Source organism: Heptranchias perlo, unplaced genomic scaffold (assembly GCF_035084215.1).
Source record: "Heptranchias perlo isolate sHepPer1 unplaced genomic scaffold, sHepPer1.hap1 HAP1_SCAFFOLD_49, whole genome shotgun sequence".
Taxonomy (NCBI): Eukaryota; Metazoa; Chordata; class Chondrichthyes; order Hexanchiformes; family Hexanchidae; genus Heptranchias; species Heptranchias perlo.
The window spans coordinates 6,847,496-6,991,674 of NW_027139505.1; the positions used below are offsets into that span (position 1 = coordinate 6,847,496).

At 42.0% G+C, this 144,179-nt stretch overlaps 1 long non-coding RNA gene across 2 annotated transcripts; it reads left to right on the forward strand.

Moving 5' to 3' along the window:
• Positions 1-23,383: 23,383 nt before the first annotated feature.
• On the forward strand, positions 23,384-90,411 carry LOC137313895 (uncharacterized). Of its 2 annotated transcripts, XR_010961106.1 has the most exons (7): positions 23,384-23,549; positions 26,608-26,703; positions 33,708-33,992; positions 35,208-35,321; positions 37,522-37,617; positions 41,140-41,305; positions 89,876-90,411. It is a non-coding gene; the product is annotated as an uncharacterized lncRNA (long non-coding RNA). The 2 variants fall into 2 exon arrangements; XR_010961107.1 differs by lacking the exon at positions 35,208-35,321.
• Positions 90,412-144,179: the final 53,768 nt, after the last annotated feature.

Genomic DNA, 144,179 nt, shown 5'->3' on the forward strand with positions numbered 1-144,179 from the left:
TTGCAGATGTTTCAGGCCTATTTTGCCTATTTTGGCAAAAATTACAGATGTTTCAGACTTAATTGGAAATTGTTCCAGTGATTAGAGGTTTCTGACCTGTATTATACATTGTAATAGAAATTAGAGATGTTTCAAGCCTGTATTATGCATTGTTATAAAGACTAGATATGGTTCATGCCTGTATTATACATTTTTATAGAGATTAGAGATGTTTCAGGCCTGTATTATACATTGTTATAGAGATTAGAGATGTTTCAGTCCTGTATTATACATTGTTCCAGAGATTAGAGATGTTTCCGACCTGTATTAGACATTGTTATAGAGATTAGAGATGTTTCAGGCCTGTATTATACATTGTTCCAGAGATTAGAAATGTTTCAGGCCTGTATTATACATTGGTATGGAGATTACAGATGTTTCAGACCTGTATTATACATTGTTCCAGAGATTAGTGATGTTTCAGACCTGTATTACACATTGATATAGAGATTAGAGATGTTTCAGGACTATATTATACATTGTTATAGATATTAGAGATTTTTCAGGCCTGTATTGTACATTGTTATAAAGACTAGAGATGTTTCAGTCCTGTATTATACATTGTTCCAGAGATTAGAGATGTTTCAGGCCTGTATTATACATTGGTATAGAGATTAGAGATGTTTCAGGCCTGTATTATACATTGTTATAAAGACTAGAGATGTTTCAGTCCTGTATTATACATTGTTCCAGAGATTAGAGATGTTTCAGGCCTATATTATACATTGTTATGGAGATTAGAGATTTTTCAGGCCTGTATTGTACATTGCTATAAAGATTAGAGATGTTTCAGGCCTATTTTTATGTTGTTGCAAATATTTGAGACGATTCCGGTTTATGTTATACTTCATTGCTAAGATTAAAGTTGTTTCAAGGCTATTTTTACATTGTTACAGAGAATATATATTTTTTCTGGGCTATGAAACACCATGTTTTAAAGATTAGAGATGTTTCTATATATCGATGTAGAAATTAGAGATGTCTCAATTCTATATTATCCATTGTTGTGGAATTCAGTTACGTTTCAGTCGTATGTTATACATTGCTGCAGAGATTGAGCTGTTTCCGGCTCATGTTCGGCATTGTTGCACACATTAGAGATGTTTCAGGCCGATGTTAAACATTGTTGTACATATTAGAGATGTTTCAGGCCTATGTTACACATTGTTGTATATATTATAGATGTTTCAGGCCTGTGATACAGATTGTTGTATACATTAGAGATGCTTCAGGCCTATATTACACATTGTTGTATACATTGGAGATGTTCCAGGCCTATATTACACATTGTTGTATACATCAGAGATGTTTCAGGCCGATGTTACACATTGTTGGACACACTAGAGATGGTTCGGGCCGATGTTACACATTGTTGTATAATTTAGCGATGATTCAGGCCAAAGTTACACATTTTTTCAAAGATTAGAGCTGTTTCGTGCCTTTGACAGCTCTTTGAAAGGCCTATCCAATTAGTCCCATTCCCCTGCTCTTTCCTCATAGCCCTGTATTTTTTTTCGCTTCAAGTGTTTATTCAATTCCCTTTTGAAAGTTACGATTGAATCTACTTCCATCACCCTTTCAGGCAGCACATTCCAGATCATTACAACACGCTGCGAATAAAATATTTCCTCATGTCTTCACTGCCTCTTTCGCCGATCATCTTTAATCTGTGACCTTTCGTTACCGCCCCGTTTGCAAGTGGAAACAGTTACCACTTCTTTACTCGATCAAAACCGTTAATGATTTTGTATACTATCAAATCACCCCTTAACCTTTTCTGTTCAAAGGAGAACAAAGCCGCTTCTCCATTCTCTTCAAATAATTGATGCCCCTCATCCCTAGTACCATTGTAATAAAACTGTTCTGCACCTTCTCCAAGGCCTTGACATCCTCCCTGAAGTGCGGTGCCCAGAATTAAACACAATACTCCAGCTGATATCTTTCCTCCATTTGCACTCTCTGCCTCGATTAATAAAGACTGGGATCTCACATGTTTTACGCCTTCTCAACTTGTCCTGCCACCTGTGCACATGTACCCACTGATCACTCTGTTCCTGCACTCCCTTTAAAATTTATAATGCCTCTCCTTATTCATCCAGCAACTGTATCACTTCATACTTTTCTGCGTTAAATTACATCTGCCATGGGTGGACCCATTTCACCAGTCTGTCTGTTTCCTCCTGAAGACTGTTACTATTCTCTACATTGTTTACCACGTTTCTGAGTTTCTTCTCTTCTGCAAAATTTCAAATTATACCCTGTATACTCAAGTCCAGGTTAGTAATATAAATCAATCCGGGATCATTCTGGGCCTGTTTAAAAGGGGTGTGCTGTCTGTCCCAAACCATTCTGTGCCTGTTTAAAAGGTGTGCGCTGTGAGTCCCGGATCATTCTGTGTCGGTTTGAAACGGGTGTGCTGCAGATCCCATACCATTCTGTGCCTGTTTAAAAGGGGTTAGCTGTCCGTCTCAATCCATTCTGTGCCTGTTTAAAAGGGGTATGCTGTCAGTCCCAATCCATTCTGTGCCTGTTTAAAAGGGGTGTGCTGTCAGTCCCAAACCATTCTGTGCCTGTATAAAAGGGGTATGCTGTCCGTCCCAATCCATTCTGTGCCTGTTTCAAAGGGGTGTGCTGTCAGTCCCAATCCATTCTGTGCCTGTTTAAAAGGGGTATGCTGTCAGTTCCAGATCATTCTGTGTCTAGAATCATAGAAACATAGAATCATTGAAAATTGCGGCACAGAAGGAGGCCATTCGGTCCATCGTGTCTGCGCCGTTTGAGAAACGTGCCACCCAGCCGAATCCCATGTTCCGCATTTTGTCTGTCGCTCTGAAGGTCAAGGCTCTTCAGGTGCACAGCTGGGTCTTTTTTAAATGAGCTGAGGGTTTCTGCCTCCATCACCCTCTCGGGCAGTGAATTCCAGATTCCCCCAAACTCTGAGTGAAAAAATAATCCTCATTTCCGCTCAAATTCTTCTACCAATCACTTGAAATTGATGCCTCCCGGTAATTCACCGCTCCACCAAGGGAAATAGGTCCTTCCTATCCACTTTATCTCGGACACTCAGAACTTTGTACACCTCAACGAAATCACCCCTCAGCCTCCTCTGTTCCAATGAAAACAACCCCAGCCTATCCATCACAGCTAAAATTCTCCAGTCCTGGCAACATCCTCGTAAATCTCCTCTGGAACCTCTCCAGTGCAATTACATTCTTCCTGTAATGTGATAACCAGAATTGTGCGCAGCACTCAAGCTGCGGCCTAACTTGTGTTTTGTACACTTCCAGCATAACATCACGGCTTTTACATTCTATGCTTCAGCTAATAAAGGAAAGTATCCCGTATGCCTTCTTAACCACCTTATCTGCATGGCCTGCTACCTTCCGGGATCTGTGGACATGTACTCCAAGGTCCCTCACTTCCTCTATACCTCGCAGTATCCTTTCATTAATTGTCTATTTCCTTGCCTTGTTTGCTCTCCCCAAATGCATTACCTCACACTTCTCCAGATTAAATTCCATTTGCCAATTTTCTGCCCACCTGTCCAGTACACTGGTATCTTTCTGCAGTCGACAGCTTTCCTCCTCACCATCAACCACACGGCCTATCTTTGTGTCATCTGCAAATTCCTTAGTCATGACCCCTACGTTTAAGTACAAAACGTTAATGTATACCACCAAACGCAAAGGGCCTCGTACCGAGCCCTACGGCACCACACTGGAAACAGCCTTCAAGTCGCAAAAACACCCGTCGAACATGACACTTTGCTTCCTGCCACTGAGCCAACTTTGGATCCAATTTGCCACATTCCCTTTGATCCCATGGGCCTTTACTTTTTTGACCAACCTGTCATGTGGGACCTTGTCAAAAGCCTTGATCAAATCCATATAGACTACATCAATTGCGCTACTCTCATCGATCCTCCTTGTCACCTCATCGAAACATTCCATTAAGTTAGTCAGACACGACGTCACCTGAACAAATCCATGCTGACTGTCCTTGATTAGTCCATGCCTTTCGAAGTGACAGTTTATCCCGTCCCTCAGAATTGATACCAATAATTTGCCAACCACTGAGATTAGGCTGATTAGCCTGTAATAATCGGCCTATTCATCGCTCCCTTTTTAAACAACGGGACAATGTTAGCAGTCCTCCAATTCTCCGGCACTCGGCCTGTATCCAGTAAAGTTTGGAAAATGATTGTTAAAGTCTCCGATATTTCCTCACGGGTTTCTTTTAACCGTCTTGTATACATTTCATCCGGCCCTGGTGATTTATCCAGTTTCAAAGATGATAATCACCTGAATACTTCCTCTCTCACTATATTTATCGCATTCAATATTTCACACTCCTCCTTAACTTCAATCCCGGAACATTCAGTCTCTATTTAAAGGGGGTGTGCTGTCACTCCCGAATCATTCAATGTCTATTTGAACGGGATGTGCTGTCAGTCCCGGAGCATTCAGTGTCTATTTAAAAGTGATGTGTTGTCAGTCCCGGATCATTCTGTGTCTGTTTAAAAGGAGTGTGCTGTCAGTCCCGGATCATTCTCTCCCTGTATCAAAGGGGTTTGCTGTCAGTCCCGAATCATTCTGTCCCTGTTTTAAATGTGTGTGCTGTCAGTCCAGGATCATTATGTGTCTCTTTAAAAGGGATGTGCTGTCAGTCCAGGATCATTCTGTGTCTGTTTAAAAGGGATGTGCTGTCAGTCCCGGATCATCTGTCCAAGTTTCAAAGGGGTGTGCTGTCAGTCCCGCATCATTCTGCCCCTGTTCAAAAGGGGTGTGCTGTAAATCGCGGATCATTCTGTCCCTGTTTAAAACGATGTGCTGTCAGTCACGGATCATTCTGTTCCTGTTTAAAAGGGATGTGCTGCTAGTCCCGGATCATTCTGTGTCTGTTTAAAAGGAGTGTGCTGTCAGTTCCAGATCATTCTGTGTCTGTGTAAAAGGGTTTTGCTGTCAGTCCCGGATCATTCTCTCCCTGTTTCAAAGGGGTGTGCTGTCAGTCCAGGATCATTCTGTGTCTGTTTAGAAGGGATGTGCTGTCAGTCCCGGATCATTCTGCCCCTGTTTAAAAGGGGTGTGCTGTCAATCCCGGATCATTCTGTCCCTGTTTCAAACGGATGTGCTGTCAGTCCCGGATCATTCTGTCCCTGTTAAAAATGTATGTGCTGTCAGTCCATAATAATTCTGTGTCTGTTTAAAAGTGGTGTACTGTCAGTCACGGATCATTCTGTCCCTGTTTAAAAGGGGTGTGCTATCAGTCCCGCATCATTCTGTCCCTGTTTAAAAGGGGTGTGCTATCAGTCCCGCATCATTCTGTCCCTGTTTAAAAGGACTGTGCTATCAGTCCCGCATCATTCTGTCCCTGTTTAAAAGGGCTGTGCTATCAGTCCCGCATCATTCTGTCCCTGTTTGAACGGGTTTGCTGTCAGTCCCGGATCATTCAGTTTCGGCTTAAAAGGGATGTGCAGTCAGTCCCGGATCATTCTGTGTCTGTTTAAAAGTGGTGTTTTGTCAGTCCCGGGTCATTCTGTGTCCGTTTAAAAGCGATGTGCAGTCAGTCCCGGAACATTCTGTGCCTGTTTACCGGTGGAACAGAGATCAGACTCCGAAATACTATCGAGCTAGTGGAGGGAGCAGGAGCGACGGGTTTTATATATATATATATATATACTTCACATGGAGAGAAAACTGTAGTTGGAGTTGATGGGTTAAATGTCCTGTTCGTGTACCTGTCACATTCTGTCACCTGAACTCACATGTTAAGCCTATTAGTTGGGCCACAGCTCACAACCTTGTGATCTGGTATATAGAGAACTGCCAACTTAGTCCAGCTGCCAACTGATCAACAGTCACACAGAAAGCAAACAACTTTTCCCAGGATATTCTCAGAGACTTCGGGTGGAGTTAAGGGTTAAATGTCCTGCTTGTGTGCGTGGCACATCCTGTCAGATGAGCTCATGTTTTAAAACCTGAAGTGGAGCCAAAAACACAAACTTGTGATCTGAAAGATAGAGAACTGCCAACTGAGGCAAGCTGCCAACTGATTCACGGTCACACAGAAGGGAAATTCGTTTTCTCCGTATATTTTCAGAGAATCCCTCACTGTGTATGTGATTATAAATACAACAAACTTTCTGAGTATAGATACAGAACTTGTGTACTCCAGCTGTCTGATCCTGACTCTGAGGAACTCAGCGGAAGATGATGAAAGTCCTGCTCTTGGTATTTGGAGTCCTGGTGCTGACTCAGTCCATCACTGCTCCATGGTGGATCAGTGGAGGTTACAAAATTCCAGGATCTAACGGAAGTAGGTTTCTCTGATCTCTCAGCACCAACTTTTGATTGAACTAATTTGTTCTCTGACTGCAGCTCACGGTTTGATTGGTTAAATGAATATTATTGTCAGAATGATTGAAGAATGTAACCTGATCCAGTTCCACAGGTATTCCACCGATTGTTTGGTCGGTACCACAGCGAGTAGTGGGAATGGTGGGTTTTGTGTGATGATCCAAACAGAACACGAATTAAAGCACAAGTTACTGGCCGGTGCCAAGTTAGTGGATCTCAGCCGAAGCATTAATTGTTTGGGAGGGTCTGTAATTGGCCTCAGTACCCAGGTACTACGGAGGGGGAAACTCACTGTTCCTGCTCCCGATCAATGCTACCTGCTACAAAGTGCAAGAGTGCGAACGGGATCAGAAACTCCTTCAGCCCCTTTCCCCCACACTCACTGCTCAGACCCACAGGTGAAGAATGGTGCATTGGGAGCGATACTGGAGGCGTGTGTGGAACTGGTCTGAAGACAAGAGTCAGATTTTCATAACATGAGAGGAGGGGATTGGATCAAAAGTGTTTCAAAACAGGTTTCTGAATCCTAATAATTCTGCAGCGTTCATAGTGATCAGAATATGAGGACAAGAACTAAGTGGAGGAGTCAAGCGGTGAAACTATCATTTTTCAGTAGCCGGGTGTCAGTTTGCCTCAGTTGGGAGTTGAGTGAACAAGTTATGGTTTGATGTCCCACTGCAGCACATACAGCACAGCACTGGGGGAGTGCTGCACTCTTGGAGGTGTCAACTTTTGGATGAATCGTGAAACGGAGACCCTGTCTACCTGTTCATGGGGCAAGAAACATTTGGTGGCATTATTTAAAGAGCTGTAAGTTCTCCTGGTTTCTTGGACCAACATCACTCACTCAACGAACAGAACAAGAAACTCCCCACAGTATCAAGTCTCATTTGCTGTTTGTGGGACTTTGATGTGAGCCATTTGGCTACAAAACAGTGTTGGCACTTGAGAAATAATCCTTTGTCTGTGAAACTCTTTGGGCCCTTCTGTTGACGGCAAAGGCTCTATATAAATGTCAAATCTTTCATTTCTTTGTCCTGAGTCTCCGATAGCGGGAATAGTGGGCTCCATTCTGTGGAAAAACTATTGGGCTGCCCTTGAGAACAAAGGTTGGGACTCTGCAGGACGTGGAATGGTCAGTGTGAGGTTTAATGAAGTACAAATGAGCTGAGGTTTATGTGTGGTCCAGAGTCGGTCCCAGTAACACGGACAGACTCAGCTTTATGTTTTCTCATTGTTCTCCCTCCCTCTGTGTCCATTACGATCAATCAATCAAGTCTACATTTTGGATTTTTAGTGCCATTGGACATCTGCAGCTGGTATGGAGCAAAGTGTCATGACGGCCCCTGTGACACAAACGAGGAGACTCTGAGGATATACTGCCCCAGTGGATGGTATTGTTGCAGTCTGAAATAGTTAAAGATCCAGTGATGGAATCTAACCATCCCGAGATCTGCAAGTTCTCACTGAATGAAACCTTCGTCCACGGGATGCAGGCTCTGTTTGATTGTCCAGGTCCCATAACCCCCTGACCCTGTATTATTGCTGTCTGAATAATGGGCTGTACTCAGAAATAAAACTCACTGCATTGATCACTGTTCCGTATCCGTTTCTTCTTTCTCTTTGGGATCATTGTGTCACAGGATGTTCAGACTATAATGAGGCTGGGAGAAGACGTGGCAATCGCAGGTAATGGGAAGAGGAGACCACATTTGGGAATCTCTGAAAGTGCCTCATAACACATTCAGAAAGGTACTGAGATAAGACAGGTCTCCCAGAGATTCAGCACTCTGACCATTCGAGGTTCAATATATCTCACTTCAACGGTTTTTTTTCAGGCAGATTGCAAGGAGACTTACTTTGCATCATGCCCAGCAGACTGTTTGATGGAATATTTAAGAAGGAGCTTTTCTCTGCATCTAACTTATGTTGTACCTGCCCTGGGAATGTTTGATGGGACAGGGGAGAGGGAGCTTTACTCGGTATTTAACTCGTATTGTGCCTGACCTGGTGGTGTTTGACCGGACAGTGCAGTTGGAGATTTACTCTGGATCTAATCCGTGCTGTACCTGCGCTGGGACTGTGTGAAGGGACTGTGTGGAGGGAGATTGACCAGAGACCCATGTGAAGCTGTCAGTATAACTCGGTACTGCTGGATCAACCTGCTCTGACATCACTAACTCTCTCAAAACCACTACGTGATGAATAAAATGTTATTGCTTTAAGGTCAGTGATCATAATCCAACAGCGCGCTTATTATGGAAGAATAAATAATACAAGAAATATTGAACTTAAAAGTGACGCAGGAATAAAAAAATGTCTTTGCTTCCCAAGCCATCTCTGCCTCTGTCTGAATCCCTCAGTCTCGTTTCTCTCACTCATTCGCTCTTTGACTCATTTCTTCTGTCACAGCCTCGAAGGAACCCACAATTACTTTTGCTGCTCTCTTCTTTTTTACATACTTGTAAAGCTCTTATAATCTGTGTTTATATTTCTTGCTAGTTTACTTTCATAATCTATTTGCTCCCATCATGTTAATTTCCCAATCTAACTTTGACAACTCGTCCCTCATACCTATGTAATTGGCTTTATTTTAGTTTAAGTCTCCAGTTTCTGACTTCAGAACGTTACTTTCAAACTCAATATGGAATTCTAACATATAATGATCACTCATCCCCAGAGGTTCTTTTACTGCGAGATTACAAATTAACCCTGTCGCATTACATGATACACGTCTAAAATAGCCTGGTCGCTGATTGGTTCCATGACGTATTGCTCGAGGAAACTGTCTCGAATACAATCCGTGAACCCTTCTTCCAAACTACCTTTGCCTATTTGATTTGTCCAGTCTATATGCAGATTGAAGTCGCCCATTATTATTGCATTTCCTTTGTTGCACGCTCCCATTATTTCATGATTAATACTCTGTCCAACGGTAATGAGACTACGAGAGGGCCGAAAAACTATTCCCACCAGGGTTTTCTGCCTCTTGTTATTTTCCACGCATATTGATTCTACTTCCTGATCTTCTGAGGCAAGATCCTTCATCACCACTGTCCAAATGTCATCCTTTATTATTCTTCCTAAATGTCATGTACCCTGGAATGTTTCGTTTCCAACCTTGGTCATTTTGCAAACATGTCTCTGCAATGGCTATTAGGTCAAACCCATTTATCTCTATTTGTGCAAGTAATTCATCTATCTTGTTACGAGTTCTCCATGCATTCAGATAAAGAACCTTTAATTTTGCCTTTTTACCATTTTTCCTGCTTTGACCTTACTTGTTGTTGCACTATTATTCGTAAACTCTGTCCCTTCCTGCAACACTCTGCTTATCTTTCCCAAAGTCACTACACTGTTCCATGGTCTTAACTTTTCGAATTAGATTTCTAAATTTCCCTTGACCTGATCCCTCCCCCTTTTTAGTTTAAAGCCCTATCTACAGCCCCAGTTGTTCGAATCGTCAGGACGCTGGTCCCAGTCCAGTTCAAGTGTAGCTCGTCCCGTCGGAACAGCTCCCTCTTTCCCCAGTACTGATGCCTGTGCCTCAAGAAAGGAAACCCCTTCCTCTCACACCGCTCTTTGAGCCACGCATTTAACTCTCTTATCTGTCTGTCCCGATAACAACTTGGATGTGGCTTAGGTAGCATTCCAGAGATTATTCCCTTTGAGGTTCTGCTTATTAATTTAGACCCTAGCTCCTCAAACTGTCTCAGCAAACCTCATCCTTAGTCCTACCTATGTCGTTGGTTGCTACGTGGATCACGACAACTGGATCCTCCCCCTCATGCTCCAAGTTATTTTCCAGCCTTGAGAAAATATCCTTAACCCTGGCACCGGGCTGGCAACACAGCCTTCGGGACTCGCGGTCGCGGCTGCACGAAATAATATATATCACCCTGACTATATTGTCACCTATCACTACCATAATCCTTTTTACTCCTCCCACTTGAATGGCCTCCTGTACCACAGTGCCGTGGTCAGTTGGCCCATCTTCCCTGAGGCCTTGCTCTCATCCATACATGTACCAAGTACTTCATGCCTGTTAGACAAGGGAAAGGGCTGAGTCTCCTCCATCACTAGAACTTGGATCTACATGCCTGCCTCACTCGCAGTCACAACATCTTTCCCTGAACACTGAATGAATCTAAACTACTACCTAATCTATGGGGTGCGACTGCTTCCTGGATCAAAGTGTTCGGGTAACTATCCCCCCACATGAAGCATCGTAAAGTCTGCAGCTCGGACTCCAGCTCAACAACCCTGAGCTGAAGCTCATCGAGCTGCAGACACTTACTGCAGATGTGGTTTCTGGGTATCATGCAGCTCTCCACCAACTCCCACATGCTGTAATTACCACACACCACTTGCCCCGTCATTGCTTGTCGAACCAAAAATTATTCATATACCTTATCATGCCTTTAATCTCTAGCTATTCTTAGTTTTATTTGCTCATTAATTTATATCGATGAATCGATTGATTTAAGTTCTTAGTTAAGCCCCTGCCCTAAGAGAATGAAAGAAAAAAAAGTAATAGTCACCAACCAATCACCGACCTGCTGACCTATCACACTTTCAATTTCTGCCTGTGGTGAGTTGACTCCAACTGTGTCTCGCCTTCGCTCTACTCTCTGACTTTCTGCTTCAGCCGCTTTATCGTCTCTAACACACATTGCCTATATTAGACATTGTAGCAGAGGTTCGAGGATTTTCAGGCCTATATCAGGCCTATTATCGGTTTCAGGCTTATTTTATACATTGTTGTGCAGATTTGAGATGTTTCAGGCCTATTTTAGATATTGCAACAGTGGTTCTAGGTATTTCAGGACAAAGTTATACATTGCTGTAGAGATTAGAGATGTTTCAGGCCGATATCAGTTATTGTAGCAGAGGTTCGAGATGTTTCAGGCCTAATTTATAGATTGTTTTAGAGGCTAGGGATGTTTCAGGACTTTTTTAGACATTATCGCAGAGGTTGGAGTAGTGTCAAATCTATTTTATACAATGTTTTGGAGATTAGAGGTGTCGCAGGCCTAATTTTTGCAGTGTTTTAAATATGACACATGTTTCAGATGTATGTTAGAATGAAATAGGAGCAGGAGAAGGACAAACAGCACGTCAAGCCTGGTCCACCATTCAATAAGACCATGGCTGATCGTTTACCGCAACTCCCCTCTCACGCTCTTTCCCCAAATCTCTTGATTCCTTTAGAGTCCAAAACTCTATTAATCTCAGCCTTGCATATATTCAGCGACAGCGAATCCACCGCCCGCTGGGTGGAGAATCCCAAACATTAATGAGCCCCTGAGTAATGAAATTCCTCCTCATCTCAGTCCTAAATGTCTGACCCCTGATCCTCAGCCGATGTCCAGTAGTTCGAGATACTCCAGACAGGGGAAACATCCTCTCAGCATCGACCCTGTTAAACCCTCTTCGAATCTTATATGTTTCAATGAGGTCACCTCTCATTCTTCTAAATACATTATTGTAAACGATAGAGATGCTTCATGCCTATTTAATGCCTGGTGGTAGAGATTAGACATGTTTCGGTTCTACATTGTTGTTGAGATTAGACACGTTTCAGGCCCATGTTATTCATTGTTTTCGAGATTAGAGAGGTTTCCGGCCTATGTTACAGAATGTTGCAGAAATTACAGATGTTTCAGGCATACGTTATACATTGTTGCAAAGATTACAGATGTTTTAGGCCTATGTTCTACTTTTTTGTAGAATTCTTTGGTATCCCTCCCTTGTGTCACTGCATCTTTCCTTTTGTTTTAATTTGTGTCACTTTACTCTCTCAGAGTTAATGTTGTTTCCATTTGACATTCACTTGCAGAGGTCTCTGAACAGTCATTGCATTGAAGGTGAGTGGTTTTTCTTTTAGCAGGTTACAGTTGTTCATGAGATTCATTGTCTGAAACGTAAGAATCTGGGCTGGGAATCGAGTTTGTTGTTTCAAACCCCCATTCAAAGCAAAACAAAGTGCGCTAAGGACTTTCTCTACCTGTTTCTTTTGCAACGGACTCGGACCGAGGAGCAGATCTCAGCTCCGCCGAAAGTCTCCTTTTTGCTGTAACAGACGGGGAAGCTGAATTTAAAGCTGCGCCGACAGCTCCAGGTGGTCGGGGAGGGGCGGAGAGTGGACGGGGAGCTCGATTGGACGCATTACCCAAAGTGCCGAACAACTGATTCCTGCACCGGATATTGAACTCGCCCTTGTGTTTATTTTGCATTAACTGACTGTTGCAAGATGAAGAAATGCTCAGATAAAACGCAGCTGCAATAAAAGCATTATTCTCAAACAACCTGTGAAATCAACGGCAGCTTTGAAAAGCAACGTCCGATGACAAAATTTGAGCAAATGGAGATTGCACTCTCATAAATCAGTTGGACAAGCAGCAGCCTTCTGGATTGTGCATTGAATTCCCCGGTATTTCCCTCCGGTACGGGCGAAATTATGATTGACAGCTGATGGCTGTATACTGCAAGAAAAGTGCGGGGATTTATTGTTTACATTGTTGATACTACTGACAGTATCTGTGCTGATTATAGATTTGATATTACCCGCATTATCTGTACTGATTACAGAGCTGATGTTACTGACAACGTCTCCGATGATTATACAGCTGACATGACTGACAGTGTCATTGTTGCTTGTAGAGCTGTTCTTACTGACAGTATCTGTTCTGAATATAGAGCTGTTACGAATGACATTATCTGTAATGATTATAGAGCTTCTATTTCTATAGTTTATGGGCGGATTATAGAGCTGCCATTAATAGCAGTCTCTTTGCTGAATTTCCAGTATCTTTTACTGACCGTATCTGTGTTGCTTGCAGAGCTGCTCTACTGGCAGTATCTGTGCTGATAAAAGAGCTGATATTATTGACAGTATCTGTACTTATTAGAGAGCTGATATTACTGACAGTATTTGAATTGATTATGGAGCTGATATTATTGGCATTATCTGCACTTATTATAGAGCTGTAATTACTGACAGTATCTGTACTGATTATAGAGCTGATATTATTGACAGTATCTGTACTGATTACAGAGCTGATATTATTGACAGTATCTGTACTGATTATAGCGCTGATATTACTGACTGCATCCGGGCTCAATATAGCGCTGTTATTACTGACAGTATCCCTGCTCAATATATGTTTAATATTAATGACACTATCTGCATTGATGAACGAGCTGGTGTAATAAAAATCTTCATTCAATAACATAGAATTGTACAGCTCAGGAACAGCCCACTTTGCCCAACAGGTCTGTGCTTGGATTTATGCTCCACACGAGCGTTCTCCCACACGACTTCATCGCACCCTATCAAATTATATTTCAATGCTAGCCCCCTCATGTATATATCTACCTTCCCCTTAAATGCACCTGCACTTTTCGACTCAACAATTCCATGTGGTAACGAGTTGCACATTCTCACCACTCTCTGAGTAAATGTCTCTCCTTAATCCAACCTTGGTTTCATCAGTAACCATTTTAAATTCATGGCCTCTAGTTTTGGACTGCCCCCAAGGTGAAACATGCGCTCTAGGTCTACCCTAAGGAACCCCTTCCGAATATAAAAAAACATCTATCAGATCATCTATCAGTCTTCTCCCCAATAGAGAAAAAATCCACAGCCTGTTCGGTCTCTCCTGATATTGTTGCAGAAATAATGCATTACCAAGTGACGCCAGGAATGAAAGGAAATTGTTGCCGTACAGGAACAATCCAGGCCATAATCTTCTCCCTTAGGACCGGATGAATGCAGGCAATCTCGGCACATTCCGGTAGAAGGGGTATTTAAAACTGCACTAATAAAATGTCCGGAGCCGGCCGGCTGTATTTGTATATTGCTGCGTTTAAATCAGATCAGTTAGAAGGACTGCACTGTCAAACTCACATATTAATAAAAACAACCTTCTGTACAAGTGTTGCCTTGTCCTGCCAGGTGGGTGCGGTAGAACTGCTGTGACTCGCCCGGCAGAGGCGGAGACTCCGAAATGGCGCCAGAGAGTGCGATGTCCTGACCTGTCTCACTGTTCGTCGACTGAACAAGTTTATTATGATAACGTGATTTTTCGGGGGAAGGGGGTGGTGGGGGTGGGGGGGGGGGGCGGTTTGGTGGTGAATTGCTGTCCAGAATCCTGAACACATCAGGATAGCATCTCGGCAGATACAAAAAGCATCAAATTCAGGAACTCAGCATTTAAATCTGGAGATACAGAATCTCTTGAACTGAACTTTTAACCGTCCCCGAAATAAAATTGGAGGTTGGTTGCAGGGTTTCACTGTTTAATTCTGACTGGACACAGGGTGGAACAGTGGGTGTGTTTACCAAACTATATTTAACAAACTTTACCTTCCAATCTCTCGCACCGATTATCTGATCTTTACTCCCCTGGAATTCTGCGAAGTTCACCACACGGTCTGCAGCAGTTCAAGATGGCGGCTCACCACCACCTTCTCAATCGCAATTAGGGATGGGCAATAAATGCTGGCCCTGCCAGCGACGCCAACATCCCATGAACGAATAAGAAAAATGAAGAACAGATGGAGCTCAGCCTTAAATAAAACCAAGCAGTCACTGCCCATTTGGTTCGGGTACAGTGTGGACACATCCGTCCAAGGAGAAAGGAAAGCCACCCAAAGCTAGAATTCCCTGGATGACTAAAGGGATAGAGGTTAAAAGGAAACAGGAAACGGAGGCTTAAGACGAATGTAAGGTTCACAATACAGTTGAGAACCAGGCTGAATACAGAAAGAACAGAGGCGATCTCAAGAAAAGGGAATAAGAGGGGCAAAAAGCTAGATTCAATAGTAACTTTCAAAGGGGAATTGGATATAAACTTGAAGGGAAAATTTAGAGGGCTATGGGGAAAGAGCAGGGGAAAGAGACTAATTGGATAGCTCTTTCAAGGAGCCAGCACAGGCATCATGGGCCGAATGGACTCCTCCAGTGCTGCACCTACTATGAAACTACGATACACCCATTTAAATGCAACGTACACACCATCCAGTGCTGATGCCATTGGACAGAATCTATGGTTAACCGTCACTTTCACCAAATGCTGGAATTCATAATCCAGCACATCTGGGAACATAGGAACAGAAGTAGACCATTCAGCCACTCGAATCTGTTCTCCCATTTTATTAGATCATGGCTGTTGTGCACCTGAATTCTGTTTACCTGCACTTTATACATTTCGCTTGATATCCTTACCGAAAAAAATCTGCCTCTTTCAGTCTTCAAAATTTCAGTTGACCCAGAATCCATAACGTATAGGAGGAAGGAATTCCACATTTCCAGTAAACTTTGTGTGAAAAAGTGCGTCACAGTTTCACTCCTGAACGGCCGAGCGCTAATTTTAATATTGTGCCTCTTTGTTCTGGACTCCTCCATCAGAGGAAATGCCTTCTCTGTATCTAATGAGTGTGAGGTATTATATTTTGGTTGGTAAAAAAGGGTCACATACTGCTTGGATAATAAGTGTCTAAATAGGATAGAGGAGCAGAGGGTTCTGGCGGTACAGATATAGAAATCACTAGCTGTTGCGATGCAGGTTAATAAGGCCATAAAAAAGCAAGTTATGCACTGAGTTTTTTTTCTCGAAGGATAGACTTTTAAAGCAGAGACGTTAAATTTGTACAGAACCCCGGTTAGGCCACACTTGGATTATTGTGAACAGTTCTGGTCTCCATATTATTAAAATGACATAGGGGCACTGGAGAAAGTGCAAAAAATAACTACTCGGACGACACCAGAACTAAGAAGTTATAGCTATCAGGAAAGATTGAGCAACATGGGGCTTTTTTCCCTTGCAAAAGGAAGATGGAGTGGTGGCCTGTGAGAGGTCTTTAAGATTATCTAAGGGTTTGCGAGGGTGGTCGGAGAGAAGATGAAACCAGAACTCGGGACCATAAATATAATATAGTCAACAATTAATATAATATGGAATTCAGCAGGAATGTCTTTAACCAGAGAGTGGTTGGAATGTGGAACTCACTGCCACAAGGAGTAGTTGGGGCGACTGGCATTGAAAGGAAGCTAAATAAAGTCATTGAGGCGAAAGGAATAGCGGGATATGCTGATCGGGGTAGATGAAGGGAGGAGGTTCGTGTGGAGCATGGAGCTTTTCTGCCAAATGACCTGTTTCTGTGCTGCACGTTCTATATAATTCTATGAAATTGCATATGGAATCGTTTTATCATTATGGAAATTTCATTTAATGCACTCTGACTCCATGAAAACCCAGCATTGATCCAAATTGTCCATTTAACAATGTATTTAATGATATGTACTGTTCGTTTGAAGGTTTTTGTCAGAATGAATAAAACTCCGCTTCAATCAGCGATAGATTGAAACAAGCTGTGGAGGGAGAGTTCACATGAAGATAAATGTTGGGGATTGTTTGTTTCCGCCGCTTCAGGCTGTGTCTCCGGCCCGAATGAATCCTCAATCCTGGTCAAAAAACAAGGGTGGAATTCGTGAGAAAGGGGGAGATATCGCAATCTATACCTGGGATTGATCACAACAATCCGTCTCTCTGAATTATCACCACAATCTATCCCTGGGAATGATCACAACAATCCGCCACTCGGAATTATCACCACAATCTGTCCCTGGGATTGATCACAACAATCCGCCACTCGGAATTATCACCACAATCTGTCCCTGGGATTGATCACAACAATCCGACCCTCTGAATTATCACCACAATCTGTCCCTGGGATTGATCACAACAATCCTCCCCTCTGAATTATCACCACAATCTGTCCCTGGGATTGATCACAACAATCCGCCCCTCGGAATTATCACCACAATCTGTCCCTGGGATTGATCACAACAATCCTCCCCTCTGAATTATCACCACAATCTGTCCCTGGGATTGATCACAACAATCCGTCCCTCGGAATCATCACCACAATTTATCATCAAACACTTTCTCTCTTCGGAAACTTCCAACCCGGGGAGGGGCTATTTATTACTGTCTGTGAACCCCCTCAAAATGAGGGCAATCCAATCTTTACACCAGGAAAGGTCCATTCCGGATTTACCAACGTAACTGGTGTATCTGCTGAATATTTACTGTGATCAATTTAACTGTTGAAAGTCAGTACTCATTCCCCCAGTGAATGAGGTGATTGATGCTCAACGATAGTTTAATTCGGCGGTTAAATGGTTAATGTCCTCACTTGCAGAAACAGCCTCTCCTCAGCTCACTGACGAAACACTGGCTCTTGGCCCCAGGGTTGAAGCGCAAATATTAGAAAATCGATGGATGCTCAGTAAACAATGTCCCTGATGCAAATATAACAATTTATTTCCAACAAAGTATCTGTTTTACTGAACTTCCCTGGAACAAGATGAGAAAAAGTAAAATTTAAAAATGACTTTGTTCACAATTGACTTTGCAGCGAATTGTCAACTTGGTTCGATTTGATTCAACCAGAAAGGCCGCTCCCTGTTCTGAAACAAATGAGGAATGTTTGTGTTGAAATCCATCCTGATGTCTGGCAGCAGCTTTCACGGAGGGCGGAGCTCTGAATCTCACATAATAAGGATCAGTTCAAATTCCCAAGTTGTGAACTGCTAAAACGTGTGCTCGATTGATTACAATGAAATAACAAGGATATAATTGGAAAATCTACACGGACATTGCGGGACGGAAAATCCTTGCGGGGTCAAGGTAAGGTTAATATAGTGTCAATTTGTTTTTTAATAAACTTTTTCTGCCCCTTCCTCTTTTCTAAAGCCGATTTCCCGCGGTCAGATATGTTCCCTGGCGTCGGGAGCTCTCTATTCCTCGCGGATGGAACAATTCACTAATTGTTCGCTCAGACACTGACTGAAGGCCCGGTATTTCACACAGCGAATTTCAGGGCTTATCCCTTGATGCACCCCACCAATCTCCCCACAGACACATTTTAAAGCGGTTACAGGAGAGAAAGCCGGAACACGAACTCTGGAGATTTGCACCATCCCAGTCCAGCGGTGCCTCCACCCCATGTTAGAATTTCAAATTCAGTAAACAGGGGTGCGAAACTGTCCGTTCTCACTCTATATGCATTTATTTTTAACTGTAACACTGGCTCTTTTTACTCACTGAGCTGTTTTGTGCCCGGTACAATTTATTGAACTGATCAAAGAGTGATCGAACACACAGTTCAGCTCAGGAAAGGGTTAACACATTCGCAATGGCCGATTCTTGCTCTCCGCCTGGCACCTGGAAAATCAGCCAATGGTTACCCGAGGCCAGGACTGAACGTGATCCAATCAGAGGATAGGAGCAACGTCGGAGCGAACACTTGTGCCTGATTAATTATAATTAATTCGTTTAATGCGAATTAGATGGGAGAATGGAGCAGGGACTTCTGCTTTCTCGAAAATATTTTATTGAGTATGTTATTTGTTAAACTGGCTCAATTGAAGAAAGAGAGGCCGCTGCCTTCAGACAGAAACAAAGTTCAGGAATGTTTTAAAGGGAAACCTGTTCAGGGCTGAAACCATCTTTCACACAGATCGGTGCTTCCTGATCGTTAATCTTGGCAATTTGAGATGTTAATTTTAATATCAACAGTTCGGAGGGTCCGATCAGAAAACTTTAAATTAAAAAAAAACTAAATTTCCCAGCAGTCGGTAGCCCCATTACTAATCTTTATATCAAAAGTAACCACTGAAATTACCAACAGGGAGGAGAGTCCATCACAAATCTTTCCATAAAAAGTAACAACTCAGTTTACCAACAGGTAGGAGGGACCATCACTAATCTTTAGATAAAACTAATTACTGAAATTACCGACAGGTAAGAGGGCACCATCACTAATCTTTATATAAAAAGCAACGATTGAAATTACTAACGGGGAGGAGGGTCCATCACTAATCTATATATAAACAGTAACCACTTACATTACCAACAGCGAGGATGGTCCATCACTAATCTTTATATAAAAAGTAATTACTGAAATTACCAACGGGGAGGAGGGTCCATCACTAATCTATATATAAACAGTAACCACTTACATTACCAACAGGGAGGATGGTCCATCACTAATCATTATATAAAAAGTAATTACTGAAATTACCAACACTAATTTTTATACAAAAAAGTAACTACTGCATTTACCAACAGGTAGAGGGTCCATCATTGATTTTTTTTTATCGAAAGTAAACACAGAAATTACCAACCGTTCGGAAGGTCCATCACTCATCTGTAAATAAAATGTAACCACTGAAATTACCAATATGGAAGCGGGTCCAACAATAAACGTTATATAAAAAGTAACCACCAAGATTACCAACAGGGAGGATTGTCCATCACTATTTTTATACAAAAGTTTCAACTGGAATTACCAATAGGAAGGAGGGTCCATTACTAAACGTTACATAAAAAGTAACGACTGAAATTACCAATGTGGAGGAGGGTCCGACAATAAACTTTATAAAAAAAGTAACCACTAATGTTACCAACAGGTAGGAGTGTCCATCACTAATTTTTATATAAAAGTAACAACTGGAATTACCAATAGGAAGGAGGGTCCATCACTAATCTTTATAAAAAAAAGCAACAACTGAAATTACCAACAGGGAGGAGGGTCCATTACAATTTTTTTTCTAAAAAGTAACTGCTCAAATTTCCAACAGGTGGAAGAGTCCATATTAATCTTTATATAAAAAGTAACAACTCAATTTACCAACTGGTATGAGGGTCCATTACTAAAATTTAAATAAAAAAGTAACTGCTGAAATTAACAACATGGAGGAGGGCCCATCATTAATTTTCATACGGAAAGTAACCACGGAAATTATCAAAAGGAAGGAGGGTCCTATACTTTTATTTCAAAGGTTGCAAGTGAGATTACCAACAAGTAGGAGGGTCCGTCACTAATCTTTATACATGAAGTACAAAGTCAAATTACCAACAGGTCGTCGGGTCCATCACTAATCTTTATATATAAAGTATATGGGGATAGAGCAGGATAAAGGGTCTAATTGGATCGCTCTTTCAAAGAGCCAGCACAGGCATCAAGGGCAGAATGGACTCTGCTGTGCTGTACGAACGGTCATACTACAATACACCCATTTCAAGGCACTGTACAAACCATCCAGTGATGATGCCATTGTGCAGAACCTATGGTTAACCTTCACATTCACCAAATGCTGGAATTCATAATCCAGCACATATGCGAACATAGGAACAGGAGTAGGCCATTCAGCCCCTCGAATCTGTTCTCCCATTGAATTAGATTATGGCTGCTCTGCACCTGAATTCTATTTACCTGCCCTTTATCCATTTCGCTTGATAACCTTACCTGAATAAAATCTGCCGCTTTCAGTCTTCAAAATTTCAGTTGACCCAAAATCCATAACCTATCGGAGGAAGGAATTCCACATTTCCAGTAAACTTTGTGCGAAAAAGTGCGTCACTATTTCACTCCTGAACGGCCGAGCGCGAATTTTAATGTTGTGTCTCTTTGTTCTGGACTCCTCCATCAGAGGAAATGCCTTCTCTGTATCTAATGATTGTGAGGTATTATATTTTGGTTGGTAAAAGAGGGCCACATACTGCTTGGATAATAAGTGTCCAAATAGGATCGAGGAGCAGAGGGGTCTGGTGGTACAGATAAAGAAATCACTAGCTGCAGCTATGCAGGTTAATAAGGCCATAAAACAGCAAATCAAGCACTGAGTTTGTTCTCGAAGGATGGACTTGTAAAGCAGAGAAGTTAACTTAAATTTGTACAGAACCCCGGTTAGGCCACACTTGGATTATTGTGAACAGTTCTGGTCTCCATATTATAAAAATGACATAGAGGCACTGGAGAAAGTGCAAAAAATAACGACTCGGACGACACCAGAAATGAGAAGTTATACCTATCAGGAAGGATTGAGCAACATCGGGCTCCTTTCCCTTGCAAAAGGAAGATGGAGTGGTGGCCTGTGAGAGGTCTTTAAGATTATCTAAGGGTTTGCGAGGGTGGACGGAGAGAAGATGAAACCAGAACTCGGGACCATAAATATAAGATAGTCACTAATAAATCCAATATGGAATTCAGAAGGAATGTCTTCAACCAGAGAGTGGTTGGAATGTGGAACTCACTGCCACAAGGAGTAGTTGAGGCGACTAGCATTTAAAGGAAGCGAAATTAAGTCATTGAGTCGAAAGGAATAGAGGGTCATGCTGATAGGGGTAGATGAAGGGAGGAGGTTCGTGTGGAGCATGGACCTTTTCTGCCGAATGACCTGTTTCTGTGCTGCACCTTCTATATAATTCTATTAAATTGCATATGGAATCCTTTTATCATTATGGAAATTTCATTTAATGCACTCTGACTCCATGAAAACCCAGAATTGATCCAAATGGTCCATTTAACAATGTATTTAATGATATGTACTGTTCGTTTGAAGCTTTTTGTTGGAATGAATAAAACTCCGCTTCAATCAGCGATAGATTGAAACAAGCTGTGGAGGGAGAGTTCACATGAAGATAAATGTTGGGGATTGTTTGTTTCCGCCGCTTCAGGCTGTGTCTCCGGCCCCAATGAATCCTCAATCCTGGTCAAAAAACAAGGGGGGAATTAGAGAGAAAAGGGTAAATATCACAATCTATCTCTGGGATTGATCACAACAATCCGTATCTCTGAATTATCAACACAATCTGTCCCTGGGATTGATCACAACAATCCGCCCCTCGGAATTATCACCACAATCTGTCCCTGGGATTGATCACAACAATCCGCCCATCGGAATTATCACCACAATCTGTCCCTTGGATTGAAAACAACAATCCGTCCCTCGGAATTATCACCACAATCTGTCCTTGGGATTGATCACAACAATCCGTCCCTCGGAATTATCACCACAATCTATCCCTGGGATTGATCACAACAATCCGTCCCTCCGAATTATCACCACAATCTATTCCTGGGATTGCTCAGAACAATCCGTCCCTCGGAATTATCACCACAATCTGTCCCTTGGATTGAAAACAACAATCCGCCCCTCGGAATTATCACCACAATCTATCCCTGGGATTGATCACAACAATCCGCCCCTCGGAATTATCACCACAATCTGTCCCTTGGATTGAAAACAACAGTCCGTCCCTCGGAATTATCACCACAATCTGTCCATGGAATTGATCAAAACAATCCGCCCCTCGGAATTATCACCACAATCTGTCCCTGGGATTGATCACAACAATCTGTCCCTCGGAATTATCACCACAATCTGTCCCTGGGATTGATCACAACAATCTGTCCCTCGGAATTATCACCACAATCTGTCCCTGGGATTGATCACAACAATCCTTCCCTCGGAATTATCACCACAATCTGTCCCTGGGATTGATCACAACAATCCGTCCCTCGGAATTATCACCACAATCTGTCCTCAAACACTTTCTCTCTTCGGAAACTTCCAACCCGGGGAGGGGCTAATCATTACCGTCTGTGAACCCCATCAAAATTAGGGCAATCCAATCGTTATACGAGGAATGTTCCTTTTCCGGATTTAACAATGTAACTGGTGTAACTGCTGAATATTTACTTTGAAAAATGTAACTGTTGAAACGCAGTACTCATTCCCCCAGTGATTGAGGTGATAGTTTAATTCGACGGTTAAATGGTTAATGTCCTCACTTGCAGAAACAGCCTCTCCTCAGCTCACTGACGAAACACTCGCTCTTGGCCCCAGGGTGGAAGCGCAAACATTAGAAAATCGATGGGTCTTCAGTAAACAATGACACTGATACAAATGTAACAATTTATTTCTGACAAAGTATCCGTTTTACTGAACTTCCCCGGAACAAGAAGAGAAGAAGTAAAATTTATAGCTGACTTTGTTCACAATTGACTTTGCAGCGAATTGTCAACCCGGTTCGAATTGATTCAACCAGAAAGGCCGCTCCCTGTTCTGAAACAAATGTGGAATGTTTGTGTTGAAATCCATCCTGATGTCTGACAGCAGCTTTCACGGAGGGTGGAGCTCTGACTCTCACATAACAAGGATCAGATCAAATTCCCAAGTTGTGAACTGCTAAAATGAAGCAAAGAACGTGTACTCGATTGATTGCAATGAAATGACAAGGATAAAATTTGTAAAATCGACACGGACATTGAGGGATGAAAAATCCTTGCGGTATCAAGGTAAGGTTGATCTTGTGACAATTTGTTTTTTAATTAATTTTTTATGCCCCTTCCTCTTTTCTAAAGCCGATTTCCCGCGATCAGATATGTTCCCCTGGCGTACGGAACTCTCGATTCCTCGCGGATGGAACAATTCACTAATTGTTCGCGCAGACACTGACTGAAGGCCGGCTATTTTACACCGGTAATTGCAGGGTTCATCCATTCATACCCCACCAATCTCCCCACAGACACATTTTAAAGCGGTTACAGGACAGAAAGCAGGAACACGAACTCTGGAGATTTACACCATCCGACTCCAGCGCTGCCTGCTCCACATGTTAAAATTTGATATTTAGTTAACAGGGGTGGGAAACTGTCCGTTCTCACTCCATATGCATTTATTTTTAACTGTAACAGTGGCTCTTTTTACTCACTGAACTGTTTTGTGCCCGGTACAATTTATTGAACTGATCAAAGACTGATCGAACACACAGTTCAGCTCAGGAAAGGGTTAACACATTCGCAATGGCCGATTATTGCTCTCTGCCGGGCACCTGGAAAATCAGCCCATGGTGACCCGAGGCCGGACTGAACGTGATCCAATCACAGGATAGGAGCAAAGGAGGAGATAAAACTTGTTCCTTATTAATTTCTCATTCATTCATTTAATGCGAATTAGATGGGAGAATGGAGCAGGGACTTCTGTTTTTTTCTAAAATATGTTATTGAGGAAGTTATTTGTTAAACTGGCTCAACTGAAGAAAGAGACGCTGCTCCCTTCAGACAGAAACACACTTCAGGAATGTTTTAAAGGTAAACCTGTTCAGGGCTGAAACCATCTTTCACACAGATCGGTGTTTCCTGATCGTTAATCTTGGTAATTTGAGATGATGCTTTTAATATCAACAGTTAGGAGGGTCCGATCACAAAACTTTATATAAAAAGTAACAACTCAATTTAGCAGCAGTCGGTCGCCCCATCACTAATCTTTATATAAAAAGTAACTACTGAAATTACCAACAGGTATGAGGGTCCATCACTAGTCTATACATAAAAAGTAACAACTCAATTTACCAACAGGTAGGAGGGTCGATCACTAATCTTTATATAAAAAGTAACGACTGAAATTAACAACATGGAGGAGGGTCCATCACTCGTCTTTATAGAAAAAGCAAATGCTGAAATTACCAACAGGGAGAAGGGTCCATCACTAATCTTTGACTAAACAGTAACCACTTTCATTTCCAACAGGGAGGATGGCCCATCATTATTCTTTATATAAAAAGTAATTACTGAAATTGGCAACACTAATTTTGATATAAAAATAACTACTGCATTTGCCAACAGGTAGAGGGTCCATCATTGATCTTTAAAAGAAAGTAAACACCGAAATTACCAACAATTATGAAGGTCCATCACTAATCATTATATGAAAAGTAAGGACTGAAATTACCAACATTGACGAGGGTCCAAAGATAAACTTTATATAAAAAGTAACCACTAAGAATACCAACAGGTAGGACTGTCCATCACTAATTTTTGAATGAAAGAAACAACTGGAATTACCAATAGGAAGGAGACTCCATCACTAATCTTTATATAAAAAGTTACTGCTGAAATTATCAACAGTCAGAGCATCCATCACTAATCTTTATCCAAAAAAGTAACTACTGAAATTACCAACAGGCAGAAGAGTCCACACTAAACTTTTTATAAAAAGTAACAATTCAATTTACCAACAGGTTGGAGCGTCCATCACTAATCTTTAAATAAAAATTAAGTATTGAAATTACCAACAGGCAGAATTATCCATCACTAATCTTTATATAAAAAGTAACCACTGAAATTACCACCAGATTTTGGGTGCATCACTTATATTAATATAAAAAGTAACTCCTCAAAATACCAACAAGGAGGAGGGTCCATCACTATTCTTTGTTTAAAAAGTAACTGCTCATATAACAAACAGCTAGGAGTGACCATCACTAATCTCGAAATAAAAAGCATCGACTGAAATTACCAACAGGTCGGATGGTCCATCATTAAACCTTATATAAAAAGTAACTATTGAAATTACCAAAAGTTAGGAAAGTCCATCACTAATTTGGCAAAAAGAGTAACTGCACAATTTAATCTTGTTATCACACTCGTGTCAGCGAATAACTTCAACTCGTTTGAAGAAATTACTGACTGAGATTAATCGTTTTTACATTTCCACAGTGTGGAAAGGATAATACAGTGACTGATAGTTTGATGAGTTGCTCTTGCCTGTGCGCACACAGAAGGAGGCACACGCACAAGGGGACAATTATGATTGTAAAATTGCCGTCGAATCTACAACTTATATATTTGTGTTTTTTTCTGAGATTGTAAGACCCCTACAAACAGTCCAACAATCAATGTGCAGCACCTGTTTAAAGTTACACAATTCATAACATTATACATTGGTGTTAATATTCGTAGAACGGTGTAAAATTCCTCACCTCCTACATTAATCAGGTCCTGATACCATGAGAGATATGGTAAATATATCCAAATGGAAGCACCAACCAAAACACATCTCCATGAACATACGGACAATGTCAGTACCCATCGAGAGAAGAGAAATCATACCAAGCACCATTTGGGTGTGTAGATAGACATCAGGTTCATAAAATAACAGAAATTAATATCAAAACTCCACAAATCAAAAATATTTTAAAAAAAATCTGTGAATAAAATAATACAATAGCGCCAGACTTGGTAAAACTGAGTGAAGGATCATTTAATTCATCACCTCGCTCCATATTGCCCTCCAGAATATTCACTACCTCAGGAATAAGTCTGGTGCTGGCCTGCACCGTAAGTAAATCTTACTAATTGGTGCTCCCAGTGCAGAATCTCGGCCGTCGAGAACTGGGTTGTGGAGATCAGCGGGACTCATTGGGTTTCACTGGGCAGCTGTCTGCGCCGCACCTGATGTGGAGAGTTGATCGGAACAGTCGGAAAATGCTCGATCCGAGAGCTAACAAGGCGACGTTGCTCCTTCTCATTTTAATATTTCAGTCTAACCCTCCTATTAATATATTTATTACAGAGCATCACAATCTTGGAACGCCTGTCACCACCATGGGTGAAGGTCCAAACAGGGGAGAAGATCGAACATCTTCAACAAGAATGAGAGTAGACACCGGTAGGTTCAGAACAATCTTTAAAATATCAATTGTGTCCTGATAAACGGTCCAGATCATGAACAAGATCCTATTGCTCAAACAGGAAGAATAAACCGAGCATATCGTGTGCAGATAAACGAAAGTGAGTGACCATCCACCGGGCCAGTGCAGTCACAGTTGGAGGAATCTCATTACTGGAACTGTCCAATAGACACCTGATGTTATGGACTGTAAGGCGGATAGAAACAGTCACGCAGATTGGTCTTAATGAGTAACAGCTTGAAACCAGGGAGCAGTGGGAGGCAGCCCGAGTGGGAGAGAGGTGAGAGGCAGGTGGGGCACAGGAATAGGAGAGCGAGAGTGGTGCGAGATTCTATAGTCAGAGGAATAAACAGACTCTTCTGCAGCCGTGAGCAGGTCCAAATGATACGTTGCCGCCCTGGTGCCAGAGGGAAGAACTTCCTGGAACAGGTGTGACCATCTCTGGAAAGGAAAGGAGAGCGGAAAATAGTCATGGTCGGAATCAATAACACGGTTATAATTACGTTTTTAAAAGGAATATTAAATTTTGAGTTCTGTACTGATAAACAAGGCTACACGGTGGTGATCTCCGAATTGTATTGCACTGGGCCCTTACTGAGGACAACATGAGTCTGGTGAATTTGTGGCAGCGGGGCTGGAGCAGGGGTGAAGGGTTCATGTTCTTGGGACACTAGGGTGAGTTCAGGAAGAAGGGAAGGGACGGTTACGATCTGAACCAACCAGCAAAAACGGTTTGACAGACTGGGTATATGGAACAGTGGGATGTTTTCACCTGATAAGACTGGAGCGTGTGAAATATCCGGATCTGAGACGAGAGAGTGGAAATAATAAAACTGTTGGAGCAGGATCAGATGATTTATGAAATAGTGAAAAGAGATCACCAAGAAAAAAGGAAGGAGGTATTTGAAGAAGTGACAGAAGATGTAACTTGATATCTAAAAATTTAACAAAACGAGAACGTGTCAACATTCCAGTGAATTGGAGTTCAGATTGTGCGTTATGCCTGTGAATCTCAAAATCATTCCAAACACGTTTGGAAAGTCAGACTCTTGAGGGATGTGAACTGGTATCTATCAGACAGGGCTGGATTGGATGAACTTTTGGGACGATATAAATTATTTTCTTCAGTTTCTAAAAATGATGGCAGATGTGAAAATGTTGGTTTCAATGAATCAAGGTATCACAGTATCAAACCAGCTGCAGTAAAAGTATTCCATACAAAGGTGTCGATACAGCATCTTCAGCGACACTGAGGAGGATGTGGAGCCATATTTCGAGACAACTGTAGAGAAGGATTTGGCTCTGAATTTAATAGCCGAGGTGGATTAGTCACTGAGCTCAGAGATAACGCACCCGAGGTTGTTAAAGGAATGGAGAGAGCAGATCGGAGGGACTCTGACCACAATTTTTCAAAACTCACAATTTTTGAGAACACAATTGGTAATGAAAATACCCAGGTGGACTGAAAGAGACCAAGTAATGTCTGTGTTAAAACAGGGAGAATGTGGCAATCAGATAACGAGAGACCAATTAAACAACGTCATTTGTGGGCAAAGTTCTCGAATCTGCAATTTCACGCCGAATCATTTAAGATTCAGTCATGGCTGGAACGGATTAACTGTAGACATTTGAAACAATGAAAAGCAGTGGTGAAAATACCCAGCGGATCGGTCAGTATCTGCACAAAGGACAGGGTAATGGTTCGGATACCACTCTTGAGTGGAACGAAAAGAAAGTGCAACAGTTTTAGTGGAACTGAGAAAAGGGCTGATCGGAGGCGACAACCAGGAGTTAGAGGGAATTTCATGAGTTGACTGAACTGGAATGTAGTTCAGGAAATTAAGGATCTGAGAGGTGAAAAAATTCCCTGCGGAGTAAATGAGAGACATTTCAAGAACAAAAATGTTGAAATGGTGAAAATGTCTAAGACCCGAACAGGGAAACTAATCAAACAAACTGTGGAAAGCGCGAAACAAAGGCCGTGGAGGGTTTTGTTCCTCCCCATTCATCACCGTGGTTTAATTCTGCCTTCAGCGGACACACAATCCGGGCAGTCGAACTTGCGGTGGAGCGTCACTCCCCGGGAGAGCACTTTAGCAAATTGCATTCCATCAGTCCATAATATTCTGTCAATTACTTTGAATGGAATCGAGGTAAATGGAAGTGAAAATGTGGCAGGGTTGTAATGGACGGTTGATCTGACACCACCTGCCGAAGGTGGAAATCTCGGCAACCGAGTCACAGAGTCGTGGTAAAGAGGAGCAGGAGGAGGCCATTCGGCCCTTCGAGCCATCTCTGCATTCAATAGGATCATGGCTTGTCCTCCATCTCAATACCATATTCCCGCTTGTCTAAATTTTTACAGTCCGCTTTTATGTTCCATGCAAGTTCACTCTCATAATCTATTTTTCCCTCTCAATCAATGTGTCTATGCGCAATATAGCGCTGATATTACTGACTGTATCTGTGCGCAATATAGCGCTGATATTACTGACGGTATCTGTGTTGCTTGTGGAGCTGATATTACTGACAGTGTCTGTGCTCAATATAGCGCTAATATTACTGACAGTGCTTGTCCTGATTATGGAGCTGATGTTACTGACAGTATCTGTACTGATTATGGAGCTGATATTATCGACAGTATCTATGCTGATTCTATACAGCTTAATGACGACAGTATTTGTGAGAATTATAGGGTTCTTACACTGACGGCGACTGTTTTGATTATATAGCTGGTATTACTGACAGAATCTGTGCTTAATATAGGGCTGATATTACTGACACTACCTCTGCTCAATATTGCCCTGTTATTACTGACAGTATCCCTGCTCAATATTGGGCTCATAATTCTGGCACTATCTGTGTTGATGAAAGAGCTGGTTTAATGAAAATATTCATTCAATTACATAGAATTTTACAGTTCAGGAACAGCTAATTTGCCCAACAGGTCTTTGCCTGGATTTATGCTCCACACGAGCGTTCTCCCACACTACTTCATCACACCCTATCAATTTATATTTCTATTGCTCGCCCCCTCATGTATTTATCTACCTTCCCCATAAATGCATCTGCACTTTTCGCCTCAACCATTCCATGTGGTAACGAGTTGCAGATTCTCACCACTCTCTGAGTAAGATGTCTCTCCTGAATACCATCTTGGTTTCATCAGTAAGTATTTGAAATTCATGGCCTCTAGTTTTGCACTGCCGTCAAGGTGATTCATGCTCTCTAGGTTTACCCAAAGGAACCCCTTCCGAATATGAAAAATAACATCTATCAGGTCATCTATCAGTCTTCTCCTTAATAAAGAAAAGAGCCACAGCCTGTTCAGTCTCTCCTGATATTGTTACATAAATAATGCATTAAACAAGTGACGACAGGAATGAAAGGAAAGCAATGCCGGACAGGAACAATCCAGGCCATAATCATCTGCCTTAGGACCGGATTAATGCATGCAATCTCGGTACAATATAGAGCACGGTCGAGGGGGAACTTAAAAATGCAGTAATAAAATGCCAGGAGCCGGCAGGCTGTGTTTGTGCACTGCTGCGGTTAAAGCAGATCAGTTGGAAGGACTGCACTGTCAAACTCACATATTAATCAATACAACCTTCTGTACAAGTGTTGCCTTGATCTGCCAGGTGGGTGCGGGAGAACTGCTGTGACTCGCCCGGCAGAGGCGGAGACTCCGAAACGGCGCCACAGAGTGCGATGTCCTGACCTGTCTCACTGGTTATCCACTGAACAAGATTATTCTGATAAAGTGGGTTTTCAGGGGCGAGGGGGGAGGTGTTGGTGGTGAATTGATATCCAGAATGCTGAACACATCACGTTAGCATCCCGGCAGGTACAAAAATCATCAAATTCAGGAACTTAGTATTTAAAATCTCGAGATACAGAATCTCTTGTACTGAACTTTTAACCATCCCTGAAATAAAATCGGAGATTGGATTCACGGTTTCAATGTTTAATTCTGACTGGACACAGGTTGGAACAGCAGGTGTGTTTCCTAAAATATATTTAACAAAGTTTACCTTCCATTCTCTCGCACCGATTATCTGATCTTTACTCCCCTGGAATTCTGCGAAGTTCACCACACGGACTGCAGCGCTTCAAGAAGGCGGCTCACCACCACCATCTCAAGGGCAATTTGAGATGGGCAATAAATGCCGGCCCTGCCAGCGTTGCCCACATCCCATGAACGAATAAGAAAAATTAAGAACAGATGGAGCTCAGCCTTAAATAAAACCAGCCAGTCACAGCACATTTGGTTCGGGTACAGTGTAGACACATCCGTCCGAGGAGAAAGGAAAGCCAACCAAAGCTAGACTTCCCTGGATGACTAAAGGGATAGAGGTTAAAATGAAATAGGAAACGGAGGCTTGTAACGAATGTCAGGTTCATAATACAGTTGAGAACCAGGCTGAATACAGAAAGAACAGAGGAGATCGAAAGAAAAGGGAATAAGAGGGGCAAAAGGAGCGATTCAACAATAACTTTCAAAGGGGAATTGGATAAAAACTTGAAGGGAAAAATTTACAGGGCTATGGGGAAAGAGCAGGGGAAAGGGACTAATTGGATAGCTCTTTCAAAGAGCCAGCACAGGCATCAAGGGCAGAATGGACTCCTCCTTTGCTGTACTTACTGTCATACTACGATACACCCATTTAAAGGCAAAGTACAAACCATCCAGTGATGAAGCCATTGTGCAGAATCCATTGGTTAACCTTAACATTCACGAAATGCCGGAATTCATAATCCAGCACATATACGAACATAGGAACAGGAGTAGGCCATTCAGCCCCTCGAATCTGTTCTCCCATTTAATTAGATCATGGCTGCTCTATACCTGAATTCTATTTATCTGCCCTTTATCCATTTCGCTTGATAACCTTACCTAAAAAAAAAATCTGCCGCTTTCAGTCTTCAAAATTTCAGTTGACCCAAAATCCATGACGGATCGGAGGAAGGAATTCCACATTTCCAGTAAACTTTGTGCGACAAAGTGCGTCATTATTTCACTCCTGAACGGCCGAGCGCTAATTTTAATATTGTGCCTCTTTGTCCTGGACTCCTCCATCAGAGGAAATGCCTTCTCTGTATCTAATGATTGTGAGGTATTATATTTTGTTTGATAAAAAGAGGGCCACATGCTGCTTGGATAATAAGTGTCTAAATAGGGTTGAGAAGCAGAGGGTTCTGGTGGTACAGATATAGAAATCACTAGCTGCAGCGATGCAGGTTAATAAGGCCATAAAACAGCAAATCAAGCACTGAGTTTGTTCTCGAAGGATAAACTTGTAAAGCAGAGAAGTTAAGTTAAATTTGTACAGAACCCCGGTTAGGCCACACTTGGATTATTGTGAAAAGTTCTGGTCTCCATATTATAAAAATGACATGGAGGCACTGGAGAAAGTGCAAAAAATAACTACTTGGACGACACCAGAACTGAGAAGTTATACCTATCAGGAAAGATTGAGCAATATGGGGCTCTTTTCCCTTGCAAAAGTAAGATGGAGTGGTGGCCTGTGAGAGGTCTTTAGGATTATCTAACGGTTTGCGACGGTGGACGGAGAGAAGATGAAACCAGAACTCGGGACCATAAATATCAGATAGTCAGGAATAACTCCAATATGGAATTCAGCAGGAATGTCTTTAAACAGAGAGTGGTTGGAATGTGGAACTCACTGCCACAAGGAGTAGTTGAGGCGACTGGCATTGAATGGAAGTTAAATAAAGTCATTGAGGCGAAAGGAATAGATGCATATGCTGATAGGGGTAGATGAAGGGAGGAGGTTCGTGTGGAGCATGGACCTTTTCTACCGAATGAATTGTTTCTTTGCTGCACGTTCTATATAATTCTATGAAATTGCATATGGAATCCTTTTATCATTATGGAAATTTCATTTAATGCACTCTGACTCCATGAAAACCCAGAATTGACCCAAATTGTCCATTTAACAATGTATTTAATTATATGAATCGTTCATTTGAAGGTTTTTGTCAGAATGAATAAAACTCCGCTTCAATCAGCGATAGATTGAAACAAGCTGTGGAGGGAGAGTTCACATGAAGATAAATGTTGGGGATTGATTGTTTCCTCCGTTTCAGGCTGTGTCTCCGGCCCGAATGAATCCTCAATCCTGGTCAAAAAACAAGGGGTCAATTTGAGAGAAAAGGGGAAATATCGCAATATATCCCTGGGATTGATCACAACAATCAGTCCCTCTGAATTATCACCACAATCTATCACAGGGATTGATAACAACAATCCGCCGCATGGAATTATCACCACAATCTATCCCTGGGATTGATCACAACAATCCGTCACTCGGAATTATCATCACAATCTGACCCTGTGAATGATCACAACAATCCGCCACTCGGAATTATCATCACAATCTGACCCTGGGAATGATCACAACAATCCGTCCCTCGCAATTATCACCACAATCTGTCCCTGGGATTGCTCGCAACAATCCGTCCCTCGGAATTATCACCACAATCTGTCATCAAACACTCTCTCGCTTCGGAAACTAACAACCCGGGGAGGGGCTATTTATTACTGTCTGTGAAAACCCTCAAAATGAGGGTAATCCAATCTTTCTTCCAAGAATGGTCCTTTTTCGGATTTAAAAATGTAACTGGTGTATCTGCTGAACATTTACTGTGATAAATGTCACTGTTGAAACTCAGTACTCATTCCCCCAGTGATTGAGGTGATAGTTTAATTCGGCGGTTAAATGGTTAATGTCCTCACTTGCAGAAACAGCCTCTCCTCAGCTCACTGACGAAACACTGGCTCTTGGCCCCAGGGTGGAAGCGCAAACATTAGAAAATCGATGGGTCTTCAGCAAACAATGTCACTGATACAAATATAACAATTTATTTCTGAGAAAGTATCTGTTTTACTGAATTTCCCTGGAACAAGAAGAGAAAAAGTAAAATTTATAGCTGACTTTGTTCACAATTGACTTTGCAGCGAATTGTCAACCCGGTTCGAATTGATTCAACCAGAAAGGCCGCTCCCTGTTCTGAAAGAAATGTGGAATGTTTGTGTTGAAACACATCCTGATGTCTGGCAGCTGCTTTCACGGAGGGCGGAGCCCTGAATCTCACATAACAAGGATCAGATGAAATTCCCAAGTTGTGAACTGAAAAAATGAAGCAAAGAACGTGTGCTCGATTGATTACAATGAAATGACAAGGATATGATTTGCAAAATCGACACGGACATTGATGGAAGGAAAATCCTTGCGGTATCAAGGTAAGGTTAATATAGTGTCAATTTGTTTTTAATTAACTTTTTCTGCCCCTTCTTCTTTTCTAAAGTCGATTTCCCGCGGTCAGATATGTTCCCCTGTCGTCCTGAGCTCTCGATTCCTCGCGGATGGAACAATTCACTGCTTGTTCGCTCAGACACTGACTGAAGGCCGGTTATTTTACACCGGTAATTGCAGGGTTTATCCCTTCATACCCCACCAATCTGCCCACAGGCACATTTTAAAGCGGTTATAGGAAAAGAAAGCAGGAACACGAACTCTGGAGATTTGCACCATCCGAGTCCAGCGCTGCCGACTCCACATGTTAAAATTTGATATTCAGTAAACAGGGGTGGTAAACTGTCCGTTCTCACTCCATATGCATTTATTTTTAACTGTAACAGTGGCTCTTTTTACTCACTGAACTGTTTTGTGCCCGGTGCAATTTATTGAACTGATCAAAGACTGATCGAACACACAGTTCAGCTCAGGAAAGGGTTAACACATTCGCAATGGCCGATTATTGCTCTCTGCCGGGCACCTGGAAAATCAGCCTATGGTTACCCGAGGCCGGACTGAACGTGATCCAATCACAGGATAGGAGCAAAGTTGGAGCGAACACTTGTTCCTGATTCATTATAATTAATTCGTTTAATGCGAATTCGATGGGAGAATGGAGCAGGGACTTCTGTTTTTTTCTAATTTTTTTTATTGAGGATGTTATTTGTTAAACTGGCTCAACTGAAGAAAGAGACGCCGCTCCTTCAGACAGAAACACACTTCGGGAATGTTTTGAAGGTAAACCTGTTCAGGGCTGAAACCATCTCTCACACAGATCGGTGTTTCCTGATCGTTAATCGTGGTAATTTGAGATGTTGCTTTTAATATCAACAGTTAGGAAGGTCCGATCACAAAACTTTATATAAAAAGTAACAACTCAATTTACCAACAGGTTGGAGACTCCATCACTAATCTTTATATAAAAAGTAACTGCTGAAATTAACAACATGGAGGAGGGTCCATCACTCGTCGTTAAAGAAAAAGCAAATGCTGAAATTACCAACAGGGAGAAGGGTCCATCACTAATCTTTGTCTAAACAGTAACCACTTACATTACGAACAGGGAGCATGGTCCATCACTAATCTTTATATGAAAAGTAATTACTGAAATTGCCAAAACTAATTATGATATAAAAAATAACTACTGCATTTGCCAACAGGTGGAGGGTCCATTACTCATCTTTATATAAAAAGGAAACGCCTGAAATTACCAACATGGAGGAGGGTCCAACAATAAACTTGATATAAAAAGTAACCACTAAGATTACCAACAGGTAGGAGTGTCCATCACTAATTTTTATATAAAAGTAACAACTGGAATTACCAATAGGAAGGAGGCTCCATCACTAATCTTTATATAAAAAGTTACTATTGCAATTGCCAACAGGTCGGAGCATCCATCACGTATCTTTATATAAAATGTAGCTACTGAAATTACCAACAGGGATGAGGGCCCATCATTAATTTTCATATGGAAAGTAACCAATGAAATTATCAAAAGGTAGGAGGGTCCAACATTAACTTTAATTTCAAAGGTTGCTAGTGAAATTACCAACAAGTAGGAGGGTCCATCACTAATCTTTATATATAAAGTACAAAGTCAAATTACTAACAGGTAGCAGGATCCATCACTAATCTTTATATAACAAGTAACTCCTGAAATTGCCAACATATAGTGGGGTCCATCACTAATCTTTACGTAATTGTAACGACTGAAATTAACAACAGGAAGGAGGGTCCAACACTAAACCTTACATAAAACGTTACTACTGAAATTACCAAAAGCTAGGAGCATCAATTACTAATCTTTATATAAAAAGTATGAAGTAAAATTACCAACAGGGAGGGTGGTCCATCACTAATCTTTATTTTTTTTCTAAAAAGTAACTACTGAAATTAACAACAGGTCGAAGGATCCATCACTAATTTTTAGATAAAAAAGTAACGACTGAAATTACCAATATGGAGGAGGGTCCATCACGAAGCATAATATAAAAAGTAACCACTAAAATTACCAACAGGGAGGAGGGTCCATCACTAAACTTCAGATAAAAAGTAAATCCTGAAATTACCAACAGGGAGGAGGGTCCATCACGAATCTTTATCCAAAAAAGTAACAACTGAAATTACCAACAGGCAGAAGAGTCAACACTAAACTTTTTATGAAAAGTAACAATTCAATTTACCAACAGGTAGGAGCGTCACTTGGGTGCATCACTTATATTAATATAAAAAGTAACTCCTCAAAATACCAACAAGGAGGAGGGTCCATCACTATTCTTTATATAGAAGTAACGACTGAAATTACAAACAGCTCGGAGTGACCATCATAATCTCTACATAAAAAGCATCGACTGAAATTACCAACAGGTCGGATGGTCCATCATTAATCTTTATATAAAAAGTAACTATTGAAATTACCAAAAGTTAGGAAAGTCCATCACTAATTTGACAAAAAGAGTAACTGCACAATTTAATCTTGTTATCACACAAGTGTCAGCGAATAACTTCAACCATAGTTTGAAGAAATTACTGACTGAGATTAATCGCTTTTACATTTCCACAGTGTGGAAAGGATAGTACAGTGACTGATAGTTTGATTAGTTGCTCTTGCCTGTGCGCACACAGAGGGAGGCACACGCACAAGTGGACAATTATGATAGTAAAATAACAGTCGAATCCACAACTTATATATTTGTGTTTTTTTCTGAGATTGTAAGACCCCGACAAACAGTCCAACAATAAATGTGCAGCACCTGTTTAAAGTTACACAATTCATAACATTATACATTAGTGTTAATATTCGTAGAACGGTGTAAAATTCCTCACCTCCTACAGTGCTCTTTAGTCAGGTCCTGATACCATGAGAGATATGGTAAATATATCCAAATGTAACCACCAACCAAATCACATCTCCATGAATATACGGACAATGGCAGTACCCATCGAGAGTTGAGAAATCACACCCAGCTCCATTTGGGTGTGTCGATAGATATCAGATGCATGAAATCACAGAATTTAACATCAAAACTCAACAAATCAAAAATATTAAAAACAAATCTGTGAATAAAATATTACAATAGCGCCAGACTGGGTAAAACTGAGTGAAGGATCATTTAATTCATCACCTCGCTCCATATTGCCCTCCAGAATATTCACTACCTCAGGAATAAGTCTGGTGCTGGCCTGCACCGTAAGTAAATCTTACCAATTGGTGCTCCCAGTGCAGAATCTCGGCCGTCGAGAACTGGGTTGTGGAGATCAGCGGGACTCATTGGGTTTCACTGGGCAGCTGTCTGCGCCGCACCTGATGTGGAGAGTTGATCGTAACAGTCGGAAAATGCTCGATCCTTGAGCTAACAGCTGTTGTACTAATGGGGAAGGAGGGACTTGATATCACTTTTAACAACGCAACGTTCCTCCCTCTCATTTTAATATTTCAGTCTAACCCTCCTATTAATATATTTATTACAGAGCATCACATTTTTGGAACGCCTGTCAACACCATGCTTGAAGGTCCAAACAGGGGAGAAGATCCAAAATCTTCAACAAGAATGAGAATAGACACCGGTAGGTTCAGAACAATCTTTAAAATATCAATTGTGTCCTGATGAACGGTCCAGATCATGAACAAGATCCTGTTGCTCAAACAGGAAGTAGAAACCGAGCATATGGTGCGTTGATAAACGAAAGTGAGTGAACATCTGCCGGGCCAGTGCAGTCACAGTTGGAGGGATCTCATTATTGGAACTGTCCAATAGACACCTGATTTTATGGACTGTCAGGTGGATAGAAACAGTCACTCAGATTGGTCTTCCTGAGTAACAGTGTGAAACCAGGGAGCAGTGGGAGGCAGCCCGAGTGGGAGAGAGGTGAGAGGCAGGTGGGGCACAGGAATAGTAGAGCGAGAGTGGTGCGAGATTCCATCGTCAGGGGAATACACAGACTCTTCTGCAGACCTGAGCAGGTCCAAATGATACGTTGCCGCCCTGGTGCCAGGGAAAGGAAAGGAGAGAGGAAAATTGTCATGGTCGAATGTATAACACGGTTAGAATTACGTTTATAAAGGGAATATTAAAATTTGAGCTCTGGGCTGAAAAACAAGGCCACAGGGTGGTGAACTCCGAATTGTTTTGAACTGGGCACTTACTGAAAACAACATGAGTCTGGTGAATTTGTGGCAGCGGGGCTGGAGCAGGAGTGAAGGGTTCATGTTCTTGGGACACTAGGGTGATTTCAGGAAGAAGGGAAGGGACGGTTACGATCTGAACCAACCAGCAAAAACGGTTTGACAGACTGGGTATATGGAGCAGTGGGAGGGTTTCACCTGATAAGACTGGAGCGTGTGAAATATCCGGATCTGAGACTAGAGAGTGGAAATAATAAAACTGTTGGAGCAGGAACAGAAGAGTTATGAAATAGTGAAAAGTTATTGGCAAGAAAAAAGGAAGGAGGTTTTTGAAGTAGTGACAGAAGATGTAACTTGATATCTAAAAATTAAAAAAAACGAGACCGTGTCAACATTCCAGTGAATTGGAGTTCAGATTGTGTGTTGTGACTGTGAATCTAAAAATCATTCCAAACACGTTTGGAAAGTCAGACTCTTGAGAGATGTGATCTGGTATCAATCAGACAGGGCTGGATTGGATGAACTTTTGGGGCGAAATAAAATATTTCCTTCAGTTACTAAAATTGATGGCAGATGTGAAAATGTTGGTTTCAAAGAATCAAGGTATCACAGTATCAAACTATCTGCAGTAAATGTATTCCATACAAAGGTGTCGATACAGCATCTTCAGCGAGACTGAGGAGGATGTGGAGCCATATTTCGAGACAATTGTGGAGAAGGATTTGGCTCTGAATTTAATAGCCGAGGTGGATTAATCACTGAGCTCAGAGATAACGCACCCGAGGCTGTTAAAGGAAGTCAGAGAGCAGATCGGAGGGACTCTGACCACAATTTTTCAAAACTCACAATTTTTGAGAACACAATTGTTAATGAAAATACCCAGGTGGACTGAAAGTGACCAAGTCATGTCTGTGTTAAAACAGGGAGAATGTGGCAATCAGATAACTAGAGACCAATTCGACAACGTCATTTGTGGGCAAACTTCTCGAATCTGTAATTTCACGACGAATCATTTAAGATTCAGTCAAGGCTGGAACGGATTATCTGTAGACATTTGACATTGTAGTTGACAAATTTGATACCGCCTTATTGAGACGTGACTATATAGATCAATGGATTGTAACACATGCGGTACATCTTCAGCCAGAAGTGCCGAGTGGATAATCCATCTCAGCCTCCTCCCGATATCCCCACCATCACGGAAGCCAGTCTTCGGCCAATTCGATTCACTCCACGTGATATCAAGAAACGGCTGAGTGCACTGGATACAGCAAAGGCTATGGGCCCCGACAACATCCCAGCTGTAGTGCTGAAGACTTGTGCTCCAGAACTAGCTGCGCCTCTAGCCAAGCTGTTCCAGTACAGCTACAACACTGGCATCCACCCGACAATGTGGAAAATTGCCCAGGTATGTCCTGTCCACAAAAAGCAGGACAAATCCAATCCGGCCAATTACCGCCCCATCAGTCTACTCTCAATCATCAGCAAAGTGATGGAAGGTTTCGTCGACTGTGCTATCAAGCGGCACTGACTCACCAATAACCTGCTCACCGATGCTCAGTTTGGGTTCCGCCAGGACCACTCGGCTCCAGACCTCATTACAGCCTTGGTCCAAACATGGACAAAAGAGCTGAATTCCAGAGGTGAGGTGAGAGTGACTGCCCTTGACATCAAGGCAGCATTTGACCGAGTGTGGCACGAAGGAGCCCGAGTAAAATTGAAGTCAATGGGAATCAGGGGGAAAACTCTCCAGTGGCTGAAGTCATACCGAGCACAAAGGAATATGGTAGTGGTTGTTGGAGGCCAATCATCTCAGCCCCAGGGCATTGCTGCAGGAGTTCCTCAGGGCAGTGTCCTCGGCCCAACCATCTTCAGTTGCTTCATCAATGACCTTCCCTCCATCATAAGGTCAGAAATGGGGATGTTCGCTGATGACTGCACAGTGTTCAGTTCCATTCGCAACACATCAGATAATGAAGCTGTCCGAGCCTGCATGCAGCAAGACCTGGACAACATCCAGGCTTGGGCTGATAAGTGGCAAGTAACATTCGCGCCAGATAAGTGCCAGGCAATGACCATCTCCAACAAGAGAGAGTCTAACCACCTCCCCTTGACATTCAACGGCATTACCATCGCCGAATCCCCCACCATCAACATCCTGCGGGTCACCATTGACCAGAAACTTAACTGGACCAGCCATATAAATACTGTGGCTACGAGAGCAGGTCAGAGGCTGGGTATTCTGCGGCGAGTGACTCACCTCCTGACTCCCCAAAGCCTTTCCATCATCTACAAGGCACAAGTCAGGAGTGTGATGGAATACTCTCCACTTGCCTGGATGAGTGCAGCTCGAACAACACTCAAGAAGCTCGACACCATCCAAGATAAAGCAGCCCGCTTGATTGGCACCCCATCCAACACCAGAAACATTCACTCCCTTCACCACCGGCGCACTGTGGCTGCAGTGTGCACCATCCACAGGATGCACTGCAGCAACTCGCCAAGGCTTCTTCGACAGCACCTCCCAAACCCGCGACCTCTACCACCTAGAAGGACAAGGGCAGCAGGCGCATGGGAACAACACCACCTGCACGTTCCCCTCCAAGTCACCATCCCGACTTGGAAATACATCGCCGTTCCTTCATTGTCGCTGGGTCAAAATCCTGGAACTCCCTTCCGAACAGCACTGTGGGAGAACCTTCACCACACGGACTGCAGCGGTTCAAGAAGGCGGCTCACCACCACCTTCTCGAGGGCAATTCGGGATGGGCAATAAATGCCGGCCTTGCCAGCGCCACCCACATCCCGTGAACGAATAAAAAAAATAAAAAAAAATATGGATTTTCAGAAGGTATTTGATAACGTGGCTCACAGGAGGCGGCACCCGTTTGGTGTAAGAGGAAATGTAACCGATCGGATGTCAGGTCGATAATGTGTTTAGTTTTCTCCATTGTTGTTCACAGACCGAACACTGCGATCACTGAGGTCTTGACAAAGTGTGACCGTTACCAACTGTTCCAGTTGACGAAATTCTATCGGGACAGACCAGAACAGGCAGTTGAAGAAGGGGTGGACGGAGTCAGCACGTTGTCAACACACGAGAGGCATTTCAGTGGACAAGAACATCGGGTAAGTAGGAGGAGAACGGGATGAGTTTGGATTATTTAAACATCACAGAACTAACAGGATATCAAAACTTAGAATCATAGAAGGTAACAGAAGAGAAACAGGCCAAACGGTAAAGAAATGGATCAAACTGCATTTATGGTGAATCTGAAACAATGAAAGGCAGCGGTGAAAACACCCAGCGGATCGGTCAGCATCTGCACACAGGGCAGGGTAATGGTTCGGATACAACTCTTGAGTGAACCGAAAACAAAGTAAAACAGTTTTAGTGGAACTGGGAAAAGGGCAGATCGGAGGCGACACACAGGAGTTGAAGGGAATTTCATGAGTTGACTGAACTGGAATCCAGTTCATGAAATTAAGGAACTGAGAGGTGACATGAAAATGTCTGCGGAGTAAATGAGAGACATTTCAAGAACAAAAATGTTAAAATGCCTAAGACCCGAACAGGGAAACTAACCAAACAAACTGTGGAGAGCGCGCAACCGAGGCAGGGCAGGGTTTAGTTCTCCCCCATTCATCACCGGGGGTTAATTTTGCCTTCAGCGGACTCACAATCCGGACAGTCGAACTTGCGGTGGAGCGTCACTCCCCGGGAGAGCACTTTAGGAAATTGCATGCCATCAGCCCATAAAATTCTGTCAATTAATTTTAATGGAATCGAGGTGAATGGACGTGAAAATGTGGCAGGGTTGTAATGGACGGTCGAACTAACACCACCTGCAGATGGTGGAAATCTTGGCCATAGCCCTGTAGGTTGCGGCACTTCAAGTGCTCATCCAAGTGATTTTAAATACAGGCACATACACACGTACACACGCATATACACACATAGAAAGGCACAGACACACACATAAGTGCACAAACACAAACATACACATATACACATATGCACATAAAGTCACATAGGGATTAGGTAAAAACCGGGGAACTACAGGCCAGTGAGACTAACATCAGTGGTAGGAAAATTATTGGAAAAAATTCTGAAGGACACAATTAGTCTCCACTTGGAGAAGCAAGGATGAATCAGGCATAGTCAACATGGCTTTGTCAAGGGAAGATCATGTCTGACTAATTTGATTGAATTTTTTGAGGGGGTGACTGGGCGTGTGGATTAGGGTAACGCAGTGGATGTGGTATACATGGATTTCAGTAAGGCCTTCGATAAAGTCCCCCACAGGAGACTGGTCAAGAAGGTACGAGCCCATGGAATCCAGGGTGCCTTGGCACTTTGGATACAAAACTGGCTTAGTGGCAGAAGGCAGAGGGTGATGGTCGAAGGTTGTTTTTGTGACTGGAAGCCTGTGGCCAGTGGGGTACCACAGGGATTGGTGCTGGGTCCCTTGCTGTTTGTGGTCTACATTAATGACTTGGATATGAATGTAAAAGGTATGATCAGTAAGTTCGCTGATGATACAAAAATTGGTAGGGTGGTAAATAGCGAGGAGGATAGCCTCAGTCTGCAGGACGAAATAGATGGGTTGGTCAGATGGGCGGAACAGTGGCAAATGGAATTTAACCCGGAAAAGTGCGAGGTGATGCACTTTGGAGGGACTAACAAGGCAAGGGAATACACAATGAATGGGAGGACCCTAGGCAAAACAGAGGGTCAGAGGGATCTTGGTGTGCAAGTTCACAGATCCCTGAAGGCGGCGGAACAGATAGATAAGGTGGTAAAGAAGGCATATGGGATACTTGCCTTTATTAGCAGAGGCATAGAATACAAGAGCAAGGAGGTTATGATGGAGCTGTATAAAACACTCGTTAGGCCACAGCTGGAGTACTGTGTGCAGTTCTGGTCGCCACACTACAGGAAGGATGTGATCGCTTTGGAGAGGGTGCAGAGGAGATTCACCAGGATGTTTCCAGGGCTGGAGCGCTTCAGCTATGAAGAGAGACTGTGAAGATTGGGTTTGTTTTCCTTGGAGCAGAGGAGGCTGAGGGGAGACATGATTGAGGTGTACAAAATTATGAGGGGCACAGATAGGATGGATACTAAGGAGCTTTTTCCCTTCGTTGAGGGTTCTATAACAAGGGGACATAGATTCAAGGTAAAAGGCGGGAGGTTTAGAGGGGATTTGAGAAAGACCTTTTTCACCCAGAGGGTGGTTGGAGTCTGGAATTGACTGCCTGAATGGGTTGTGGAGGCAGGAACCCTCACAACATTCAAGAAGCATTTGGATGAGCACTTGAAATGCCATAGCATACAAGGCTACGGACCAAATGCTGGAATATGGGATTAGAGCAGACAGGGCTTGATGGCCGGCGCGGACACGAAGGGCCTCTATCCGTGCTGTATAACTCTATTACTCTATGACATACACTTGCACACAAACATGCACTCATACAGGCACATACACACACATAAAGGCACATACACACATACGGGCACATACACACATATACACAAACATAAAGCCACATATACGCATACACATACAAACACATAAAGGGACATACACACACATACACATACATACACATACAGGCAAACACACACATAAAGGCACATACACATACATCAAGGCACATTTGCAGACAAACACATACACAAACATAAAGGTATAGAATCATAGAAAGTTAAAGCACAGAAGGAGGTCGTTCGGCCCATTGAGCCTGTGCCGGGCGGCAAAGAGATATCCAGCATAATCCAACTTTCTAGCAGTTTGTCCATAGCCCTGTAGGTTGCGGCACTTCAAGTGTTCATCCAAGTGATTTTAAATGAGTTGAGAGTTTCTGCCTCTACCACCGTTTCAGGCAGTGAGGTCCAGATCCCCACCACCCTCTCGGTGAAGTCTTTTGTCCTCAACTCCACTCTAATCCTTCCACCAATAGCTTTAAATCTATGTCTCCTGGCACTGACATCTCTGCTGATGGAAATAAGTAATCTCCATCCAGTCTATCTAGTCCCATCATTATATTATATCCCCTCAGCCTCCTTTGTTCCAAAGAAAACAATCCCAGTCGATCCAATCTTTTCTCATGACTAAAATTTTCAAGCCATGTCAATATCCTCATAAATCTCCTTTGTACCCTCTCTAGTGCAATCACATCTTTCCTGTAATGTGTGACCTGAACTGTATGCAGCATTCAAGCTGTGGCCTAATCAATGATTGATACATTCTATCATAACGTCCCTGATCTAATATTCTATGCCTCTGCTAATAAAGAAATGTATTCCATATGCCTCTTAACCACCTTATCTACCTTCAGGGATCTTTGGATATGCACTCCAAGGTCCCTTTGTTCCCCTAAAACTCTCAGTATCCTCCCATTTATTGTTTATTCCCTTGGTATGTTTGCCTTCCCCAAATGCATTATTTCACACTTCGCTGCATTGAATTCAATTTGCCATTTTTCTGCCCACCTTACCAGTCCATTGATATCTTCCTGCACTCGAAAGCTTTTCTCCTCACTGACAACTACAATTTATGTATCACCTGCAAACTTCTTGATCAAGCCCACCACATTCAAGTCCAAACCATTACTATACACTACAAAAAGCAACGGACCTATTACTGAGCCTTGCGGAACAGCACTGGAAACAGCCTTCGAGCAGCAAAAACACCCGTCCACCATCACCCTCCACTTCCTGCGACCGAGCGAATTTTGGATCCAATCAATCACTCTCCATGGGATCATATGGGTTTGTACTTTTTCGACCAGTCTGCCATGTGGGACTTTGTCAAAAGCTTTGCTGAAATCCATGTACACGAGATCAAACGTGTTACCCTCATCGACCTTTCTTGTGACCTGCTCAAAAAATTCAATCAAGTTAGTCAGACACGACCCTACCTTAACAAATACATGCTGAATGCCCTTCATTAACCCATGCCTTTGTAAATGACGGTTTATGTTATCCCTCAGAATCGATTCCAATAATTTGCCCATCACCGATGTTAGACTGACTGGATATATTATTCTCTCTATCTCTTTCTCCCTTTTTAAACAATGGTACAGCTTTAGCAGTCCTCCAATCCTCTGGCACACACCTGTAGCCAGGGACGATTGGAAAAGGATGGTTCGAACCTCCGCTATTGCCTCCATTGTTTCTCTTAACAGACTGGGATACATTTCATCCGGGTCTAGTGATTATCTCCTTTCAAAGATGTCACTCTCCTGAATATTTCCTCTCTCACTATGTTTACCCCATCCAATATTTCACACTCCTCCTTAACTTCAATTCCTGCATCATTCCTCTCCTTTGTGAAGACAGGAGCAAAGTATTCATTCAGAACCAGTCCCACATTTTCCACCTCCACACAGAGGGTAACTTTTTGATCTCGAATAGCCCGTATTTTTCCTTCGTTATCCTCTAGCTCTTTATGCATTTGTAAAATATTATTGGGTTTTCCTTAATTTTAATTGCCGCTATTTTTCTTTGATTTCCGAATTTCCTTTCTAATTTCATCTTATTAATTTCATTTTACTTTCTATACTCCTCTGGGCTTTCTGCAGTATTGAGGTCTTGGTGTCTGACATAAGCTTCCCTTTTTTGCTTTATCTTACCCAGTATGCTCCTTGTCATCCAGGAGGCTCTTGATTTGGCAGTCCCACCCTTTATCTTTGTGGCGACACATTTAATCATAGAATCATAGAAGTTACAACATGGAAACAGGCCCTTCGGCCCAACATGTCCATGTCGCCCAGTTTATACCATTAAGCTAGTCCCAATTGCCTGCACTTGGCCCATATCCCTCGATACCCATCTTCCCCATGTAACTGTCCAAATGCTTTTTAAAAGACAAAATTGTACCCGCCTCTACTACTGCCTCTGGCAGCTCGTTCCAGACACTCACCACCCTTTGAGTGAAAAAATTGCCCCTCTGGATCCTTTTGTATCTCTCCCCTCTCACCTTAAATCTGTGCCCCCTCGTTATAGACTCCCCTACCTTTGGGAAAAGATTTTGACTATCGACCTTATCTATGCCCCTCATTATTTTATAGACTTCTATAAGATCACCCCTTAACCTCCTACTCTCCAGGGAATAAAGTCCCAGTCTGTCTAACCTCTCCCTGTAAGTCAAACCATCAAGTCCCGGTAGCATCCTAGTAAATCTTTTCTGCACTCTTTCTAGTTTAATAATATCCTTTCTATAATAGGGTGACCAGAACTGTACACAGTACTCCAAGTGTGGCCTCACCAATGCCCTGTACAACTTCAACAAGACATCCCAACTCCTGCATTCAATGTTCTGACCAATGAAACCAAGCATGCTGAATGCCTTCTTCACCACCCTATCCACCTGTGACTCCACTTTCAAGGAGCTATGAATCTGTACTCCTAGATCTCTTTGTTCTATAACTCTCCCCAACGCCCTACCATTAACGGAGTAGGTCCTGGCCCGATTCGATCTACCAAAATGCATCACCTCACATTTATCTAAATTAAACTCCATCTGCCATTCATCGGCCCACTGGCCCAATTTATCAAGATCCCGTTGCAATCCTAGATAACCTTCTTCACTGTCCACAATGCCACCAATCTTGGTGTCATCTGCAAACTTACTAACCATGCCTCCTAAATTCTCATCCAAATCATTAATATAAATAACAAATAACAGCGGACCCAGCACCGATCCCTGAGGCACACCGCTGGACACAGGCATCCAGTTTGAAAAACAACCCTCGACAACCACCCTCTGTCTTCTGTCGTCAAGCCAATTTTGTATCCAATTGGCTACCTCACCTTGGATCCCATGAGATTTAACCTTATGTGACAACCTACCATGCGGTACCTTGTCAAATGCTTTGCTGAAGTCCATGTAGACCACGTCTACTGCACAGCCCTCATCTATCTTCTTGGTTACCCCTTCAAAAAACTCAATCAAATTCGTGAGACATGATTTTCCTCTCACAAAACCATGCTGACTGTTCCTAATTAGTCCCTGCCTCTCCAAATGCCTGTAGATTCTGTCCCTCAGAATACCCTCTAACAACTTACCCACTACAGATGTCAGGCTCACTGGTCTGTAGTTCCCAGGCTTTTCCCTGCCGCCCTTCTTAAACAAAGGCACAACATTTGCTACCCTCCAATCTTCAGGCACCTCACCTGTAGCGGTGGATGATTCAAATATCTCTGCTAGGGGACCCGCAATTTCCTCCCTAACCTCCCATAACGTCCTGGGATACATTTCATCAGGTCCCGGAGATTTATCTACCTTGATGCGCGTTAAGACTTCCAGCACCTCCCTCTCTGTAATATGTACACTCCTCAAGACATCACTATTTATTTCCCCAAGTTCCCTAACATCCATGCCTTTCTCAACCGTAAATACCGATGTGAAATATTCATTCAGGATCTCACCCATCTCTTGTGGTTCCGCACATAGATGACCTTGTTGATCCTTAAGAGGCCCTACTCTCTCCCTTGTTACCCTTTTGCCCTTTATGTATTTGTAGAAGCTCTTTGGATTCACCTTTGCCTGATCTGCCAAAGCAATCTCATATCCCCTTTTTGCCCTCCTGATTTCTCTCTTAACTCTACTCCGGCAATCTCTATACTCTTCAAGGGATCCACTTGATCCCAGCTGCCTATGCGTGTCATATGCCTCCTTCTTATTTTTGACTAGTGCCTCAATCTCCCGAGTCATCCAAGGTTCCCTACTTCTACCAGCCTTGCCCTTCACTTTATAAGGAATGTGCTTACACTGAACCCTGGTTAACACACTTTTGAAAGCCTCCCACTTACCAGACGTCCCTTTGCCTGCCAACAGACTCTCCCAATCAACTTCTGAAAGTTCCTGTCTAATACCATCAAAATTGGCCTTTCCCCAATTTAGAATTTTAACTTTTGGGCCAGACCTATCCTTCTCCATAGCTATCTTAAAACTAATGGAATTATGATCACTGGTCCCAAAGTGATCCCTCACTAACACTTCTGTCACCTTCCCTTCCTTATTTCCCAAGAGGAGGTCAAGTTTTGCCCCCTCTCTAGTCGGGCCATCCACATACTGAATGAGAAATTCCTCCTGAATACACTCAACAAATTTCTCTCCATCCAAGCCCCGAATGCTATGGCTGTCCCAGTCAATGTTGGGAAAGTTAAAGTCCCCTACTATTACCACCCTATTTTTCTTGCAGCTGTCTGTAATCTCCTTACATATTTGCTCCTCAATTTCCCGTTGACTATTTGGGGGTCTGTAGTACAATCCTATCAAAGTGATCTCTCCCTTCTTATTTTTCAGTTCTACCCATATGGACTCAGTGGGCGAACCCTCGGATATATCCCCTCTCACTACTGCCGTGATGTTCTCCCTAATCAAGAACGCAACTCCCCCTCCTCTCTTACCTCCTGCTCTATCTTTCCTATAGCATCTGTACCCTGGAACATTGAGCTGCCAGTCCTGCCCCTCCCTTAGCCATGTTTCAGTAATAGCTATAACATCCCAGTCCCATGTACCCATCCATGCCCTGAGTTCATCTGCCTTGCCCATCAGACTTCTTGCATTGAAATAAATGCAGTTTAATCTAGTCTTCCCTTGGTCTTTGCCCTGCTTTCTCAGACCATCTGTCCGGTCATGTTCTGTACACTCTCCCTTACTGCCTTTTGTTTCTGTCACCACTTTATTTCCCACTGACTTCCTGCATCGGTTCCCATCCCCCTGCCACATTAGTTTAAACCCTCCCCAACAGCACTAGCAAACACTCCCCCTAGGACATTGGTTCCAGTCCTGCCCAGATGCAGACCGTCCAATTTGTACTGGTCCCACCTCCCCCAGAACCGGTTCCAATGTCCCAGGAATTTGAATCCCTCCCTCTTGCACCATCTCTCAAGCCACGTATTCATCTTAGCTATCCTGTCATTCCTACTCTGACTAGCCCGTGGCACTGGTAGCAATCCTGAGATTACTACCTTTGAGGTCCTACTCTTTAGTTTAACTCCTAACTCCCTAAATTCAGCTTGTAGGACCTCATCCTGTTTTTTACCTATATCGTTGGTGCCTATATGCACCACGACAACTGGCTGTTCACCCTCCCCCTCCAGAATGTCCTGCAGCCGCTCCGAGACATCCTTGACCCTTGCACCAGGGAGGCAACATACCATCCTGGAGTCTCGGTTGCGTCCGCAGAAACGCCTGTCTATTCCCCTTACAATCGAGTCCCCTATCACTATAGCTCTGCCACTCTTTTTCCTGCCCTCCTGTGCAGCAGAGCCAGCCACGGTGCCATGAACCTGGCCACTGCCACCTTCCCCTGGTGAGCCATCTCCGCCAACAGTATCCAAAACGGTATACCTGTTTTGGAGGGAGATGACCGCAGGGGACCCTTGAATCTCCCCTTTTATTGTCTCCGACTGTTCTGACACTAATTTACCTTCAGCTCGCTGTTTCCATTCCACTTTTGCTCAATCACTTCACAGCTTAGTAAAATTGGCCTTAACCCAATTTTAAACTTTAACTCCTGTTCTATCTCTCCTCCACCCTGCTTCATCCAACCCTATCAGCATACCCTTCTATTCATTTCTCCCTCGTGTGCTTATATAGGTATTTAAAAGTGATTTGGGTGTCCTTGTAGGTGAATCATAGAAAGTCAGCATGCAGGTACGACAATCAATTAGGAAGGCAAATGATATGTTAGCTTTATTGCAAGGGGGATGGATTAAAATAGTATGGAGGACTTGCTGCAATTGTAAAGGGCTCTGGTGAGATCACACCTGGAGTACTATGTACAGTTTTGGTCTCCTTACCTAAGGAAATATACACATGCCTGAGAGGAGGTGCAATGAAGGATGAGTCGGTTAATTCCTGCTCCATTGATTCATCTCTGTTTGTGGAAATACGCTTCGCAGAACAGCAGGTATTGTTTGCGAGCTGGTCCACAATTTCAAATTCGAAAATGAATAAACAGATTCAGTTACAGAGACAAGCAGTCAAAAATAAGGAAAAACAATGTCCAGAAGATTTACAGAGAGAAGCAAATCAGAGGCATGGATAATTCATGGATAAAGAAGAGTGTTTATATGTCAACTTTAGATGGAAGGCAATAAAATTAGTTCAGGAATCGAGGCGGCATGAGATGTGGAGGCAGAGGTGCAGCAGAAGTTAGAACCAAAAGCAGGCTTCCCTCTCGAGCAACGGCACAATCTTGCTAGTCTCCAGCCCACTGGTGGGCCTTGCACATCCTGAGCAGCTCATTTGCGAACTAGGTTTGCAGAAACTGTGATCAGCTCATGAAAAGTACAGGCTGGGATCAGTGCGAAAGTGCTTGTGTTGGGATAGTCTTGTTGCATCAGGGATCTTAACTTAGAATGAAGACATGGACAGAGAGAGAAAGTGGGTAAGTGAGAGACAGATAGGAAACAGTGACAGGTGGAAATAAGTGAGAGAGGGAAAGACTTCGAGAGAGAGAGAAGAGAGTGTAGGAGAGAGAGAATGAGGCAGAGTGATAAAAAGAAGGGAGGGAAGGTACAGCAGCAGAGATGGAAAGGAAAAGAATGAGGCAGAGAGAGAAAGAGGAGTGAGAGACAGGAAAGCTGCATAGGTGGTGAGAGACAATAAGGCAGAGAGAAGAGAGAGGAGCAATACAGATTGAGTGAGGGGGAATGAAAGCTAGGCAAAAAGGGGGAACGAGTGATGGAGAAGAGAGGAAGGCAGGAAGTGATAGAGAGACCAGGCAGAGTGAAATAAGCGAGAGGTAGAGAGAGAGAGAGATTGAGAGAAAGAAAAGAGAGATCCTGTAAAGGTGAATGAAAGACAGAGAACGAGGCAGGGAGTGACAGGGCCAGAGATAAATAAACAGAGGCAGAGAAATCAGAGGCAGAGAAATCAGAGGCAGAGAAAGATGAATTTGTCAAGAGAGAAATAGTGAGAGAGAACGATACTTAGGGATTAGGCAGAGGCAGAGAGAGAGACAGAAGGTGGAACATGTTTTATCCCTGCTCCCCGACACAGTTAAATATTTCTTATATTTTCTTTATTCTTCTATGATAAGAGCGATGTTTGGATCATAATCAGAGATTTTGAACCGAAAGAATTTTGTTCAGTAAGTACTGATTTTGAGACAGTTACTAATGCCAGAGCAGGTTCATCCAGCAGCATCGAATTATACTGCCAGCTTCACATGGGTCTCTGGTCAATCGACATCTACACTGTCCAATCAAAATCTCCCAGGGCAGTTACAGCAAGGGTTAGATGGAGAGTGAAGCTCCCTCTACACTGTCCCCAACAAATAATCCCAGGGCAGGTACAGCATGGGTTTGATTCAGATAAAGCTCCCGCTTCAATGTCCGATCAAGCAATCTGATGGGCCTGATGTAATGTGTGTCTCCTTCCAATCTGCCTGCAAAAACGCGATCAAGTGAGATATATTCAACACTGAACAGTGAGAGTGCTGAAACTCTGGGACAAGTAACTTTCTGAATGTGGTATCAAGCACCTTCTGAGATTCCCTACTGTGGTCTCCTCTTCCCATTACCTACGATTCCCACATCTTCCCGCAGCTTCATTATAACCCTGAACACCCTATCCTCGGACTCAATGGTCTTAAATAGAAACAAGACACGATATGAAGCAGTGATCAATGCAGTGAGTTTTATTTCTGAGTGCAGCCCATTATTCAGACAGCAGTAATACATGGTCAGGGGGTTATGGGATCGACACAATCAAACAGAGCCTGCTTCCCGTGAACGATGGTTTAATTCAGTGAGAACTTGGAGAGCTCGGGCTGATGAGATTCCATCATGGATCTTTCACTACTTCGGTCTGCAACATTGGAACCCATACGGGCAGAATCTCCGCAGTGGCTCCTCGTTTGTGTTACAGGGGCCCTCATGACACTTGTCTCCAAGATCGCTGCAGGAGAAGTAGGATACTAAAACCAAAAATGAAGAGTTAATGAATTGAACGTTCTGGACAGAGAGGGAGGAAGAACAATGAGAAAACATGAAGATGAGACTGTCTGTGTCACTGGGACTGACTCTGGACCACACGTGAACCTCAGCTCATTTGTACTTCATTAAACCTCACACTGACCCCTCCCCCGCCTGCAGAGTCTCAATATTTGTTCTCAAGGGCAGCCCAATAGGTTTTCCACAGAATGAAGCCCACCATTCCCGCTATCTGAGATGAGAGACGAAGAAAACAAATATCTGACATTTATATGCAGCCTTTCCCGTCAACGGAAGGGCCCAAAGCGTTTCACAGACAAATAATTACTTCTCCAGTGCCGACACTGTTTTGCAGCCAAATTGCACACAGCAAAGTCCCACAAACAGCAAATGAGACTTGAGACTGTGCGGGGGTTCTCGTTATGTTAGTCGAGAGAGTGATGTTGGTCCAAGACACCTGGAGAACTCCCAGCTCTTCAAATAATTCCACCAAATGTTTCCTGCTCCATGAACAGGTCGGCAGGGTCTCCGTTTCACGATTCATCCAAAAGTTGACACCTCCAACAGTGCAGCACTCCCCCAGTGCTGGGCTGCATGTACTGCAGTGGGACATCAACCCAAAACTTGTTCACTCAACTCCCAACTGAGGCAAACTGAAACCCAGCTATTGAAAATTGATCGTTTCAACGCTTGACTCCTCTACTTAGTTCTTGTCCTCATATTCAGATCTCTATGAAGGCTGCAGAATTATTAGGATTCAGAAACCTGTTTTGAAACCCTTTTGATCCAATCCCCTCTCCTCTTGTTATGACAATCTGACTCATGTCTCAGGACCGGTTCCACAGACGCCTCCAGTATCGCTCCCAATTCCCCATTCTTCATCTGTGGGTCTGAGCAGTGGGTGTGGGAGAAAGGGGCTGAAGCAGTTCCTGATCCCGTTCGCACGCTCACACTTTGTAGCAGGGAGCACTTATCGGGAGCAGGAAATGTGAGTTTCCCCTTCCGTGGTACCTGATTCTGAGGCCAAATACAGATTCTCCCAAACAGGCCAAAGCGCCGGCTGAGATCCACTAACTCGGCACCGGCCAGTAATTTGTGTTTTAATTCCTGGTCTGTTTAGATCATTACACAACACCCACCATTCCCAATACCTGCTCAGGTGCGTCCTAAACAATCGATGGATTTAACTATCCAACTGGTTCAGATTAAATTCTTCAATCATTCTAACAATAATATTCATTTAACCAATCAAACCGTGAGCTTCAGTCAGAGAATAAAATAGTTTAAACAAAACTTGGTGCTGAGAGATCAGAGAAACTTACGTCGGGAAGCTACGCCACTTCCGCCAACTCGAATGAGCAACGGTTGAGCAGTGATGGACTGAGTCAACACCAGGATTCCCAAAACCAAGAGCAGGACTTTCATCATCTTCCGCTGAGTTCCTCAGAGTCAGGATCAGACAGCTGGAGTACACAAGTTCTGTATCTGGACACAGAGAGTTTGCTGTATTTATAATCACGTACACGGGGAGGGACTCTATGAAAATATAAGGAGAAAACGAATTTCCCTTCTGTGCGACTGTGAATCAGTTGGCAGTTCTCTATCTTTCAGATCAAAAGTTTGTGTTTTTGGCCCCACTTCAGGTTTTAAAACATGAGCTCATCTGACAGGATGTGCCACGCACACAAGCAGGACATTTAACCCTTAACTCCACCCGAAGTCTCTGAAAATATCCTGAGAAAAGTTGTTTGCTTTCTCTGTGACTGTTGATCAGTTGGCAGCTGGACTAAGTTGGCAGTTCTCTATCTACCAGATCACAAGGTTGTGAGCTGTGGCACAACTAATAGGCTTAACATGTGAGTTCAGGTGACAGAATGTGACAGGTACACGAACAGGACATTTAACCCATCAACTCCAACTACAATATTCTCTCCATCTGAATTCTGGAGATAACCCGTCGCTCCTGCTCGCTCCCCTTGCTCGATTATATTTCGCAGTCTGATCTCGGTTCCACCGGTGAATAGACACAGAATGTTCCTGGACTGACTGCACATCGCTTTTAAACGGACACAGAATGTCCCGGGACTGATAGCACATCCCTTTGAAATAGACATTGAATGATCCGGGACTGACAGCACATCCCTTTTAAATCGACACAGAATGATTCGGGACTAACTGCCCACACCTTTTAAACAGACACAAATGATCCGGAACTGACAGCACATCCCTTTTAAATAGACACAGAATAGTTCGGGACTGACTGCACACACCTTTTAAACAGACACAGAATGAGCCAGGACTGACAGCACACACCTTTTAAATGGACACTGAATGATCCGGGATTGAATTTAAGGAGGAGTGTGAAATATTGAATTTTATAAATATAGTGAGAGAGGAAGTATTCAGGGGATTAGCATCTTTAAAACTGGATAAATCACCACGGCCGGATGAAATGTATCCCAGGCTGTTAAAAGAAACCTGGGAGGAAATAGCGGAGGCTTTAACAATCATTTTCCAAACGCTACTGGATACTGGCGTCGTGCCGGAGAATTGGAGGACTGCTAACGTTGTACCGCTGTTTAAAAGGGAGCGAGGGATAGACCGATTATTACAGGCCAATCAGCCTAACCTCAGTGGTTGGCAAATTATTGGTATCAATTCTGAGGGACGTGATAAACTGTCACTTCGAAAGGCATGGACTAATCAAGGAGAGTCAGCATGGATTTGTTCAGGGGAGGTCGTGTCTGACGAACTTGATGGATTGTTTCGATGAGGTGACAAGGAGGATCGATGAGAGTAGCGCAATTGATGTCGTCTACATGGATTTGATCAAGGCTTTTGACAAGGACCCACATGGAAGATTGGTCAAAAAAGTAAAGGCCCATGGGATCAAAGGGAATGTGGGAAATTGAATCCAAAATTCACTTAGTGGCAGGAAGCCAAGTGTAATGATCGACAGGTGTTTTTGCGACTTTAAGGCTGTTTCCAGCGTGGTGCCGTCGGGCCCGGTACTGGGCCCTTTGCTTTGTGTCGAATTCATTAACGATTTGGACTTGAACGTAGGGGTCATGATTAAGAAATTTGCGGATGACACAAAGATCGGCTGTATGGTTGATAGTGAGGAGGAAAGCTGTAGAGTGCAGGAAGATATCAGTGTTCTATTCAGGTGGGCAGAAACGTGGCAAATGGAATTCAATCTGGACAAGTGTGAGGTAATGCATTTGGGGAGAGCAAACAATGCAAGGGAATAGAGAAATAATGAAACGATACTGAGAGGTATAGAGGAAGTCAGGGAACTTGGAGTGCATGTCCACAGATCCCTGAAGGGAGCAGGACAGGTAGATAAGTTGGTTAAGAAGGCATACGGGATACTTTCCTTTATCAGCCGAAGCATAGAATATAAAAGCAGGGATGTTATGCTGGAACTGTAAACACACAAGTTAGGCCACAGCTTGAGTACTGCGCACAATTCTGGTCACCACATTACAGGAAGGATGGAATTGCACTGGAGAGGTTCCAGAGGAGATATACGAGAAAGTTGCTAGGACTCGGGAATTTTAGCTATGATGACAGATTGGATAGGCTGGGGTTGTTTTCATTGGAACAGAGGAGGCTGGGCAGTGCTTGCCCCCATTTTGTCCGGGCCGGACTCCCCGCTGGCCTCCATTTCGTCCAAGCCGGCTGCCGTAACTGCAGCCGTGCTGCCCCTGTGCAAATACACTTAAAAATATATAAACACATCATAAATATATAGGTAAAATATATATATATTATAAATACAAGTTGTTGTTGATGGTGGTGGTGATGGTCTGAAGATAAAGACCGCCACTCTGGCATCACTTTGGCATGACTGGATGCAACTTGGGAACCCTGGCTGCACCCTGGCTTCATTCTGGGTTCACTGAGGGATCACTGGGGACACTCTGTTGGATACTTGCCGCCATCTGACCAAGATGGTGTCGGCGCACCCGCCTTTTTTCCAAAATGTTGTCCGCGCTGTCCTCCATTGTGTCCAAGGTGGTGGCCAAGCTGGCCTCCATTCTGTCCAAGATTGTGGCTATGCTGGTCTCCATTTTGTCCGGCATGGCAGCCGCGCCAGCGGCGCTTTTTCCAAAATGGTGGTCGCGCTTGCCTCCATTTTGACCGGGCCGGACTACCTGCTGGACTCCATTTCGTCCAAGCCGGCTGCCGTACCTGCAGCCGTGCTGCCCCTGTGCAAATACACATCAAAATATATAAATACATCATAAATATATAGGTAATATATATATATTATAAATACAAGTGGTTGTTGTTGGTAGTGGTGATGTTCTGAAGATAAAGACCACCACTCTGGCATCACTCTGGCATGGCTGGCTGTAACTGGGAACCCTGGCTGCACCCTGGCATCATTCTGGGTTCACTGCGGGATCACTGTGGACATTCTGTTGGATGCTTGCCGCCATCTGACCAAGATGGCGGCGGCGCAGCAGCCTTTTTTCCAAAATGTTGGCCGCGCTGTCCTCCATTTTGTCCAAGGTAGTGGCCAAGCTGTCCGCCATTTTGTCCAAGGTGGCGGCCAAGCTGGCCTCCATTTTGTCCAAGGTGATGGCCAAGCTGGCCTCCATTTTGTCAAAGGTGGTGGCCAAGCTGGCCTCCATTTTGTCCAAGATGGTGGTTACGCTGACCTCCATTTCGTCCGGCATGGCAATCGCTGCCGGTGCTTTTTCCAAAATGGTGGTCGCGCTTGCCCCCATTTTGTCCGGGCCGGACTCCCCGCTGGCCTCCATTTCGTACAAGCCGGCTGCCGGACCTGCAGCCGTGCTGCCCCTCTGCAAATACACTTCAAAATAGAAAGAAATATCATAAATATATAGATAATATATATATTACAATTACAACTTGTTGTTGTTGTTGGTGGTGGTGATGTGATGATGAGGACCGCCACTCTGACATCACTCTGGCATGTCTGTGTGCAACCTGGGAACCCTGGCTGCAACCTGGCACCATTCAGGGTTCACTGCCGGATCACTGGGGACACTCTGTTGGCTACTTGCCGCCATCTGACCAAGATGGCGGCGGCTCAGCCGCCTTCTTTCCAAAATGTTGGCCGCGCTGTCCACCATTTTGTCAAAGGTGGTGGCCAAGCTGTCCTCCATTTTGTCCAAGGTGTTGGCCAAGCTGGCCGGCATTTTGTCCAAGGTGATGGCCAAGCTGGCCTCCATTTTCTCCAAGATGGTGGCTACGCTGGCCTCCATTTCGACCGGCATGGCAACCGCGCCAACGGCGCTTTTTCAAAAATGGTGGTCGCGCTTGCCCCCATTATGTCCGGGCCGGACTACCCGCTGGCCTCCATTTCGACCAAGCCTGCGGCCATACCTGCAGCCGTGCTGCCCCTCTGCAAATACACTTCAAAATATATAAATACATCATAAATATATAGGCAATATATATATATATATATCATAAATACAAGTTGTTGTTGTCGGTGGTGGTGGTGGTCTGAAGATAAAGACCGCCACTCTGGCATGACTGGGTGCAACCTGGGAACCCTGGCTACACCCAGGCATCATTCTGGGTTCACTGCGGGATAACTGTGGACACTCTTTTGGCTACTTGCCGCCATCTGACCAAGATGGCGGCAGCGCAGCCGCCTTTTTTCCTAATTGTTGGCCGCACTGACCTCCATTTTGTCCAAGGTGGTGGCCAAGCTGTCCTCCATTTTGTCCAAGGTGTTGGCCAAGCTGGCCTCCATTTCGTCCGGCATGGCAACCGCGCCAACGGCGCTTTTTCAAAAATGGTGGTTGCGCTTGCCCCCATTTTGTCCGGGCCGGACTCCCGCTGCCCTCCATTTTGTCCAAACCGGCTGCCGTACCTGCAGCCGTGCTGCCCCTGTGCAAATGCACTTCAAAATATATAAATACATCATAAATATAGAGGTAATATATAAATATTATAAATACAAGTTGTTGTTGGTGGTGGTGGTCTGATGATAAATTCCACCACTCTGGCATCACTCTGGCATGACTGGGTGCAACCTTGGAACCCTGGCTGCACCCTGGCATCATTCTGGGTTCACAGCGGGATCACTGGGGACACTCGGTTGGCGACTTGCCACTATCTGACCAAGATGGCGGCGGCGCAGCACCCTTTTTTCCAAAATGTTGGTCATGCTGTCCTCGATTTTGTCAAGGTGGTGGACAAGCTGGTCTGCATTCTATCCAAGGTTGTGGCCAAGCTGGCCTCCATTTTGTCAAAGATGGTGGCTAACCTGTCCTCCATTTCGTCCGGCATGGGAGCAGCGGCAGCGGTGCTTTTTCCAAAATGGTAGTCGCGCTTGACCGCATTTTGTCCGGGCCGGACTCCCCGCTGGCTTCCATTTCGTCCAAGCCGGCTGCCCTACCTGCAGCCGTGCTGCCCCTGTGCAAATACACTTCAAAATATATAAATACCTCATAAATATATCGGTAATATATATTTATATATACATATATATTATCAATACAAGTTGTTGGTGCTGGTGGTCTGAAGATAAAGACCGCCACTCTGCCAACACTCTGGCATGACTGGGTGCATCCTGGGAACCCTGGCTGCACCCTGGCATCATTTTGGGTTCACTGCGGGATCACTGGAGTCAATCTGTTGGCGACTTGCCGCCATCTGACTAAGATGGTGGCGGCGCAACCGTCATTTTACCAAAATGCTAGCCGCGCTGTCCTCCATTTTGTCCAAGGTGGTGGCAACGCTGGCCTCCATTTTGTCCAAGATGGCGGCTACGCTGGCCTCCATTGTGTCCGGCATGGCAGCCGCGCCAGCGGCGCTTTTATAAAAGGTCTTCGCGCTTTCCCCATTTTGTCCGGTCCGGACTCCACGCTGGGCTCCATTTCGTCCAAGCCGGCTGCCGTACCTGCAGCCATGCTGCCTCTGTGCAAATACACTTCAAAATATATAAATACATCACAAATATGCAGGTAATATATATATATATTTTATAAACACAAGTTGTTGTTGTTGGTGGTGGCATTCTGATGGTAATGACCGCCACACTGGCATCACTCTGGCATGACTGGATGCAGCCTGGGAACCCTGGCTGCACCCTGGCATCATGCTGGGTTCACTGCAGGATAACTGGAGACACTCTGTTGGATACTTGCCGCCATCTGACCAAGATGGTGGCGGCTCAGCCGCCTTTTTTCCAAAATGTTGGCCAAGCTGGCCTCCATTTTGTCCACGGTGGTGGCCAAGCAGGCCTCCATTTTGTCCAATGTGGTGGCCAAGCTGGCCTCCATTTTGTCCAAGGTGGTGGCCAAGCTGGCCTCCATTTTGTCCAAGGTGGTGGCCAAGCTGGCCACCATTTTGTCCAAGGTGGTGGCCAAGCAGGCCTCCATTTTGTCCAAGGTGGTGGCCAAGCTGGCCTCCATTTTGTCCAAGGTGGTGGCCAAGCTGGCCACCATTTTGTCCAAGGTGGTGGCCAAGCTGGCCTCCATTTTGTCCAAGGTGGTGGCCAAGCAGGCCTCCATTTTGTCCAAGGTGGTGGCCAAGCTGGCCTCCATTTTGTCCAAGGTGGTGGCCAAGCTGGCCTCCATTTTGTCCAATGTGGTGGCCAAGCTGGCCACCATTTTGTCCAAGGTGGTGGCCAAGCTGGCCTCCATTTTGTCCCAGGTGGTGGCCAAGCTGGCCTCCATTTTGTCCAAGGTGGTGGCCAAGCTGGCCTCCATTTTGTCCAAGGTGGTGGCCAAGCAGGCCTCCATTTTGTCCAAGGTGGTGGCCAAGCTGGCCTCCATTTTGTCCAAGGTGGTGGCCAAGCAGGCCTCCATTTTGTCCAAGGTGGTGGCCAAGCAGGCCTCCATTTTGTCCAAGGTGGTGGCCAAGCTGGCCTCCATTTTGTCCAAGGTGGTGGCCAAGCTGGCCTCCATTTTGTCCAAGGTGGTGGCCAAGCTGGCCTCCATTTTGTCCAAGATGGTGGCTACGCTGGCCTCCATTGTGTCCGGCATGGCAACCGCGCCAGCGGCGCTTTTATAAAAGGTCTTCGCGCTTTCCCCATTTTGTCCGGACCGGACTCCACGCTGGCCTCCATTTCGTCCAAGCCGGCTGTTGGACCTGCAGCCATCCTGCCTCTGTGCAAATACACTTCAAAATATATAAATACATCACAAATATGCAGGTAATATATATATATATATTTTATGAACACAAGTTATTGTTGTTGGTGGTGGCATTCTGATGGTAATGACCGCCACTCTGGCATCACTCTGGCATGACTGGATGCAACCTGGGAACCCTGGCTGCAACCTGGCATCATGCTGGGTTCACTGCAGGATAACTGGAGACACTCTGTTGGCTGCTTGCCGCCATCTGACCAAAGTGGTGGCGGCGCAGACGCATTTTTTCCAAAATTTTGTCCGCGCTGTCCTCCATTTTATCCAAGGTGGTGGCCAAGCTGTCCTCCATTTTGTCCAAGGTGGTGGCCAAGCTGGCCTCAATTTTGTCCAAGCTGTTGGCCAAGCTGGCCTCCATTTTGTCCAAAATGGTGGCTACGCTCGCCTCCATTTTGTCCGGCATGGCAGCCGCGCGAGCGGCGCTTTTTCCAAAATGGAGGTCGAGCTTGCCCCCGTTTTTTCCGTGCCGGACTCCCAGCTCGCATCCAATTCGTCCAAGCCGGCTTCCGTACCTGCAGCCGTACTGCCCCTGTGCAAATGCACTTCAAAATATATAAATACATGATAAATATATCGGTAATATATGTATATTATAAATACAAGTTGTTGGTGGTTGTGGTGGTGGTCTGAAGATAAAGACCGCCACTCTGGCATCACTCTGGCATGACTGGGTGCAACCTGGGAACTCGGGCTGCACCCTGCCATCATTCTGGGTACAATGCAGGATCACTGCGGACACGCTGTTGGCTACTTGCCGCCATCTGACCAAGATGATAGCGGCGCAGATGGCTTTTTTCCAAAATGTTGGCCGCGCTGTCCTCCAATTTGTCCAAGGTGGTGGCCAAGCTGTTCTCCATTTTGTCCAAGGTGGTGGCCAAGCTGGCCTCCATTTTGTCCAAGATGGTGGCCAAGCTGGCCTACATTTTGTCCAAGATGGTGGCAACGCTGGCCTCCATTTGGTCCGGCATGGCAGCCGCGCCAGCAGCGCTTTTTCCAAAATGGTGGTCGAGCTGGCCCCCATTTTGTCCGGGCCGGACTCCCAGCTGGCCTCCATTTCGTCCAAGCCGGCTGCCAGACCTGCAGCCGTGCTGCCCCTGTGCAAATACACTTCAAAATATATAAATACATAATAAATATATAGGTAATATATGTATATTATAAACACAAGGTGTTGTATAATACAAGGTGGGGTGGACTCAGGACATATCTTATATTACATTCTGTATAATACAAGTTGGGCTGGACTCAGTTCAAACCTAAAATTACTTTCTGTACAATACAAGGTGGGATGGACTCAGTACATATCTTAAATTACATTCTGCACAAAACAACGTGGGGTGGACTCAGTGCACATCTCATTTTACATTCTGTACAATACAAGGTGGGTTGGACTCAATGCATATCTTAATTTACATTCTGTACAATACAACGTGGGTTGGACACAATACATTTCTTATATTACATTCTGTACATTGCAAGGTGGTATATTCTCAGTACATATGTTATATTACATTCTGTATATTACAAGGTGGGGTGGACTCAGTACATATCTTATATTACATTCTGAACAATACAAAGTGGGTTGGACCCCGAACATATCTGATATTACATTCTGTACATTGCAAGGTGGTGTGTTCTCACCACATATCTTGTGTTACATTCTGTACAATTCAAGGTTGGGTGTATTCCGTACATATCTTATATTACATTCTGTACAATACAAGGTGAGATGGACTCAGTCCATATCTTAAATTACATTCTGTGCACTACAAGGTGAGGTGGACACAGTACATATCTTATTTTACTTTCTGTACATTACAAGGAGGGGTGGACTCAGTGCATATATTATATTACATTTTGTACAATACAAGGTGGGGTGTAATCAGTACACATCTAGATTATATTCTGTACAATACAAGCTGGGGTGGACTCCTGACATATATTATATTACATTCTGTAGAATACAAGTTGGGGTGTACTCAGTACATATCTTATTTGACATTCCGTACAATACAAGGTGGGGTGGACTCAGTACATATCTTATTTCACATTCTGTACAATACAAGGTGGGGTGGATTCGATACATATCTTATATTACATTCTGTATAAGACAAGCTGGGGTAGACTCAGAATATATGTAAAATTGCATTCTGTACATTACAAGGTGGTGCGCACTCATTGCATATCTTACATTAAATTCTGTACAATACAAGCTGGGATGGACTGCTTACATATCTCATGTTACATTCTGCACAGTGCAAGGTGGGTTGGACTCCGTACATATCTTATATTAAATTATGTACATTGCAAGGAGGTGTGTTCTCAGCACATATATTTTATTACATTCTGCACAGAATAAGGTGGGGTGGACTCAGTGCATATCTTATTTAACATTTTGCACAACACAAGGTGGGGTGTACTCAGTACATATCTTATATTACATTGTGCACAATACAAGGAGGGTTGGACTCCGTACATATCTTATATTACATTCTGTATAGTACAAGGTGAGCTGGACACTGTACATATCTTATATTACATTCTGTACATTACAAGGAGGGGTGGACTTACAACATGTCTTATATTACATTCTGTACATTACAAGGTGGGGTGGACTCAGTTCATATCTTATATTACATTCTGTATAATGCAAGGTGGGGCGGACTCAGTGCACATATAATATACCATTCTATACATTACAAGTTATGGTGGACTCAGTACATATCGTATATTACATTCTGAAAAATATAAGGTCAGGTGGACTCAGCACATATCTTATATTACATCCTGTACAATACAAAATACAAGTTGGTGTGGACTCAGCACATATCTAATGTTACGTTCAGTATAATACAAGGTTGGGTGGACTCATTACATATCTTATGCTGCATTCAGAACATTACAAGGTGCGGTGGACTGAGTATATATCTTACTATACATATTGTACAATACAAGGTGGGGGGGGACTCAGTACATACCTTATGTTACGTTCTGTTCCATTCAAGGTTGGGTGGACTCATTACTTATATTATCTTGCATTCTGTACATTACAAGGTGGGGTGGACTCAATCCATATCATATATTACATTCTGTACAATACAAGATGAGGTGGACTCAGTACATATCTTACATTACATTCAGTATCAGACAAGGTGAGATGGACTCAGTCCATATCTTATCTTACATTCTGTGAAGTACAAGGTGAGGTGGACACGGTACATATCTCATATTACATTTTGTACAATAGAAGGTGGAGTGGACTCAGTACATATTTTTTATTTCATTCTGTACAATACAAGGTGAGGTGGACTCAGTACATAGCTTTTATTACATTCTGTATAATATTTGGAGGGGTGAACTCAATACATATCTTGTATTACATTCTGTACATTGCAAGGTGGGGTGGACTCAGTACATATCTTATATTACGTTCTCTATAATAGAAAGTGGGGTGGGCTCAGTACATATCTTATGTACCATTCTGTACAATACAAGGTTGGGTGGACTCAGAACATATATTTTATTACAATCGGTACAATACAAGGTGGGGTGGACTCAGTACATATCTTATATTGCATTCTGCATGATACAAGGTGGGGTGGACTCATTTCATATCATATACTTCATTCTGTACATTACAATTTATGGTGGACTCAGTATATATCTTATATTACATTCTGTAAAATACAAGGTGGGATGGACTCAGCACATATCTTATATGACATTCTGTATAATACAAGGTGAGATGGACTCAGGACATATCTTATATCACATTCTGTACAATACAAGGTGGGGTGTACTCAGTATATATCTTATAATACATACTGTACAATACAAGGTGGGGTGCACTCAGTATATATCTTATGTTGCATTCTGTCCATTGCAAGGTGGGGTGGACTCAGTCCATATCTTACATTACATTCTGTACAAAACAAGGTGGTGTGGACTCAGCACATATGTAAAATTACATTCTGTACAATACAAGGTGGTGTGGACTCAGTACATATCTCATATTAAATACTGTACAATACATGGTGGGGTGTACTCATTGCATATCTCATATTACATTCTGTACAATACAAGCTGGGTGGACTGCTTACATATCTCTTGTTACATTCTGTACAATAAAGTTGGGGTGGACTCAGTACATATCACATATTACATTCTGTACAATACAAGGTGAGGTGGACTCAGTCCATATGTTATATTACATTCTGTATAGTACAAGGTGAGGTGGGCACTGTACATATCTAACATTACATTCTGTACATTACAAGGAGGGGTGGACTCAGTACACATCTCAGATTATATACTGTACAATACGAGGTGGGGTGGACTCAGTGCATATCTTATGTTACATTCTGCATAATACAAAGTAGGGTGGATTTAGTACATATCTTATATTGCATTCTGTACAATACAAGGTGGTGTGTACTCATTGCATATCTTTTATTACATTCTGTACAATACAAGCTGGGGTGGACTGCTTACATATCTCATATTACATTCTGTACAATACAAGTTGGGGTGGACTCAGTTCATACCTTAAATTATATTGTGCACAATACAAGGTGGGTTGGACTCCGCACTTATTTTATGTTACATTCTTTTTAAAACAAGGTGAGGTGGACTCAGTCCATATCTTATATTACATTCTGTACATTACAAGGAGGGGTGGACTCAGCACATATCTTACATTACATTCTGTACATTACAAGGTGGGGTGGACTCAGTACATATCTTAGATTACATTCTGTGTAATACAAGGTGGGGTGGACTCAGTACATATCTTGTGTACCATTCTGTATAATACAAGGCCAGTTGGACTCAGTGCATATCATATATTGCATTCTGTACATTACAAGTTATGGTGGACTCAGTGCATAACTTTTATTTCATTCTGAACAATACATGGTGAGGTGGGCTCAGTACATTTCTTATATTACATTCTGCATATTACAAGGAGGGTTGGAATCAGTACACATCTTATTTTACATTCTGTACATTACAAGGAGGGGTGGACTCAGTACATATCTTATATTACGTTCTGTATAATACAAGGTGGGGTGGACTCAGTACATTTCTAATATACCATTCTGTACAATACAAGGTGGTGTGGACTCAGAACATATCTTTCATTACATTCGGTACAATACAAGGTGGGGTGGACTCAGAACATATATTTTATTACATTCGGTACAATACAAGGTGGGGTGGACTCAGTACATATCTTATATTGCATTCTGTATAATACAAGGTGGGGTGGACTCAGTACATATCTAAAATTACATTCTGTACAATACAAGGTGGGGTGGACTCAGTATATACCTCATGTTACATTCTGTACAATACAAGGTAGGTTGAACTCATTGCATATCATGTATTACATTCTGTACAATACAAGCTGGGCTGGACTGCTACATATCTCATATTACATTCTGTACAATACAAGTTGGGCTGGACTCAGTGCATATATTGTATTACATTGTGCACAATGCAAGGTGGGTTGGTCTCCGTACATATATTATGTTACATTCTGTACATTTAAATGTGATGTGTACTTAGTACATATCTTATATTACATTCTGAATAGTACAAGGTGAGGTGGACACCGTACATATCTTTTATTACATTCTGGTCCGTACAAGGTGGGGTGGATCCAGTACATATCTGATGTTACATTCTGCACATTACAAGGTGGGGTGGACTCAGTACATATCTTATATTACATTCTGTACAATACAAGTTGGGTTGGACTCAGTACATATCTTATATTACATTCTGTATAATATATGGTGAGGTGGACTCAGTCCATCTCTTGTATTACATTCTATATATTACAAGGTGAGGTGGACACTGTACATATCTTATGTTACATTCTGTACATTACAAGGAGGGGTGGACTCAGTACATATCTTATGTTACATTCTGTACATTACTAGGAGGGTTGGACTCAGGACATATCTTATATTTCATTCTGTGCATTAGAAGGTGGGGTGGACTCAGTAAACATCTTATATTACATAATGTAAAATACAAGCTAGGGTGGACTCCTGACATTTCCTATTTTACATTCTGTACAATACAAGGTGAGGTGGACTCAGTACATATCTTATATTACATTCTGTATAATACAAGGTGAGGTGGACATGGTGCATATCTGCTGTTCCGTTCGAAACATTACAAGACGTGGTGGACTCAGTCCATATCATATATTACATTCTGTACAATACAAGGTGAGGTGGACTCCGTTCATATCTTATGTTACGTTCTGTAAATTATAAGGTGGGTTGGACTATGTACAAATCTTATATTACATTCTGTACATTACAGGGTGGGTTGGACTCCGGACATATCTTATATTACATTCTGTACATTGCAAGGTGGTGTGTTCTCAGTCCATATCTTATATTACATTCTGCACATTACAAGGTGGGCTGGACTCAGTGCATATCTTAGATTAAATTCTGTACATTACAAGGTGAGGTGGACTCAGTACATATCTTATATTACAATGTGTGCATTACAAGGTGGGTTGGACTCTGTACATATCTTACATTGCATTCTGCGCAATATAAGGTGAGATGGACACAGACCATATCTGAAATTACATTCTGTACATTACAAGGTGGGGTGAACTCAGAACATATCTTATATTACATTCTGTATAATGGAAGGTGGGTGGACTCAGTCCATATCTTATTTCACATTCTGTACAATACAAGGTGTGATGCACTCAGTATAATCTAAAATTACATTCTGTACAATCAAAGGTGGTGTGAACTCAGTACATATCTCATGTTAAATTCTGCACAATACAAGGTGGGGTGTACTCATTGCATATCTTATATTACATTCTGTATAATACAAGCTGGGGTGGACTGCTTACATATCTCATTTTGCATTCTGTACAATACAAGTTGGGGTGGACTCAGAAAATTTCTTTTATTACATTGTGCACAATACAAGGTGGGATGGACTCAGTACATATCTCATATTACATTCTGTACAAAACAAGGTGAGGTGGACTCAGTCCATATCTTATATTACATTCTGTATAGTACAAGCTGAGGTGGGCACTGTACATATCTTATATTACATTCTGTACATTACAAGGAGGAGTGGACTCAGTACACATCTTATCTTACATTCTGTACATTACAAGGTGGGGTGGACTCAGTACATATCTTACATTACAGTCTGTATCATACAAGGTGGGGTGGACTCAGCACATATCTCATTTTATATTCTGTGCAATACAAGTTGGGCTGGACTCAGTTCATAACTTATATTACATTGTGCGCAATACAAGGTAGGTTGGTCTCCGTACATATCTTATCTTACATTCTGTACAATTCAAGGTGGTGTGTACTCAGTACATATCTTATATTACATTCTGTATAGAACAAGGTGAGGTGGACACCAGACATAACTTATCTTTCATTCTGTACAATAAAAGGTGGGGTGGACTCAGTGCATATATTATATAACATTTTGTACAATACAAGGTGGGGTGTAATCAGTACATATCTAATATTACATTCTGTATATTACAAGGAGGGTTCGATTCAGTACATATGTTATATTACATTTTGTACAATACAAGGAGGGGTGTACTCAGTACACATCTAGATTATATTCTGTACAATACAAGCTGGGTTGGAATCCTGATATATATTATATTACATTCTGTAGAATACAAGTTGGGGTGTACTCATTACATATCTTATTTGACATTCCGTACAATACAAGGTGGGGTGGACTCAGTACATATCTTATATTGCATTCTGTACTTTACAAGGTGGGGTGAACTCAGTACATATCTTACATTACATTCTGTATAATTCAAGGTGGGGTGGACTCAGTACATATCTTATTTCACATTCTGTACAATACAAGGTGTGGTGCACTCAGTACATATCTTATATTACATTCTGTACAATAGAAAATGGGGTGGATTCGATACATATCTTATATTACATTCTGTATAATACAAGCTGGGGTAGACTCAAAATATATGTAAAATTGCATTCTGTACATTACAAGGTGGTGTGTACTCATTGCATATCTTATATTAAATTCTGTACAATACAAGCTGGGGTGGACTGCTTAAATATCTGATATTACATTCTGTAAAATGCAAGGTGGGTTGGACTCCGTACATATCTTATATTACATTCTGTACATTACAAGGTGGGGTGGACTCACAACATATCTTATTTTACATTCTGTACATTACAAGGAGGGGTGGACTCAGTTCATATCTTATATTACATTCTGTATAATGCAAGGTGGGGCGGACTCAGTCCATATATAATATACCATTCTGTAAAATACATGGCTAGTTGGACTCAGGACATATTATATAATGCATTCTGTACATTACAAGTTATGGTGGACTCAGTACATATCTTATGTTACATTCTGAAAAATATAAGGTCAGGAGGACTCAGCACATATCTTATATTCCGTCCTGTACAATACAAAATACAAGTTGGTGTGGACTCAGCACATATCTTATGTTACGTTCTGTACAATACAAGGTTGGGTGGACTCATTACATATCTTATGCTGCATTCAGAACATTACAAGGTGCGGTGGACTTAGTATATATCTTATAATAAATATTGTACAATACAAGGTGGGGTGGACTCAGTATATATCTTATGTTGCATTCTGTACATTGCAAGGTGGGGTGGTCTCAGTCCATATCTTACATTACATTCTGTACAAAACAAGGTGGGGTGGACTCAGTGCATATGTAAAATTACATTCTGTACAATACAAGTTGGTGTGGACTGCTTACATATCTCTTGTTACATTCTGTACAATAAAGTTGGGGTGGACTCAGTTCATATCATATATTACATTCTGTACAATACAAGGTGAGGTGGACTCAGTCCATATGTTATATTACATTCTGTATAGTACAAGGTTATGTGGGCACTGTACATATCTAACATTACATTCTGTACATTACAAGGTGGGGTGGACTGCTTACATATCTCTTGTTACATTCTGTACAATAAAGTTGGGGTGGACTCAGTTCATATCTTATATTACATTCTGTATAATACAAGGTGGGGTGGACTCAGTACATATCTTATATTACATTCTGTGTAATACAAGGTGGGGTGGACTCAGTACATATCTTATATTACGTTCTGTATAATACAAGGTGGGGTGGACTCATTGCATATCAAATATTACATTCTGTACATTACAAGTTATGGTGGACTCAGTGCATAACTTTTATTTCATTCTGTACAATACAAGGTGAGGTGGGCTCAGTACATATCTTATATTACATTCTGTATATTACAAGGAGGGTTGGAATCAGTACACATCTTATTTTACATTCTGTACATTACAAGATGGGGTGGACTCAGTACATATCTTATATTACGTTCTGTATAATACAAGGTGGGGTGGACTCATTGCATATCAAATATTACATTCTGTACAATACAAGCTGGGGTGGACTTCTTACATATCTCATATTACATTCTGTACAATACAAGTTGGGCTCGACTCAGTGCATATCTTATATTACATTCTGTACATTACAAGGTGGGGTGGACTCAGTGCATATCTTATATTACGTTCTCTATAATAGAATGTGGGGTGGGCTCAGTATATATCTTAGGTACCATTCTGTACAATACAAGGTGGGGTGCACTCAGTATATATCTTATGTTGCATTCTGTACATTGCAAGTTGGGGTGGACTCAGTCCATATCTTACATTACATTCTGTACAAAACAAGGTGGGGTGGACTCAGTACGTATGTAAAATTACATTCTGTACAATACAAGGTGGTGTGGACTCAGTACATATCTCATATTAAATACTGTACAATACAAGGTTGGGTGTACTCATTGCATATCTCATATTACATTCTGTACAATACAAGCTGGGTGGACTGCTTACATATCTCTTGTTACATTCTGTACAATAAAGTTGGGGTGGACTCAGTACATATCATATATTACATTCTGTACAATACAAGGTGAGGTGGACTAAGTCCAAATGTTGAATTTCATTCTGTATAGTACAAGGTGAGGTGGGCACTGTACATATCTAACATTACATTCTGTACAATACGAGGTGGGGTGGACTCAGTGCATATCTTATATTACATTCTGTACAATACAAAGTCGGGTGGATTCAGTACATATCTTATATTGCATTCTGTACAATACAAGGTGGGGTGTACTCATTGCATATATTTTATTACATTCTGTACAATTCAAGCTGGGGTGGACTGCTTACATATCTCATATTACATTCTGTACAATATAAGTTGGGGAGGACTCAGTTCATACCTTATATTATATTGTGCACAATACAAGGTGGGTTGGACTCAGCACATATCTTATATTACATTCTGTACATTACAATTTGATGTGTACTTAGTACATATCGTATATTACATTCCGTATAGTACAAGGTGAGGTGGACACCGTACATATCTTTTATTACATTCTGGTCAGTACAAGGTGGGGTGGACTCAGTACATATCTGATGTTACATTCTGCACATTACAAGGAGGGGTGGACTCAGCACATATCTTATATTACATTCTGTACAATATAAGGTGAGGTGGACTCAGTCCATCTCTTCTATTACATTCTATATATTACAAGGTGAGGTGGACACTGTACATATCTTATGTTACATTCTGTAAATTACAAGGAGGGGTGGACTCAGTACATATCTTATGTTACATTATGTGCATTACTAGGAGGGTTGGACTCAGGACATATCTCATATTTCATTCTGCACAATACAAGCTGGGGTGGACTCCTGACATTTCCTATTTTACATTCTGTACAATACAAGGTGAGGTGGACTCAGTACATATCTTATATTACATTCTGTATAATACAAGTTGAGGTGGACTCAGTCCATCTCTCATATTACATTCTATATCGTATAAGGTGAGGTTGAATCAGTACATATCTTACATTACATACTGTATAATACAAGGTGAGGTGGACATGGTGCATATCTGCTGTTACGTTCGAAACATTACAAGACGTGGTGGACTCAGTCCATATCTTATATTACATTCTGTACAATACAAGGTGAGGTGTACTCCGTTCATATCTTATGTTACGTTCTGTAAATTATAAGGTGGGGTGGACTCTGTACAAATCTTATATTACATTCTGTACATTACAGGGTGGGTTGGACTCAGTACATATCTTACATTGCATTCTGCGCAATATAAGGTGAGATGGAAACAGTCCATATCTGAAATTACTTTCTGTACATTACAAGGTGGGGTGAACTCAGAACATATCTTATATTACATTCTGTATAATGTCAGGTGGGTGGACTCAGTACATATCTTATATCACATTCTGTACAATACAAGGTGTGATGCACTCAGTATAATCTAAAATTACATTCTGTACAATCCAAGGTGGTGTGAACTCAGTACATATCTCATGTTAAATTCTGCACAATACAAGGTGGGTTGTACTCATTGCATATCTTATATTACATTCTGTACAATACAAGCTGGGGTGGACTGCTTACATATCTCATCTTACATTCTGTACAATATAAGTTGGGGTGGACTCAGAACATTTCTTATATTACATTCTGCACATTACAAGGTGGGATGGACTCAGTACATATCTTATATTAAATTCTGTACAAAACAAGGTGTGGTGAACTCAGTACATATCTTACATTACATTCTGTATAATGCAAGGTGGGGTGGACTCAGTACATATCTTATTTCACATTCTGTACAATACAAGGTGTGGTGCACTCAGTACATATCTTATATTACATTCTGTACAATAGAAAATGGGGTAGATTCGATAGATACCTTATATTAAATTCTGTATAATACAAGCTGGGGTAGACTCAGAATTTATGTAAAATTGCATTCTGTACATTACAAGGTGGTGTGTACTCATTGCATATCTTATATTAAATTCTGTACAATACAAGCTGGGGTGGACTGCTTACATATCTCATATAACATTCTGTACAATGCAAGGACGTTTAGACTCCGTACATATCTTATATTAAATTATGTACATTGCAAGGAGGTGTGTTCTCAGCACATATCTTATATTACATTCTGTACAGAATAAGTTGGGGTGGACTCAGTATATATCTTATTTCACATTTTGTATAATACAAGGTGGGGTGTACTCAGTACATATCTTACATTACATTGTGCACAATACAAGGAGGGGTGGACCTCGTACATATCTTATATTACATTCTGTATTGTACATGGTGAGCTGGACACTGTACATATATTATATTACATTCTGTACATTACAAGGTGGGGTGGACTCACAACATATCTTATTTTACATTCTGTACATTACAAGGAGGGGTGGACTCAGTTCATATCTTACATTACATTGTGCACAATACAAGGAGGGGTGGACCTCGTACATATCTTATATTACATTCTGTATTGTACATGGTGAGCTGGACACTGTACATATATTATATTACATTCTGTACATTACAAGGTGGGGTGGACCCAGTTCATATCTTATATTACATTCTGTATAATGCAAGGTGGGGCGGACTCAGTACACATATAATATACCATTCTGTAAAATACAAGGCCAGTTGGACTCAGTACATATTATATAATGCAATCTGTACATTCCAAGTTATGGTGGACTCAGTACATATCTTATGTTGCATTCTGAAAAATATAAGGTCAGGTGGACTCAGCACATATCTTATATTACGTCCTGTACAATACAAAATACAAGTTGGTTTGGACTCAGCACATATCTTATGTTGCGTTCTGTATAATACAAGGTTGGGTGGACACATTACATATCTTATCTTGCATTCTGTACATTACAAGGTGGGGTGGACTCAATCCATATCTTATATTACATTCTGTACAATACAAGGTGAGGTGGACTCAGTGCATATCTTACATTACATTCAGTTTCAGACAAGGTGAGATAGACTCAGTCCATATCTTATATTACATTCTGTAAAGTACAAGGTGAGTTGGACACGGTACATATCTCATATTACATTTTGTACAATAGAAGGTGGAGTGGACTCAGTACATATCTTATATTACATTCTGTACATTACAATTTGATGTGTACTTAGTACATATCTTATATTACATTCTGTATGGTACAAGGTGAGGTGGACACCGTACATATCTTTTATTACATTCTGGTCAGTACAAGGTGGGGTGGACACATTACATATCTGATGTTACATTCTGCACATTACAAGGTGGGGTGGACTCAGTACATATCTTATATTACATTCTGTATAATATAAGGTGAGGTGGACTCAGTCCATCTCTTGTATTACATTCTATATATTTCAAGGTGAGGTGGACATGGTGCATATCTGCTGTTACGTTAGAAACATTACTAGAGGTGGTGGACTCAGTCCATATCTTATATTACATTCTGTACAATACAAGGTGAGGTGGACTCCGTTCATATCATATGCTACGTTCTGTAAATTATAAGGTGGGGTGGACTCTGTACAAATCTTATATTACATTCTGTACATTACAGGGTGGGTTGGACTCCGGACTTATCTTATTTTACATTCTGTACATTGCAAGGTGGTGTGTTCTCAGTCCATATCTTATATTACATTCTGCACATTACAAGGTGGGCTGGACTCAGTGCATATCTTAGATTAAATTCTGTACATTACAACGTGAGGTGGACTCAGCACATATCTTATATTACAATGTGTGCATTACAAGGTGGGTTGGACTCAGTACATATCTTACATTGCATTCTGCGCAATATAAGGTGAGATGGACACAGTCCATATCTGAAATCACTTTCTGTACATTACAAGGTGGTGTGAACTCAGTACATATCTCATGTTAAATTATGCACAATACAAGGTGGGGTGTACTCATTGCATATCTTATATTACATTCTGTACAATACAAGCTGGGGTGGACTGCTTCCATATCTCATCTTACATTCTGTACAATACAAGTTGGTGTGGACTCAGAACTTTTCTTATATTACATTGTGCACAATACAAGGTGGGATGGACTCAGTACATATCTTATATTACATTCTGTATATTACAAGGTGAGGTGGGCGCTGTACATATCTTATATTACATTCTGTACATTACAAGGAGGAGTGGACTCAGTGCACATCTTATCTTACTTTCTGTACATTACAAGGTGGGTTGGAATCAGTACATATCTTACATTACAGTCTGTATCATACAAGGTGGGGTGGACTCAGCACATGTCTCATTTTATATTCTGTGCAATACAAGTTGGGCTGGACTCAGTTCATAACTTATATTACATTGTGCACAATGCAAGGTGGGTTGGTCTCCGTACATAACTTATGTTACATTCTGTACAATTCAAGGTGGTGTGTACTCAGTACATATCTTATATTACATTCTGTATCGTACAAGGTGAGGTGGACACCGGATATAACTTATCTTTCATTCTGTACAGTAAAAGGTGGGATGGACTCAGTGCACACCATTATGTGCAATGCAAGCTGGGGTGGACTCCTGACAGATTCTATTTTACCTTCTGTATTATTCAAGGCGAGTTGGAATCAGTACATACCTTCGATTACATTCTGTACAATACAAGGTTGGGTGGACTCAGTACATGTCTAATGTTACGTTCTGTATAACACAAGTTGAGTGGACTCTGCACAAATCTTATGTTACATTCTGTACATTACAAGGTGCGGTGGACTCAGTACATATATTATTTTACATTCTGAACAATACAAGGTGATGTGTACTCATTACATATCATATATTACATTCTGTACAATACAAACTGGGGTGGACTGCTTACATATCATATACTACATTCTGTACAATACAAACTGGGGTGGACTGCTTACATATCTCATATTACATTGTGCGCAATACAAGGTGGGTTGGATTCCGTACATATCTTATATTACATTCTGTACATTTCAAGGTGGTTTGTACCCAGTACAAATCTTATTTTACATTCTGTACAGTACAAGGTGAGGTGGACTCAGTACATATCTTATATTACATTCTGTAAAGTACAAGGTGAGGTGAAATCACTACATATCTTATCTTACATTCTGTAACATACAAGGTGAAGTGAACACAGTCCATCTCTTACATTACATTCTGCACAGTACAAGGTGATGTGGACATGTACATATCTTATGTTACATTCTGTACATTACAAGAAGTGGTGGACTCAGCACCTATCTTCTATTTCGTTCTGTACAAAAAAAGGTGGGGTGGACTCAGTGCACATCTTATATTACATTCTGTACATTACCAGGTGGGGTGGACTCAGCACATATCTTATATTACATTCTGTACATTACAAGGTCGGGTGGACTCAGTACATATCTTGGGTTACATTCTGCACAATACAAGGTTGGGTGGACTCAGTACATATCTTATGTTACGTTCTGTACAACACAAGGTGAGTGGACTCTGCACAATTCATATATTACATTCTGTGCATTACAAGGTTGGGTGGACTCAGTACATATATTATTTTACATTCTGAACAATACAAGGTGAAGTGTACTCATTACATATCATATATTACATTCTGCACAATACAAATTGGGGTGGACTGCTTACATATCATATATTACATTCTGCACAATACAAACTGGGGTGGACTTCTTACATATCTCATATTACATTGTGCTCAATACAAGGTGGGTTGGATTCCGTACATATCTTATATTACATTCTGTACATTTCAAGGTGGTATGTTCTCAGTCCATATCTTATATTACATTCTGCACATCACAAGGTGTGCTGGACTCAGTGCATATCTTAGATTAAATTCTGTACATTACAAGGTGAGGTGGACTCAGTACATATCTTATATTGCATTCTGCGCAATATAAGGTGAGATGGACACAGTCCATATCTGAAATTACTTTCTGTTCATTTCAAGGTGGGGTGAACTCAGAACATATCTTATATTACATTCTGTATAATGCATGGTGGGGTGGACGCAGTACATATCTTATTTCACATTCTGTACAATACAAGATGTGGTGCACTCAGTATAATCTAAAATTACATTCTGTCCAATCCAAGGTGATGTGAACTCAGTACATATCTCATGTTAAATTCTGCACAACACAAGGTGTTGTGTACTCATTGCATATCTTATATGCAATGAGTACACAACACCTGCATGTTCCCCTCCAAGTCACATACCATCCCGACTTGGAAATATATCGCCGTTCCTTCATTGTCGCTGGGTCAAAATCCTGGAACTCCCTTCCTAACAGCACTGTGGGAGAACCTTCACCACACGGACTGCAGCAGTTCAAGAAGGCGGCTCACCACCACCTTCTCAAGGGCAATTAGGGATGGGCAATAAATGCCGGCCTTGCCAGCGACGCCCACATCCCGTGAACGAATAAAAAAAAACATTCTGTACAATACAAGCTGGGGTGGACTGCTTACATATCTCATATTACATTCTGTACAATACAAGTTGGGGTGGACTCAGTACATATCTTATATTACATTGTGCACAATACAAGGTGGGATGGACTCCGTACATATTTTATATTACATTCTGTATAATACAAGGTGGGGTGGACTCAGCACATATCTCATTTTATATTCCGTACAATACAATTTTGGCTGGGCTCAGTTCATAACTTATATTACATTGTGCACAATGCAAGGTGGGTTGGTCTCCGTACATATCTTATGTTACATTCTGTGCATTTCAAGGTTTTGTGTACTCAGTACATATCTTATGTTACGTTCTGTATAACACAAGGTGAGTGGACTCTGCACACATCTTGTATTACATTCTGTACATTACAAGGTGGGGTGGACTCAGTACATATATTATTTTACATTCTGAACTATACAAGGTGAGGTGTACTCATTACATATCATATATTACATTCTGTACAATACAAACTGGGGTGGACTGCTTACATATCATATATGACATTCTGTACAATACAAACTGGGGTGGAGTGCTTACATATTTCAGATTACATTGTGCGCAATACAAGGTGGGTTGGATTCTGTACATATCATACATTACATTCTGTACATTTCAAGGTGGTTTGTACCCAGTACAAATCTTATTTTACATTCTGTACAGTACAAGGTGAGGTAGACTCAGTACATATCTTATATTACATTCTGTAAAGTACAAGGTGAGGTGGAATCAGTACATATTTTATATTACATTCTGTAAAATACAAGGTGAAGTGAACACAGTCCATCTCTTATATTACATTCTGCATAGTACAAGGTGAGGTGGACATGTACATATCTTATGTTACATTCTGTACATTACAAGAAGTGGTGGACTCAGCACCTATCTTCTATTTCGTTCTGTACAAAAAAAGGTGGGGTGCACTCAGTTTATATCTTATGTTACATTCTGTACATTACCAGGTGGGGTGGACTCAGCACATATCTTATATTACATTCTGTACATTAGAAGGTAAGGTGGACTCAGTGCATATCATATATTACATTTTGTATAATACAAGGTGAGGTGGACTCAGCACATATCTTATATTACATTCTGTATCATAGAAGATGAGGTGGACTCAGTCCGTATCATAAATTTAATTCTGTACGATACGAGGTGGGCTGCACTCAGTACATATCTTATGTTACGTTCTGTATAATACAAGGTGGGGTGGACTCAGTACATACCTTATATTGCATTCTGTACATTACAAGGTGGGGTGGACTCAGTTGATATATTTTATGACATTCTTTACAATACAAGGTGGTTTGGACTCAGTACATATCTAAAATTACTTTCCATACAATAAAATGTGGGGTGGACTCAGTACCTATCTCATATTACATCCTGTACAATTCAACGAGGGGTGTACTCATTACATATCTTATACTACATTCTGTACATTACAAGTTGGAGTGGGCTCAGTCCATATCTTATATTACATTCTGTACGTTGCAAGGAGGGGTGGACTCAATCAATATCTTGTATTACATTCTGTGCATTTCAAGGTGGGGTGCACTCAGCACATATCTGAAATTACATTCTGTACATTACAAGGTGGGTTGGACTCAGTACATATCTTTGATTACATTCTGTGCAATACTCGGTGGGTTGGACTCAGTGAATATCTAAAATGACATTCTATGCAATACAAGGTGGGGTGGACTTCGAACCTATCTCATATTACATCCTGGACAATAGAAGGAGGGGTGTACTCAGTTCATATCTTATATTATATTCTGTATCATACAAAGTGACGTGGACTCAGTCCATCTCTTATATTACATTCTGTATAGTACAAGGTGGGGTGGACTCAGTACATGTGATATATTACATTCTGAGCATTACAAGGTGGGGTGGACTCAGTACATCTCTTATATTACATTCTGTACAATATAAATTGGGGTGGACTGCTTACATATAATATACTACATTCTGTACAATACAAACTGGGGTGGACTGCTTACTTATCTCTTTTTACATTGTGCGCAATACAAGGTGGGTTGGATTCCGTACATATCTTATATTTCATTCTGTACATTTCAAGGTGGTTTGTACCCAGTACAAATCTTTTTTTACATTCTGTACAGTACAAGGTGAGGTGGACTCAGTACATATCTTATATTACATTCTGTACAGTACAAGGTGAGGTGGAATCAGTACATATCTTATCTTACATTCTGTAACATACAAGGTGAAGTGAACACAGTCCATCTCTTATATTACATTCTGCATAGTACAAGGTGAGGTGGACATGTACATATCTTACGTTAAATTCTGTACATTACAAGAAGTGGTGGACTCAGCACATATCTTCTATTTCGTTCTGTACAAAAAAAGGTGGGGTGGACTCAGTGCACATCTTATATTACATTATGTACAATACAAGCTGGGGTGGACTCCTGACATATCTTATTTTACATTCTGTACAATACAAGGCAGGGTGCACTCAGTACATATCTTATATTACATTCGGTACATTACAAGGTGGGTTGGACTCAGGAGATATCTTACATTACATTCTGTACATTACCAGGTGGGGTGGACAAAGTACATATCTTGGGTTAGATTCTGTACAATACAAGGTGGGGTGGACTCAGCACCTATCTTATATTACATTCTGTGCAATACAAGGTGGGGTGTACTCAGTAAAAATCTAATATTACATCCTGTACAATACAAGGTGGGGTCGACTCAGTGCATATCTTAAGTTACATTCTGTACATAACAAGGTGGGGTGGACTCAGTACATATCTTATATTACATTCTGTATAATACAAGATGAGGTGGACTCAGTCCGTATCTTCAATTACATTCTGTACAATACGAGGTGGGCTTTACTCAGTACATATCTTATGTTACGTTCTGTATAATACAAGGTGGGGTGGACTCAGTACATACCTTATATTGCATTCTGTACATTACAAGGTGGGGTGGACTCAGTAGATATATTATATAAAATGCTGTACAATACAACGTGAGGTGGATTCAGTACATAGCTTCTAATACATTCTGTATAATACAAGGTGGTTTGGACTTAGTACATATCTAAAATTACATTCTGTACAATACAATGTGGGGTGGACTCAGTACCTATCTCATATTACATCCTGTACAATTCAAGGAGGGGTGTACTCATTACATATCTTATAGTATATTCTGTCCAATGCAAGGTGGCGTGGACTCAGTCCATATCTTATATTACATTCTGTACATTACAAGTTGGAGTGGGCTCAGTCCATATCTTCTGTTACATTTTGCACAATACCAGGTGGGGTGGACTCAGTACATAACTTTTATTACATTCTGTACAATACAAGGTGGGGTGGATTCAGTACATATCTTACATTACATTCTGTCCGTCACAAGGAGTGGTGGACTCAGTCCATATCTATATTAAATTCTGTGCATTACAAGGTGGGGTGCACTCAGCACATATCTTATATTACATTCTGTACATTACAAGGTGGGTTGGACTCAGTACATATATTTGATTACATTCCATACAATACAAGGTGGGGTGGACTTAGAACCTATCACATATTACATCCTGTACAATAGAAGGAGGGGTGTACTCAGTTCATATCTTACATTACATTCTGTACAATACAAGGTGACGTGGACTCAGTCCATCTCTTATATTACATTCTGTTTTGTACAAGGTGGGGTGGACTCAGTACATGTGACATATTACATTCTGAACATTACAAGGTGGTGTGGACTCAGTGCATCTCTTATATTATATTCTGTACAATACAAGGTGGTGTGGACTCAGTGCATATCTTATGTTGCATTCTATGCATTACAAGTTGGGGTGGACTCAGTCCATATCTTATATTACATTATGTACAATACAAGGTGGGGTGGACTCATTACACATCTTATATTACATAATGTACATTAAAAGGTGGGGTGGACACAGTACATATCATATGTTACGTTCCGTAAATTATAAGGTGGGGTGGACTCAGTACATATCTTATATTACATTCTGAACAATACAAGGTGAGGTGTACTCATTACATATCATATTTTACATTCTGTACAATACAAACTGGGGTGGACTGCTTACATATCTCATATTACATTCTGTACAATACAAGTTGGGGTGGACTCAGTACATATTTTATGTTACATTGTGCGCAATACAAGGTGGGTTGGACTCCGTACAAACTTTTATTGCATTCTGTACATTTCAAGGTGGTTTGTACTCAGTACTAATCTTATTTTACATTCTGTATCGCACAAGGTGAGGTGGACACATATCTTAAATTACATTCTGTACATTACAAGGTGGGGTGGACTCAGTACATGTTATATATTACATTATGAACATTACAAGGTGAGGTGGACTCAGTACACTTCTTATGTTACGTTCTGTAAATTATGAGGTGGGGTGGTCTCGGGACATATCTTATATTACATTCTCTGTAATACAAGTTGAGATGGACTCAGTCCATATCTTGTATTACATTCCGTATATTACAAGGAGGGTTGGAATCATTACACATGTTATATTACATTCTGTACGATACAAGGTGGGCTGTGCTCAGTACATATCTTATGTTACGTTCTGTATAATACAAGGTGAGTGGACTCTGTACAAATCTTATATTACATTCTGTACATTACAAGGTGGGGTGGACTCAGTACATATATTATATTACATTCTGAACAATACAAGGTGAGGTGTACTCATTACATATCATATTTTACATTCTGTACAATACAAGGTGTGTTGGACTCCGTACTTATCTTATATTACATTCTGTACATTTCAAGGTGGTTTGTACTCATTACAAATCTTAATTTACATTCTGTATAGTACAAGGTGAGTTGGACACATATCTTATATTACATTCTGGACAGTACAAGGTGGGATGGACTCATTACATATCTAATATTACATTCTGTACATTACAAGGTGGGGTGGAATCAGGAAATATCTTATATTACATTCTGTATAATACAAGGTGAGTTGAACACAGTCCATCGCTTATGTTACATTCTGTATAGTACAAGGTGTGGAGGACACTGTACACATCATATGTTACATTCTGCACATTGCAAAGAGGGGTTGACTCAGTTCATATCTTACATTACATTCTGTACATTAAAATGAGGGGTGGACTCAGGACATATCTTCTTTGTCGTTCTGTACAGAAAAGGTGGGATGGACTCAGTACACATCTTGTATTACATTATGAACAATACAAGCTGGGGTGGACTCCTGACATATCTTATTTTACATTCAGTAAAATACAAGGCGGGGTGCACTCAGTACATATCTTATATTACATTCTGTACATTACATGGTGGGGTGGACTCAGTACATATCTTACATTACATTCTGTACAGTACCAGGTCGGGTGGACTCAGCACATATCTTATATTACATTCTGTATAATTCAAGGTGGGGTGGACTCAGTACATACCATTTATTACATTCTGTATAATTCAAGGTGAGGTGGACTCAGTACATATCTTATGTTATATTCTATACATTCCAAGGTGGGGTGGACTCAGTCCATATCTTATATTACATTCTGTAAAATACAAGGTGGGGTGGACTGCTTAAATATCTTGAATTACATTCTGTGCAATACAAGGTGGGGTGGACTCAGTACATATCTAAAATTACATTCTGCTCAATACAAGGTGGGTTGTACTCATTACATATCTGACATTATATTCTGTACAATACAAGCTGGGTTCGACTGCTTACATATCTCATATTTCATTCTGTACAATACAAGGTGGGGTGGACTCAGTGCACATCTTATATTAGATTCTGTACAATACAAGTTGGGGTGGAGTCAGTACATATCTTATATTACATTCTGTGCATTACAAGGTGCTGTATGCTCAGTACATATCTTACATTACATTCTGCATAGTACATGGTGAGGTGGACACTGTCCATATCTTATATTACATTCTGTACATTACAAGGTGGGGAGGACTGCTTACATATCTTATGTTACATTCTGTACTGTACAAGATGGGGTGGACTCAATAAATGTCTTATATCACATTGTGCACAATACAAGGTGGGTTGGACGACGTGCATATCTTATTTTACATTCTGTACATTGCAAGGTGGTGTGTTCTCAGCACATATCTTTTATGATATTCTGCACAATACAAGGTGGAATGGACTCAGGACATATCTTATATTACATTCTGTACAATGCAAGGTGGGGTGGCCTCAGTACACATCTTCAATTACATTCTGTACAATACAACTGTGGTGGACTGCTCACATATCGTACATTACATTCTGTACAATCCAAGTTGGGGTTTACTCAGTGCATATCTTATATTACATTGTGCACATTGCAATGTGGGTTGGACTCCGTACATATCTTGTATTACATTCTACCAATACGAGGTGGGGTGGACTCAGTACATAACTTAGATTACATTCTCTCCAATACAAGGTGAGGTGGACTCAGTACAGATCTTATATTACATTCTGTACATTATAATTTGGGGTGGACTCAGCACAATACAAGGTGGGGTGCACTCATTGCATAGCTAATGTTACATTCTGTACAATACAAGCTGGGGTGGACTCCTGACATATCTTATTTTACATTCTGTACAACACAAGGCGGGGTGTTTTCAGTACATATCTTAAAATACATTCTGCCAATACGAGGTGGGGTGGACTCAGAACATATCTTATGTTACATTCTGAACAATACAAGCTGGGGTGGACTCCTGACATATCTTATTTTACATTCTGTACAATACAAGGTTGGGTGGACTGAGTACATATTTTACATTACATTCTGTACAATACAAGGTGGGGTGGACTCCTGACATATCTTATTTTACATTCTGTACAATACAAGGTGGGTGGACTCAGTCAATATCTTATGTTCCATTCTGTATAATACTAGGCGAGGTGGACTCAATTCATATCTTATATTACATTCTGTACATTACAAGGTGGGGTGGACTCAGTACATATCTTATATTACATTCTGTACATTACAAGTTGGGGTGGACTCAGTACATATCTTATATTACATTCTGTACATTACAAGGTGGGGTGGACTCAGTACATATCTTAGATTACATTCTGTACAATACAAGGTGGGGTGGACTCAGTACATATCTTATATTACATTCTGTACAATACAAGGTGGGGTGGACTCAGTACAGATCGTATATTACATTCTGTACATTATAATTTGGGGTGGACTCAGCACATATCTTATGTTACGTTCTGTTTCATACAAGGTGGGGTGGACTCAGTGCATATCTTATGTTATATTCTGCACATTATAAGGTGGGGTGGACTGAGTCCATATCTTATATTACATTCTGTGCTATACAAGGTGGGGTGGACTGCTTACATATCTTATGTTACAGTCTGTACAATACAATTTGGGGTGGACTCAGTGCATATCTTATGTTACATTCGGTACTTCCCAAGGTGGTATGTGCTCAGTACATATCTTACATTACATTCTGCATAGTACAAGGTAAGGTGGACACTGTAGATATCTTATATTCCATTCTGTACATTACAAGGAGGGCTGGACTCAGTACATATCTTATATTACATTCTGTACATTGCATACAGGTGTGGACTCAGCCCTAATCTTATTTTACATTCTGTACAATACAACGTGGTGTGGAGTCAGTATACATCTGCTATTACATTCTGTCCAATGCAAGCTGGGGTGGACTCCTGACAGTCCTCATTTTACATTCTGTACAATACAAGGCGATGTGTTCTCAGTACATATCTGATATTACATTCTGCCAATACTCGGTGGGGTGGACTCACTAAATATCTAATGTTCCATTCTGTACAATGCAAGGCGAGGTGGACTCAGTACACATCTTATATTACATTCTGTACATTACAAGGTCGGGTGGACTCAGTACATACCTTGGATGACATCCTGTACAATACAAGGTGGGGTGGGCTGCTTGCATATCTTATTTTACATTCTGTACAATACAAGATCGGGTGGACTCAGAACATGTCTTATATTACATTGTGCACAATACAAGGTGAGTTGGACTCCGTGCATATCTTAGATTACATTCTGTGCATTACAAGGTGCGGTGGACTCAGGACATATCTTATATTATATTCTGTACATTAATAGGTTTGGTGGACTCAGAACATATCTTATATTACATTCTGTGCATTACAAGGTGCGGTGGACTCAGGACATACCTTATATTACATTCTGTACATTAATAGGTTTGGTGGACTCAGAACATATCTTATATTACATTCTGCACAATACAAGGTGGGGTGAACTCAGTACATATCTCATATTACATTCTGTATTAAACAAGGTGGGGTGTACTCATCACATATCTTATGTTATATTCTGCACATTACAAGGATGTGTGTTGTCAATACATATCTTATATTACATTCAGTATCGTACAAGGTGAGGAGGACACTGTACATATCTTATATTACATTCTGTACATTACAAGGAGGAGTGGAATCAGTACATATCTTATACTGCATTCTGCACAATACAAGGTGGGGTGGACTCAGTACATATCTTATGTTACATTCTGCACATTACAAGTTGGGTTGGACTCAATACACATCTTATATTACATTCTGTACAGTACAAGCTGGGGTTGACTGCTTACATATCTTATATATCATTCTGTACAATACAAGTTGGGGTGGACTCAGTACATATCTTATATTACATTTTGTACATTACAAGGTGGGGTGGACTCAGTACATATCTTATGTTACATTCTGTACATTACAAGTCGATTGGGACTCAGTACACATCTTTTCTTACATTCTGTACAGTACAAGCTGGGGTTGACTGCTTACATACCTTATATTTCATTCTGTACAATACAAGTTGGGGTGGAATCAGGACATATCTTATATTACATTCTGTACATTACAAGGTGGTGTGTACTCAGTACACAACTTACATTTCATTCTTTATAGTACAAGGTGAGGTGGACACTGTCCATATCTTATATTACATTCTGTACATAACATGGAGGGATGGACTCAGTACATATCTTAAATTACATTCTGTACATTACAAGGAGGTGTGGACTCAGTACATATCTTATATTACATTCTGTATAATACAACGTGGGGTGGACTCAGTACATATCTAAAATTACATTCTGTGCAACACAAGGTTGGATGGGCTGCTTACATATCTTATATTACATTCTGTTCTGTATAAGATGGGGTGGACTCGGTACATATCTTAAGTTACATTCTGTACAATACAAGGTGGGATGGACTCAGTACCTATCTAAAATTACATTCTTACAATACAAGGTGGTGTGGATTCAGTACATATCTTTTATTACATTCTGTACATTACAAGGTGGGGTGGACTCAGTACACATCTTATATTACATTCTGTACAGTACAAGCTGGGGTTGACTGCTTACATATCTTATGTTACAATCTGCACAATACAAGTTGGGGTGGAGTCAGTACATATCTTATATTTCATTCTGTGCAGTACAAGGTGCTGTATGCTCAGTACATATCTTACATTACATTCTGCATAGTACATGGTGAGGTAGACACTGTCCATATCTTATATTACATTCTGTACATTACAAGTTGGGGAGGACTGCTTACATATCTTATGTTACATTCTGTACTGTACAAGATGGGGTGGACTCAGTAAATGTCTTATATTACATTGTGCACAATACAAGGTGGGTTGGACTCCGTGCATATCTTATTTTACATTCTGTACTTTGCAAGGTGGTGTGTTCTCAGCACATATCTTTTATGATATTCTGCACAATACAAGGTGGAATGGACTCAGGACATATCTTATATTACATTGTGTATAATACAAGGGGGGTGGACTCAGTACATATCTAACATTACATTCTGTACAATGCAAGCTGGGTTGGACTGATTACATGTCTCATCTTACATTCTGTACAATGCAAGGTGGGGTGAATTCAGTACACATCTTCAATTACATTCTGTACAATACAACTGTGGTGGACTGCTCACATATCGTATATTACATTCTGTACAATACAAGTTGGGGTTTACTCAGTACATTGTGCACATATCTTGTATTGCATTCTCCCAATGCGAGGTGGGGTGGACTCAGTACATATATTAGATTACATTCTCTCCAATACAAGGTGAGGTGGACTCAGTACATTTCTTATATTACATACTGTACAATACAAGGTGAGGTGGACTCAGTACATATCTCATATTGCATTCTGTACAATACAAAGTGGGGTGTACTCATTGCATAGCTAATGTTACATTCTGTACAATACAAGGTGGGGTGTACTCAGTACATAACTAAAATTACATTCTGTACAATACAAGGTGGGGTGGACTCAGTATACATCTGATATTACATTCTGTACAATACAAGGTGGGGTGGACTCCGTACATATCTTACATTTCATTCTTTATAGTACAAGGTGGGGTGGACACTGTACATATCTTATATTACTTTCTGTACATTACATGGAGGGGTGGACTCATTACATATCTTATATTACATTCTGTACATTACAAGGAGGTGTGGACTCAGTACATATCTTATATTACATTCTGCACAATACAAGGTGGGGTGGACTCAGTACTTGTCTTATATTACATTGTGCACAATACATGGTGGTTTGGACTCAGTACATATCTTATATTAAATTCTGTACAATACAAGGTGGGGTGGACTCAGTACATATCTTCTATTACATTCTGTATAATACAAGGTGGGGTGGACTCAGTACATATCTTATGTTACATTCTGTACATTACAAGTTGAGTTGGACTCAGTACACAACTTTTCTTACATTCTGTACAGTACAAGCTGGGGTTGACTGCTTACATATCTTATATTTCATTCTGTACAATACAATTTGGGGTGGAATCAGGACATATCTTATATTACATTCTGTACATTACAAGGTGGTGTGTACTCAGTACATATCTTACATTTCATTCGTAATAGTACAAGGTGAGGTGGACACTGTACATATCTTATATTACATTCTGTACATAAAATGGAGGGATGGACTCAGTACATATCTTAAATTACATTCTGTACTTTACAAGGAGGTGTGGACTCACTACATATCTTCTATTACATTCTGTACAATACAAGGTGGGGTGGACTCAGTATACATCTGATATTACATTCTGTACAATACAAGGTGGCTTGGATTCAGTACTTGTCTTATATTACATTTTGCACAATACAAGGTGGGTTGGACTCGGTACATATCTTAAGTTACATTCTGTACAATACAAGGTGGGATTGACTCAGTACCTATCTAATATTACATTCTTACAATAGAAGGTGGGATGTACTCATTACATATCTTATATTACATTCTGTAAAATACAAGCTGGGTTGGACTGCTTACATATCTCATATTTCATTCTGTACAATACAAGGTGGGGTGGACTCAGTACATATATTTTATTACATTCTGTACAATACAAGGTGGGGTGGACTCAGTATAAATCTGACATTACATTCTGTACAATACAAGGTGGGTGGACTCAGTGCATGTCTTGTATTATATTGTGCACAATACAAGGTGGGTTGGACTCCGTGGATATCTTATATTACATTCTGTACATTGAAAGGTGATTTGTTCTCAGTACATATCTTATATCATATTCTGTACGATACAAGGTGGAATGGACTCAGTACATATTTTATATTACATTCCTTGCATTACAAGGTGTGGTTGTCTCAGGACATATCTTATATTACATTCTGTACATTACAAGGTTGAGTGGACTCAATACATATCTTATATTACATTCTGTACTATACAAGGTGGGGTGGACTCAGTACTTATCTAAAATTACTTTCTGTACAATACAAGGTGGGATAGACTCAGTGCATATCTCATATTACATTCTGTATAAAACATGGTGGGGTGTCCTCATCAAATATCTTATGTTACGTTCTGTACAATACAAGCTGGGTTGGACTGCTTACATTTCTCATTTTATATTCTGTACAATACAAGGTGGGGTGGACACATTGCACATCTTATATTACATTCTGTACAATACAAGCTGTGGTGGACTCAGTACATATCTTATATTACATTGTGAACATTACAAGGTGGGTTGGACTCCGTACATATCTTATATTACATTCTTTACATTACAAGGTGGTGTGTACTCAGTACATATCTTATATTACATTCTGTACATTACAAGAAGGATTGGAATCAGTACATATCTTATATTACATTCTGTACAATACAAGGTGGGGTGAACTCAGAATGGGCGACTATTACACGGAGAGGGAATATTACACAGAGGGCAATATTACAGAGTGTGGAATATTGCAGAGAGGGGTAATATTTCACAGATGGTAACATTACACAGCGGGGGGGGAATATTACACAGAGGGGAATATTACACAGAGTGTGGGATAAATTGAACAGGGAGGGGGAGAGATTGTACAGGGAGGGGGAGAGATTGAACAGGGCGGGGCGAGCTGCTAATTCAATCAAGAGAAAACAGTTAAGGGATAAGCTGTTGACATTTCGCTCACAGCAACTGACAGAACATAAGTTGCAAAATGTCCAGAGCAGGTGTGTGCGGGCCCAGGGACAGGAGAGAAAACAAACCCAGGGGAGGTTTGGAGCCTGCAACAAACACCGAGCAGTGCAGACAGATAGTGCGTCACCGGTTCGAGGCATTCAGAGGAAAGGCAGGGGTGAAACAAGCTGCAGACTTGGATTAGGGAGAGATTCTGTGCAACTGGGGGAGTGTGAGAGAGGGGGAGAGAGAGGGAGGGAGAGAGAGGGAGGGAGAGAGAGGGAGGGAAAGAGAGGGGGGAGAGAGAGGGAGGGAGAGAGAGGGGGGAGAGAGGGGGAGAGAGGGAGAGAGAGGGCGGGGGAGATAGGGAGAGAGAGGGCGGGGGAGAGAGAGAGAGGGAGAGAGAGAGGGGGTTGAGAGAGAGTGGGGGGAGAGAGAGGGGGGTGAGAGAGAGGGGGGAGAGGGAGGGAGGTAAAAAGAGAGAGTGAGAGAGGGAGTGTGAGGGAGGGAGTTCTGGGCTCTTGCTGTGCCTTTTTAATCCCTTACATTTGTATTTTAATCAATTCTCTCTCTCTCTCTCTCCCCTCAGGAATCTTTTTGATGAAATGCTGCAAGGAGATGATCCAGAAAGAGACATTTTGTGAGGAAGAGTAGGAGTGGGAAAAATCCTGGGCCAAGAATAGTTCTCTCCGCTGCGGACTGTCTGAGTGAGACCTTCACCGCAGCCTGGACCCGATGGGGGGCACTTGAGTGATGTCTGGCTTACTCTGGGGTCACTGGGTGCACACTGGGATCACTGGGATATTCAGGGGACACTGGGGGGATCACTGGGACATTCAACGGACACTCGTGGGGGTGGTCACTGGGACATTGTTGTGCCAGTTCTTGTTGTTGTGTTTGTGGTCTGAACATCAAGACCACCACTCTGGCATCACTCTGGGCTGACTGGGTGCACCCTGACATGATTCTGGGTTCACTGCGGGATCACTGGGGACACTCTGTTTGCTACTTGCCGCCATCTGACGAAGGTGGTAACCACACTGTCCATTTAACAGTGTATTTAATGATATATAAACCCACCATTTACCCACACTGTCCATTTAACTGTGTATTTAATGATAAATAAACCTACCATTTACCCACGTTGTCCAATTAAAAGTGTAATTAATTACATATAAACACTCCATTGACCCACACGATCCATTTAACAGTGTATTTAATGATATATAAAACCACCATTTACCCACACTGTCTATTTAACAGTGTATTTAATGATATACAAACCCACCATTTACCCACACTGTCCACTTAACAGTGTATTTAATGATATTTCAACCCACCATTGACCCAAATTGTCCAATTACCAGTATATTTAATTATATGAATCATTCGTCTGAAGTTTTTGGTTCGAATGAATAAAACTCCGCTTCAATCAGCGATAGATTTAAACAAGCTGTGGAGGGAGAGTTCACATGAAGATAAATGTTGGGGATTGTTTGTTGCCGCCGCTTCAGGCTGTGTCTCCGGCCCGAATGAATCCTCAATCCTGGTCAAAAAACAAGCGGGGAATTAGTGAGAAAGTGGGAAATATCGCAATCTATCCCAGGGATTGATTACAACAATCCCCCCCTCGGAATTATCAACACAATCTATCTCCGGGATTGATCACAGCAATCCGTCCCTCGGAATTATCACCACAATCTGTCCTTGGGATTGATCACAACAATCCGTCCCTCGGAATTATCACCACAATCTGTCCCTGGGATTGATCACAACAATCCGTCCCTCGGAATTACCATCACAATCTGTCCTCAAACACTTTCTCTCTTCGGAAACTTTCAACCCGGGGAGGGGCTATGTATTACCGTCTGTGAACCTCCTCAAAATGTGAGCAATCCAATCTTCATATCAGGAATGATCCATTCCGGATTTAACAATGTAACTGGTGAATCTGCTGAATATTCACTATGATATTAAGAGGAACGGATAGGGTGGATAGAGAGAAACTCTTTTCGCTGGTTGGGGATTTTCGGAGTCGGGGGCACAGTCTAAAAATTAGAGCCAGACCTTTCAGGAGCGAGATTAGGGAACATTTCCACACACAAAGGGTTGTCGAAGTTTGGAGCGCTCTTCAGCAAATGGCAATTGATACTAGCTCAATTGCTAAATTTAAATCTGAGATAGATAGCTTTTTGGCAACCAAAGGTATTAAGGGATATGGGCCAAAGACAGGTATGTGGAGTTAGATCACAGATCAGCCATGATCTTATCAAATGGCGGAGTAGGCACGAGGGGCTTGATGGCCAACTCCTGTTTCTCAGTTCCTTTGCTCCTAAATGTAACTTTGGAACGTCAGAACTGATTCTCCCACTGATTCAGGTGATTGATGCTCAGCGGTAGTTTAATTCGGCGGTTAAATGGTTAATGTCCTCACCGACAGATACAGCCTCTCCTCAGCTCAATGACGAAACACTGGCGATTGGCCCAGGGTTGAAGCGCAAACATTAGAAAATCGATGGGTCTTCAGTAAACAATGTCCCTGAAGCAAATGTAACAATTTATTTCGAACCAAATATCTGTTTTACTGAACTGCCCTGGAACAAGAAGAGAAAAGGTAAAATGTACAACTGACTTTGTTCACAATTGACTTGGCAGCGAATTGTCAACCCGGTTCGATTTGATTCCACCAGAAGGGCCGCTCCCTGTTCTGAAACAAATGAGGAATGTTTGTGTTGAAATCCATCCTGATGTTTGGCAGTAGCTTTCATGGAGGGCGGAGCTCTGAATCTCACATAAGAAGGAGCAGATCAAACTCCCTAGTTTTGAACTGTTAAAATAAAGCAAAGAAATTGTACTCGATTAATTACAATGAAATAACAAGGATATAATTTGCAAAATCTGCACGGACATTGCGGGACGGAAAATCCTTGCGGAATCAAGGTAAGGTTAATGTGGTGTCAATGTCTTTTTAATTAACTTTTTCTGCCTCTTCCTCTTTTCCAAAGCCAATTTCCCGCGGTCAGATATGTTCCCCTGGCGGAGGGAGCTCTCTAATCCTCGCGGATGGAAAAATTCACTAATTGTTCGCTCAGACACTGACTGAAGGCCCGCTATTTCACACAGCGAATTTCAGGGCTTATCCCTTTATGGACTCCACCAATCTCCCCACAGACACATTTTAAAGCGGTTACAGGGCAGAAAGCAGGAACACGAACTCTGGAGATTTACACCTTCCTTGTCCAGCGGTGCCTACTTCCCATGTCATGTGTGGGAAACTGTCCGTTTTCACTCCATATGCATTTATTATTAACTGTGACACTGGCTCTTCTTACTCACTGAGCCGTTTTGTGCCTGGTACAATATATTGATTTGATCAAAGACTGATCGAACACACAGTTCAGCTCTGGAAAGGGTTAACACATTCGCAATGGCCGAATATTGCTCTCTGCCGGGCACCTGGAAAATCAGCCCATGTTTACCCGAGGCCGGACTGAAGGTGATCCAATCACAGGATAGGAGCAAAGTAGGAGATAAATCTTGTTCCTGATTAATTATAATTAATTCGTGTCATGCGAATTAGATGGGAGAATGGAGCAGGGACTACTGTTTTCTCTAAAATATGTTATTGAGGATGTTATTTGTTAAACTGGCTCAACTGAAGAAAGAGAGGCCGCTCCCTTCAGACAGAAACAAACTTCAGGAATGTTTTAACGGGAAACTTGTTCCGGGCTGAAACCATCTTTCACACAGATCGGTGCTTCCTGATCGATAACCTTGGTAATTTGAGAAGTTACTTTTAACATCAACAGGTAGGAGGGTCCGGTCACTAATCTTTACAAAAAAAGTAACAATTCAATTAAACAACAGTAGGTAGACCCATCACTAATCTTTATATGAAAAATAACAACTCAATTTACCAACAGTTGGTAGTCCCTTCGCTAATCTTTATATAAAAAATTACTACTGAAATTACCAACAGGTAGGAGGGTCCATCACTAAACTATATATAAAAAATAAACAACGGAATTACCAACAGGTAGGATGATCAATCATAATGTAAAAAGTAACTAGTCAAATTAACATGTTGAAGAGTCCATCACTAATCTTTAAAGAAAAACTAACAACTCAATTTACCAACAGCGGGAAGACCCATCACTAATCATAATATAAAAAGTAACGACTGAAATTACCAACAGTTAGCAGGGTCCATCACCAATTATTTATGTGAAAAGTAACCACTGAAGTTACCAAGAGGGTGGAGGGTCCATCATTAACCTTTAAATATAAAGTTACATCTGAATTTAACAACAGGTGAGTGGGTCCATCATCAATCTTTATATAAGAAGTAGCTACTGAAAAGATCAACAGGTTGGAGCGTCCATCACGACTCTTTGTATAAAGAGCAACTAATGAAATTACCAACAGGTATGAGTGTGCATCACTAATCTTTATTAAAAAGTAACTACTGAAATTACCAACACGTAGCAGGGTCCATCACTAATTTTTATATAAAAAGTAACAACTGAAATGATCAACAGGGAGGAGGGTCCATCAATAATCTTGATACAGAAAATAGCGACGCAAGTTACGAACAGGTAGCAGTGTCAATCACTAATCTTTGAATGAAAATCAACTAATGAAATTACCAACATGAAGGAGTGTCCATCGCTAATCTTTATTAAAAAGTAACTACTGAAATTACAAACTGGTAGGGGGATCCATCACTAATCTTTATATGAAAAGCAACTACTCAAATTACCGATAGGTGGAAGATTCCATCACTAAACTTTACATAAAAAGTAACGACTGAAATTACCAACAGGTTGGAAGCTCCATCACTAATATTTATATGAAAAGTAACTACTCAAATTACAAACAGGAATGAGGGTCCATCATTAATCTTTATAGAAAAAGTCGGAGGGTCCAACACCAATCTTGATAGAAAAATATACTACTGAAAATGCCAACAGGTCGGAGCATCCATCACTGATATTTATATAAATAGTAACTACTGAAATTACAAACAGGGAGGAGGGTCCATTACTTATCTTTATATAAAAAGAAACTACTGAAATTACCAACAGGTAGAAGAGTACATACAAATAATTATATAAAAAGTAACAACTCAATTTGCCAACAGGTAGGAGGGTCCATCACTAATCTTTATATAAAAAGTAACAACTGAAATTAACAACAGGGGGGAGGGTCCATCATTAATCTTCATAAGGAAAGTAACAACTCCAATTACAAAAAGGTAGGAGGGTCCAACAACAATCTTTATATCAAAAGTTACTACTGAAAATGCCAACAGGTCGGAGCATCCATCACTGATCTTTATACAAATAGTAACTACTGAAATTACCAAGAGGGAGGAGGGTCCATTACTTATCCTTTTCTAAAAAGAAACTACTGAAATTACCAACAGGTAGAAGAGTCCATACAAATCTTTATATAAAAAGTAACAATTCAATTTACTAACGGGTAGGAGGGTCCATCACTAATCTTTATATAAAAAGTAACCACTGAAATTAACAACAGGTAGGAGGGTCCATCAATAATCTTTATATAAAAAATAACTGTTCAAATTACCAATAGGTAGAAGAGTCCATCACGAATCTTTACATAGAAGGTAACTACTGAAATCACCAAAAGGGAGGAGGCTCCATCACTAAACTTTATACAGAATGTAACCACCGAAATTACCAACAGGAATGAGGGTCCATCACTAATCTTGATATAAAAAGTAACCACTGAAATTACCAACAGTTAGAAGAGTCCATAGAAATCTTGATATAATAAAGTAACAACTCAATTTACCAACTGGTAGGAGGGTCCATCGCTAATCTTTATACAAAAAGTAACGACTGAAGTTATCAACAGGGAGGTGTGTCCATCATTAAACTTAATATGGAAAGTAACAACTCAATTTACCAACTGAAAGGAGGGTCCATCACTAATCTTTATATGAAAAGTAACTACTGAAAATGCCAAAAGGTCGGAGCATTCATCCCTGATCTTTATATAAATACTAACGACTGAAATTACCAACAGGTAGCAGAGGCCATACAAGTCTTTATATAACAAGTAACAACTCAATTTACCAACTGGTAGGAGGGTCCATCACTAATCTTTATATAAAAAGTAACCACTGAAATTAACAACAGGTAGGAGGGTCCATCACTAATCTTTATTTACAAAGTAACTGCTGAAATTACCAACAGGCAGGAGGGTCCATCAATTATCTTTATATAAAAAGTAACGATTGAAATTACGAACAGGGAGTAGAGCCCATCACTAATCTTTATACAAAATGTAACTACTGAATTACCAACAAGTAGAAGAGTCCATACAATAATTAGATAAAATGTAACAACTCGATTTAACAAGTGGTAGGAGGGTCCATCACTAATCTTTATACAAAAAGTAACGACTGAAGTTATCAACAGGGAGGTGTGTCCATCATTAATCTTCATATGGAAAGTAACAACTCAATTTACCAACTGAAAGGAGGGTCCATCACTAATCTTTATATGAAAAGTAACTACTGAAAATGCCAAAAGTTCGGAGCATTCATTCCTGATCTTTATATAAATAGTAACGACTGAAATTACCAACAGGTAGCAGAGGCCATACAAACCTTTATATAAAACGTAACAACTCAATTTACCAACTGGTAGGAGGGTCCATCACTAATCTTTGTATAAAAAGTAACCACTGAAATTAACAACAGGTAGAAGAGTCCATCACTAATCTTTACATAAAAAGTAACGACTGAAATCACCAACAGGGAGGAGGGTCCATCACTAAACGTTATATAAAATGTAACGACTGAAATTACCAACAGATTGGAGGCTCCATCACTAATCTTTATCGAAAAATTAACCAATGAAATTAACAACAGGGAGGAGAGTCCATCACTAATCTTTATATAAAAACGAACAACACAATTTACCATCCGGTCGGAGGGTCCATCACTAATCTTTTATAAAAAGTAACCACTGAAATTGACAACAGGGAGGAGGGTCCATCACTAATCGTTATATAGAACGTAACTATTGAATTATCAACAAGTAGAAGAGACCATACTAATCTTTTGTTGAATATTAACAACTCAATTTACCATCTGGTAGGAGGGTCCATCACTAATCTTTATATAACACGTAACAACTGAAATTACGAAAAGGTAGGAGGGTCCATCACTAATCTTTATGTATAAAGTAACAGCTGAAATTACCAACAGGTATGAAGGTCCATCACAAATTAAATATAAAAAGTAACTACTGAAATTTACAACATAGAGAAGGGTCGATCAATAATCTTTATATAAAACGTATCAACTCAATTTACCAACAGTTAGGAGGGTCCATCATATTTTTTGTCAAAAGAGTAACCACTGAAATTATCAACAGGTAGGAGGGTCCATCACAAATCTTTTTGTAAAAAGCAACAACTGAAATTACCAAAAGGCAGGAGGACCCATCACTAATCTTTATATAACACGTAACAACTGAAATTGCGAAGAGGTGGGAGGTTCCATCACTAATCTTTATGTATAAAGTAACGGTTGAAATTACCAACAGGTATCAAGGTCCATCACCAATCTTAATATCAAAAGTAACTACTGAAATTAACAACAGGGTGGAGGGTCCATCACTAATCTTTCTATAGAATGTAACCACTGAAATTGCCAACAGGTAGGAGCATCCATCACTGATCTTTATATAAATAGTAACTACTGAAATTGCCATGCGGGAGCAGGGTCCATTACTTATCTTTATATAAAAAGTTACTACTGAAATTACCAACAGGTAGATGAGTCTATACTAATCATTATATAAAAAATAACAACTCATTTAACCAACTGGTAGGAGGGTCCATCACTAATCTTTATATAATACGTAACAACTGAAATTACGAAGAGGTAGGAGGTTCCATCACTAATCTTTATGTAAAAGGAACGATTGAAATTACCAATAGGTATCAAGGTCCATCACTAATCTTTATATAAAAAGTAACTAGTGAAATTTACAACAGAGAGGAGGGTCGATCATTAATCTTTATATAAAACGTATCAACTCAATTTTCCAACAGGTAGGAGGGTCCACCATATTTTTGTATGAAGAGTAACTACTGAAATTATCAACAGGTAGGAAGGTCCATCACGAATCTTATTGTAAAAAGCAACAACTGAAAATACCAAAAGGGAGGAGGGCCCATCACTAATCTATATTTAAGAAGTGACAACTCACATTTCCAACGTGTAGCAGGGTCAATTACTCATCTTTATATGAAAAGTAACTACTGAAATTAACAACAGGATGGAGGGACATTCACTAATATTTCTATAGAATGTAACCACTGAAATTACCGACCGGTCGGAGGGTCCAACACCAATCTTTAGATAAAGAGTAACTATTGAAAATGCAAACAGGTCGGATCATCCATCACTGATCTTTACATAAATAGTAACTACTGAAATTACCAACAGGGAGGAGGGTCCATTACTTATCTTTATATAAAAAGTAACGACTGAAATTACCAACAGGTAGAAGAGTCCATACTAATCTTCATATAAAAAGTTACAACTCGATTTACCATCTGGGAGGAGTGTCCATCACTAATCTTTATACAAAAAGTAACTGCTCAAATTACCAATAGGTAGAAGAGTCCATCACTAATCTTTACATAAAAAGTAACTACTGAAATCACCAAAAGGGACAAGGCTCCATCATTCAACTTTATATAAAATGTAACTGCTGAAATTGCCAACAGATTTGAGGCTACATCACTAATCTTTATATAAAACGTAACTACTGAAATTACCAACAGGAATCAGGGTTCATCACTAATCTTGATATAAAAAGTAACCACTGAAATTAACGAAAGGGAGGAGAGTCCAGCACTCATCTTTTTCTAAAAAAAATAACAACGCAATTTGCCGTCTGGTAGGAGGATACATCATTCATCTTTATATAAAAAGTAACCACTGAAATTAACGACAGCGAGGAGGGTCCATCACTAATCTTAATATAAAAAGTAACGACTGAAATTAGCAACAGGGAGGAGGGTCCATCACTAATCTTTATATAGAATGAAACTACTGAATTATCAACAAGTGGAAGTGTCCATACTAATCTTTTGTTAAAAAATAACAACTCAATTTGCCATCTGGTATGAGGGTCCATCATTAAACTTCAAATAAAAACTGAAATTAACAACAGAGAGGAGCGTGCATCATTTATCTATACAAAGCATGTAAACAATGAAATTACCAGGAGGCAGGAGGGTCCATCACTAATCTTTATATAACACGTAATAACTGAAATTACGAAGAGGTAGGAGGCTCCATCACTAATCGTTATGTGTAAAGTAACTGCTGAAATTACCAACAGGTATGTCGGTCCATCACTAATCATTATATAAAAAGTAACAACTCAATTTACCAACTGGTAGGAGGGTCCATGACTAATCTTTATGTATAAAGTAACTGCTGAAATTACCAACAGGTATCAAGGTCCATCACTAATCTTTATGTAAAAAGTAACGACAGAAATTTACAACAGGGAGGAGGGTCGATCCTTAATCTTTACATAAAACTCATCAACTCAATTTACTAACAGGTAGGAGGGTCCATCATATTTTTGTACAAAGAGTAACCACTGAAATTATCAACAGGTAGGAGGGTCCATCACGAATCTTTTTATAAAACGTAACAACTGAAATTACCAAAAGGCCTGAGGGCACATCACTAATCTTTATTTAAAAAGTGGCAACTCACATTTCCAACGGGTAGCAGGGTCCATCACTAATCTTTATATAAAAATTAACGACTGAAATTAACAACAGGTTGGAGAGTCCATCACTAATATTTACATAAAAAGTAACTACTGAAATCACCAACAGGGAGGAGGGTCCATCACTAAACATTATATAAAATGTAACTACTGAAATTACCAACAGATTGGAGGCTCTATCACTAATCTTTATATAAAAAGTAACCACTGAAATTAACAACAGGAAGGAGGGTCCACCACTAATCTTCTTTAAAAGTAACGAATGAAATTAGCAACATGGAGGAGGGACCATCACTAATCTTGATATAGAATGTAATTACTGAATTATCAACAAGTAGAAGAGTCCAAACTAATCTTTTATTAAAAACTAACAACTCAATTTACCATCTGGTAGGAGAGTCCATAATTAATGTTTAAATAAAAACTGAAATTAACAACAGAGTGGAGCATGCATCATTTATCTCTATAAAGCATGGAAACAATGAAATTACCAAGAGGTAGGAGGGTCCATCCCAAATCTTTATATAACACGTAACAACTGAAATCACGAAGAGGTAGGAAGGTCCATCACTAATCTTTATGACCAAACTAACTGCTGAAATTACCAACAGGTATGAAGGTCCATCACTAATCTTTATATTAAAATTAACCACAGAAATTACCAAAAGGGAAGAGTGTCCAACACTAATCCTTATATAAGAAGTAACTACTCAAGTAACCAAGAGGTCGGAGGGTCCATCACTACTTTCCATATCGGAAGTAACCACTGCATTACCAAGAGGTAGGAGTGTCAATCACTCGTCTTGATATGAAACGTAACAACTCAAATTACCAACACGGAGGAGGGTCCATCATTAATTATTGAATAAAAAGTAGCAACTGAAATTACCTACAGGTTGTCGGGTCCATCACTTATCTTTATATAAAAAGTAGCTACTCAAATTTCCAACAGGAAGTAGGGACCATTATAAATCGTTTTATGAAAAGTAACTATTGAAATTACCAACAGGCAGAAGGGTCCATCACTTATCTTTATATAAAAAGTAACTACTGAAATTGCCAGCAGGGAGTAGGGGCCATCATTAATCTTTATAAGAAAAGTAACTACTGAAATTACGAACAGGGAGTGGAGTCCATCACGAATCTTTATATAAAATGTAACGACTGAATGACCAACAAGTAGAAGAGTCCATACAATCATTATATGAAAAGTAACAACTCAATTTACCAAGTGGTAGGAGGGTCTATCACTAATCCTTATATAAAAAGTAACTACTGAAATTTACAACAGGGAGGAGGGTCGATCATTAATCTTTATATAAAACGTATCAACTCAATTTTCCTACAGGTAGGAGGGTCCATCATATTTTTTTATATAAAGAGTAACTGAAATTACCAAAAGGCAGGAGGGCCCATCACTAATCTTTATTTAAAAAGTGAAAACTCACATTTCCAACGGGGAGCAGGGTCCATCACCAATCTTTATATAAAAAGTATCTGCTGAAATTAACAACAGGGTGGTGGGTCCAGCCCTAATATTTCTATAGAATGTAACCACTGAAATTACCAACAGGTAGGAGGGTCCAACACCAATCTTTATATAAAACGTTACTACTGAAAATGCCAAAAGTTCGGAGCATCCATCACTGATCTTTATATAAAAATTAACTACTGAAATTAACAACAGATAGGAGGGTCCATCACTAAATCTTTATATAAAAAGTAACTAATCAAATTGCCAATAGGTAGAAGAGTCCATCACTAATCTGTACATAAAAAATAACTACTGAAATCACGAACAGGGAGGAGGGTCCATCACTAAACTTTATATAAGAAACTACTGAATTTACAAACAAGGAAGAGGGTCCATCACTAATCTTTATTTTAAAAAACATCTACTGAAATTAACACCTTGCAGGTGGGTCCATCACAAATTTTCATATAAAAAGTAACTATTGAAATTATCAAAAGAGAGGAAGGTCCATCACTAATTTACATAAAGTGTAACTGCACAATTTAATCTTGTCATTATTTTAGTGCCAGCGAATAACTTCAACTATAGTTTGATGAAACTACTAACTGAGATCAATCGCGTTTACATTTCCACAATGTGGAAAGGATAATACAGTGACTGATAGTTTGATTGGTTGCTCTTGCCTGTATGCACACACAGAAGGAGGCACACGCACACGTGGAGAATTATGATTTTAAAATTGCCGTCAAATCTACAACTTATATATTTGTGGTGTTTGCTGAGATTGTAAGACCCCTAAGAATAATCCAAAAATAAATGTGCAGCATCTGTTTAAAGTTACACAATTCATAAATTATACATTAGTGTTCAATTAGTAAAATTCCTGACCTCCTACAGTGCTCATTAGTCAGGTGCTGATACCATGAGAGATAAGGTAAATATATTCAAAAGGAAGTACCAACCAAAACGCATCTCTCTGAACACACGGACAATGTACTACCCATCGAGAGCAGAGAAATCACACCCAGCTCCATATTGTGTTTGTCGATAATTATCAGGTTCACAAAATAAAAGAATTTAATATAAAAACTCAACAAATCAAAAGAATTAAAAAAACAAATCTGTGAATAAAATAATACAATAGCGCCAGACTGAGTAAAACTGAGTGAAGGATCATTTAATTCATCACCTCGATCCATATCACCCTTCAGAATATTCACTACCTCAGGAATAAGTATGGTGCTGGCCTGCACTGCAAGTAAATCTTACCAACTGGTGCTCCCAGTGCAGAATTTCGGACATCCAGAACTGGGTTGTGGAAATCAGCGGGACTCATTGAGTTTCACTGGGCACCTGTCTGTGCCGCACCTGATGTGGAGAGTTGATCGTAACAGTCGAGAAGTGCCCGATCCAAGAGCTAACAGCTGTTGTACTGATGGGGAAGGAGGGACTTGATATCACATTTAACAAGCCAACTTTCCTCCCTCTCATTTTAATATTTCAGTCTAACCTTCCTTTAATATACTTATTACAGAGCATCACAATCTTGGAACGCCTGTCACCACCATGGCTGAAGGTCCAAACAGGGGAGAAGATCCAACATCATCAAGAAGAATGAGAATAGACACCGGTAGGTTCAGAACAATCTTTCAAATATCAATTGTGTCCGGATAAAGGGTCCAGATCATGAAAAATATCCTGTTGTTCAAACAGGAAGAAGAAACCGAGCATATAGTGTGTAGATAAAAGAATGTGAGTGACCATCTACCGGACCCTGCGGTCACAGTTGGAGGGATCTCAGTATTGGAACTGTCCAATAGACAACTGATGTTATGGACTGTAAGGCGGATAGAAACAGTCACTCAGATTGGTATTCCTGAGTAACAGTGTGAAACCAGGGAGCAGTGGGAGGCAGCCCGAGTGGGAGATAGGTGAGAGGAGGTGGGGTACAGGAATAGGAGAGCGAGAGTGGTGCGAGATTCTATAGTCAGGGGAATAGACAGACTCTTCTGCAGACCTGAGCAGGTCCAAGTGATACGTTGCCGCCCTGGTGCCAGGGGGAAGAACTTCCTGGAACAGGTGGGACCATCTCTGGAAAGGAACGGAGAGCGGAAAATAGTCATGGTCGGAATCAATAACACGGTTCGAATTACGTTTATAAAGGGAATATTAAAATTTGAGCTCTGGACTGAAAAGCATGGCCACAGGTTGGTGATCTCCGAATTGTTGTGCACTGGGCCCTTACTGAGGACAACATGACGCTGGTGAATGTGTGGCTGGAGGGCTGGAGCAGGAGTGAAGGGTTCATGTTCTTGGGACACGAGGGAGAGTTCAGGAAGAAGGGAACGGACGGTTACGATCTCAAGCAACCAACAAAAACGGTTTGACAGACTGGGTATATGGAGCAGTGGGAGGGTTTCACCTGATTAGACTGGAGCGTGTGAAATATCCGGAACTGAGACTAGAGAGTGGAAATAATAAAACTGTTGGAGCAGGAACGGAAGATTTATGAATTTTTGAAAAGAGATTACCAAGAAAAAAGGAAGGAGTTTTTTGAAGTAGTGACAGAAGATGTAACTTGATATCTAAAAATTAAAAAAAAACGAGAACGTGTCAACATTCCAGTGAATTGGAGTTCAGATTGTGTGTTATGTCTGTGAATCTAAAAATCATTCCAAACACGTTTGGAAAGTTAGACTCTTGAGGGATGTGATATGGTATCGATCAGACAGGGCTGGATTGGATGAACTTTTGGCGAGATACAAAATATTGCCTACAGTTTCTAAAAATGATGGCAGATATGAAAATGATGGTTTCAAAGAATCAACGTATCACAGTATCAAACTATCGACAGTAAAAGTATTCCATACAAAGATGTCGATACAGCATCTTCAGCGAGAGTGAGGAGGGTGTGGAGCCATATTTCGAGACAACTGTCGAGAAGGATTTGGCTCTGAATGTAATAGCCGAGGTGGATTCGTCACTGAGCTCAGAGACAACGTACCCGAGGCTGTTAAAGGAAGTCAGAGAACAGATAGGAGGGACTCTGACCATATTTTTTCAAAACTCACAATTTTTGAACACGCAATTGTTAATGAAAATATCCAGGTGGACTGAAAGAGACCATGTAATGTCTGTGTTAAAACAGGGAGAATGTGGCAATCAGATAACCAGAGACTTATTAGACAACGTGAGAGGGGAGAGATACAAAAGGGTCCAGAGGGTCCAGAGGGGCAATTTTTTCACTCAAAGGGTGGTGAGTGTCTGGAACGAGCTGCCAGAGGCAGTAGTAGAGGCGGGTACAATTTTGTCTTTTAAAAAGCATTTGGACAGTTACATGGGTAAGATGGGTATCGAGGGATATGGGCCAAGTGCAGGCAATTGGGACAAGCTTAGTGGTATAAACTGGGCGACATGGACATGTTGGGCCGAAGGGCCTGTTTCCATGTTGTAACTTCTATGATTCTATGATTCTATAACGTCATTTGTTGGCAAACTTCTCGAATCTGTAATTTCACGTCGAATCATTTATGATTCAGTGAAGGCTGGAACGGATTATCTGCAGACATTTGACATTGTAGTTGACAAATTTGATACAGCCTTATTGAGACGTGACTATATCGATAAATGGATTGTAACACATGCGGTATATATGAGTTTTCAGAAGGTATTTGATAACGTGGCTCACAGGAGGCGGCACCCGTTTGGTGTAAGAGGAAATTTAACCGCCCGGATGGAAGGTCGATAATATGCTTAGTTTTCTCCATTGTTGTTCACAGACCGAACACTGCGATCACTGAGGTCTTGACAAAGTCTGCCGGTTAACAACTGTCCCAGTTGACGAAATTCTATCGGGACAGACGAGAACAGGCAGTTGAAGAAGGGATGGACGGAGTTAGCTCATTGTCAACACACGACTGACATTTCAGTGGACAAGAACATCGGGTAAGTGGGAGGGGAACGTGATGAGTTAGCATTATTTAAACATTACAGAACCAACAGGATATCAGAACTGGTTGTCGTGGTCCATATTGGTACCAACGATATAGGTAAAAAAGGGATGAGGTCTGGAAGGTGAATTTAAGGAGTTAGCCGATAAATTAAAAAGCAGGACTTCAAAGTTAGTGATCTCAGGATTAGTACCGTTGCCACGTGCTATTGAGTATAGGAACAGGAGAATAGACAGGGTGAATGCGTGGCTGCAGGGATGGTGTAGGAGGGAGGGATTCCGATTCCTGCGACATTGGGACCGGTTCTTGGGAAGGTGGGACCTGTACAAGCGTGACGGGTTACACCCGAGCAGGACCGGGACCAATGTCCTCGCGGGGGTTTTTGCGAGTGCTGTTGGGGAAGGTTTAAACTAGAGTGGCAGGGGGATGGAAATCTGAGCGCGGAGTCAGAAGGGAATAAAATTGAGAGCAGCAAGAGAGGGGAAGACCCAGGGGAAATCTACAATACAAATAGGACAAACAGTTGTTCAAGAACAAGTGAGAGGGAAAAGCGTAGAGCAGCGGAAAGGAAGTGTACGACAGATTAATTAACAACGAGAAAGCGTATGGCGATTAACCCAGCATCAAAGCTGTGGCAGGGGGTTGGGAACCTGAGCAGGGAGACAGAGGAAAGCTTGTCAGGAAGGGGCACAATGTATGGAGTAAAAGGTAAAGTGTTAAAAAAGGAAAAAGCAGGAACTACGTGTCACAAAACATATTTGAAAGTTCTTTATCTGAAAGCACGTAGCATTCGTAACAAAATGGACGAGTTAACGGCACAAATAACTACGTATGGGTATGATCTTGTGGCTATTACAGAAACATGGCTGCACGGTGACAACGACTGGGAATTAAATATGCCAGGGTATTTAACAATCCGGAAGGACAGGCAGGAAGGAAGGGGATGTGGGGTGGCTATGATAATAAAGGAAGGAATCACTGTAATACAGAGAAATGATATTGGAACAAAGGATCAGGATAATGAAACAGTTTGGGTGGAGATGAGGAATAATAAGGGGAAAAGAACACTAGAGGGCGTAGTATATAGGCCTCCAAATGGTAGCAACTCTGCTGGAAGAAGTATTAATCAGGAAATAGTCGGGGCATGTAACAAGGGAACAGCTATAAGTATGGGGTATTTTAACTATCATATTAACTGGACAAATCAAATTGGGCAGGGCAGCCTTGAGGAAGAGTTTATTGATTGTATTAGGGATGGATTTCTTGAGCAGTCTGTAACTGAACCTACAAGGGGGCAAGCAACCTTGGACCAATCCTGTGTAATGAACCAGGATTTATTAATAATGTCCTAGTGAAGGATCCCCTTGGAATGAGTGACCATAACATGGTTACATTCCATATCCAAGTAGAGAGTGAGAAGATTGGTTCTCAAACAAGCGGACTGAGCTTGAATAAAGGAGACTATGATGGTATGAGAGCGGAATTGATTAAAGTGGACAGGGAAAATAGATTAAAGTGTAAGGCGGTACATGAGCAATGGTGTTCATTCAAGGAGTTACTTTACAACTTTCAAAAAAATATATATTCCACTGAGGAAAAAAGGGTGTAAAAAATGATAGCCATCCGTGGCGAAGTAAAGAAATTAAGGATAGTATCCGACTAAAAGCAAGGACATATAAGGTAGCCAAACTTAGTGGGAGTATAGAAGATTGGGAAGTCTTCAAAAGACAGCAAAAAGTAACTAAAGGATTGATTAAGAAAGGGAAGATAGATTATGAAAATAATTTAGCTAAAAAATATAAAAACCGATAGCAAGAGATTCTATTGTTATATCAAGAGAAAAAGGGTGGCTAAGGCAAACGGGGGTCCCTTAGAGGATGAGACCGGGAAATTAATGGTGGGAAACATGGAGATGGCAAAAATGCTGAACAAATATTTTGTTTCAGTCTTTACGGTGGAGGACACTAAGAATATCCCAACACTGGACAAACCGGCGGCTCGAGGCGGGGAGGATCGAAATACGATTAAAGTCACCAAGGAATTGGTACTCAGTAAATTAATGGGACTCAAGGTGGATGAATCCCCTGGACCTGATGGCTTACATCGGAGGGTCTTGAGGGAAGTGGCAGTAAGGATTGTGGATGCTTTGGTAATAATTTTCTAAAATACACTGGACTCGGAAAAGGTCCCGGAAGATTGGAAAACTGCTAATGTAAAACCCTTATTTAAAAAGGGTAGTAGGCAGAAGGCTGGAAATTATAGACCAGTTAGCCAAACATCTGTGGTAGGTAACATTTTGGAGACAGTAGCAGAACATTTGGATAAACATAATTTAATAGGACAAAGTCAGAATGGCTTTACGAAGGGGAATTCATGTCTGACAAATTTGCTTCAGTTCTTTGAGGTCATAACGTACAGGGAGGATGAAGGGGAACCAATGGACATAATGTATTTAGACTTCCAGAAGGCATTCGAAAAGGTGCCACAAATAAGATTATTCCTCGAGATGAAGAATCACTGAATTGGGGGTAATATTCTGGAATGGGTGGTGATTGGTTATCTAACAGGAAGCAGAGAGTTGGGATAAATGGTTCATTCTCGGACTGGCAACCAGTAGCCAGTGGTGTTCCGCAGGGGTCGGTGCTGGGTCCCCAATTCTTTACAATCTATATTAACGATTTGGAGGATGGGACCGAGTGTAACGTATCAAAGTTTGCAGATGATACAAAGATGGGATGGAAAGTGAAGAGTGAGGAGGACATAAAAACCCGACAGGGGGATATAGACAGGCTGGGTGAGTGGGCGGAGATTTGGCAGATGGAATACAATATTGGAAAATGTGAGGTTATGCACTTTGGCAGGAAAAATCAGAGAACAAGTGATTATCTTAATGGCGAGAAACTGGAAAGTATTGCAGTACAAAGGGATCTGGGGGTCCTCGTGCAAGAAAATCAAAAAGTTCGTATGAAGGTGCAGCAGGTGATCAAGAAGGCCAACGGAATGTTGGCTTTTATTGCTAGGGGGATAGAATATAAAAACAGGGAAGTATTGCTGCAGTTATATAAGGTATTGGTGAGACCGCACCTGGAACACTGCATACAGATTTGGTGTCCAGACTTAAGAAAATACATACTTGCTCTCGAGGCAGTACATAGAAGGTTCATTCGGTTAATCCCGGGGATGAGGGGGTGGACATATGAGGAGAGGTTGAGTAGATTGGGACTCTGCTCATTGGATTTCAGAAGAATGAGAGGCGATCTTATTGAAACATAAAAGATTGTGAAGGGTCTTGATCGGGTGGATGCTGGAAGGATGTTCCCAAGGATGGGTGAAACTAGAACTAGGGGGCATAATCTTCGAATAAGGGGCTGCTCTTTCAAAACTGAGATGAGGAGAAACTTCTTCACTCAGAGGGTAGTAGGACTGTGGAATTTGCTGCCCCAGGAAGCTGTGGAAGCTGCATCATTGAATAAATTTAAAACAGAAATCGACAGTTTCCAAGAAGTAAAGAAATTAGGGGTTCCGGGAAGCGGGCAGGAAATTGGACATGAATTTAGATTTGAGGTTTGGATCAGATCAGCCATAATCTTATTGAATGGCGGAGCAGGCTCGAGTGGCCGATTGGCCTACTCCTGCTCCTATTTCTTATGTTCTTATGTTCTTATGTAACTTAGAATCATAGAAGGTAACAGAAGAGAAACAGGCCAAACGGTAAAAAAATGGATCAAACTGCAATTATAGTGAATTTGAAACAATGAAAGGCAGTGGTGAAAATACCCAGCGGATCGGTCAGTATCTACACAAAGGACAGGGTAATGGTTCGGATACAACTCTTGAGTGGACCGAAAACAAAGTAAAACAGTTTTAGTGGAACTGGGAAAAGGGCAGATCGGAGGTGACAAACAGGAGTTCGAGGGAATTTCATGAGTTGACTGAACTGGAATGTACTTCAGGAAATTAAGGAACTGAGAGGTGACAAAAATTCCCTGCGGAGTAAATGAGAGACATTTCAAGAACAAAAATGTTAAAATGGTGAAAATGTCAAAGATCCGAACAGGGAAACTAACCAAACAAACTGTGGAGAGCGCGAAACCGAAGCCGTGGAGGGTTTTATTCTCCCCCATTCATCACCGGGGGTTAATACTACCTTCAGCGGACTCACAATCCGGGCAGTAGAACTTGCGGTGGAGCGTCAGTCCCCGGGAGAGCACTTTCGGAAATTGCATGCCATCAGCCCCTAAAATGCTGTCAATTACTTTTAATGGAATCCAGGTAAATAGAAGTGAAAATGTGACAGGGTTGGAATGGACGGGCGATCTGACACCACCTGCTGAAGGTGGAAATCTCGGCAATCGAGTCACAGAGTCATGGTAAAGAGGAGCAGGAGTCGGCCATTCGGCCCTTCGAGCCTACTCCGCCATTCAATAGGATCATGGCTGGTCCTCGATCTCAATACCATATTTCCGCTTGCAGAAGTTTTTACAGTCTGCTTTTTTGTTCCATGCAAGTAATCTATGTTTCCCTCTTAATCAATGTGTCTGTGCGCAATATAGCGCTGATATTACTGACTGTATCTGTGTTGCTTGTCGAGCTGATATTACTGAAAGTGCCTGTGCTCAATATAGCGCTGATATTACTGACAGTGCTTGTACTGAATTTGGAACTGGTATTACTGACAGTATCTGTGCTTAATGTAGGGCTGATATTACTGACTCTACCTCTGCTCAATATAACCCTGTTATTACTGACAGGACCCCTGCTCAATATAGGGCTCATGATTCTGGCACTATCTGTGATGATGAAAGAGCTGGTGTAATAAAAAAATATTCATTCAATTACATAGAATTGTACAGCTCAGGAACAGCCCATTTTGCCCAACAGGTCTTTGCCTGGATTTATGCTCCACACGAGCGTTCTCCCACAGTACTTCATCGCACCCTATCAACTTATATTTCTATTGCTCGCCCCCTCACGTATTTAACTGTCTTCCCCTGAAATGCATCTGCACTTTTCGCCTCAACCATTCCATGTGGTAACGAGTTGCACATTCTCACCACTCTCTGAGTAAGCTGTATCTCCTGAATACTATCTTGGATTCATCAGTAATATTTGAAATTCATGGCCTCTAGTTTTGGACTGCCCTCAAGGGGAAACATCTTCTCTAGGTCTACCCGAAGGAACCCCTTCCGAATATAAAAAAAAATCTATCAGGTCATCTATCAGTCTTCTCCTTAATAGAGAAAATAGACACAGCCTGTTCAGTCTCTCCTGATATTGTTACAGAAATAATGCATTAAACAAGTAACGACAGGAATGAAAGGAAAGCAATGCCGGACAGGAACAATCCAGGCCATAATCTTCTCCCTTAGGACCGGATTAATGCAGGCAATCTCGGCACAATAAGAACATAACATAAGAAATAGGAGCAGGAGGAGACCAATCGGCCCCTCGCGCCTGCTCCGCCATTCAATAAGATCATGGCTGATCTGATCCTAACCTCAAATCTAAATTATGTCCAATTTCCCGCCCGCTCCCCGTAACCCCTAATTCCCTTTACTTCCAGGAAACTGTCTCCAAATATAGAGCACAGTTTAATTCTGACTGGACACAGGTTGGAACAGTGGGTCTGTTTACTAAACTATATTTAACAAAGTTTATCTTCGATTCTCTCGCATCGATTATCTGATCTTTACTACCCTGGAGTTCTGCGAAGTTCACCACACGGACTGCAGCGCTTCAAGAAGGCGGCTCACCACCACCTTCTCAAGGGCAATTCGGGATGGGCAATAAATGCCGGCCCTGCCAGCGATGCCCACATCTCATGAACGAATAAGAAAAATAAAGAACAGATGGAGCTCAGCCTTAAATAAATCCAGCCAGTCACAGCACATTTGGTTCGGGTGCAGTGCAGACACATCCGTCCGAGGAGAAAGTGAAGCCACCCAAAGCGAGACTTCCATGGATGACTAAAGGGATAGAACTTAAAATTAAACAGGAAACGGAGGCTCATGGCGAATATAAGGTTCATAATACAGTTGAGAACCAGGCTGAATACAGAAAGAAGAGATGAGATCTAAACAAAAGGTAATAAGAGGAGCAAAAAGACAGATTAAATAGTAACTTTCAAAGGGGAATTGAATAAAAAACTTGAAGGGAAAATTTACAGGGCAATGGGGAAAGAGCAGGGGAAAGGGACTAATTGGATAGCACTTTCAAAAAGCCAGCACAGGCAACAAGGGCCGAATGGACTCTTCCTGTGCTGCAATTACTGTGATACTACGATACACCCATTTAAAGGCAACGTTCAACCCATCCAATGATGAAGCCATTGTGCAGAATTTATGATTAACCTTCACATTCACCAAATGCCGGAATTCATAATCCAGCACATAAACGAACATAGGAACAGGAGTAGGCCATTCAGCCCCTCGATTCTGATCTCCCATTTAATTAGATCATGGCTGTTCTGTACCTGAATTCTATTCACCTGCCCTTTATTCCATTTCGCTTGATAACCTTACCAAAAAAAACCTGCCGCTTTCAGTCTTCAAAATTTCAGTTGACCCAAAATCCATAACCTATCGAAGGAATGAATTCCACATTTCCAGTGAACTTTGTGCGAAAAAGTGCGTCACTATTTCACTCCTGAACGGCCGAGCGCTAATTTTAATATTGTGCCTCTTTGTTCTGGACTCCTCCATCAGAGGAAATGCCTTCTCTGTATCTAATGATTGTGAGGTATTATATTTTGGTTCGTAAAAAATGGGTCACATGCTGCTTGGATAATAAGTTTCTAAATAGTGTTGAGGAGCAGAGGGTTCTGGTGGTACAGATATAGAAATCACTAGCTGTAGCGATGCAGCTCAATAAGGCCACAAAAAAGCAAATCAAGCACTGAGTATTTTTCTAGACTTGTTCAGCAGAGAAGTTAAGTTTAGTTTGTACAGAACCTCGATTAGGCCACACTTGGATTATTGTGAACAGTTCTGGCCTCCATATTATAAAAAAGGATATCGAGGCACTGGAGAAGGTGCAAAACATAATTACTTGGATGATACCAGAACTGAGAACGTATACCTATCAGGAAAGATTGAGCAACAGGGGGCTCTTTTCCATTGCAAAAGGAAGATGGAGTGGTGGCCTGTGAGAGGTCTTCAAGATTATGTAAGGGTTTGAGAGTATAGACTTAGTGAACATGTTTCCACTTGCGGGAGAAACCAGAACTCTGGACCATAAATATAAGATAGTCACTAATAAATTCAATATGGAATTCAGCAGGAATGTTGTTAACCAGAGAGTGGTTGGAATATGGAACTCACTACCACAAGGAGTAGTTGAGGCGACTGGCATTTAATGGAAGTTAAATATAGTCATTGAGGCGAAAGGAATAGAGGGGTATGCTGATAGGGGGAGATGAAGGGAGGAGGTTCGTGTGGAGCATGGACCTTTTCTGCCGAATGACCTGTTTCTGTGCTGTACGTTCTTTAAAATTCGAAATAATTGCTTGTGGAATCCTTTTATCATTTTAGAAATTTCATTTAATGCACTCTGACTACATGTGTCTCCGGCCCGAATGAATCTTCAATCCTTGTCAACAAACATGGGCGGGGGGCGGGGGGGATTAGAGAGAAATGGGGACATATCGCAATCTGTCCCTGGGATTGATCACGACAATCCGCCCCTCGGAATTATCACCACAATCTGACCCCGGGATTGATCGCAACAATCCGTCCCTCGGAATTATCACCACAATCTGTCATCAAAATCTTTCTCTCTTCGGAAACTTCCAAACCGGGGAGGGGCTATTTATTACTGTCTGTGAAGCCCCTCAAAATGAGGGCAATCCAATCTTTATACCAGGAATGGTCCATTCCGGATTTAGCAATGTAACTGGTGTATCTGCTGAATTTTTACTGTGATCAATTTAACTGTTAAAAATCAGTACTCATTCCCACATTGAATGAGGTGATTGATGCTCAACGATAGTTTAATTCGGCGGTTAAATGGTTAATGTCCTCTCTTACAGAAACAGCCTCTCCTCAGCTCACTGACGAAACACTGGCTCTTGGCCCCAGGGTTGAAGCGCAAACATTAGAAGATCGATGGATCTTCAGTAAACAATGTCCCTGATGCAAATATAACCATTTATTTCTTACAAAGTATCTGTTTTACTGAACTTCCCTGGAACAAGAAGAGAAAAAGTAAAATTTATAACTGACTTTGTTCACAATTGACTTGGCAGCGAATTGTCAACCCGGTTCGATTTGATTCAACCAGAAAGGCCGCTCCCTGTTCTGAAACAAATGAGGAATGTTTGTGTTGAAATCCATCCTGTTGTCTGGAAGCAGCTTTCACGGAGGGAGAAACTCTGAATCTCACATAACAAGGATCAGATCAAATTCCTAAGTTGTGAACTGAAAAAATGAAGCAAAGAACGTGTGCTCGATTGATTACAATGAAATAACAAGGATATAATTTGCAAAATCGACACGGACATTGCGGGACGGAAATTCCTTGCGGTATCAAGGTAAGGTTAATACAGTGTCAATTTGTTTTTTAATTCGCTTTATCTGCCCCTTCCTCTTTTCTAATGCCGATTTCCCGCGGTCAGATATGTTCCCTGGCATCGGGAGCTCTCTATTCCTCGCGGATGGAACAATTCACTAATTGTTCGCTCAGACACTGAATGAATGCCCGCTATTTCACAGCGAATTTCAGGACTTATCCCTTCATGGACCCCACCAATCTCCCCACAGACACATTTTAAAGCGGTGAAAGGACAGAAAGCCTGAACACGAACTCTGTGGAGATTTCAACCATCCTCGTCTCGCGGTGCCTCCACCCCATGTTAGAATTTGATATTCAGTAAACAGGGGTGGGAAACTGTCCGTTCTCACTCTGTATGCATTTATTTTTAACTGTGACACTGGCTCTTTTTATTCACTGAGTTGTTTTGTGCCCGGTACAATTTATTGAAATCATCAAAGACTGATCGAACACACAGTTCAGCTCAGGAAAGGGTTAACACATTCGCAATGGCCGATTATTGCTCTCTGCCGGGCACCTGGAAAATCAGCCCATGGTTTCCCGAGGCCGGACTGAACGTGATCCAATGACAGGATGGGAGCAAAGTCGGAGCGAACACTTATTCCTGATTAATTATAATTAATTCGTTCAATGCGAATGAGATGGGCGAATGGAGCAGGGACTTCTGTTTTCTCTAAAATATATTATTGAGGATGTTATTTGTTAAACTGGCTCAATTGAAGAAGGAAAGGCCGCTCCCTTCAGACAGAAACAAAGTTCAGGAATGTTTTAAAGGGAAACCTGTTCAGGGCTGAAACCATCTTTCACACAGATCGTTGCTTGCTGATCGTTAATCTTGGTAATTTGAAATTATTCTTTTAATATCAACAGTTAGAAGGGTCCGATCACAAAACTTTAAATTTAAAAAAAAACTAAATTTACCAGCAGTCGGTAGCCCCTTCACGAATCTTTATATAAAAAGTAACTACTGAAATTAACAACAGATAGGAGAGTCCATCAATAATCCATACTTAAAAAGTAACAACTCAATTTACCAGCAGGTAGGAGGGTCCATCACTAATCTTTATATAAAGAGTAACCAGTTACATTACCAACAGTGAGGATGGTCCATCACTAATCGGTATATAAAAAGTAATTACTGAAAATACCAACGCTAATTTTTATATAAAAAAGTAACTGCTGCATTTCCCAAAAGGTAGAGGGTCCATCATTGATTTTTTTCCATCGAAAGTAAACACAGAAATTACCAACAGTTCGGAAGGTCCATCACTGATCTTTATATAAAAGGTAACCACTGAAATTACCAATATGGAAGAGAGTCCAACAATAAACTTTATATAAAAAGTAACCACTAAGATTACCAACAGGTAGGAGTGTCCATCAATATTTTTATACAAAAGTTACAACTGGAATTACCAATGGGAAGGAGGGTCCATTCCTAAACATTATATAAAAAGTAACGACTGAAATTACCAACATGGAGGAGGGTACGACAATAAACTTTGTTTAAAAAGTAACCACTAAGATTACCAACAGGAAGGAGTGTCCAACACTATTTTTTTTAAAAAAGTAACAACAGGAATTACAAATAGGAAGGAGGGTCCATCACTAATCGTTATGTATAAAGTTACTACTGAAATTACCAACAGGTAGGAGCATCCATCACTTATCTTTGTACAAAAAAAAACGACTGAAAATGCCAACAGGTCGGAGTGTCCATCACTAATTTTTATATAAAAGTAACAACTGGAACTACCAATAGGAAGGAGGGTCCATTACTAATCTTTATAAAAAAAATGTAACCACTAATGTTACCAACAGGTAGGAGTCTCCATCACTAATTTTTATATATAAGTAACAACTGGAATTACCAATAGGAAGGAGGGTCCATCATTAATCTTTATGTAAAAAGTTACCACTGAAAATGCCAACAGATCGGAGCATCCATCACTGATCTTTATAAAAATAGTAACTAATAAAATTACCAACAGGAAGGAGGGTCCGTCACAATTTTTTATATAAAAAGTAACTACTTATATTACCAACAGGTCGAAGAGTCCATACTGATCTTTATGTAAAAAGTAACAAATCAATTTACCAACTGGTATGAGGGCCCATTGCTATAATTTAAATAAAAAGTAACTACTGAAATTAACAACATGGAGGAGGTCCCATCATTAATTTTCATATGGAAATTAACCACTAAAATTATCAAAAGGGAGGAGGGTCCAACACTAACTTTTATTTCAAAGGTTGCTAGTGAGATTACCAACAAGTAGGAGGGTCCATCACTAATCTTTATATATAAAGTAGCAAGTCAAATTAACAACAGGTAGTAGGATCCATCACAATTCTTCATACAAAAAGTAACTCCTGAAATTGCTAACAAATGGTGGGGTCCATCACTAATCTTTATACAAATATAACCACTGAAATTAACAACATGTAGGAGGTCCAACACTAATCTTTATACAAATGGTTACTACTGAAATTACCAAAAGGTAGGAGCATCAATTACTAATCTTTATATAAAAAGTAAGAAGGAAAATTACCAACAGGGAGGGGGGTCCATCACTAATCTTTATATCAAATGTAACTGCTCAATTGCCAACACGGAGCAGGGTCCATCACTAATCTTTACATAAAATGTAACTACTGACCTTACCAAAGAGGAGGAAGGCCCATCACTAATCTTTATATAATAAGTAACAACTCAATTTAACAACCGGTAGGATGCTCAATCAGTATTTTTTTTCTAAAAAGTAACTACTGAAATTAACAACAGGTAGGGGGATCCATCACTAATCGTGATATAAAAAGTAACGACTGAAATTACCAACACGGAGGAGGGTCCATCACTAATCTTTATATAAAAAAAGTAACGACTGAAATTACCAACAGTTAGAAGAGTCCACACTAAATATATATATATAAAGTAACAATTAATTTAACAACAGGTAGGAGGGTCCATCACGAATCTTTAAATAAATAGTAAGTATTGAAATTACCAACAGGCAGAAGGGTCCATCACTAAACTTTATACAAAAAGTAACTTCCGTAATTACCACCAGGTATTGGGTGCATCACTTATCTTTAATTAAAAAGTAACTACACAAACTACCAACAAGGAGGAGGATCCATCACTAATCTTTATATAAAAAGTAACTACTCAAACTACCAACAAGGAGGAGGATCCATCACTTATCTTTATATGAAAAGTAACAACACAAACTACCAACAGGTAGGAGGGTCCAGCACTAATCTCCACATACAAAGCATTGACTGAAATTACCAACAGGTAGGGGCGTCCATCATTAATCTTTATATAGAAAGTAACTGTTGAAATTACCAAATGTTAGGAAGGTCCATCACTAATTTGACAAAAAGAGTAACTGCACAATTTAAAATTGTTATTACACTAGTTTCAGCGAATAACTTGAACTATCGTTTGAAGAAATTACTGACTGAGATTAATCGCTTTTACATTTCCACAGTGTGGAAAGGATAGTACAGTGACTGATAGTTTGATTAGTTGCTCTTGACTGTGTGCACACACAGAGTGAGACACGCGCAAAAGTGGAGAACTATGATTGTAAAATAGCCGTCGAATCTACAACTTATATAATTGTGGTGCTTTCTGAGATTGTAATACCCCTAAAATAAATCCAAAAATAAATGTGCAGCACCTGTTTAAAGTTACACAATTCATAACATTATACATTGGTGTTAATATTCGAAGAACGGTTTAAAATTCCTCACCACCTACAGTGCTCATTAGTAAGGTGCTGATACCATGAGAGATATGGTAACTATATGCAAATGGAACCACCAACCAAAACACATCTCCATGAACATACGGACAATGTCACTACCCATCGAGAGTAAAGAAATCACACCCAGCTCCATTTGGGTTTTCCAGATAGATATCAGGTGCAAAAAAATCACAGAATTTAACATCAAAACTCAACAAATCAAAAAAATTAAAAAACAAATCTGTGAGTAAAATAATACAATAGCGCCAGACTGGGTAAAACTGATTGAAGGATCATTTAATTCATCACCTCGCTCCATATCGCCCTCCAGAACATTCACTTCCTCAGGAATAAATCTGGTGCTGGCCTCGACCGTAAGTAAATCTTACCAATTGGCGCACCCACTTCTGAATCTCGGCCGTCCAGAACTGGGTTCTGGAAATTAGCGGGACTCATTGGGTTTCACTGGGCAGCTGTCTGTGCCGCACCAGATGTGGAAAGTTGATCGTAACAGTCGGAAAATGCTCGATCATAGACTAACAGCTGTTGTACTGATGGGGATGGAGGGACTTGATATCACATTTAACAAGGCAGCGTTCCTCCCTCTCATTTTAAAATTTCAGTCTAACCATCCTATTAATATATTATTACAGAGCATCACAATCTTGGAACGCCTGTCACCACCATGGCTGAAGGTCCAAACAGGGGAGAAGAACCAACATCTTCAAGAAGAATGAAAATAGACACCGGTAGGTTCAGAACAATCTTTAAAATATCAATTGTGTCCTGATAAACGGTCCAGATCATGAACAAGTTCCTGTTGCTCAAACAGGAAGAAGAAATCGAGCATATAGAGTGCAGATAAAACAAAGTGAGTGACCATCAACCGGGCCAGTGCAGTCACAGTTGGAGGGATCTCAGTACTGGAACTGTCCAATAGACACCTGATGTTATGGACTGCAAGGCGGACAGAAACAATGACTCAGTTTGTTCTTCCAGAGTAACAGTTTGAAACCAGGGAGCAGTGGGAGGCAGCCCGAGTGGGAGAGGGGTGAGAGGTTGGTGGGGCACAGGAATAGGAGAGCGAGAGTAGTGCGAGATTCTATAGTCAGGGGAATAGACAGACTCTTCTGCAGACCTGAATAGGTCCAAATGGTAAGTGGCCGCCCGGGTGCCAGAGGGATGAACTTCCTGAAACAGGTGGGACCATCTCTGGAAAGGAAAGGAGAGCGGAAAATAGTCATGGTCGGAACCAATGACACGGTTGGAATTCCGTTTATAAAGGGAACATTAAAATTTGAGCTCCAGACTAAAAGCCAAGGCCTCAGGGTGGTGATCTCCGAATTGTTTTGCACTGGGCCCTCACTGAGGACAATATGAGGCAGGTGAATGTGCGGCTGCAGGGCTGGAGCAGCGGGGAAGGGTTCATGCACTTGGGACAATATGGTGAGTTCAGGGAGAAAGGAAGGGACGGTTACGATCTGAACCAACCAGCAAAAACGATTTGACAGACTGGGTATATGGAGCAGTGGGAGGGTTTCACCTGATAAAACTGGAGCGTGTAAAATATCCGGATCAGAGACTAGAGAGTGGAAATAATAAAACTGTTGGAGCAGGAACAGAAGATTTATGAATTCGTGAAAAGTTATTCGCAAGACAAAAGGAAGGAGGCTTTTGAAGTAGTGACAGAAGATGTAACTTGATATCTAAAAATAAAAAACAACGAGAACGTGTCAACATTCCAGTGAATTGGAGTTCAGATTGTGTGTTGTGTCAGTGAATCTACAAATCATCCAAACACGTTTGTAAAGTCAGACTCATGAGCGATGTGATCCAGTATGTATAAGACAGGGCTGGATTGCCTGAACTTTTTTGGGAGATGCAATATTTCCTTCAATTTCTAAAATTGATGGCAGATGTGAAAATGTTGGTTTCAAAGAATCAAAGTATCACAGTATCAAACTATCTACAGTAAACGTATTCCATACAAAGGTGTCGATACAGCATCTTCAGCGAGACTGAGGAGGATGTGGAGCCATATTTCGAGACAACTGTGGAGAAGGATTTGGCTCTGAATTTAATAGCCGAGGTGGATTAGTCACTGAGCTCAGAGAAAACGCACCCGAGGCTGTTAAAGGAAGTCAGAGAGCAGATCGGAGGGACTCTGACCACAATTTTTCAAAACGCACAATTTTTAGAACACAATTGTTAATGAAAATATCCAGGTGGACTAAAAGAGTCCAAGTAATGTCTGTGTTAAAACAGGGAGAATGTTGCAGTCAGATAAATTGAGACCAATTAGACAACGTCATTTGTGGGCAAACTTCTCGAAACTGAAATTTCACATCGAATTATGTATGATTCAGTCAAGGCTGGAACGGATTAACTGTAGATATTTGACATTGTATTTGACCAATTTGATACAGCCTTATTGAGACGTGACTATATCGATCAATGGATTGTAAAACCTGCGGTATATATGGGTTTTCAGAAGGTATTTGATAACGTGGCTCACAGGAGGCGGCACCCGTTTGGTGTAAGAGGAAATGTAACCGCCCGGAAGGAAGGTCGATCATGTTTTTAGTTTTCTCCATTGTTGTTCACAGACCGAACACTGCGATCACTGAGGCCTTGACAAAGTGTGACGGTTACCAACTGTTTCAGTTGACGAAATTCTATCGGGACAGACCAGAACAGGCAGTTGAAGAAGGGGTGGACGGAGTCAGCTCGTTGTCAACATACGAGAGGCATTTCAGTGGACAAGAACATCGGGTAAGTGGGAGGGGATCGGGATGAGTTTGGATTATTGAAACATCACAGAACTGACAGGATATCAGAACTTAGAATCATAGAAGGTAACAGAAGAGAATGGATCAAACTGCAATTATAGTGAATCTGAAACAATGAAAGGCAGTGGTGAAAATACCCAGCGGATCGGTCAGTGTCTGTACAAAGGACAGGGTAATGGTTCGGATACAACTCTTGAGTGGACCGAAAACAAAGTAAAACAGTTTTAGTGGAACTGGGAAAAGGGCAGATCGGAGGCGATAAACAGGAGTCAGAGGGAATTTCATGAGTTGACTGAACTGGAATCCAGTTCAGGAAATTAAGGAACTAGGAGGTGACATGAAAATGTCTGCGGAGTAAATGAGAGACATTTCAAGATCAAAAATGTTAAAATGCCTAAGACCCGAACAGGGAAAATAACCAAACACACTGTGGAGAGCGCGAATCCGAGGCCGTGCAGGGTTTTGTTCTCTCCCATTCATCACCGTGGTTTAATTCTCCCTTCAGCGGACTCACAATCCGGGCAGTAGAACTTGCGGTGGAGCGTCACTCCCCGGGAGAGCACTTTAGGAAATTGCATGCTATTAGCCCATAACATTTGGTCAATTACTTTTAATTGAATCGAGGTGAATGGAAGTGAAAATGTGTCAGGGTTGTAATGGAAGGTCGAACTAACACCACCTGCTGAAGGTGGAAATCGTGGCAATCGAGTCATAGAATCATAGTAAAGAGTAGCAGGAGTCGGCCATTCGGCCCTTCGAGCGTACTCCGCCATTCAATAGGATCATGGCTGGTCCTCTATCTCAATACCATATTCCCGCTTGTAGAAGTTTTTACAGTCCGCTTTTATGTTCCTTGCAAGTTCACTCTCATAATCTATTTTACCCTCTTAATCACTCTCTTGGCTCGTTTTTGCTCAATTCTAAACAGCTCTCAATCCTCAAGCTTGCTACATTTTATGGCAAATTTATGTGACTCCTCTTTGGATGTCATCCTATCCTTATTTTCGTTGTTAGCCATGGTTGGGCCCCTTCTCCTTTTGTGTTTTTGTGCCAGAACGGAATGTATAACTGTTGCAATTCATGCATTCGTTCCTTAAATGTTAGCCATTGCCTATCCACCGTCATGCCTTTTAATGGAGGTCCCAAATCTATCATATCCAACTCACTCCTCATTCCTTCGTAGTTTCCTTTGTTTAGATTTAGTACCCGAGTTTCGGATTGCTCCACTTCACTTTCGATCTTAATGAAGAATTCTATTCTGTTGTGGTCACTCTTCCCTAAAGCACCCCGCACAATAAGATTATTAATTAACCGCTTCACAGTGCACAATACCCAATCTAGGATAGCCTGTTCCCGAATTGGCTCCTCAACATACTAATCTAAAAAAAAACATCTCGCACATACTCTAGGAATTAATGCTCCAAAGTATTATTGCTAATTTGGTTTGGCCAGTATATATTTAGATGAAAGTCACCAATGATTAAGTGGGGATTGAGGGATATGGCTCCTTGTTGTCTATAGGTGCTTGAGGGATAAGGGAGGTAGTTTTGGAATGAGGGATTATTTGTGAGCATGGGTAGGTTGGGTTGAGTGACATGGGGAGAAGGTGTAGAGGTGGGGATTGAGGGATATGGGTAGAATGTGGGTAGGTGGGGATTGGGTGCGTTGGGTGCGTTTGTTTGATCTGTGGAGATGGTGATTCGGTGCGTTTGTGGGATACAGAGGGAAGGTGGTTGGCGGGGGATTGTGGACGATGCTGAGAAGTTGCGCAGATGAGATTGAGGGATATGGGGTTAAGGTGCGTTGTGTTGCTTGAGGGATATGGGGATGTGGTTAGTTGGGAATGACTGACTTGGTGAGAAGTTCGGTAGATGGGATTGAGCGATATGGTGAGAAGTTGGATAGGTGGGATTGAGGAATAAGGAGATAATGTCGGTAGGAGGGGATTGAATGAAATGTTGTGAAGGTGGGTAAGTGGGGTTGAGAGATATGGTGAGACATTGGTTAGGTGGGGATTGAGAGTTTAGGGGAGAAGGTGGGTAGGTGGGGATTGAGGGATAAGTGGGGAAGTTGGGTCGGTCGGGTTTGAAGGATGTTGTGAGAAGGTGAGTCGGTGGCATTGAGGGATATGCGTAGAATGTGCTTTGGTTGGGATTGAGTGATATGTGGGGAAGGTGGGAAGGTGGGGATTGAGGGATATTGTGAGAATATGGATAGATGGGGTTGATTCATGTGGCGAGAAGGTGTATAGGTGGCTGGGTGCGATTGAGGGATATGGTGAGAGTTTGGGTAGATGAGGATTGAGGGCTATGGGAGGTAGATAGGATGGATGATGTGGATTGAGCAATATGGGGAGAAGATAGGTAGGTGTGAGTGAAGGTTATGAGGAGAAGGTCATTAGTTTTGGATTGAGGGATATGGTTTGAAGGTGTGTAGATGGGGATTGAGGGATGTTTTGAGGATATGGGTCTGTGGTTTTGAGTGTTATGGGGAAAAGGTGTGTAGTTGTGGTTTTGAGGGATATGGGGTGCTGGTCAGATGGTATTTAGGGATATGGTGAGAGGTTGGGTTGCTGGGGTTTGAGGGATATGGTGTGAAGTTGTGTAGGTGGGATTGAGAAATCAGGAGAGAATGTGGGTAGGTGGGGATTGAGGGATATGTGGGACGATAGGTAGTTGGGAATTGAGGTATATGCGTAGGTGGGGATGAGTGATATGGGGAGAAATTCGTTCGGTAGGGTTGATGGATATGGTGAGAAGGTGGTAAGTTTAGTTGAGGGATATTTTGCGAAGGTTTGGGTGGTTGTGTTGACTGATGTGGGGAGAAGATCGGTCGGTGGGAGTCTCCCCCTCTTTCCCTGTCCCCCTCCCTCTAACCCTCTTTCTCTCTGTGTGACTCACTCTCCTCGCTCTCTACTCGTGCACTCCCTCAACTCGCTCTCTCGCCCCTTTCTCACTCCCTATCTCTCTCTAGGCCTCTCTGTCTGTTTCTGTCTCACTCTCCTCGATCTCTAATCGCTCTCACCCTCTGCTCCCTGTCTCTCTCTCTCCAGTCTTTGACCCATCCCCAACTCTCAATCGTTGTCTTCCGTTTCTGTGTCCCCCCAGTTTGCCTCTCTTTCTGTTTGTTTCTTTATCTGTCTGTCTCTTTCTTTCTCCCTCAACCCCACTATATCCCTGTCTGTATTATTCAGACTCTCAAAGTTTGTCTCTCTGTCTCTCTGTCATTACACCGCCCCCCCCCCCGACCCATCCTCATTCTCCATCTCGGTGTCTCCTTGCCTCTGCACTGTGTCTCCATCTTCCGTTCTTCACTCTCCCCCCTCACTCTCCCCCTCTACGCTCTATCTCTCTACCTCTCCACCTGCACTCACCACCTCTCTCATCAACTAACTCTCTCCCTTTCTCTATTTCTTACCTTCAATTTCACGCTTCCCCTTTACTCTTTCTCTTTGCCTCTGCCACTGCACTCTGTGCCACTACACTCTCTGCCATTATACTCTGTCCCATTACAATCTGTGCCACTACACTCTGTGCTACTACATTCTGTGCCACTACAATCTCTGACCCATCCCCATCTCTCTCTCTCTCTGTCTTGCTTGTTTCTCTGTCTCCCTTGTTTCTATCTCACTATCTGCCTGTTTCTTCCTCTGTCTGTCTCTTTCTTTTTCCCTCACCCACACGATATCTTTGTCTCTATTATGCTTACCCTTACTATCTGCCTGTCTCTCTGCCACTATCCATGTCGTCATTCTCCTATCTCTCTGTGTCTGTCTCCCTGTTTCTCTCCCTCTAATCTGTCTCTCCTTCTCCACTTTCCATCTGCACTCTCCACCTCCACTCTCCGTCTCCACTGTTCTTCTCTGACATATCCTCGCCTTTCCCTTCCTCCCTCTCTGTCTGTCTGTTTCTCCCTCTGTTTCTGTCTTTCATTCTTTCTCCCCCACCATCTCTCTGTCTCTATAATTACATCTCTCTCGCTGTCTCTCTCTCTACTGATTCTCTGCCTCTCCATCCCTATCTATCTGTCCACCTCCCCATCGCTCTCTCTCCCATCCCCACCTCCGTCTCTCTCTCTCTCTCCCACTCCGTCTCACTCTGCGTCTCTCTCTCTCCGTCTCTCTCTCTTTCCCTCAGCAATCTCTCCCTCTATCCCCGTTTCTCCTTCTCTGTCTGTCTCTTGTTCTGCCTCACCTATTTATCTCTATCTCTTGCTGTCTCCTCTCTCTCTTTGTCCCCTGTCTGTCTCTCTCGTTCTCTCTCCCCAACTATCTGTCTCTGTCTTTATTTCTCTCTCTCGCTCCCTCTCACCATTTCTGACCCTTTTTGCGGATGTCTTTCTTTTTCTTGCCCCTTTCCATGTCTCTCTGCTCTGTCACTGCTGGTTAGCAGCGCCGCCTGCTGGAGGTTGTGGTCGGTGATGACATTGATCAGGAACGAAGGAACAGGATTGGCGATTGAGCCCCTCAAACCTCTGACGCCATTCAATTGGATCATGGCGGATCTCTGAATTAAGTTCATTTGCCCGTCTTAACCCCATAATCCCTGAACACAGGGTTAATAAACCTCAGATTTAAAATTAACAATTGAGCGAACATCAACTTCCGTTTTCAGAAGAGAGTTCCAAACATCTACCACCCTTTGCGTGTACAAGTGTTTCCAAACTTCACTCCTGAAAGTCCTGGCTCCAATTTTCTGGCTGTGTCCCCTCGTCCTCGATTCCCCAACCAGCGACATAGTTTCACTTTATCTACCCTATTAGTTCCTCTTAATATCTTGAAAACTTCGATCAAATCGCCCCTTAATTATCGAACTTCCAGAGTATACAACCGTAGTTTGTGTAATCTCTCGTCATAATTTAAACCTTGAAGTCCAGGTATCATTTTAGTAAATAAAAGGTCCAAACTGAGTTTTAACAGCTCGGTAAGTTTTAATGACTGCCGAACAATAAAGATAAACTTTTAAAAACGACGACTCTAATATTTTTCCTTATTTTATTAGTTTTTGGTTATTGAAGAAGAATTAAAATTGCAATATTATTTTTAAAACTTTTCCCTTCTATCTCTTCAATTTAATTCAATTATTTCTTTGGTTTTTTTTATATTTACAATGCCATACAGAATGCTAACTTGAAAGGAATGAAGTCTGCTTGTTTGTTTGAGCAATGCAGCCTGATTCGATGGGCGGGACTTCTGGTCCTTACCGATTTTGTGGGCGTGTCTTCTCCTCACACACCTTTCCAGCTGCGCAGCAAATCACGCTGCTCAGAGGCTGGGTTGAAAGTTTTTGTAAAGTTCAACTTCAAGTAATTCATCGCCACAGAGCCGACAGTCAGTATTTTTGTTAATTTAATTCGCAAGAGCTGCAGTGAGCTTTGCCTCGCCGCTCGCAGCGATTTCTGGCCCAATGTCTCCTGCCGCTCTGCCAATTTCCGAACCAGGTCAATCATTTCCCCTCACTTCCATCAGCTTCAACTTTAGCTCACATTCACTTCTGAGGGACTTTATAGAATGCCTTTTGGAGGTCCATATAAACAACATCCATAGACATTCCGCTGAACACTACTTTAGTCACCTCTTCAAACCAAAATCCATGCTGGCTCTTACTGATCAGCTAAAAATGTTCAACGTGTTCAGCCACTATCCTTAATTATAGACCCGAGTACTTTCTCAAATAACAGATGTTTGGCGAACTGGTCTATAATTCCCTGGTTTCCTTCTGTCACCTTTCTTAAATAGTGGAGTAACATGTGCAGTTTTTTCAATTTAGATAAATGTTCATGCACCGTTCGGCTGTTAATTAAATAAGAACATAAGAACATAAGAAATTGGAGCAGGAGTAGGCCAATCGGCCCCTCGAGCCTGCTCCGCCATTCAATAAGATCATGGCTGATCTGATCCCAACCACAAATCTAAAGAACACAAGAAGTCGGAGCAGGACCCGGCCACATAGCCCCTGGGCCCTCTCCGCCACCCACAGGGCATTGACCGATCCGAACTCAGCTTCATGTCCAATTTCCTGCCCGCTCCCCATAACCCCTAATTCCCTTTACTTCTAGGAAACTGTCTATTTCTGTTTTAAATTTATCTAATGATGCAGCTTCCACAGCTTCCTGGGGCAGCAAATTCCACAGACCGACCACCCTCTGAGTGAAGAAGTTTCTCCTCATCTCAGTTTTGAAAGAGCAGCCCCTTATTCTAAGATTATGCCCCCTAGTTCTAGTTTCACCCATCTTTGGGAACATCCTTACTGCATCCACTCGATCAAGACCCTTCACAATCTTATATGTTTCAAGAAGATCGCCTCTCATTCTTCTGAACTCCAATGAGTAGAGTCCCAATCTACTCAACCTCTCCTCATATGTCCGCCCCCTCATCCCCGGGATTAACCGAGTGAACCTTCTTTGTACTGCCTCGAGAGCAAGTATGTCTTTTCTTAAGTATGGAGACCAAAACTGTATGCAGTATTCCAGGTGCGGTCTCACCAATACCTTATATAACTGCAGCAATACCTCCTTGTTTTTATATTCTATCCCCCTAGCAATAAAAGCCAACATTCCGTTGGCTTTCTTGATCACCTGCTGCACCTGCATACCAACTTTTTGATTTTCTTGCACTAGGACCCCCAGATCCCTTTGTACTGCAGTACTTTCCAGTCTCTCGCCATTAAGAAAATAACTTGCTCTCAGATTTTTCCTGCCAAAGTGCATAACCTCACATTTTCCAATATTATATTGCATCTGCCAAATCTCCGCCCACTCACCCAGCCTGTCTATATCCCCTTGCAGGTTTTTTATGTCCTCCTCACTCTCTACTTTCCCTCCCATCTTTGTATCATCTGCAAATTTTGATATGTTGCACTCGGTCCCCTCCTCCAAATCGTTAATATAGATTGTAAAGAGTTGGGGACCCAGCACCGACCCCTGTGGAACACCACTGGTTACTGGTTGCCAGTCAGAAAATGAACCATTTATCCCAACTCTCTGCTTCCTGTTCGATAACCAATCCTCCACCCATGCCAGAATATTGCCCCCAATCCCGTGATTTTTTATCTTAAGTAATAATCTTTTATGTGGCACCTTGTCGAATGCCTTCTGGAAGTCTAAATACACTATGTCCACTGGTTCCCCTTTATCCACCCTATACGTTATATCCTCGAAGAACTCAAGCAAATTTGTCAGACATGACTTCCCCTTCATAAAGCCATGCTGACTTTGTCCTATTAAATTATGCTTATCTAAATGTTCCGTTACTGTCTCCTTAATAATAGACTCCAAAATTTTACCCACCACAGATGTTAAGCTAACTGGCCTATAATTTCCAGCCTTCTGCCTACTACCCTTTTTAAATAACGGTGTTACATTAGCAGTTTTCCAATCTGCCGGGACCTCTCCTGAGTCCAGGGAATTTTGGAAAACTATCACCAAAGCATCCACAATCCCTACTGCCACTTCCCTCAAGACCCTAGGATGGAAGCCATCAGGTCCAGGGGATTTATCCGCCTTGAGTCCCATTATTTTACTGAGTACCATCTCCTGAGTGATTTTAATCGTATTTAGCTCCTCCCCCCCGAGAGTCCCCTGTTTGTCCAGTGTTGGGATATTCTTAGTGTCCTCTACTGTAAAGACTGAAACAAAATATTTGTTCAGCATTTTTGCCATCTCCATGTTTCCCACCATTAATTTCCCGGTCTCATCCTCTAAGGGACCTATGTTTGCCTGAGCCACCCTTTTTCTTTTTATATAACTATAGAAACTCTTGCTATCTGTTTTTATATTTTTTGCTAATTTCTTTTCATAATCTAACTTCCCTTTCTTAATCAATCCTTTAGTTACTTTTTGCTGTCTTTTGAAGAATTCCCAATCTTCTATCCTCCCACTAAGTTTGGCTACCTTATATGTCCTTGTTTTTAGTCGGATACTATCCTTGATTTCTTTACTTAGCCACGGATGGCTGTCATTTCTTTTACACCCTTTTTTCCTCAGTGGAATATATTTATTTTGAACGTTGTAAAATAACTCCCTAAATGAACACCACTGCTCATGTACCGTCTTACCCTTTAATCTATTTTCCCAGTCCACTTTAATCAATTCCGCTCTCATACCATCATAGTCTCCTTTATTCAAGCTCAGTACGCTTGTTTGAGAATCAACCTTCTCACCCTCTAATTGGATATGGAATTCAACCATGTTGTGGTCGCTCGTTCCAAGGGGATCCTTAACTAGGACATTATTAATTAATCCTGACTCATTACACAGGACCAGGTCCAAGGTTGCCTGCCCCCTTGTAGGATCAGTTACATACTGCTCAAGAAATCCATCCCTGATGCACTCAATGAACTCTTCCTCAAGGCTGCTCTGCCCAATTTGATTTGTCCAGTTAATATGATAATTAAAATCCCCCATAATTATGGCTGTTCCCTTATTACATGCCCCGACTATCTCCTGATTAATACTTCTTCCAGCAGAGTTGCAACTATTAGGAGGACTATATACTACGCCCACTAATGTTTTTTTTCCCTTATTATTCCTTATCTCCACCCAAACTGTTTCATTATCTTGATGCTTTGTCCCAATATCATTTCTCTGCATTACAGTGATTCCTTCCTTTATTAACATAGCCACCCCACCTCCCCTTCCTTCCTGCCTGTCCTTCCTGATTGTTAAATACCCTGGCATATTTAATTCCCAGTCGTTGTCACCCTGCAGCCATGTTTCTGTAATGGCCACAAGATCATACCCATACGTAGTTATTTGTGCCGTTAACTCGTCCATTTTATTACGAATGCTACGTGCATTCAGATAAAGAACTTTCAAATCTGTTTTGTGACGCTTAGTTCCTGCTTTTTCCTTTTTTAACATAGAATCATATCGAAGTTACAACATGGAAACAGGCCCTTCGGCCCAACATGTCCATGTCGCCCAGTTTATACCACTGAGCTAGTCCCAATTGCCTGCACTTGGCCCATATCCATCGATACCCATCTTCCCCATGTAACTGTCCAAATGCTTTTTAAAAGACAAAATTGTACCCGCCTCGACTACTGCCTCTGGCAGCTCGTTCCAGACACTCACCACCCTTTGAGTGAAAAAATTGCCCCTCTGGATCCTTTTGTATCTCTCCCCTCTCAGCTTAAATCTGTGCCCCCTCGTTATAGACTCCCCTACCTTTGGGAAAAGATTTTGACTATCGACCTTATCTATGCCCCTCATTATTTTATAGACTTCTATAAGATCACCCCTTAACCTCCTACTCTCCAGGGAAAAAAGTCCCAGTCTGTCTAACCTCTCCCTGTAAGTCAAACCATCAAGTCCCGGTAGCATCCTAGTAAATCTTTTCTGCACTCTTTCTAGTTTAATAATATCCTTTCTATAATAGGGTGACCAGAACTGTACACAGTACTCCAAGTGTGGCCTCACCAATGCCCTGTACAACTTCAACAAGACATCCCAACTCCTGCATTCAATGTTCTGACCAATGAAACCAAGCATGCTGAATGCCTTCTTCACCACCCTATCCACCTGTGACTCCACTTTCAAGGAGCTATGAATCTGTACTCCTAGATCTCTTTGTTCTATAACTCTCCCCAACGCCCTACCATTAACGGAGTAGGTCCTGGCCCGATTCGATCTACCAAAATGCATCACCTCACATTTATCTAAATTAAACTCCATCTGCCATTCATCGGCCCACTGGCCCAATTTATCAAGATCCCGTTGCAATCCTAGATAACCTTCTTCACTGTCCACAATGCCACCAATCTTGGTGTCATCTGCAAACTTACTAACCATGCCTCCTAAATTCTCATCCAAATCATTAATATAAATAACAAATAACAGCGGACCCAGCACCGATCCCTGAGGCACACCGCTGGACACAGGCATCCAGTTTGAAAAACAACCCTCGACAACCACCCTCTGTCTTCTGTCGTCAAGCCAATTTTGTATCCAATTGGCTACCTCACCTTGGATCCCATGAGATTTAACCTTATGTAACAACCTACCATGCGGTACCTTGTCAAATGCTTTGCTGAAGTCCATGTAGACCACGTCTACTGCACAGCCCTCATCTATCTTCTTGGTTACCCCTTCAAAAAACTCAATCAAATTCGTGAGACATGATTTTCCTCTCACAAAACCATGCTGACTGTTCCTAATTAGTCCCTGCCTCTCCAAATGCCTGTAGATCCTGTCCCTCAGAATACCCTCTAACAACTTACCCACTACAGATGTCAGGCTCACTGGTCTGTAGTTCCCAGGCTTTTCCCTGCCGCCCTTCTTAAACAAAGGCACAACATTTGCTACCCTCCAATCTTCAGGCACCTCACCTGTAGCGGTGGATGATTCAAATATCTCTGCTAGGGGACCCGCAATTTCCTCCCTCACCTCCCTTAACGTCCTGGGATACATTTCATCAGGTCCCGGAGATTTATCTACCTTGATGCGCGTTAAGACTTCCAGCACTTCCCTCTCTGTATTATGTACACTCCTCAAGACATCACTATTTATTTCCCCAAGTTCCCTAACATCCATGCCTTTCTCAACCGTAAATACCGATGTGAAATATTCATTCAGGATCTCACCCATATCTTGTGGTTCCGCACATAGATGACCTTGTTGATCCTTAAGAGGCCCTACTCTCTCCCTAGTTACCCTTTTGCCCTTTATGTACACTTTACCTATTACTCCATACCTTCTGTCCCTTCCTGTTACGCTTTCCTCTCTCTCCCTGCTCAGGTTCCCAACCCCCTGCCACTTTAGTTTAAACCCTCCCCAACAGCACCAGCAAACACTCCTCCTAGGACAGCAGTCCCGGCCCTGCCCAGGTGCAGACTCATTACTCATTATTAATTCCAGTATGGCCTGCCCCATTGTTGGTCCTCGGACATATTATTGCAGAAAGCTTTCCTGAACATACTCAAGAAATTCGTTACCTTTCTGACATGAGCTGGTCTGTTTTTTTTCCCAATCTATATGAAAGTTAAAATCTTTCCCCATTAAAACCACTCTGCCTTAGACTTAGCTGCATGCTTGTCTAATCTCCGCATTTATACATTCTGCCGCTTCACAGCTGCTTAACGGGGGTCTATACACAACTCCCATTTTGGGCTTAAATCCTTTTCGATTTCCGAATTCTACCCATAAAGTTTTCACTGCCTGTTACCTCTCGTTACCTCCTCTCTTATCAATGAAGCAAATTCAACCTTAATCACTCAGAATACTCCTCCCTCTCTGCCAGTTTTCCTATCATTCCTGTGGATCTTATAACCTGGTTTGTTCAGTTCCCATTCCTGACTGTTGTGCAACCATGCCTCAGTAATGGCTACCTTGTTGTATCCTGTAGGTTGAATTTGTACCCGCATTTCATTCAATTTGTTATTTATACTGCATGCGTTTGTATAAATAACGCTTATTTGGGCCACACACCCCACCCATTTTGTAATATTGTATTTCTCACACATTCCTTATTTCTCTCTTCCGATTTAATTACTTTACATCATTCAGTTTTTCATTCACCTGCAGTGCCTAAAGCATAATTTCTGACTATCACTCTACTCTCTTCGTTTTTGTTCCAGAATTGTTATTTATATTGCTTTTCCAAATGATCTCAACCCCGCCATTTACTAGTTTAAAGCCCGAATCATCCTTAGCGTTGGGACCCTGGTCCCAGCCCGGGTCAGGTGGAGCCGGTCCCAACGGTACAATTCCTTCCTGTCCAAGTACAGGTGCCAGTGTCCCACGAAATGGAACCTCTGCTTCTCACACCACACCTTCATCCATGTGTTCACCGCCCTAATCTGCTTATCGTTGCGACTATTTGCACGTGGCTCAGATAATAATGCAGATATTCTAAACCTTGAGTGCCTGTATTTTTAAAATTTTGCTCCTGATACTCTCAATGTCTGGACTGTGATCTCCTCTCTCATGGCTGGACTGTGATCTCTTCTCTCAGTTTCTGGACATTTATCTCTCTCAGTGTCTGGACTGTGACCTCCTCTCTCATTGTCTGGACTGTGCTATCCTCTTAGTGTTTGGACTTTGATCACCTCTCTCAGATTCTGGACTGTGATCTCCTCTCTGAGTGTCTGGACTGTGATCTCCTCTCTCAATGTCTTTACTGATCTCCTCCCTCAGAGACTGGACTGTGTTTTGATCTCTCAATGTCTGGACAACGATCTATTATCTCTGCATCTGCACGATGATTGGGCCTGGAAATGAGGCCACCCATGATAAAATAGCCGCACTCAGCATTGATCTGTGAAGGAACTGCTCGAGTAACCAAACACCAGTGAGAGACAGAACCTTCCGGTGTGAACAGAAAGAATTTTGTAATAACATTACTGACCAACATAAATACTGTCACGGAATTCATGCTTTGGAAAAGAGGCATGGGAAATAACCAACCACCTCAGTTTAAACTGTTCCCAGAACAGATATAAAATGGGTTAGATATCGAGTAACGCTCCCTCTGCACTGTCACATCAAACACTCAAAGGGCAGGTGAAGTAGGAGTTAGATACAGAGTAAAGTTCCATCTACACTGTTCCATCAAACAGTCCCAGTGCAAGTACAAAGCAGGTTAGATAAGAGTAAAAGTCCCTCTTCACTCTCCCATGCTCTGTGTGTGGGTCTCAATCCCAACCCGGGTGATATCTGCTGACGGAGAGCGGGATGGAGCCTGGGCCTTTTCCAGAGATCACTGCCTTCCGCAATTCGAGGCATTCTCCCGTCCATCGATGCTCTGCTCCAGTCTCTCAGTCCGATTGGTGTTAAGATACAGATTGAGGTTTTTGTCGTCATTCTTCCTGGAACAAATCCGCTGAAATAGCAACAAGTGGCTGTTGTTTCGCTGCGAACAGCTGAACAGGCATTTCAAAAACATCTCCTTGTGACTCCATTTACTTATCCCTCCTCTCTTTCTCGATATTCTGTTCCTCAAACTTTATTTCTTTCTCTGTCTGTCTCGCTCTGTCTCTCCCTCTGCTCTCTCTTTCTCCCTTTACCTCTCTCTCTCTCCAGCTCTTACCTTCGACAGCACAGAAACAAGCCATTCGTCCCAAACGCTCCATGCCGTTGTTAATGCTGCAGATGATCCTCCTTTCACCCTTCCTCATGCAACCTAATCAACATATCCTTCTATTCCCTTTTCCCTCGCCGGTTTATCGAGCTTCCCCTTAAAAGCATCTTTGCTCGTCGCCTCGACTCACTTGTGGTAGCGAGCTGCTCACTCTCACCACTCCCTGGGTAGTTTCTCCTGAATTAATATTGGATTTATTAGTGACTATCTTAGATTTATAACTCCTAGTTCTGCTCTCCCCCGCTGGTGGAATCAACTTCTCGCCGTCTACCCCATCAAACCCGTCTTTAAACTTAAAGACTTCGACGAGGTCACTCCTCAGTCTTCTCTTTTCCAGAGAAAAGACCTCTAGCTTCTTCTATCTTTCGTGATAGTTAGAACCTCTCAGTTCTATGATATTGTCCCAGTACATTGTCCTAGATGCACTCCAGAAATGTATTGCTTTTATGACCCAGTCAATAGGAAAATTAAAATCTCCCTTCATAACTGCTTTGCTTTAGCGGCAGGCTCCTCTGATCTCTGTATTTCTGTCTGTGCTCAGTACTGCATGTTTGAAATATTGTTTCAATAATTGAAAATTTTCCTGCCCCAGTTCACCTCAGTGGGTTGTGATCTCCAGTGCGACCGAACCGTCTACGGGTTCAGGCTCTGGACAGCAACTTGAGTCTATGATCCAAGACTGAGAGCACGCTACTTTTAAACAGGCACAGAATGATCCGGGACTGACAGCACACCCCTCTTAATCAGATACAGAATGATCCGGGACTGACAGCAAATCCTTTTTAAAAAGACACAGAATGATCCGGGACTGACAACACACCCCTTTTAAACAGACACAGAATGATCCGGGACTGACAGCTCCAACATGAAAATACTTCTCCGATGCGCTGTTCTCAGTGTATTTGCTTCCAACTTTTGCATTTCCCATTCGATCACAGTCAAAAATAAAGAGCACAATCTACGCTCTTCATAACATGAACGCTCATGACCCTGAGGGGGATCGAACCCGCCACTTTTGCAACATTAATATCATGTTTTGCCCAACTGAGCTAATTGGCCACTGTCAAGATATAGCTTTTGTGTTTTTATTTTACTTTGCGTTGATGGCGTTCGCGGGAAACAAATCCCCTTTAGCTGCCAATCAAACAAACCGTTGGAGGGAACTTGCTGCATCCAACCAACCACAAGCCGTCTGCACCTGTCAATCAATCCCCCCTCCTCCCCAGAGACACTGTCTGCAGTCTGGTCTGCAGTTATCAATCAACCCACACCTCCCCACGGAGACTGCCTGCGGTCTGCAGTCTGCAACTGTTAATCAATCCACCTCCTCCCCAGAGACACTGTCTGTGGTCTGCAGCTGTCAATCATCCAGTCACCTATCCACTCCATCAAGTTCCGTCATAATTTTATATTCCTCAATTAAATCTCTTCTCAGCTTCCTTTGTTCCATAGAAAACAACCCGAGCCTATCCAATTCTTTCTCATAGCAAAAATTCTCCAGCCCTGGCGATATCCTCGTTAATGTCTCCTTTACCCTCTCCAGTGCAATCACAGATATATGGCAATGTGATGATTCCCCCTCCCTTTAATGCTCTGATCTCTCTCTCTCTCTCTCTCTCTCTCAATCTACTCTCTCTCTCTCTCTCTGACAAGTTTATATCACTCGCTTTGTCTCTCCTGTATATATCTCTCTCTCTGTCTGTTTCTCTCTCCATCTCTGGCCCTCTATCGGTCTCTTTCCCTCTCACCTTGTCTTTCACTGTCTTCCCCTCGGTCTCTGTTTCTCTTCTTGTGCTCAACTTCTCTCTCTCTTGCCCCTGTCTCGTCCTCTCTTCTCTCTATCGATGTCTCTCTACTCTCTCTCTCTCTTTCTTACCTTATTCTCTCTCTGTACTCTCTCTGTCTCTCTCTACTCTCTCTTTCTCATGCCCTTCATTCTCTCTCTCTCTCTGTCTTACCTCTCTGTGATAATGAAATAATTGGCAAAAGATCTCCAGGGGAAATGTGGACACATTTTTTCAAAGAGGTTTGTTATGACATGGAATGCATTTCCTGAAAGAGTGGCGGAACCACATTCCATCGGCATTTTCAAAAGGCAATTGGGCATTTCCTTGAAGAGGACTAATTTGCAGGCTTATGGGAAAAAAGCTGTGCTGTATGACTAAACTTTCAAAGAGCCAGCACAGGCATGACGGGGCGAATTTATGCTAAGATTCCAGACATACTTTGACTGTGCAGCTGAGAAACAGGCCATTCCGCCCCTCATGCCGGTGTTTGTACTGCACAACAGCCCCCTCCCACCCGACTTCATCCAACCACATCAACATATCCTATTCCGTTCTCATCTCATAGAAACATATAGTATTCTGAGGGGACTTGACAGGATAGATGGTGACTCCACTGATTGGCAATCTAGAACAATGGGGAATAGTAATTATCCATTCCCCAGATAAGTGGTCGGCCATTTAAGACTGAGATGAAGGCACTTGGTTTAAAAACTCATCCAAATGACAGCAATTCAGAGAGGGCAGCACTCACTGAGTACTGACCCTCCAGCATTGCAGAGCTCTCTCAGTACTGGCCCTCCGACAATGCAGCACTCCCTCAGTACCGACCATCCGACAGTGCAGCAGTCCCACTGTATTGACCATCATTCAGTGCAGCACTCCCTCAGTATTGACCCCCCAAAAGTGCAGCACTCCCTCAATACCGAACTGCGACAGTGCAGCACTCCCTCAGTACTGACCCTATGAGCGTGCAACGCTCCCACATTGTTGGCACTGGGAAGTGTCGGACTCTGATTAAGAGGCTAAATTCTCTGGAGTGTGTTGGGCTTGAGCGCACGACCTTCTGACTATGAGGCCAGAGAGCGACCAACTGAGCATCGGCTCGTAATGACCATGTCAGGCTATTGCTTGACTCGTCTGTGGGTCAGATCTCCCTACTTTGGCCTCAGTTCACACATGTTAGTGAGAAGGACTATGCAGGCCCGTCTGAGCTGGGTGTACCTGTCTGATGCCGAGGCCGTATTTCAGAGGGCAGTTACGTCAACCAGAGTGGTGTGGGATTGCGGTCTGAGTTTAAGGGAAAGGATGAGTGTTCGGATCAAAATGCTCCGAACAGCTCTTTATACCCCTGGAGAAACTGGAATACTCCTGGGAATGAGACTGAGTATCCAAACTCTCCTTAATGAGAGGAGTATCTTCTGAACTCCAGAGAAGATTGGTAGGTGGAAATGAGGGACATGGGGAGAAGTTCGTTATTTAGGAGTGAGTGAAAAGTGGAGCAGTTGATTTGGTCGGATTGAGGGATATGACGAGAAGGTGGGTAAGTGGGAGTGAGGAATATGGGGGAAAGGGGGTAGGCGAGGATTGAGTGATATGGTGGGAAGGGGCTACGTGGGGATTGAGGGATATGTTGATACGGTGGGTAGATGGGGTTGAGCGATACGGGGAGAAGATTGGTAGGTGGGAATTGAGGGGCATGTGGAGAAGGCGAGTCGGTGGGCTTCAGTGATATGGGGAGAAGTTGGGTAGGTGGGGATAGAGGGGGATCGTGAGAAGGTGCCTTTTAAGGAGCGTCATAAAGGAGGAGAGTGAACCAGAGAGTTTAGGAAGGGATTTGCAGAGCTTCGGGAGCAGACAACTGAAGGCACGGCCTCAAATGGTTGAGTGCAGGAAATCGGGGATGCGCAAGAGGCCAGAAAGGGAGGAGTGCAGAGATCTCGGTGGGGATTGATGGGGTTGTAGGTTTGGAAGAGGTTACAGAAATAGGGGGAGCAATGGCCGTGGAAGGATTGGAACATAACGATGAGAATTTTAAAATCGAGGCTTTCCGGGACCTGCAGCCAATGGAGCACAGGGGTGATGATTGAACGATACTTGGTGCGAGTTAGGATATGGGCCAGCAGAATTTTGGATTCGCTGAAGTTAATGGAGTATGGAAAATCGGAGGTCGGCCAGGCGAGCATTGGAATAGATGAGTCTCGATGTAACAAAGGCTCGGACGAGGGTTTCAGAAACAGATTAGATGAGGCAGGTGCGGAGACGGGCGATGTTACGGAGGTGGAATTAGGCGGACTTGGTGATGGAGAGAATATGTGGTCGGAATCTCAGCTCAGGGTCAAATTGGACGTCAAGGGTTGTGAATGGTCTATTTCAGCATCAGACGGTGGCCAGGGAGAGGGATGGAGTTCGTGGGTTGGGCCTGTTGTGGGTCACATGACGTGGACTGGCAGTGATATACCCCATGGTACAATAACCACACTCAGCACTGACCCGTGGGACATCTACCCGTGGAACACGGATCCATGCGAGAGGCAGAAACTTCTGAGGTGAACAGAGAGAGTTTTATAATAACAGGGCGGAGAAACATAAAACATTGTCACGGAGTTTAATACTTAGGAATGTGAGGCATGAGGAATATCAACAAACTCTGTCTCAACTGTTCACATGTTAGAAACAGCACGGGTTAGATACAGAGTAAAGCCCCCTCTGCACTGTTCCATCAAATACTCCCAGGGCAGGTGCAGCACAGGTTAGATACAGAGTAAAGCCCCCTCGACACTGTTCCATCAAACAGTCCCAGGCATGTGCAGCACCGGTTAGATATCGTGTAAAGCTCCCTCGACACTGTCCCATTGAATATTCCCAGGGTAGGTACAACAGGGGTTCGATATCGAGCAAAGCTCCCTCTACATTGCCCCTTCATACTTTCGCAGGGCAGGAACAACAGAGTTTAGATACAGAGTAAGGATCCCTCTACACTCGCCCATGCTCTGTGTGTGGGTGTCAACCAAACACCGGGTGAGATTTACTAACCGAGAGCGGGATGAAGCTAGGGCCCTCCGCAGAGATCACTGCCTCTCCCCATTGTCGGTGATTCAACCTCCCTGTGCTGTGATCCTGATTGTTCCTCTCTCTCGTTCTCTCTCTCTCTCTCACTCATTCACTCTACTCTCTCTCTCTCTGACCAGTCTCTATCACTCGCTCTGTCCACGTCTCTCCCTCTCTCTGTCTATCTCTTCCCTGTTTCTCTCCCTGTCTGTTTCTCTCCCTTACCCTGTCCTTCTGTCGGTATCTCTCAATCTACCCTTGTCTTTCTCTGTCTTCCCGTTTGTGTCTTGTTCTCTTCTTGTGCTCTCCTTCTCTCCCTATTGCCTCTGTATCATCCTCTCTTCCTCTCACTCTGTCCGCCTACCCTCTCTGTCTCCTTCTACTCACTCTCTTTCTCTCTTCCTCACCCCACTCCTCTCTCTCTCCCTGTCTCTCGCCCACCTACTGTCTCTGTCTGTACCCTTTCTGTCTCATTCTACTCTCTCTCTCTTTCTCATCCTAATCGCCACTCTCTCTTTCCTCTTGTCTCTGTCTGTACCCTCTCTGTCATCATCTGCTCTCTCCCTTTCTCACCCTACTCCCCTCACTCTCTATCTGTCTCGTAATCTGTCTGTAGTCGATTAGTCTCCTTTGAATCTCTCTCTCTCTCACTCACTCTCTCTCTCCCTATCACTCCTCTCTTAGACAATAACATAATTTGCAAAATTTCTCGATTGTAAATGAGGAAACATTTATTCACTGAGTTTTGTTTTGTTAAAGAATGAAATTCCTGAAAGAGCGGTGGAACCACATTCCATAGGCACTTTCAAAAGGCTTGTTCTTGAAAAGGACTAATTTGAAGGGCTATGGGTTAAACGCTGGGTTGCAGGATTACATTTGGCAGTTCTTTCAACAAGATAGCACAAGCATGCCGTGCCGAATTTGCAGTAACTTTCCTGAATTCCGTAGACTGCACAGTTCAGAAACAGGCCGTTCAGCCCAACAGGTCCATGCCGGTGTTTATGCTCAAAACGAGCCCACTCCCACCCTTCTTCATCTAACCCCATTAACATGTGCTTCTATTCATTTCTCATCTCATTGAAACATATAAACTAGAATATAAGATTCTGAGGGGGATTGAAAGGATAGATGCTGAGAGATTGTTTCTCCTGGCTGGCGAGTCCAGAACAAGGATTGTCGTCTTCAGATCAGGGCTCGGCCATTTAAGACTGAGATGAGTAGGAATTTATTCAATCAGAGGTTTGTGAATCTTTTGAATTCTCCACCCAGAAGGCGGTGGATGCTCCGTCGTTGCGTGTATTCAAGGCTGAGATTGATAGATTATTGGACTCTCGGGAATCAAGGGATGTGGGGAACCGGCGGGAAAGTGGAGTTGAGGTGGAAGATCAACCGTGATCTGATTGAATGGCGGTGGAGGCTCGAGGGGCCGGATGGGCTACTCCTGTATATTCTTATATTCTTGTGTTCTTTCTCTCTCATGTGTTGAACTAGCTACTCCTTGAATGCATCGTTGCCATTCGTCTCAACTACTCTTGGTGGTAGCGAGCTTTACATTCTCACCAGTCTCTGGGTAAAGATGTTTCTAATGAATTCATTGATCGATTCAATGCGATTTATTCGTGACCATCTTACAATAATGATCCCTGCTTCTGGTCTCCCCTGCAAGTGGAAACATCTTCTCTACGTCTACCCTATCAAGCACATCAATTAAATTAAATAGTTCTATCAGGTCACTCCTCAGTCTTCTCTTTTCCGGATAAAAGAGCCTCAGCTTGTTCTCCCTTTCCTGACATGTGTAACCTCTCAGTTCTATGACATTGTTTCAGAAAACTGCCCTAGATGCACTCTGGAAATGTATTGCCTTTGAATATTAAAATCTCCCTGCTCAGCTGCTTTGCCTTAGCAACAGGCTCCTCTGATCTCCATATTTCTGTGTCGGGTCAATACTTCCTGTTGGAAGTACCTGATTCATTTGATGCCCCAGTTCATCACAGTTGGTTGTGATCTCCAGTGTGATCGAGCCGTCTATGGATTCAGGCTCTGAACAGAAAATTGATTCTCTGATACGTGACTGACGGCACACCAATTACAAAGAGACACAGAATGAACTGGGACTAACAGCACATCCCTTTTAAACAGACACATAATGATCCGGGAGTGACAGTTCATCCCTTTTAAACAGACACAGAATGTTTGGCTAATTGATCTACAATTCAATGGTTTCCTTCTTTCACCTTTCTTAAATAGTGGGATAACATGTGCAGTTTTTCAATTTAGATAAATGTTCATGCACCGTTAGGCTGTCAATTAAATCTGACTCATTACTCATTATTAATTCTAATATGGCCTGCCCCAGTGTTGACCCTCGGACATATTATTGCAGAAAGCTTTCCTGAACATACTCAAGCAATTCGTTACCTTTCTGACATGAGCTGGTCTGTTTTTCCCAATCAATGTGAAAGTGAAAATCTATCCCCATTAACACCACTCTGCCTTAGCTGCATGCTTGTCTAATCTCCAAATTTATAAATTCTGCTGCTCCACAGCTGCTACAAGGAGGTCTATACACAACTCCCACTTTGGGCTTAAATCCTTTTCTATTTCCTAATTTTACCCATAAAGATTTCACTGCCTGTTTCCTCTCGTTATATCCTCTCTTATCAATGAAGTAATTTCAACCTTAATCACTCAGGATACTCCTCTCCCTCTGCCAGTTTTCCTATCGTTCCTGTAGACCTTACAACTTGGTTTATTCAGTTCCCATTCCTGACAGTTGTGCAGCCATGCCTCAGTAATCGCTACCATGTCGTACCCTGTAGGTTGAATTTGTGCCCGCATTTCATTCAATTTGTTGCTTATACTCCATGCATTTGTATAATTAACGCTTATTTGGGCCACAGACCCTAACCATATTTAAAATTGTATTTCTCACACATTCCTTATTTCCCTCTTCCGATTTAATTGTATTACATCTTTCACTTTTTCATTTACCTGTAGTGCCTAAAGCATAATTTCTGACTATCACTCTACTCTCTTCCTTTTTGTTCTAGAATTGTCATTTATATTACTTTTCCAAATGAGCCCTACCCCCCAGTTACTAGTTTAAAGCCCGATTGATCCTTAGCGCTAGGACCCAGATCCCAGCTCAGGTCAGGTGGAGCCGGCCCCAACGGTAGAATTCCTTCCTGACCGAGTGCAGGTGCAAGTGTCCCACGAAATGGAACCGCTGCTTCTCACACCACTCCTTCATCCATGTGTTCACCTCCTTAATCTGCTTACCCCTGCGACTATTGCACGTGGCTCAGGTAATAATGGAGAGATTATAACCCTTGAGTGCCTGTATTTTTAAAATTTTGCTCCTGATACTCTCAGTGTCTGGACTGTGATCTCCTCTCTCATGGCTGGACTGTGATCTCTTCTCTCGGTGTCTGGACGTTTACCTCTCTCAGTATCTGGACTGTGATCCTCTCTCTCAGTGTCCAGCCTGTGACCTCCTCTCCCAATGTCTGGACTGTGATATCCTCTCAGTGTTTGGACTGTGATCACATCTCTCAGATTCTGGACTGTGATCTCCTCTCTGAGTGTCTGGACTGTGATCGCCTCTCTCAATGTCTGTACTGATCTCCTCTCTCAGTGTCTGGACTACGATTTACTCTCTCTGTGTCTGAACGATGATGGGGCCTGGGAATAATGCCACCCATGATACAATAGCCTCACTCAGCATTGACCTGTGAATGAACTGCTCGAGTAACCAAACACCAGTGAGAGACAGAACCTTCCGGTGTGAACTGAAATATTTTTGTAAGAACAGGGCTCACCAACATAAACACTGTCACTGACTTCATGCTTTGGGATATGAGGCATGGGAAATAACCAACCATCTCAGTTGAAACTGCTCCCAGGAAAGGTATAAAATGGGTTAGATATAGAGTAAAGCTCCCAAACACTGTTACATCAAACACTCACAGGTCAGGTGAAGTAGGAGTTAGATGCAGAGTAAAGTTCCAACCACACTGTTCCATCAAACAGTCCCAGGGCAACTACAACGCAGGATACATGAGAGTATATCTCCATTTACACTGTCCCATCAAACACTCCCAGAGCAGTTGCAACACAGGTTAGATAGAGAGTAAAAGTCGCTCTGCACTCTCCCATGCACTATGTGTGGGTCTCAATCACAACCAGGGGTTATATCTACTAACGGAGAGCGGGATGGAGCCTGGGCCTTTTCCTAAGATCACTGTCTTCCGCAATTCTTGGTCATTCTCCCTTCCATCGATGCTCTGCTCCAGTCTTTCAGTCTGACTAAACTTTCAAAGAGCCAGCACAGGCATGACGGGACGAATGTATGCTAAGATTCTAGACATACTTTGACTGTGCAGCTGAGAAACAGGCCATTCCGCCCCTCATGCCGGTGTTCATGCTGCACAACAGCCCCCTCCAACCCGACTTCATCCAACCACATCAACATATCCTGTTCCTTTCTCATCTCAGAGAAACATATAGTATTCTGAGGGAACGTGACAGGATAGATGGTCAATTTGCTAAGATACAAATTGAGGTTTTTGTCTTCATTCTTCCTGGAACAAATCTGATGAAATGGCAACAAGTGGCTATTGTTTAGCTGCCAACAGCCTCACGGGGATTTCAAAAACGTCTCCTTGTGGCTCTATTTACTTATCCCTCCTCTCTTTCTCGATATTCTGTTCCTCAAACTCTATCTATTTCCCTGTCTGTCTCTCTCTGTATCTCTCGTGCTCTGTCTCTCCCTCTCGTCTCCCTTTACTCTCTCTCTCTCTTTCTCTTAACCTCTGCATAGACTGTACAGCACAGAAACACGCCATTCGTCCCAAAGCGTCCATGCCGTTGCTTATGCTGCAGATGATCCTCCTTTCACCATTCCTCATCTAACCTAATCAACATATCCTTCAATTCCCTTTTCCCTCTTGTGTTTATCTGGCTTCCCCTTAAAAGCATCTTTGCATGTCGCCTCGACTCGCTTGTGGTAGCGAGTTGCTCACTGTCACCACTCCCTGGGTAAAGGAGTTTCTCCAGAACTAATTATGGATTTATTAGTGACTATCTTAGATTAAAAACTCCTGGTTCTGCTCTGCCCCGCGGGTGGAATCATCTTCTCTCCGTCTACCCCATCAAACCCGTCTTTAAACTTAAAGACTTCGACCAGGTCACTCCTCATCTTCTCTTTTCCAGAGAAAAGACCTCTAGCTTGTTCTCTCTTTCGTGATAGTTATTACCTCTCAGTTCTATGATATTGTCTCAGTAAATTGTCCTAGATGCACTCGAGAAATTTATTGCTTGCATGTCCCAGTCAATAGGAAAATTAAAATCTCCCTTCATAACTGCTTTGCCTTAGCGGCAGGCTCCTCTGATCTCTGTATTTCTGTCTGTGCTCAGTACTGCATGTTGAAATATTTGTTTCATTAATTGAAAGCATTTCCTGCCCCAGTTCACCTCAGTGGGTTGTGATCTCCAGTGTGACCAAACCGTCTACGGGTTCAGGCTCTGAACAGCAACTTGAGTCCATGATCCAGGACTGAGAGCACACTACTTTCAAACAGGCACAGAATGATCCAGGACCGAGAGCACAACCCTTTTAAATAGATACAGAATGATCCGGGACTGAGGGCGCACCCCTTTTAATCAGATACAGAATGATCTGGGACTGACAGCAAACCCTTTATAAAAAGACACAGAATGATCCGGGACGGACAGCACACCCCTTTTAAACAGACACAGAATGATCCGGGACTGACAGCTCCAACATGAAAATGCTTCTCCGATGCTCTGTTCTGAGTGTATTTCCTTCCAAACTTTGCATTTCTCATTCGATCACAGTCAAAAATAAAGAGCAGAAACTGCGCTCTTCATAAAATGAACTCTTATGGCTCTTATGGGGATCGAACCCGCGACCTTAGCGTCATTAATACCATATTTTACCCAACTGAGCAAATCGGCCACTGTCAAGAGAAAGCTCTTGTGTATTCATTTTACTTTGCATTGATGGCGTTCCCGGGAAACAAATCCTCTGTCGCTGCCAATCAAACAAACCGTTGGAGGGAACTTGCTGCATCTAACCAACCACAAGCCGTCTGCACCTGCCAATCAATCCCCCCTCCTCCCCAGAGACACTGTCTGCAGTCTGGTCTGCAGCTGTCAATGAACCCACACCTCCCCACGGAGACTGCCTGCCGTCTGCAGTCTGCAACTGTTAATCAATCCACCTCCACCCCAGAGTAACTGTCTGCAGTCTGCAGCTGTCAATCACCCAGTCACATTCATCCACTGTACCTGGTCGCGTCAGAATTTTACATTCCTCAATTAAATATCTTCTCAGCTTCCTTTGTTCCAAAGAAAACGACCCGAGCCTATCCAATTCATTCCAATATCTAAAATTCTCCAGCCCCGGCGATATCCTCGTCAATGTCCCCTTTACCCTCTCGAGTGCAATCACAGATTTCCGGCAATGTGATGATTCCCCCTCCCTTTAATGCTCTGATCTCTCTCTCTCTCTCACTCTCTCTCTCTCATTCTACTCTCTTTCTCTGACAAGTTTTTATCACTCACTTTGCTCACCGATATTTCTCTCTCTCTGTCTGTATCTCTCTCCCTCTCTGGCCCTCTGTCGGTCTCTTTTCCTCTCCCCTTCTCTTTCTCTG